Source organism: Piliocolobus tephrosceles, chromosome 20 (genome assembly GCF_002776525.5).
Source record: "Piliocolobus tephrosceles isolate RC106 chromosome 20, ASM277652v3, whole genome shotgun sequence".
Classification (NCBI taxonomy): domain Eukaryota; kingdom Metazoa; phylum Chordata; class Mammalia; order Primates; family Cercopithecidae; genus Piliocolobus; species Piliocolobus tephrosceles.
Genome location: NC_045453.1, coordinates 8,241,700 through 8,355,464, shown reverse-complemented (window position 1 = coordinate 8,355,464; position 113,765 = coordinate 8,241,700). Strand labels below are relative to the sequence as shown.

Below are 113,765 nucleotides of genomic sequence, written 5' to 3'. Positions count from 1 at the left end.
ATAGGCCTTCACACAGGAATTCCACTTTAGGAAGTATAAGCACCATGTCAAGGTTAATAGAAAAAATTTAAAAAAGAAAACATAAGCAGCTATCCAAGGTTAATAGAAAAAAATGTTTAATAAAAATAAGGATAAAAGTACCACGATCTGGGTGGTTGTTACACCTTAGGATATTGAATCTGTCTCTTAACGATTTTAAGTGCACCACGTCATGAAGATGTATGCATGAGAGTGTTCAATAGCAAAAATCTGGAACCAGCCAGAATGCCCATTGATACATTAAATAAATTGAATAAATCATAGTACACCCATTCTGTGGACTATTAGGCCACTTTTCAAAATAATGAGGTAGATTTACTTCTATAGGTATACTAAGAATGTATTTTTAAGGGGCAAAAGATGCAAAGTAATGTGCATTCTATCATTCCATTTTTTAATTTAAAAATTAGGCTGGGCACAATGGCTCACACCTGTAATCACAGCACTTTGGGAGGCTGAGGAGGATCACATGAGGTCAGGAGTCTAAGACCAGCCTGGGCAACACAGCAAGACCCCACCTCTACAAAAACTTTAAAAACTACACCTGTAACCCTAGCACTTTGGGAGGCCAAGCCAGGCAGATCACTTCAGTTCAGGAGTTCGAGACAAGCCTGGCCAACATGGTGAAACCCCGTCTCTACTAAAAATACAAAAATTAGCCGGGCGTGGTGGTGTGCTCCTGTAAACCCAGCTACTCAGGAGTCTGAGGCAGGAAGAATCGCTTGAACCTGGGAGGCGGAGGTTGCAGCGAGCCGAGATCATGCCACTGCATTCCAGTCTGGGCGACAGAGTGAGATCTGTCTCCAAAAATAAAAATAAAAAAATTAGCCAGGTGTGGTGGCATGCGTCTATACTCTCAGTTACCTGGGAGGCTGAGGCAGAAGGATGGCTTGAACCCAAAGAGTTTGAAACTACAGTTGTTACCAGGTTACCTGCAGTTGTTACCAGGATAGAGTTGTCCAGGTTCTTGGCGTGTTGAACAAAACGCATAAAGTAACAGAAGGGCAACGAAAGACAAACAGCAACAGAAGAACGGAATAACAAAAGCATAGATTTATTGAAGACAATTCAGAACCGCAGCTGGTTAGAGCAAGCGGCTCAAGAGCCTCCTCAATCAGGGTTTGCATTATGCTAAAGGGACCTGGCAACACCCCAGGTGCCCTTTAGAGGCCTCCAATTGGCTACACTCTATGAAGGATTGGCCTGCGACCAAATCAGAGACTGAAGTGGAGACTTGACCCACAGCCAATCAGAGGCTGAAGTGGAGATTTGGCTCCACCGTCAATCAGAGGCTGAAGTGGAAACTTCTGTCTTGTTATCATAGGAGTGAAGATGTGGCCTGTATGCTGCCTAAAACTGGCCGCACCCATTCATTTGCTTATCTCTTAACCCCCGGTTATCCTGATTCCCTATTCTCTGCCTCATAGTGAGCTATGATCACACCACTGCACTCCAGCCTGGGCGACAGAGCAAGACCTTGTGTGTGTGTGTGTGTGTGTGTGTATAAGCTGTTATATATATTATATATAGTTATATGTAAATTATTATATATAAAAACATATATATTAATCTTGTATGGGGAAATATGTATTTATATAATCATGAGAAAAGATTTGGAAGGACTCATGCTACACCTTTTGGGGCAACTGGAGGAGGACTTTTCACGGAAGCCAAAGTTTTTGGGTCTCCCTAAGCTAACAGGGTGGCAGAGGACACCTGGGATCCCCCTCTATTATCTGGGTTTCAGATTCCTGAGAAGACCAAGAATTCTATCAGAAATAGGTAATAAGGAATCCGCTGATGGAATTAAGTCTAAAGCTCTGCTACCCTAAGTGTGATCCCTGGACCAGAAACATTGGCCTTATCTGGGAACCTGTCAGAAATGCAGAATCCCAGGCCTCACCCCAAACCTGCAGAATCAGAATCTGCATTCTAACAAGACTCTCCAGATAATTAGCATGCACATTAAAGTGTGAGAAGTACTTTCCTGAAAGGTTCCTTGTTTTATTGCCCACATGGGACCAAAACCAGCAGCACAGGAAAAAAAAATCTGAGTGCCTTAAATATTGCACTAAGGCCAGGCACGGTGGCCCATGCCTGTAATCCCAGCACTTTGGGAGGCCAAGGCAGGTGGATCACTTGAGGTCAGGAGTTTCAGACCAGCCTGGCCAACATAGTAAAACCCCATCTCTACCAAAAAATACAAAAACTTAGCTGGGTGTGGTGGCTGATGCCTTTAATCCCAGCTATTTGGGAAGCTGAGGTGGGAGGCAGAGGTTGCAGTGACCCGAGATCGTGCCACTGCATTCCAGCCTGGGTGACAGAGTGAGACCCTGTCTCAAAAATAATTTTTAAAAAAGGCCAGGGGTGGTGGCTCATGCCTGTAATCCCAGCACTAGGGGAGGTCAAGGAGGCCAGATTACCTGAGGTCAGGAGTTCAAGACCAGCCTCGCCAACATGGTGAAACCCCATCTCTACTAAAAATACAAAAAGTTAGCCAGGCATGGTGGCGCGTGCCTGTAATTCTAGCTACTCGGGAGGCTGAGGCAGGAGAATTGCTTGAACCCAGGAGGTGGAGGTTGCAGTGAGCCAAGATCTTGCCACTGCACTCCAGCCTGGAGGACAAGAGTGAAACTTCGTCTCAAAATAAAATAAAATAAAAATTGTTAAAAAATAAAAATAAAAAAATTGCACTAAATTCAGATTTTAAAATGTAATATTTACATTTTTAAATGTATGCAAGCAACACTCAAATATACATACACATACTGTGCTCCCTACCCTGTGTTGAGTCCTGGGAAGAGAGATGTTGAATTAGAACAGTCTTTGCCTTCAAGAAGGTTATAGTCCTGGCTGGGCGCGGTAACTCGTGCCTGTAATCCCAGCACTTTGAGAGGCCAAGGAGGGTGGATCGCCAGGTCATGAGTTCAAGACTAGCCAAGCCAGAAGACCAGCCTGGCCAATATGGTGAAACCCTGTCTCTACTAAAAATAAAAAAATTAGCTGGGCATGGTGGCGGGCACCTGTAATCCCAGCTACTCAGGAGGCTGAGGCAGAAGAATTGCTTGAACCTGGGAGGCAGAGGTTGCAGTGAGCCAAAGATTGCGCCATTGCACTCCAGCCTGGGTAACAGAGCGAGACTCTGATTCAAAAAAAAAAAAAAAAAGAAAGTTACAGACCTAATAATGGATATTAACATATCCCTTAATAAAATAATAAAAATAAAAATAATGGCTAATAATACTAATTTTTAAAAATAGCTAGCATTGGCTGGGCGTGGTGGCTCACACCTGTAATTCTAGCACTTTGGATGTCAGAGGTGGGAGGATCACAAGGTCAGGAGTTCGAGACCAGCCTGGCCAGCATGGTGAAACCTTGTCTATACCAAAAATACAAAAAATTAGCCAGGCATGGTGGCGCTTGTAGTCCCAGCTAGTTGGGAGGCTGAGGCAGGAGAATGGCTTGAACCCGGCAGGCAGAAGTTGCAGTTAGCCAAGATCGCGTCACTGCACTCCAGCCTGGGCGACAGAGTGAGACTCCATTTCAAAAAAAAAAAAAGAAAAAAAAGCTAGCATTTATCAAGTCTCTACTATGTGGCAGATATGGTGGTAAACTTTTTTTTTTTTGAGACGGAATCTCATTCTGTCACCCAGGCTGGAGTGCAGTGGTGCAATCTCAGCTCACTGCAACCTCCGCCTCTCCGGTTCAAGCGATTCTCATGCCTCAGCCTCCCGAGTAGTGGGATTACAGGGGTCCGCCACCACACCTGGCTAATTTTTTATATTTTTGGTAGAAATAGGGTTTCACCATGTTGGCCAGGTTGGTCTCGAACTCTGACCTCAAGTGATCTGCCTGCCTTGGCCTCCTAAAGTGCTGGGATTACAGACATGAGCCACCGCACCTGCCCTGTTGTAAACTCTTTTATCTTCACCTATATCATGTCAGTTCATCTTCACAACAACCTTAGGCCAGGCATAGTGGTACACACCTGTAGTTCCAGCTACTAGGGAGACTGAGGCAGGAGAGGGAGGATCACTTGAGCCCAGGAGTTTGAGACCAGCCTGGGCAACATAGCAAGACCCTGTCTCTGGCCGGGCGCGGTGGCTCAAGCCTGTAATCCCAGCACTTTGGGAGGCCGAGACGGGTGGATCACGAGGTCAGGAGATCGAGACCATCCTGGCTAACACAGTGAAACCCCATCTCTACTAAAAATACAAAAAACTAGCCGGGCGAGGTGGCAGGCGCCTGTAGTCCCAGCTACTCCGGAGGCTGAGGCAGGAGAATGGCGTAAAATCCGGGAGGCGGAGCTTGCAGTGAGCTGAGATCTGGCCACTGCACTCCAGCCCCGGTGACAGAGCCAGACTCCGTCTCAAAAAAAATAAAAAAATAAAAGACCCTGTCTCTAAAAACAAAACAACAACAAAAACAACCTTAGACACTAACTGCTATTATCATCCCTGATTAAAAGCTTTGAGTGACTAATAAGATAATATCTAAACTCCAATCTGTTTTATTTCAAAGTTCATAGCTCAAATCATTCAATGACTTAAGATCAAAACTTTGATAAGAGGTGGCACAGGGGACCATGGGAGTCTGTAAGAGAAAGTGACCAACATGCTGGGTTAGGGAATGCTTCCACAAAAAGGAAGACGAGGGACACTGGAGTTGGGTGACTTGTGGCAGCCTGACTCAACCCTCAGGCTGCAGCTCACCAAGGAAGGAACAAAGGCAAGGAGAAACTAATACTAACTGAATATGGACAATATGCCCATTGCTGTAATCCATTTCACCCTCAAAACAACATGGGAGTTAGGTGCTATTTTTTTTTTTTTTTGAGACAGAGTTTTGCTCTGTCACCCAGGCTAGAGTGCAGTGGCGTGATCTCAGCTCACTGTAACCTCCACCTCCCAGGTTCAAGCAATTCTTGTGCCTCAGCCTCCTGCGTAGCTGGGATTACAGGTGCATGCCACCATGCCCAGCTAATTTTTATATTTGTAGTAGAGATGGGGTTTTGCCATGTTGGCCAGGCTGGTTTCTAACTCCTGGCCTCAGGCAATCCACCTGTCTCAGCCTCCCAAAGTGCTGGGATTACAGATGTGAGCCACTGCACGCGCAGCCTAGCTGCTACTTCAAGTCTCATTTTATAGATGAGGAAGCCAAGAGGTGAATTGACTTTCTCAAGATGGCAGGTGCATGCCTGTAATCCCAGCTACTCAGGAGGCTGAGGCAGGAGAATCACTTGAACCTGGGAAGTGGAGGTTGCAGTGAGCCGAGATTGCACCACTGCACACCTGCCTCGGTGACAGAGCAAGACCCCATGGGGGGAAAAAAAAAGACTGAAAGTACATTTCAAAGAATTTCTAGAAATGAAAAATAGTCATTTAAGTTTTAAAAACCAGTAGAAGGGCTAAACAACCAATTAGGAACAGCTAAAGAGAGAAATATTGGCCGGGTGCAGTGGCTCACACCTGTAATCCCAGCACTTTGGGAGTCCAAGGTGGGTGGATCACCTGAAGAGTTTGAGACCAGCCTGGCCAACATGGTGAAACCCCATCTCTACTAAAAATACAAAAATTAGCCAGGTGTGGTGATGAATGTCTGTAATACCAGCTACTTGGGAGGCTGAGGCAGGAGAATTGCTTGAACCTGGAAGGTGGAGGTTGCAGTGAGCTGAGATCAGGCCACTTTACTCCAGCCTGGGCAACAAAGTGAGAACACTGTCTCAAAAAAAAAAAAAAAAGAGAGAGAGAGAGAAATATTGAACAGAAAGATGGAGCTGAAAAAGATTACCCATAATGTAATATAGAGAAATAAAATCATAGATGTAAAAGAGAGATTCAGATACTTGAAGGATAGAAAGAAAAAAAATCCAACATTTGCCTAATAGGAATTTCCTAATAGGAGGAAATACTGAGAATAAGGGAGAGGCAATATTTGAAAGAAATGACTGAGAATTATCCAGAATTGATGAAAGGCAAGAGTTCTCATACAAAATTAGCTGGGCGTGGTGGCGCATGCCTGTAATCCCAGCTACTCTGGAGGCTGAGGCAAGAGAATTGCTTGAACCTGGGAGGTGGAGGTTGCCGTGAGCCGAGATCGTGCCATTGCACTCCAGCCTGGGCGACAAGAGTGAAAGTGTCTCAAGAAAAAAAAAAAAAAAAAAAAAGAGTTCTCATATTTAGGAAGCCTGAATGTACTCTAACAGGATAAATGAACATATATTCATACCTAAACACCAGAACAGCAAAAGCAAAGAAATGTTAAGATCTGGAAAAAATGGGTAGTGAGGATATGAATGTCATATTATTGACTCTAGTCTTATTCAATGTATTATTCACTAGAATATATTTGGAGTGATGAATGTGTTCTGAGACTAGGTAGTGATGATGGTTGCACATTAAAAAAATGGATAAAATGCAATGAGAGGACGTGGACACAGGGAGGGGAACAATACACACTGGGGCCTGCCTGGTGGGCAGGCCAGTGGGAGGGAGCGCATCAGAACAGCTAATACAGGTGGGGCTTAATGCCTACGTGATGGGTTGATAGGTGCAGCAAACCACCATGGCACACGTTTACCTATGTAACAAACCTGTACATGTGTCCCGGAACTTTCTTCTTTTTTTTTTTTCTTGAGACAGAGTCTGTTGCCAGGCTGGAGTGCAGTAGCTCGATCTCAGCTCACTGCAACTTCGCCTCCCAGGTTTAAATGATTCTCCTGCCTCAACCTCCTGAGTAGTTGGGATTACAGGCACGCGCCACTATACCCAACTCATTTTTGTATTTTTAGTAGAGATGGGGTTTTACCATGTTGGCCAGGATGGTTTCAATCCCTTGACCTTGTAATCCTCCTGCCCTGGCTTCCCAAAGTATTGGGATTATAGGCGTATAGGCATGAGCCACCGCTCCTGGCCTGTATCTCGGAACTTAAAATAAAATAAAATTATATATATATATATATATATATTTTTTTTTTTTTTTAGACAGTCTCCTTCTGTCTCCTAGGCTGGAGTACAGTGGCATGATCTTGGCTCACTGCAACCTCTGCCTCCCGGGTTCAAACAATTCTCCTGCCTCAGCCTCCCAAGTAGCTGGGATTACAGGTGCATGCTGCCACGCCTGGCTAATTTTTGTATTTTAGTAGAGACGGGGTTTCACCATGTTGCCCAGGCTGGTCTTGAACTCCTGAGCTCAGGCAATCCGCCTGCCTCAGCCTCCCAAAGTGCTAGGATTACAGGCATGAGCCACCACACCAGGCCAAAATATTTTTTAAAATGGTTAAAATGGTAAATTTTATGAGTTTACAAAAATTAAAAAAATTATACCAGCTGGCCAGGCACAGTGGCTCATGCCTGTAATCCCAGCACTTTGGGAGGCAGAGGCAGGCAGATCACAAGATCAAGAGATCGAGATCATCCTGGTCAACACGGTGAAACCCCGTCTCTACTAAAAATACTGTAGTCCCAGCTGCTCCGGAGGCTGAGGCAGGAGCATCTCTTGAACCCAGGAGGCAGAGGTTGCAGTGAACTGAGATCAGGCCACTGCACTCTAGCCTGGCAACAGAGCAAGGCTCCATTTCAAAAAAGAAAAAAAAAATTATAGCAGTTGATGTAAATGAAATAGCAATAAAACTTGCTATGCATCTTTTCCTAGACGATTTGTTTTTTATTTGAGACAAGGTCTCACTTTGTCGCTCAGGCTGGAGTGCAGTGGCACGATCACAGATCACCAAAGCTTCAACCTCCTGGGCTCAGGTGATCCCTACCTCAGCTTCCTCCTGAGTAGCTGGGACCACAATGGCCAAGTTTTGTATTTTTTGTAGAGATAGGGTCTCCCCATGTTGCCCAGGCTGGTAGATAATTTTTTAAACTTTTTTATTTTGAAATAACCATAGGCACACAAGAAATCGTAAAAAATAGTACGGAAAAGTCCCATGTACCCATCATCCATTTTCCCATTTTATTCTTTATTTTTGCTTTATTTTTTCAGAGACAGAGTCTTGCTCTGTCACCCAGGCTGGAGTGCAGTGCTGCTATCACAACTCACTGTAGCCTTTAACTTCTGGACTTAAGTGATCCTCCCACCTGAACCTCCCAAGTAGCTAGGAATAAAGACGCACATCACCGTGCCCGGCTAATTGTGTATGTGTGTGTGTGTAGAGAAGGGGTCTTGTTGTGTTGCCCAAGCGGGTCTCAAACTCCTGGCTTCAAGCTTCAAACCCCACCTTGGCCTCCCAAAGTGCTGGGATTACAGGCATGAGCCACTGTGCCTGACCTTCATTTTCTCTTAATGGTAGCGTCTTACCATATAGTACATATAGTACTTTTTCTTTTTCTGAGACAGAGTTTCGCTCTTTTTGCCCAGGTAAAATCATGTCCAGTGGCACAATCTCGGCTCACCGCAACCTCCACCTCCCAGGTTCAAGTGATTTTCCTGCCTAAGCCTCCCGAGTAGCTGGAATTACAGGCATGCGCCGCCACGCCCAGCTAATTTTGTATTTTTAATAGAGACAGGGCTTCTCCATGTTGGTCAGGCTGGTCTTGAACTCCTGACCTCAGGTGATCCGCCCACCTTGCCTCCCAAAATGCTAGGATTACAGGTGTGGGCCACCGTGCCCGGCCCATATGGTACTTTTTCAAAACCTGGAACTTGACATTGGTATGATATAATTAACTAGCCTACAGACCTCGGATTTTTGGGTGAACTGATTTAAAAGCTATGCAATATCCAGCGCAGCTTTCCTCTAGCTAAGATGAACAATTTTACTTGTTCTTATCTCATTGAACAAAATGTTTTGATTTTTTAAAAAACCAAAATGTTCTATTTTTTTTCTTGAACCTTAAAAACAACTTAAAATTTTTCATTATTTTACTACCTTTACAAGACTACAATTGAATTAAGGGGGTGGCAGTGGAGATGAAGAAGATGACTTAGAAACAGAAACAAATGAATTAAAAAATGGATTTGAGGCCAGGCACAGTGGTTCATGCCTGTAATCTCAGCATTTTGACAGGTCAAGGAGGGTGGATCACTTGAGCTCAGGAGTTCCAGACAGGGCTGGCATGGTAAACTCCATGTCTACCTAAAAAAAAAAAAAAAAAAAAAAATTGGAAAGGCTCAGGGGCTCATGCCTGTAATTCCAGCACTTTGGGAGACCGAGGTAGGCGGATTGCTTGAGGCCAGATGGAGACCAGCCTAGCCAACACAGTGAAATCCTGTCTTTACTAAAAAATACAAAAATGAACCAGGTGCCATGTTGTACGCCTGTAGTCCCAGCTACCTGGGAGGCTGAGGCATGAGAATCACTTGAACCTGGGAGGCAGAGGTTGCAGTGAGCCAAGATTGTGCCACTGCACTCCAGCCTGGGCGACAGAGTCAGACTCTGTCTCAGAAATAAATTAAATAAATAAATAAGCCTAGTGTGGTGGCACACTTCTGTAGTCCCAGCATCTTGGCAGGCTGAGGTGAGAGTGACAGGCACAACATGCTAGCAGCCCTCGCTCGCTCTCGGCGCCTACTCCGCCTCTGCGTCCATTCTGGCCGCCCTAGATGAGCACTTCAGCTCGCGGCTGCACTGTGGGAGCCCCTCTCTGGGCTGGCCAGGCCGGAGCCGGCTCCTTCTGCTTGCCAGGAGGGGAGGAGAGAGAGGTGTGGGCAGGAACTCGGGCTGCCCACAGGGCTCGCGGGCCAGTGCGAGTTCTGGGTGGGCGTGGGCTCAGCGGGCCCCCCACTCGGAGCCGCAGGCCAGCACCACAGGGTCCTGGGCAGTGAGGGGCTTAGCACCCGGGCCAGCAACTGCTGAGGGTGCGCTGGGTCCCCCAGCACTGCCAGACGCCCACGCCGACCTCAGTTCTTGCCGGTCCTCAGCCGCCTCCCGCCGGGCAGGGTTCGGGACCTGCAGCTTACCATGCCCAAGCCCCACCCCCCACGCCCCACCTGTGGGCTCCCACGTGGCCTGAGGCTCCCCCACGGGCGCTGCCCCCCTGCTCCTCAGCACAGGGTCCCATCCACCACCCAAGGACTGAGGAGTGCAGGTGCGCAGTATGGGACTGGCAGCCAGCTCTGCCCCTGGCCCTGGCTTGAGATCCACTAAGTGAAGTCAGCTGGGCTACTGAGTCCAGTGGGGACTTGGAGAACTTTTATGTCTAGCTAGAGAATTGTAAATGCACCAATCAGCACTCTGGGTCTAGCTCAAGGTTTGTAAATGCACCAATCAGTGCTCTGTGTCTAGCTAATCTAGTAGGGACTTGGAGAACTTTTCCTCTAGCACTCTGTGTCTAGCTAAAGGATTGTAAATGCACCAATCAGCACTTTGTGTCTAGCTCAAGGTTTATAAATGCACCAGTCAGCACTCTATGTCTAGCTAAAGGTTTGTAAACGTGCCAATCAGCACCCTGTCAAAACGGACCAATCAGCTCTCTGTAAAATGGACCAATCAGCAGGATGTGGGTGGGGTCAGATAAGGGAATAAAAGCAGGATGCCTGAGCCAACAGCTGCAACTTGGTATCTTTACACAAGGTGGAAGCTTTGTTCTTTCACTCTTTGCAATAAATCTTGCTGCTGCTCAGTCTTTGGGTCCGCACTGCACTTATGAGCTATAACACTAACCCCAAAGGTGTGCAGCTTCACTCATGAGGCCAACCAGACCACGAACCCACCAGAAGGAAGACACTCCGAACATGTCCGAACATCAGAGGGAACAAACTCTGGACACACCATCTTTAAGAACTGTAACACTGCACTGCAAGCCTCCGCAGCTTCATTCTTGAAGTCAGTGAGACTAAGAACCCACCAATTCCAGACACAAAAGGATTGCTTGAACCTTGGAGGCACAGGCTACAGTGAGCTAAGATTGTGCCACTGCATTCCTGCCTGGGTGGTAGAGTGAGACTTTGTCCTTAAAAAAAAAAAAAAAAAAAAAAAGAATTTGGGTATCATAGGAGTAGGAGGAATCAAGAATACATGAGTTCTGGTTTCAATAACTGGGTACATGGTGGAATCATTTATTGAGATAGAGAAGTTTTGAGACTGAGTGCAGTGGCTCATGCCTGTAATCCCAGCGCTTTGGGAGGCTGAGGCGGATAGATCAGCTGAGGTCAGGAGTTCGAGACCAGACTGACCAACATGGTGAAACTCCATCTCTACTAAAAATACAAAAAAAATTAGCCAGGCATGGTCGTGGGTGCCTGTAATCCCAGCTACTCAGGAAACCGAGGCAAGAGAATCACTTAAACCTGGGAGGCACAGGTTGCAGTGCGTCGAGATCGTGCCTCTGTGCTCCAGCCGGGGCGACAAGAGTGAAACTCCCGTCTCAAAATAATAATAATTAAAAAATAAATTTCCCGGCTGGGCATGGTGGCTCACGCCTATAATTCCAGCACTTTGAGAGGCTGAAGTGGGTGGATCACTTGAGGTCAGGAATTTGAGACCAGCCTGGCCAATACGGCGAAACCCCGTCTCTACTAAAAATACAAAAATTAGCCAGGCGTGGTGGCACGTGCCTGTAGTCCCAGCTACTTGGGAGGGTGAGGCATGAGAACTGCTTGAACCTGTGCAGGCAGAAGTTGCAGTGAGCCAAGATCACGTCACTGCACTCCAGCCTGGACCACAGAACAAAAACTCCGTCTAAAAAAAAAAAAAAAAAAAAAAATTCCCTCTCAACCCCTGTTTATTTATCCATAAATATTTATTAAGTAATTCTAAGTCTTAGAGCTGCAGAGGTGAAGAAGAGAGACTAGCTGAGTCCCTGTCCTCATGTATCTTACATCCAGTGGAGGTTGTTTGGGTGTCAGAGAAAGGTGGTGGCTTTTTCCAGGCAGGCTAAAGGAGGGAGGTCACAATGTGTACTTTGTGATGAGATCTATGATATAACTGGGATAACACCAAGGGCCCCACTGAGGTATTTCTTCCCCTTGCAGGACTAGCCACATGCTGTCTCTCTGCCCTGGCCTCTTCCACCCCATGCCCAGTCAGAGTCCTTTTTTGGGGTGAGCAAATGGATAGTGAGGCAGGAGAGGAGGGGTTGGAAGGAGGTGGAGGTTGGAGGGATGGGGAGCTGTGGAGGCCAACAGGACAGAGGGAAGCTGGTGCTGCCTGTGGCCTCAGCCCCTGGTCCTTCCAGGTAGAGAAGCCAGTCTGCGGCCCACCACAGGAACCACCACCTGGGTCAGACATGAAGCGCTGGCAGATTTTTGTCCTGTGGGTCTTTTGGATGCTCATTCTCTGGCTGATGACCCCCTATCTGGATCTGACACCTGAATCAGCACCCCAGGAAAAATGAATGTACTTGGTACTACGGCATTGCAACTGCCCTTGGTTCAGTTCCGGGAAGTATGGCTGCCCTTCTGAGACCCTGAACTGCTTCTCCTGCGGCCACACAGCCGACAAATGGAACTGGCTTGATGCATGCTCCAGGAAGACCATGGGGTACCTGTTGAGGACAAGAGAGTCTATGACCTCTGACACTGTGCTCTGGTGGTTGGTCAGTGGTCAATACTGGGCCCGGCCCTATCTGCCATGCTTCCTGGGCCTCACCCATTTCCCACCTTCTGCCCAAATCCCTGCCCTTGGCCCTGTCTTCACAGCCTCTGGATGGAGATCTCACCTACCCAGCTCTGTTTTCTCTCCCCTGGGCCCAGCCCCCAATTTCCCTCTTTCTGTTTCCAGGGCATGAACTCAGGGAGCCAGCTTGGGAAATTGTGGAGGAAGCTGTCTAAAGTGATTCCCAGGCTCTCGGTGAGCCATTTTGATTTCTATTGTGGGACTTGTGTGCCGTTGGGGTGCCCACATACCTTGCAGGGCTTCACCCTTGGCAACGACATCGACCAATACCCCGTGGTTTTCAGGTGGGTGCTGGGGAGAGGGCAGGAGCAGGAGGGCCAGGCCTGTCCCACAGTTCCATCAGTGTTTGCTCCCCTTCCCAAGATGAAGCGGGCCCCAAGTCTAGGGTTTTGAGATGAGGGTGAGGAACCAAACCACCCACAATGCTTCATCTATCCCAGGAATGCCAGTGACCAGGGCTCCTGGATGCAGCTGGAAATGCTACTGCAGAAGCTCTCTGACCTGGTGTGGACTTCAGATGATCTAAGTGATGAGGTGATGGAGGAGGTGTCCCCAAACACTCTCTGTGTGGGGGTGAGGGGAGGTCACTGCAGGAAATAACAGCAGGGGCTCTGGAAAGACCTTTTATTGGCTTACTGGGGACACTTGCGGGACTTTCCCAGGACTTGTGGCCCAAACTCCCCCACCTTCAATTCTTTCTCAGATTTTGGAAGATGGTCTGGTTCCCTAGTGGAGTGGAAGATAGCAAAGACATGGTGAGGGGGAATAGGAAAAGGGGTAGGATGTGGCTGTGGGTTGCTGTGGGAAGGGCCCCAGGTCAGTTCCCTCCCCCTTCCTCCCCAGGTGCAAGCAGGACAACTGGCTGCCTTACCAGGGTCAGTGTCATCCTTGGGGCCCAAGGCTCTGTTCTGTGTCTTGCACAACTGTGACCAAGCAGGAAAGATTCTTGTATCTTCTCTTAAAATTCCTGCTCCTCAATGCCTTCAGCATGGAGTCTAAAGTTTTCTGCCTGGCTTTCAAGACTCTACATGTAGGCCAAGCATAGTGGCTCATGCCTGTATCCCAACACTTTGGGAGGCTGAGGCAGGTAGATCATGAGGTCAGGAGTTCGCCACCAGCCTGGCCAATATGGTGAAACTCCATCTCTACTAAAAATACAAAAAATACCCAGGCATGGTGGCACATGCCTGTAGTCCCAGCTACTCGGGAGGCTGAGGCAGAAGAATTGCTTGAACTCGGGAGGCGGAGGTTGCAGTTAGTCGAGATTGTGCCACTGCGCTCCAGCCTGGTGACAGAGCAAGACTCCATCTCAAAAAAAAAAAAAAAAAAAGACTCTACATGTTCTGACTCCTCCCCTTGCCTCCTGTCTCCCAGGCTCCCATCATGGGCTCATAGAAATCCCCAGACACATGAGCTGCCTCATGCACCATTCTGTTTGCCTGGAATGCCCTTCTTTTATGTCCTGGGGGGTTCCCCTCTCTTCCTCAAATATTATGAGAAGAAGCGAGTTGACATTCTCTTTTTTGGGCTCCTCAGTGACTCTAGGAGAATGTCCAGAGTCTGTTTCCTGGTGGTGAGCTCCAGTCTCCTCCCAGCTCCCAGGGGCAACCTGTCATCCCAGATGCTGAATGAAGGGAGGCAGGGGTGAGGTCAGAAGTCCGCCTGCTGACACATATGTCCCTCTTTCATCCACTAGGTCACCCTCTTTGGATTTGGATCAGAATAGCAAGGAAAATGTTTGTCACTGGGAGGAGGATAATCAGACCAAGGGCTCCAAGGAAATACTGCCCACGTGTAGTGCAGAAGCAGAAATCGAAGTCATCCATCAGCTAGCATGAGGACAAGCTCTCTGCTCATACAAGCTCAGCCGAGCTGAGTCCACACAAGTCCTATTTCTCTGGGGGTAAAGGGCAAGAGGAAATTGTATGGAGATCAGTCTGGTATGGAATAAAATCCTGGCCTGATTGTCTTACCTGCAACCACAGTGTCTGGGAGGGAAGGGCCAGACATGCCTTCCAGATCTCAGGGGGCAATATTTGAGTTAATTTCTTTGCCTGGTCCCCTGGATCCTGTAGGAGGTATAAGTTTAGATTCAATTTCATGCCAAGTGCAAACCCAGACTTTGAGTTGTTGGGGGAGACTCTTTACCCATTTCGATAAGGGTGAGGGCTTTTTTGGTTTGTTTGTTTTGTTTTGGGCCCAGCTTTTCACAGAAGGTTTAGCATTTTGAGGTTCCCAGCTTTTTTAGATGCCTCAGTTCCAATTTGCTTTTTTATTATTTTTAAATTTTTTTATTTTTTAAGACAGGAGCTTGTTCTGTTGCCCAGGCTGGAATGGGGTGGCACAATCATGGCTTATTGCAGCCTCAATCTCTTGGGCTCAAGGGATCCTCCCACCTCAGCCTCCTGAGTAGCTGGAACTACAAATGCATGTCACCACACCCAGTTAAGTTTTTGTTTTTATAGAAAGGGGGTCTCGCAGGCCGGGCGCGGTGGCTCACACCTGTAATCCCAGCACTTTGGGAGGCCGAGGCGGGCGGATCACAAGGTCAGGAGATCGAGACCATCCTGGCTAAGACGGTGAAACCCCGTCTCTGCTAAAAATACAAAAAATTAGCCGGGCGCGTTGGCAGGCGCCTGTAGTCCCAGCTACTCGGGAGGCTGAGACAGGAGAATGGCGTGAACCTGGGAGGCGAAGCTTGCAGTGAGCCGAGATTGTGCCACTGCACTCCAGCCTAGGTGATGAGCAAGACTCCATCTCAAAAAAAAAAAAAAAAAAAAAAAAAAAGAAAGGGGGTCTCGCTATGTTGGCCAGGATGGCCTTGAACTCCTAGGCTCAAGCAATCCTCCTGCCTTGGCCTCCCAAAGTTCTGGGATTACAGGTGTGAATCATTGTGCCTAGCCCTTACAGTGTCACTTCTGCAGCATTCTATTGGTCAGATCAAGTCATAAAGTGATCCAAGATCCAAGAAGTGGGGAAATGAACTGCTCTTCCTAGTGGGAAGAGCTGAAAAGAATCTGCCATACTGAAACTACCACAGTGTCAAGGGCCCAGTTGTGTTGGCAGCAGTGGTAGCATTCCAGGTGGGCCATTCCTGGGGTAGTCTTTGGGCATGTTTTGCATCTCATGATAAACTGAGCCTGGTTCTCTAGCTTTTGCATCATCCTGTAAACTACTAAATATTTAGCCAGTGAATTGTTTTTCTCTGAAGTTTACCAGTCTGTTGACCAAGACCAAGAATTCAACCACTACAGTTAACAAAGAATAAAAAATCAGACTTTCGGCTGGGCACAGTGGCTCACATCCAGCATGTTGCGAGGCTGAGGCAGGAGGACTGCTTGTGCCTGGAAAATTTCTGCATAATTCATCCCTTAATTTGCATGTAATTAAAAGTGAGTATAAATAGGATTGCAGAGCTGCTGCTGAGCTGCTAACTCTGGGCACACTGCCTATGGGGTAGCCCTCCTCCACAAGGAGCAGTGTACCTCTGCTGCTGCTGTGCAATGCCGCTTCAATACAAGTTGCTAACACCACTGGATCACATCAGGGCAAAGCCAAGAACCCTCTCAGACTAAGCCCAATTCTGGGGATTGCCTGCCCTGCATCAGAGCATCACTCCAGTCTCTATCTCGATCATCACATGGCATACATACTCCCCTGTGTCTTCTGTTTCCAAATTTCCCTCATCTTTTTTTTTTTTTTTTGAGATGGAGTTTTGCTCTGTCACCCAGGCTGGAGTGCAGTGGCACAATCTCAGCTCACTGCAACCTCTGCCTCCCAGGTTCAAGCAATTCTTCTGTCTCAGCCTCCCAAGCAGCTGGGAATACAGGTGCCCACCATCACGCCTGGCTAATTTTTTGTATTTTAGTAGAGACTGGGTTTCGCCATGTTGGCCAGCTGGTCTCAAACTCCTAGCCTCAAGTGACCTGCCCGCCTCGGCCTCCCAAAGTGCTGGGATCACAGGCATGAGTCACCATGCCGGGCCAATTTCCCTCATCTTATAAAAACACTAGTCATTGGATTAGGGCCCATTCTCATCCAGCATGATCTCATTTTAATTTCATTGTATCTGCAAAGGCCCTACTTCCAAATACATTTATAAGTATCAGGGGTTAGAACTTAAAGATTTTTTTTTTTTTTTTTAGTAACACAATTCTACCTCTTGCAAGCAGAATGCCTTTTCTAGACATGCAAACTTAGAAGTTTTATCTCCTACATACCCTGCCCCCCTTTTTTTTGTGTGACAGAATCTCACTCTGTTGCCCAGGCTGGAGTGCAGTGACATGATCTCTGCTCACTGCAAGCTCCGCCTCCCGGGTTTACACCATTCTCCTGCCTCAGCCTCCCGAGTAGCTGGGACTACAGGCGCCCGCCACCATGCCCAGCTAATTTTTTGTATTTGTAGTACAGACGGGATTTCACCGTGTTAGCCAGGATGGTCTCGATCTCCCGACCTCGTGATCTGCCTGCCTCGGCCTCCCAAAGTGCTAGGATTACAGGCGTGAGCCATACCCTTTCTTAGAAAGTTACCATGAACAAAAGGCTGGGCATGACTGATAAGATGAAACTCTGTCTCAACTAAAAATACAAAAATTAGCCGGGTGTGGTGGTGCACACCTGTAATCCCAGCTACTTGGGAGGCTGAGACAGGAGAATTGCTTGAACCCAGGAGGCAGAGGCTGCAGTGAGCCGAGATCGTACCATTGCACTCCAGCCTGGGCAACAACAGCGAACTGTCTCAAAAAAAAAAAAAAAAAAGTTATCATGAACTCATGAACAAAAAAAAAAAAGTCGTCTTAGTTCATTTACAAACTCTATAGGAAATATTTATCCAGTTACAATAATGTAAACACTGATAGTAGACTGTTGACTTTTAGAATTAAATTAGCCTGTAGTTCTGTGCCATCCAATATGATGGATGAACCCTTGAAATGTAGCAAGTGCAAGTGAGCAAGGAAATTTTAAATTTATTTTCATTAATCTAAATTTAAAAACAATTCAGTTCTTAGAAAACTTTTCAGTATGCTTGTTATAACTTGGGTATGTAAATCTTTTTTGACTGTACGATTTTATCAAATTTATAAATCATGCGTTTCTGACAAAACGGTTTGAATTTAGGTATACTATAAGTGTAAGATATATACTGGATTGGCCGGGCGTGGTGGCTCAAGCCTGTAATCCCAGCACTTTGGGAGGACAAGGCAGGCAGATCACTTGAGCTCAGGAGTTTGAGACCAGCCTGGCCGACATGGTGAAACCCTGTCTTTGCTAAAAATAAAAAAAAAATTAGCTGGGCACAGTGGCGCGCACCTGTAGTCCCAGCTACTTGGTAGACTGAGGCAAGAGAATCATTTGAACCCAGGAGGCGGAGGTTGCAGTGAGCCAAGATCACGCCACTGTACTCCAGCTTGGGCAACAGAGCAAGACTCCATCTCAAACAAACAAACAAACAAAAAACAGTTCTCAAAAAATCCACCCCTGAGAGGTGTTAAGGGCTAAAGGTACCAAATATTCACTTTCATCAGTACAGTAAATTCTCTTCAGAAGATTCCAGGTGGCCCTTTTTGAACTCCTGGACTCAAGGGATCCTCCTGCCTTGGCCTCCCAAAGCTCTGAGATTACAGGTATGAGCCATCGCCAAGGTGGTCCTTCTGTTTCCCTCTTTGTCTCCTGCTCACCCACCCCAGCCTGGACACAACCTCTCCCTCTGTGCCCTCCTGTCCCCTGGGCCCTTGACTACCACACCTCCCTGGTCATTTGGGCTCTGGGCTGAATGCCAAGGTGAAGGAGGGGACTTGGTGGAGTAGGTCACAATGTGGCCTCTGTGATGAGTCCCTGATATCACTGGGCTGGCACAGAAGACCCCATTAGGCATCAGTTTCCTCAGGGAGTCCACGGAACACAAAAGTGTCCTCTCTCCCTTTCTTTTTTTTTTTTTTTTTTTTTTGAGACGGAGTCTCGCTCTCTTGCCGGGGCTGGAGTGCAGTGGCCAGATCTCAGCTCACTGCAAGCTCCGCCTCCCGGGTTTACGCCATTCTCCTGCCTCAGCCTCCCGAGTAGCTGGGACTACAGGCGCCCGCCACCTCGCCCGGCTAGATTTTTGTATTTTTTAGTAGAGACGGGGTTTCACCGTGTTAGCCAGGATGGTCTTGATCTCCTGACCTCGTGATCCGCCCGTCTCGGCCTCCCAAAGTGCTGGGATTACAGGCTTGAGCCACCGTGCCCGGCCTCTCTCTCCCTTTCTTTCTGCCTCTAGGTCAGGTTTTGGCAGTTCCAGTAGTGACCAGTAGGTGACCAGGGAGGCACGAGCAAGGTGTTGGGAGGAGGTGTAGTGTCAAGGGTTGGGAAAGGGATGGAAACCATCAGGATGGGGGATGCTGGGGACGTCTGTGGCCCCAGCCTCTTCTCCTTCCCGGTGCCAGGTGTCAGGGCCAATCTACTGTCTGCCGGGGGCACCATCGTCAGGGCCAAAGATCATGATTCGATACAGGAGTTTGGGCCTGGTGGCTGCCTATGTCCTTTCATCGTGGCTGATTGCCTCCTTCCTACACCAACACTCCAGCCAGAACGATCTCTGTAATATGGCCAAAATACACTGTCCCAGCAACTTTTCCAGAAAATGCATCTGCTTATCTGAGGTCCAGACGTGCTCTGCCTGCCTCCACATGCCTGATGAGTCTGTCTGGTTTGACAGATGCTTCGACAGCACCGTTGAACCCCTACAGAGGCCACAGGATCCCATGTCCAGTGATGCTCTGATATTGTGGTTGGTCAGTGCACAAACTTAGTCTTGGTCCAATCCCTGACCCAACCCCAGGTCCTAGCCATCTCTCCATCATGGCCCTAGGCTCTAACCTTCTTCCACAGGTAGGTGGAGGCTGGGTCAAGCCCCTAAATTCTTCCCTCCTATGCTCCTAGGGACTCAAGGGAGTCAAGTCAGAGAAGGAGGTTGAGAATAAGCAGCAGCAGCTGATTAAAGCACCTCACCCATGCCCACTGGGCCATGTAGTATCCAACTGCCGGTTCTGTGCAGTGGTGGGAAACTCAAGGTCTCCACGGAGCTCTGGCCTTGGTTTCAGGATTAATCAACATGAAGTGGTCCTCAGGTGGGTGCAGGGTAGGAGGTGGAGACCAAGGCCAAGCCCAAGCCTCTTCCTCCTCTAAATGACCATCTGACTTCCTTTTCAGGACAAACCAGGCCCCTGTCCAAGGCTTTGAGGCAGATGTGGAGAATAGGACCACTATGTGCATTACGTACCCTGGGATTGCCAGCCCTCAGGACTCCGGTATCCAACTGCTGCTGCTTCTGTGGAATTCATCTGGTCTGGAGTGGTTCATAAGTGTACTGCATAAACAGACAAGCATGTGGAGGCAAAAAAAACCCTGGGTATGTCAGGGAGGGAGGTTACTGTAGAGGGTGACAAAGGCGACTCCAAAGATACCCTGGCTGGATACTGGGGGACCCCCAAGGCTTACTTAAGGCTGAAGGCTGCTTGTCAAATGACTCTGAAATCCTCCCAAACCTCAGTTTCTTTTTAGATTTCAGATGGTCCAGGTTCCTGGTGGAACCAGACAGCAAAGATAAGGTGAAGGCCCCAGGAAGGAAAGGGGAAAGTGGTAGGACAACATGACGGTGGGTAGCCATGGGACAGGCTTCAGGTCAGTCCCCTTCTCCATCTTCCTAGGTGCTGGTGATCAGCCTCCACTTCCTCAGGTGTATCAAGGAAAGTTGACTGGAGAACCACAGTCAGTATCCGTCCTTGGGATTTGTGGCTCTGTTGTATGCCTTGCACACCTGTGACCAGGTAAGATATCTCCTGCAACTCACAGACTTTCACTCCTCTGCCACTCAAAATTTCTGTCTTCTTGGCCGGGCGTGGGGGCTCACGCCTGTAATCCCAGCACTTTGGGAGGCTGAGGCGGGCTGATCACCTGAGGTCAGGAGTTCAAGACCAGCTGGACCAACACGGAGAAACCCCATCTCTACTAAAAATACAAAATTAGCCGGGCATGGTGGCACATGCGTGTAATTCTAGCTACTTGGGAGGCTGAGGCAGGAAAATCACTTGAACCCGGGAGGCAGAGGTTGTGGTGAGCCAAGATCGTACCACTGCACTCCAATCTGGGCAACAAGAGCAAAACTTGTCTCAAAAACCAAAAAAAACTCTGTCTTCCCAGGGACTTCCCGTTAAATCTAAAACTTTCTGCCTGGCTTTCAACACCCTACATGATCTGATCCCTCTCTTCTCTCCCAGACTCCCACACTGGGTTTCTTGGGGTTCCCCAGACATACCAGCTGCCTCACGCCTTCTCACACGCTGCTCCCTCTGCCTGGAATGCTATTCCCTTGTCTCCAAGGGGAATCCTCTCTTCTCTCAATATATAATGAAGAACAACTAGTTGATGCTCTCTTTTCTGGGCTCTGGGGTCACTATGAGTATTGAGAATCTGTCTTCCTTGAAGAAGGTGAACTCCATTCTCCTCCCAGCTCCAAGACGAAGCCTGGCACACTAGCAGTTGAGTGAGTGGTGCTGAAGGCATGATAGGTGTGCATGGGGGCAGGGTGTTACCCCACCACCATCTCTTGTCTTATCCCATCTCCCAGGTGTCCTTGTTTGGTTTGTTGGTGGTCCCATACCGGGATGACAAATATTGGTTTGAGAGCACCATGCAAAATTTCCCAGCAGAATACAGATCTTGAAACTGCAGTGTGAGAGGAAGATTGATGTCTACGGCTGAGATGTTTCCATTGCAGTCCCCAGGAGGCTGACAGGTAGCCAAGGGGACCTTGTGGTGTCAGAGAGGGACTGGGGTTTCAAGCAGACCCTGGATGGAGATCTCTCTGCTACTGAATAAAACCCTAGCTTATTTCTCTCTCTGGATTTCTGGTGGCATTAAAGGGCTACATTCTATTACTGATTCTGTCTTATCACCATGTGACTTTCTTATGCTGTATCTTATCAAAAAATAAAATTAAATGAGAAAAAAATGAATCCTGAAGTTGGAAACACATCAAATGGACCTAACTATATATTTAATTGATAATATAAACACCAGAGAAATAATTATTTCAAGTTCCTTTAACTCAAGTTATTAACTCAATTATTTCAAGTTCCTTGTATATTCTTTGTAGGATAGTCTCTGTGGACAAAAAGAACTACAAAGAAATTTTAGGCCAGGTGCAATGGCTCACACCTGTAACCCCAGCACTTTGGGGGGCCTAGGCGGGCGGATTACGAGGTCAGGAGGTCAAGACCAGCACGACCAACATGGTGAAATCCCATCTCTACTAAAAATACAAAAATTAGCTAGGCGTAGCGGTGCACACCTGTAATCCCAGCTACTCAGAAGGCTGAGGCAGGAGAATCACTTGAACCTGGGAAGCGGAGGTTGCAGTAAGCCAAGATTGCACCACTGCACTCACAGCCTGGGCGACAGAGTGACACTCTGTCTCAAAAAAGAAAAAAAAAATTTTTTTAAACTTCACTCAGTATTTTTATTATAGTGTTGGTATTATTATTATTATTATTATTATTTAGAGACAGGATCTCACTCTGTCACCCAGGATAGAGTGCAGTGACATGATCATGGCTCACTGCAACCTCTGCCTCCCAGGCTCAGGTGATCCTTCCACATCAGCCTCCTGAATGGCTGGGACTATCAGTGCGTGCCACCACCCTCAGCTAAGTTTTAATTTTTTTTGTAGAGATGAGGTCTCACTATATTGCCCAGGCTGGTCTTGAATAAGTAAATAACTACTTATATTAACACCATCAGAAACTAAACACAGGTCAGGCGTGGTGGCTTATGCCTGTAATCCCAGTACTTTGGGACGCCGAGGGAGGCTGATCATTTGAGGTCAGGAGTTTTGAGACCAGCCTGGCCAAAATAGTGAAACTCCGTCTCTACTAAGAATACAAAAGTTTGCCAGGCATGGTGGTGGGTGCCTGTAATCATAGCTACTTGGGAGGCTGAGGTAGGATAATCACTTGAGTCTGGGAGGCAGAGGTTGCAGTGAGCTGACATTGCACCACTGTACTCCAGCCTGGGTGACCACCACACCCAGATAATTTTTATTTTTAGTAGAGATGGGAGTTCACCATGTTGGTCAGGCTGGTCTTGAACTCCTGACCTTGTGATCCACCCACCTCAGCCTCCCAAAGTGCTGGGATTATAGGCGTGAGCCACCGTGCTCGGCCCAAACTGGAAATATTATGAACTCAATTTTCAAACTTTTTATTGTGACAAAATATACATGAAATTTACCATTTAAAAGTTATCAATGGCAATAAAGTTCAGTGGCATTAAGTATGTTCACATTGTTGCGCAATCATAACCTCGATGAACTAACAATTTACAAAGTACATTTTCTCCCTCTGTCATCTGAACACCTATTACACCCCATTAGCAATGACCAACCCTGCAACCCAGATTTTGTTTTTTGTTTTTTGTATTTTTTTTTTGGAGACGGAGTCTCACTCTGACACCCAGGTTGGAGTGCAGTGGCGCGATCTCAGCTCACTGCAACCTCTGCCTCCTGGGTTCAAGCAGTTCTCCTGCCTCAGCCTCCTGAGTAGCTGGGACTATAGGCACACACCGCCACCCCCCGCTAATTTTTTGTGTTTCAGTAGAGACGGGGTTTCGCCGTGTTGCCCAGGCTGGTCTCAAACTCCTGAGCTCAGGCAATCTGCCTGCCTCAACCTCCCAAAGTGCTAGTATTACAGGCGTGAGCCACTGTGCTCAGTCTGATTTTTGTCTTCTAAATACTTTTTTTTCCACTAAAAGATTCTAGGCCTAGACAAGTACAAAGAAAACTTGGACATTAGATTTGCGGCAATTTCAGCATCAAAAATAGCAAATGTCATGATTGAACCATAGTGAATATATAAAAAACTTTGAGCTCATAATGATACTCAACCTTTTACTCTAAAAATTGGTAATTAAAGGTGTGTGTTGAGGGAGCATTTATCCTGCTTTTTTGGTAGAAACAGTTCAGGGTAACCAAATAGCCTCAGTAAATGAGTTTCCAGTTGCTGTATATTTAAAACAAATATCCACCGCATGCTACCCTCTTGGCTACTCAACCACCACACACAATCTGACAAAATGCAAATATTCCACATAAACCGAAAGCACATTTACCCGCATCCCTGATGCATTGTGGTGTACCAGGTGTCTAGGAATGAGGTAGCTCAGTCAGGATCCAAGAATCCCCAAAGGTGTAGGCAGCACAGCATCATGTCAGATACTGAACCCGTTATGGTACCACCTAGACAAGTTACTATTTTAGAGGAATAAAGTGAGCCAGTAGAAAAAATAGTTATAAAAAAAAAAAAAAAAAAAATGGCTGCCTCTGAAGAGGAGTTTGAGAACAATGAGGTAGGAAACTGCTGTCTTCTTTTTATTTAAGTTCCTTTTTTATTTTGAGACAGTCTTGCTCTGTTGCCGAGGCTGGAGTGAGTGCAGTGGCATGATCATGGCTCTCTGCAACCTCGACCTCCCTGCGCTCAGGTCAGCCTCCTGAGTAGCTGGGACTACAGGCACATCATCACACCAAGCTAATTTTTATATTTTTTGCCCAGGGTGGTCTTGAACTCCTGAGCCCAAGCAATCTGCTTGCCTAGGCCTCCCAAAGTGCTGGGATTACAGGCATAAGCCCCCAAGCTCGGCACTGTTTAATTTCTTTAATTTTTTTTTTTTTTTGAGACAGTGTCTCACTTCATCACTCAGGCTGGAGTGCAGTGGCATGATCTGGGCTCACTGAGCATTGACCTTACAGGTTCGAGCGATCCTCCTGCCTCAGCCCCCCAAGTAGCTGGGACTACAGGCACGCGCCATCATTCCTAGCTGAAATTTCTTAACCACGTACATGCACTTGTTTCATTTTAAGTAGATGACAAGAAAGTCTACCAAAGAAAAAAGTCTGGATGGATGGGAAATTTATTTTTAACCCTATTACAACGTTTTCCTATAGATTCTATCCTCAAGAGGAACCAAAAAGCTCTTGCTTTTCTCTCCCTGCCTCCAGCTTGACAACCCTATGCTGTGAATAGGCAGCTCCTCTCTCAGATATACACCATGCCAGCCTTGGCACAGGGTGGTACCCCTTTTCATTCTTATCTCCATCGCCCTTGATTGCCAAGCCTTCCCTTGGAAGCTGGACCCTGGGCTGAATGCCAAGATGAAGGACTCTATTTGGGCATCAACCCCTTCATCAACCCCAGGGAGGCCACAGGACACATTGAATGCCACCTCTCCTCTTAGCTTTCAGCCCAGCCTTTAGCAGGGCACCCTTGAGGACTGAATAGGTCCAGGGGGAGGCAGCAGCTAAGATGCTGGAAGGAGGTGTTCTGCAGACGGTTGAGGAAGGGACGGAGGCCAACAGGGCAGGGGGATGTAGAGTCTGTGACCATGGTTTCCCACTTTTCCCAATGCCTGGTATCTGAGTCAGTGTGCCCTTGCCATGTGCTCTCCCCTGTGGGACAAGAATACAGCCTTCAATGGGGGGTTTGAGCTTATGCTCACCTGTGGCTGACGTTTCTGCTGTCTGCTCAGAGGTCTAACCTGAATGAACTGGTAACACGGCCATTGCTCCTAGATGTACCCCTCAACTCCACACATCCTGTGCATCCAACTGACTTGACACTTTGAAAGGGCCCTCAAGTCCTCTCTTTGTCCAAGATGCTCTGTTTGACTCTCCCTGGCCTCACTGAGAGCAGCCAGTGGGTCTCCTCTGCACAACTGGGTCATTCTGCAAACTTTCATCTGTGTCCAGGTTCTGTGTACCTAGAGGTGAGCTCCTTCTTGGAGCTCCTTGTGGAGCTTTGTTTAAATGAGTATTTGCCAAATGACTGAATAGCTGGGGCAGGAGCAGCAGCCAGCCAATCTCATTCACCAGGTAATGGAGTTGGGCAGACAAAATTCAGAGATGACCCTTATACAGGGAAGAGAGTTATAGCCAAAGGCTCCAGCATGAATCATCAAACCACATGCAACAGCAGAAGCCGAGGCTATCAGTCAGCTAGAATGTGAGACTACTCCTGGCCAGCAATCTGACCTGCAGGGCTGGAATGTTCACAGATACAGGAGAGGCTTTGATAGGAAACCAGGACAGGAGGTTCAGGGGCAACATGTGGATCATTAATCTGGCACTGCGTAACAGCCTTCCCTGATTCCCTCACCTGAACAACTAGTAGTAATTAAGGAAGAATCACATTTGAATACGACTTCTCGTCCCCCTCCCTGGCTCTAAATAAATGGCCATGTGCTGGGAATAGGGGATACCCACTCTCTCAAATGACACATCACACAGCCTTGGCAGAGACTCATCTCGCCTCCTACCCCTGACCCATTCAATATTTTACCTCCAAGCCCGCCTAGCTGAGTCAAGGTTCAGGCCCCATAAGGGCATATATAGGGCTGGTAGCATTGGCAATCAAACGCTAAGAGGTCAGAGTGTTCACCCTGTGACCAGGCTACTGATATAATGAGTTGGGTGAGATCAACTGGCCAGGAGCACAGTCCAACGAAGTCTCACCTCTCATCCTCACCTCCAACAGGGTAGAGGGAGTAAAAGGGCCTCAGGACTCCATGTTTTTGCCTTTCCTCCTCCCTTGCCTGCTTCTTAAGTGTGGTGAGCAGAGTTGAACTTGCACCCCTCCTCAGCTGTGCCCAGTATCATGTGGAGGGGTCTCTTGGTTTGGAGCACACTGGCAGCTCTTGCTTCTTCCTCTTCCCTGCCCCTGGCCCCTGGCCCCGTTCCTCTGCTCTGCAGGGTAGTGGGGCAGAAGGCAGGAGGTGAGGTATTGCAGGCTGGACAGCTGAAGGTGTCATCTGCCCCAAGGCCAAACTAAAAAAACCAGGGATCTGTCCCATGGACTGAGATGAGGCCTGCAGGCAAAGCCTCAGGCCTGGAGGTCACCTCACTGCTTTTGTGGCTGGGGTTTCCTACCCCATAGGTACTTCTAGTTCTGCCACTGGCCCCAGAGCCACGGAGGTCCTGTGGCTGCTCAATTCAGTCCCGGATCTGCAAAGCCTGCCTTCACCAGAAGGGTTTCTGCCTGGCTTGATCCGCACTTTAGATGGGCCCTGAAGCCCTGATGCGACTGGAGACCACCCCATCTCCAGAGGCCGGTGGATGCTCAGTCCTGGGCTCTGGGCTGCATCCTCTCCTTGATCCCTTCCTCTGCTGGGCCTCTAGCTGCAATGGCTCCAGCCTTTCCTTGGTACTGGAACCAGGGGTGAGTGATAAGCAGTCTGTGTTCTTCTCCATAGGCACCAATGCTAGGACACCCAACCCAATTCCAGCTGGTCAAGAAGCTACTCCGACCAATCCCCACATCACAGCTAGACCCCGAGCTCCGACTGTGCCAGTCCTGGGCCATGCACATTTGGAACATAGGATAACCATCACTGAGCGCCACACTGTGCTCAGGTGGGGGCAGGAGGGCGAGGGTGGGAAGCAGCACCACTCTGTGAGCCCCAGTGCCTTCCTATCTCTGTAGAATGAAACAGGGACTATTCTGGGCTTTGAGAATAATGTGCACAGAACCCCCCTGCATTTAAAGCACCCCAAATACTCATGGCCTGCATGAGAACACCCACATGCTGTGGGTGTCTAAGCCTCCAGACCTAATGTGGATTGCAATGGTTTTATCTGGCAGTATGACCAGTGGGGGCCCCAGACCTGGCGCAGACAGCCTTTGACACTTTGGTGCCAATATTGATCTTGCCCTCCCTGTGCAGCCTGTAACTGTACACTCCCCACCCTCCTTATCCCAACATACACCACTAGCTTCTCCTTCTTTAATGGGTACATTCATGCCAGGCAGTTTTTCTGCCTTCAGGGTGCTGGCAGTCCCATGTGGGAAGCAGAGGAGCAAAGGTCATTGGGTTGGGAGGTGATGGTCACTGCTCTAACACATAAAGCACGCGGGATGCTTGAGAGAACAGGGACAGCACCCACCAGATCCCAGCACTCCCTGGGAATAAGAACATTGCCCAGTCTCTAATGACTCTTGTCCCCTTCTGCTTTCAGGCCTTTCCAGCCAGTACTAGCTTCTATCAAAGTAGACAAGAAGATTAGGAAGGGGGAAAGTTTTCTGCAAGAAGATAACCTCTGTGGCTGAGCTCTAACCTCTACTCCCTGCATGTTTTGGCGACCAATCACACCTTCCTCAAGTACATCCACAAGAACTGGCTGGACTACCAGGGACTCCTCCCATCTGCTGGATTCACCATTCTGGTTATGCCCTGCCACATGTGACAAGGTCAGGAAAGGAGGCTCTGGCCTCATGCCCTTAGGCAAAGTTGGGTCCCCCCTGGATAACACATATTCCTTCCTTCACTCTTCCCCACTTCAGGTCTCTTCGGGTCTGGAGCTGATGAAAACAGCAGTTGTCACCATTATTGGTGGAACACTCCACAGAGGCAATCCTGCTACTGGGCAAGGAAAGTGTATTTTAGAAAGCTGGAGTGGAAGATCGTCCACAAGCTCGAGTATGAGGGCAAGAGCACGGTCTACACTTGAACTGAAGGCCAACCCTGCTCTGAATATCTGGTGGGGGGAAGACCCTAGGCTGAGGTCTATAATGGAGCTGGGGCGCTCTTGAAGGTTGGATGGAAAAAGAGCAAATACAGATTAGTCTAGTCCTGAATAAAGACCCTGCTTGGCAGCCTCTAAGATGTCTTTCAGCTGCTGGAACCTCTCTGAGGCCCAGAAGGTATGTAGGGCCTGAGGCCCTGGCTCGTGACCTACAGAAAATGATGCTGATAAGAAACTCGAAGGTAAAACACAGGGACCCTCTGTCAGCCTGAGCCTGAGAACCAGGGCTGGAGGACGTAACAAGTGAACAACCAAGAGAAGTCTTGTTTGTCTCTGACAACCCCTAGCATAGAAATGGCCTAAAGGGGCCGGGTGCGGTGGCTCACGCCTGTAATCTCAACACTTTGGGAGGCCAAGGTGGGTGGATCACCTGAGGTCGGGAGTTCAAGACCAGCCTGACCAACATGGAGAAACCCTGTCTCTACTAAAAATACAAAATTAGCCGGGTGTGGTGGCACATCTGTAATCCCAGCTACTCGGGAGGCTGAGGCAGGAGGTGGAGGTTGCCACCAGTGAGCCAAGATTACATCAATGCACTCCAGCCTGGGCAACAAGAGCAAAACTGTCTCAAAAAAAAAAAAAAAAAAGAAAAGAAAAGAAAAGGAAGGAAGGAAGAAAGAAAAGAAAAGGAAAGGCGAGGCCAGGCCTAAAGGCTAGGTAAGGATTTTGAGTTAGAGGGAATCTGACTGGAAGGAGGGACCAGGACAGCATTTCTGGGGTCCCAGATCCGTTTCTGGGGTTTCAGAAGTTTTCACTAAGCATCTGTTGCTGAGCTGCACGTGTGGGTTTCTGGAACAAAACTCTAGCCCCTGTGAACAGGCCCACTTCTACTCTGTGTGGTGCAACGAGACATAATGGGGCTGAGCCCCAAATTAGGAGGTCTGGGTGAGTGGGTGCTATTCTTATCCCCCCAGATTCTTAGCTAGGTCTCAGTTCCATCCCCAGGTTTAGTGAAGAGGAATTCCAGATTATGGTGGGAGTGCCAGAGGAAGGTAATGGCCTGCTTCTTTAAAGAAAACTGTTCCGGTTGGGCATGGTGGCTCACACCTATAATCTCAGCATTTTGAGAGGTTGAGGTGGGAGGATCACTTGAGCCCAGGAGTTTCAGGCTGCAGTAACAAACTGATTGTGCCACTGCACTCCAGTTTGGAAGACAGGACAAAACCCTGTCTCTTGAAAAAATAAAACAATTTTGAGGCTTTGAGGAGGTTGCCAGCACTAGGTCTTAAGCCTGTGAGCTGGGTTCTGTCTAGCCTCTACTAGGACCAGCCCATGGTGAGAAGTTCTGCCATAGTCCATCCTTCTGATTGGTTTGACACATGGCTAGACTACAGGGGGCCAGATCAGTTCCAGCTGATATACCCAGGAAGGGACATCTCAAGGACATTCACCCAGAGTAGAAGAGGAATGAGGCCATGTGGAGGTTCTGAACTCAGAGACTCTGACTTTAGCTAAAGGTCAACAGAGTGTTTTTGAGGCCCCAGAACTTCTTTTAATCCTCCATAATCTACCCCATTAACCCACCCAAGCTCAGCCCCAACCCCCTGCCACAGTCAGACCAGTCTTCTCACTGTGTGCTTGGCAACACCTTCGACTCCACTCCATCCTTCAAGGGCCAGTTCCTGCCTCCCTTCCTCAGCCCCTGGAATTTCTACAGTTCTTCTAGTCGGTACACAGAATTGCCTCTGACTCATAAATGAGTGCTAGCCTGTTCTCATCAACTGGACTGCAGGCTCTCTGTGGACAGGGGCTTTGTCTTGTGTGTTTTCTGTAACCCTTCCCTATCACAGTGCATGGTGTACAATTAATGCATGCTACCTCGACAGGAATCTTTGGCAAGTTCTTCCCTGATAAACTCCCTTGATGTGGTGCTGCTGCCCAGCTGTACAAGTGGAGACAGCAGCAGAAAACTAATGCAAAGATCCCAGGGTTTATTGTTGAAGGGGAAGTTGAAGGAGGTGGTGAAGTGCTAGGAAAATAAATTCTAGATGAGAGGCAGTAGATGTCCCTCAGCCAGGGCAAGGTACTCCTCTGGGTGATTCCATTAGGGAGCAAGCAAATACAATTTGCCTCATTCCCAGGTGAGTTGGGGCCCTCCCAAGTGTTGCAGATTTACTTCCTCTTCCTGGGAACACCTGCTGACTTGGGGCTCCTGGGTGCCTAACAGAGCCAGGCTTTTTCTTTGGCAAGCCTGTAGGTGTGCAGAGGGGCCGTGACCCACGGTACAGTCTTCGGTCTGTGTGCTCCTGGCTGCGGCTGCTACCTGGAAGTGGCTTGGGTAGTGCTGGGACTGGGGTATAGCAGGACTGGCCCTGGGGATGTCAGACTTTGAGTCAGGGACTCATCCAGCCTGCGGGTCTCTGCCTCCAGGACAGTGGCCTCAGGGGCCTGGGCCACGGCGAGAAGTGAGTGTGAGAGGCTGTGGTGCAGGCCTGCTAGCTCACGGCTGGTCTGTACTGAGCGGGCGATGTAGTCCTGCTTCTGCTTCCGCTCCAAAGTCAGCTGAGCTTGCAGCAGGGCCACCTGATGGACAGGATAAAAAAGAGGGAGAGCAGTTGAGGGCCCTGAAGTCCCAGCTCTACCTGCTCTGTGTTCCTGTGACGCTCGTTGGCTGAGCATCTGAATCAACTCTACTACATACACGAATCTCAGAAACAGGCTTTAGAGAGTTTAGGGGAAGTGCCCTTAGGAATTCTAGAATCCAGTGATTCTCAATTCTGGCTGCACATGTGACTCAAATAGGGAGCTTGAAAACAACAAAGCTATTAATCAACTTCACTGAAAGATAATTTACATGTGAAAAATGCCCAGATTTAAAATGTACATTTTGATGAGGCTGATAACAATATATACTCATGTATAACCACTATCTGACCTTTTTTTTTTTGAGATGGAGTCTCCCTCTGTTGCCCAGGCTAGAGTGCAGTGATGCAATCTCGGCTTACTGTAACCTCCACCCTGCTAGATTCAAGTGATTCTCGTGTGTCAGCCTCCTGAGTAGCTAGGATTACAGGTGCACACTACCAGGCCCAGCTAATTTTTGTATTTTTAGTACAGACAGCATTTTGCCATGTTGGCCAGGCTGGTTTCAAACTCCTGACCTCAGGTGATCTGCCCGCCTTGGCCTCCGAAAGTGCTGGGATTTCAGGTGTGAGCTACCGCGCCTGCCTTTGACTTTTTAATAAAATAGAAAAACATTCTGAGTTTAATAGAATTCAGAGTAATAGCTTAGGTCTAGCTACAGAGTCAGGCCCTGGCAGTAGTGACTACTAATTTCTGAAATAGGCCCAGAAATAAAAAGGCAACACTTATGACTCCTGGGCCTTGAAAGGGAGAGTGGACTTTCAGGTGAGGCCTAAGAGGCAGGAAGGCACTTCAAGTCCCTTCTCCGCGAGTTGGGGCTCGAGCTAAGCTGTGTGGCCTGGAGCCTGTGTTGGTGCCTGGCTCCTCTGCCTGGGGCGCTGGCAACAGTCTTGGCTGCGAGGGCACCTCTGAGGGCAGGGAGGCCAGGATGGCTCTGCTTGCTCCCACCTGTCCTCCTAGAATCTTCTGCCTGTTCCTCAGCCCTCTTCCTTAGATACACAGATCCTTTCTAAGTATGGATCTGGAAGTCGGGGGCCAGAATCATGCTTTTTTCCCCACTCCTATCCTAGGCGTATGAGAGATGGGGTTGGGACTGGGACTATTCTTGCCTCCTGTGGAGACTGAAGTTCTCTGAAGGCAGGAACTTCCCCTCTCCCTGCTGGAGGAGCACAAAGGGCCTCCAAGTGCAAGGGAGGGAATATGGGCTTAGAAAATCCAGAACATACCTCTTTCTGCAGTGCAGCCACATACTTGGCATCGGAGTTCTTCTCTCCTCCTCTCCCATCCTAAGGAAGACAAATGGCACTCTTGTTGGAATAGGCCTTCCCACTCTGGGGTTTCTGCAAGTTTCCCTGCAGAACCTCATCACAAACTTATGGGCCTGGGCAAGGGCTATGGGCCAGAAGCATCTGAACTCAGACTGGACCTCTATGGGGCATCAGGCCCTGGGGCAAGGAGAGGCCCCACACCAGCAAAATGGGCAACACCATGGAGATCTGATGCAAAACATCCAAAAGGCCTGGATGGCATTTGCTTCTCTCTGAGGCATGTTTTAATTTAACAGAAGTACACCATGTATCTGCTTTGTGCTAGCCCTGGGCTGTGGGCTAAGGATGTAGAGAGGAAGACACAGTGACTGCCCTTGAGAACTTTCATTAAAGGACAGGGGATGGAGAGCTAGCGCTCAGTCACCATAAACAGTGCCTCCCTGCCAGGCTGCAAGCCTGTGTCTGTTGGCAGGGATACCTCACCTACACGAGTGCAGGTTTGGGGAGTCTTCCCCAAGCCTCTTACCCAAAAAAGGGACACTGGCTCCAGTAAAGACCATGGACCCTAAGCCTGTAAACTCAACACTGTAGAAAGGTCTAAGAGATCAAGCTGTGATCAAGCTCCTAGGCTCCTCAGGAGCTGGCAAGTACCACACAACCCCCATACACCAGGGATCCTGAGCAGAGCCCCATGAGCCCCACTCCTGGGCCAGCCTGTGGCACTGGTCTGGGAGTGCACAAATCTGAGTCCCTCAGAAGGCAGGGCCACTAGCCCTGATGCCACCCCAACCCCCACCCCAATGTTGGGCCTCCTTCCCAGGGCAGGGATGGACTGAGCTGTGCCGAGCAGGGCAGAACGCAGTCAGGAGGGGCCCTCTGGATTAGCTGAAGTGCTGTTGGCCTGGGATATGCAATGAGGAGGGCTGAGTTTCTGGTGGCTGGGGTTGGGCTCTCCAAGGCTGCAGTTGAGGAAAATGGGTAAACCTGCTGTGTGGGTGAAGAAGCCATGGCCTTGCTGATCTCCAGGGACCCTGCCTGGGCTGCACGCATGGCCTCCCTCTTCAGCTTTCTCCGTTCTCGCTCCACCTGCCAAGGTGCAAATAAGAAATCAGGGCTTGGCTTGACTCTGTGGCTGGAGCACAGCTGCCTTTCTCCAGAAGTGGCCAGTGCCTGTGCAGGTGTACGAGGGGACAGTAACCATGGGAAGAGAATTCCTGGCTGAGGAAGGCACAGCTAGGGCAGGCCTCAGTGCAAAGAAGTGCTCCTGAAGCAGAAGAGGCAGGGCCAGCCTCTCAGGCCTCTGGAGCAAAGACCAGCAAACTTCTCCCGCAGTAAGTACTGTAGGCTTTGTGGGGCATAGTAGGGAAGCAGCCATAGACAATGCATGGCTGTATTCCAATAAACTTAATTTTCAAGGCTGGGCATGGTGGCTCATGCCTATAATCCCAGCACTTTGGAAAGCTAAGGCAGGTGGATCACGAGGTCAGGAGTTCAAGACCAGCCTGGCCAACATGGTGAAGTCCTGTCTCTACTAAAAAGACAAAAATTTGCCAGGCATGGTGGTGTGTGCCCGTAATCCCAGCTACTCAGGAGGCTGAGGCAGGAGGATAGATTGAACCTGGGAGGTGGAGGCTGCAGTGAGTGGAGATCGCACCATTCCACTCTAGCTGTAGGAGATAGAGCAAGACTCCATCTTGGGAAAAAAAAGCAAACTTAATTTTCAGAAACAGGCAGCAGGCTGAATTTTGCCCAAACTCTTGGGCTGTAGTTTACTGAGTCTATGCTCTAGGGGCCACACAAGAAGTGGAGACGCATGCCCACTGGACCAGAAGAGGGGTCACCTGCTCTAGGGTGCTCCGCAGCTGGACATTGTGGCGCTGCAGCCTGCTCCTGTCAATCTCCAGCTGGGCCACCGCTTGCTGCAGGTGTTCAAGCCTTTGTCTCCATGACTGCTTCTCCTCCATTCCAGCAGAACTAGGCTCAGCCTCTACTCCTGAGACCTATGGGAAAGACCTGTGATTCTCACCTGGGCAGCCCCTAAGACAGGTAGGGAACAGACAGAGGACACACAGACCAATCTGGCAGGTCTAAGCTTCAGGAACCCAGTTCCCAAGGGAAGGGGACAAACCCCTGGACAGGAGCTCCCTGCCGGGCCATCTACTCCCCCAGAGCCCCCAGCTCACCTCTCCCAGATGCATGCCCTGCTCCCCTCTGGACCCCTGTTCTGCTGTGCTGGTCGCACCTGGGCTGTGTAGCCGCTCCTCCAGAGCCCGTCTGGTGAGCTCCAGTTCATCCTAGGGTACCGAGGTATGGAGCAAAATAATATCCAACCTCATATCCGGACCAACCTACCCTCCACAGAAACAGCAGTTCAATGTTCTCCTCAGGCTTCTGTCTCATTTTTCCTAGAAGCTCTGAGTCATTCTAGTACAGAACCTTCATTTTACAGATGGGTAAAACAAAGGAGCAGAGGGGCCTCTACTCACGGATATGCAGTGAGCTAGCAAGGAAGCTAGGACCAGAGTCCCCAGTTCACTTCACATTTCCTAAGGGCTGAGCAATGACTCAGGGCACTGATGTGCTGTGGGAAGAGCATGGATTCTGGAGTCACACAGTGCTGGGTGCCATGTCACCACTCAGTGGCTCTATGACTCTGGTCAAAGCACAAGCTCTCCCCAAACCCCAATTTCCTCATGTATAAAATGACTATGTGCACATGGATCAAGCCCTTGAGTTAAGTCCCTTTGGGTAAGTGGGGAAGCCTCATGCTAGATACTTTCTAGGCGCCCTGTGGTTCATAAATGATGACGGTCAAGAAGAGACGAACAAGAGAAAACAAGTGTATGCATGTGGATGTGGATTGCCTGGGAGAGAGGAAGAGCTTGGTGATAGAAAGTCTGGGCTCTAGAGGCAGATGACTCAGATCTCATTCCAGTCCTGCCATTTATGAGTTTGTTTTTTTTGAGACAGAGTCTCACTCTGTTGCCCAGGCTGGAGTACAGTGGCGTGATCTCAGCTCACTGCAACCTCCTCCTCCCAGGTTCAAGCGATTCTCCTGCCTCAGCCTCCTGAGCAGCTGGGATTACAGGCATGCATCACACACCCAGCTAATTTTTGTATTTTTAGTAGAGACAGGGTTTTGCCATGTTGCCCAGGCTGGTCTCAAACTCTTGTGCTCAAGTTATCCATCTGCCTCAGCCTCCCAGAGTGTTGGGATTACAGGTGTGAGCCACTGTGCCCGGCCATGACTTTGAACTAGTCCAAAGAAGACTTAACCTCTCTGAAATGCCATTCCTCAACTATAAAACGAGGATAGTAAGAGTTCCTGTTTTTCAGGGTAGTTGTGGAAGAAACTGAGACTAATAGTGCCTGGCATGTAAAACGCTTAAAAAATGGTCCCATGACAATGGAGGGCTGCATCTGACAGGCGTCCCTGTCTGTTTCGAGGGGGCAATGGATGAAGTGTCTCTGACCCGAGTTATGTTACTGAGTGAATACTGCTTACTTTTGCTGTGCCTGTAAGAATGGGCCTGAACATAGGAAAGGAGTTCCACTTAGTGCTTTCTTCCTAAGTAATTCATACATATCATCCCATGTCATACCACCAATGCCTATTTTACCAATGAGAAATCGAAGATCAGAGTGAAGGCATTCACCCAGGGTCACACAGCTGATAAGCCGCACTCTGTATTTCAAACCCTGGAACTGGACTCCAAAGTTCACAGATGGACCTCCTTCTCCTCATATTGCCCTTTACCAAGAGCAGAGCTTTGTGAGTTTCCAGAAAGAACTCTCTAGGGGACTGTGTGTCTGGGGTTCTCTGGGGCTCAGTCAAGGGACCAGGATGTAGAGTCTATTTCCCTGGAAAACTGGACTAGGTGTCTCTTGGCATAGGAGATGATGCCTCTCTCTGTCCGGCCAACCTGGCTTTCCTTTTTGCCTGTTCTCTGCAGGTCTTGTCCTCAGTACAGTGGGTACAAAGGTGACTAAGACACGGTGCTTGACCTTGAGGTTAAATACTACACCCTGAAGTCCTCTCTGAAGCCCACTTCCTCTCACTCAACATTCTACCTACATGAAACCCATTTGTTCTAACTGAAGCCAAAGTGTCTCTGGCTTCAACTCCATCCTTCAACTTCAGATCATTTTACTAACCTGCCCACAGGCTCCTCTCTCCATTTCCAAACTGACCTCATCATTCCACTCCTCTTTCTCACATCTGCTTCTCTTCATCTTGGTGAACAGGGATCTGAGTGTGATCTTTGACTTCTTTCTGCCCTCTCTTTATTCCTCCCACCTCTTAGCCAATCAAGTCCTACCTCTCAGACCCACCCCCATGTCTCCATTCATACTTTCCATCTTAGGGCACAAGCTCTCCTCTGGACTTCCCAGTACAGCCTCCCAGTGGGTCTCCCCAGCCCTGCTGTTGCTCCACACGGCAGCCTGAGCAATCTTTCTGAGCTGTATGTCTGATCACATCACTCCCCTGCCGCAAACACTTCATCTGCTTCCCACCACCCAGGTCCTCAGCATGACTTGCAAGCCCTGACAGGTGTGGCCCCTGCTGTCTTCCCAGTCTCTTACCAAATCCTCCCTGTCTCATGCAACCTGAACCGTCTACACAGATACATTTGTTCTCACCCTCTTTTCCTCTTCCCCCGAATGCTCCTCCCCAACCTGTGCTTGGCTAGTTCCTTACTGGTCCCTTCAGGTCTTCTTTTTTTTTTTTTTTTTGAGAAGGAATCTCGCTTCTTTGCCCAGGCTGGAGTGCAATGGCATGATCTCAGCTCACTGCAACCTCCACCTCATGAATTCAAGCAATTCTCCTGCCTCAGCCTCCCAAGTAGCTGGGATTACAGGCATGTGCCAGCATGCCTGGCTAATTTTTGTATTTTCAGTAGAGACGGGGTTTCACCACGTTAGCCAGACTGGTCTCGGACTCCTGACCTCAAGTGATCTGCCCATCTTGGCCTCCCAAAGTGCTGGGATTACAGGCGTGAGCCACCGTGCCTGGCCCAGGTCTAATCTTAAACACATTACCAGAAAGGCTTTCAGGACCCACTCCCAGGAAAGGGTGGGTATCCCTCCAGCATGCCTGGGGCATACTAAACCTCTGTGAGGCACCAACCACGCTGCATTATCACTGTTTACCCGCTAGACTGCGAACTCTGAGGGCGGAGACTCTGGGGTCTTATCCTCTTTGTATCTTCCCTGACTAGCACAGTAGCCTGAATCCTACCGACGTTGAGGTGCTCATGATCTCAGATTTCTCATGCCCCTGGGGTGCCACAGGGCCAGGGTGGTGGGCAGTCCCTGAGCTCAGGCAGACAGGGCTGTGTCCCCGGGCCCTTACTCCCCGTGGAGTGACTCACCTGCAGCCTTTGCTGTTCTGAGTCCCGCTCCAGGACAGAGGCTTGTAGGAACATGGCTACCTCCTGCAGACTGCTGACACTGGCCTTGGTCTGCGCTAGGGACAGTGCCAAGTCCTGGGCCTTCTCCCTCCACTCAATCTCCCTGGCTTCTGTCTGTCTCAGGGCTGCCTGTAGCCGCTCCAGCTCCCGCTGCAGCCTGGGCTCTAAAGAATCAAGTTTTGGAGATTGTTCCTCCACTGGGGAGGCTCTGTGGCTGTGGGGTGAGGTTTCCAGGTTGTTTCTTTGCTGGGTCTCCCTCAGCTCCAGGATCTCCTGTTCCTTTTGGGCTACAGTCAACTGTAGCTCCCTTAGACTCTGATGAAGGCCCCTTATCTCCTCCTCTTCTCTCTCCTGCCCTAGATTCTGCTTCTCTTGGATCATATTCTCTTGGACCCTCTGGGCCAGAGACTTCTCTAGCAGCTGCCCCTGTTCCTGCTGATATCTCAGCTCTTCATCCCTCTGGGCAAGTGCCTGCTGCAGCTGCTGCACATCCTCCTGGTATCGGAGATCCTGGTCCTGGATCTCACCTTCTCGCGTCCTCAGGGCCTCTTCCAGCTGCTGAGTGTGTGCCTGGCAGGCATCCAGGGCGGCTTGCAGGGTGGCAGTGCTGGCCTCCAGACTGCGGCTCAATTCTGCCTGCTCAAGGAGATGCTGCTCTTTCCTCTGCAGGGCAGCATGAGCCTTGCCAAGGGCCTCCTGCAGAGCCTCAACTTGGGCCCGGGCAGCCTCCTCCTGATGCCGGGAGGACTGACTTTCTGCCCGCAGAGCTTCCAGCTCCTGGTCGCGTTCCTTTAGCACCGCCTGGACCTGTAGCCAGCTATCCTGCAAGGCCCTGGTCTCCACCTCGTGCTCCTGTGCCTGCTCAGCACACTGCTGCTGGAGGGCCAACAGAGCTTTCTCCTGCTCCCGAGACTCAGCCCTGAGGTCTCCCAGCACCTCCTCCAGGGCCTGGACCCGCCGTCCCTCCACTGCCAGCTCTTCCTCGAGCCTTCGTGCCTGTTCCTTGTGGTCCTGAAGCTCTCCCTGACGCTCCTTCAGTGTCATATGGGCTTGCTCCAGAGCTCCCTGGAGGGCGTTTGCCTTTTCCTTCACACTCTCCTCCTGTCCCTGGGCCTGCTGCTGTTCTTGCTGCAGAGCCTCCAGTTCCTGGTCCCTCTGGGCTAGGGCTCTCTGGGCCTCATCCAGTTGATTCTGAAGTGACTGCTCCTTCAGCTCCCCTTGTTCCCTGGCTTCCTGCAATTGCTGCTGCAAGAGCACTATCTCCTGCTCTCGCTGGGACAGGAGGAGGCTGGTCTCACCTACCTTCCTGTGCAGGCCCTGGAGCTGCTGCTCCAGCTGGTCCTTGAGCTCCTGGAGTTCATGGATATGCTCCTGCTGACATTCCACCTCCTTCTCCTTATCACGCAGGATCAGCTTCATGTGCTCTAGGCTCCCGCGTTGTGCTTTACTCGGGCCCTTCCCTTCCTCTGCCCGTTCCTGCATCAGCTGCCTCTGAGTGGCCAGCTCCCGGCCTCGCTCTCTCAAGGACAGCTTGATCTGTTCCAGGTCCTCCTCCAGGATCTTGGTCTGCCGGGTCCTTTGATCCTCGAGAACCTGAATCCTCTCCTTCTGCAGCATCAGCTCCTGGTCTCTTCTCTCGAGATCCTGAGTCAGATGCTCTTTCTGCCTCTGCAGCTCCTCGATCTGTTCTCGCTGAGACTTCACCTCCTGGTCCCTCTCCTGCAGCTCTCTTGCCAGAAGGGTGCTATGGCTCTCCAGGTCATGGATCTGGCTGCTTTGTGCCTGCAGCTCTTGGCTCCTTTCTTCTAGGTCCAGCGTAAGGTGGGTCAAAGCCACTCTCTGGGTTTCCCTCTGGCCCTCCAGCTCCTTGATCAGTTTTTGCTGGCACTCCATCTTGTGATGGTTTTCCTCCAGTTCCAGGGCCAGGCATTCCAGAGTAACCAACTGCTTTTTCAGATCTTGAACTTGTCCTCTCTGGGACTCAATCATTTGGTCTTTCTTCTCAAGTTCTAGAAGCTGATGCTCCAAGACACTCCTCTGAGTCTCCCGATCCTTCTCGAGCTCTCTGATCTGCTCTCTCTGCACAGTTAGCTTCTGCTCTCGCTCCTGGACGGCCATAGGCAGATGCTCTAAAACAGACCTACACTTCTCTAGCTCCTGAATCTGTTCTTGCTGCAGATCTACCTCTTGGTTCCTCTTCTTCAGGTCCAGAGACAGCAATTCCAAAGCAGCCTTCTGCATTTCCCGTTGCTTCTCCAGTTCCTGGATTTGTCCCTGCAGAGTCTCCACCTCCCCTTCTCTTTCAGCTAGGGTCTGGGTCAGGAGGGCCAAATTCTCTTGCAGAGCCTTTCCTTGGGCTACCTTCAGCTCGCCCTGCTCTTGCAGAGCCTGGGCTCTCTCACGCTCACTCTCCACCTCCTCATTTTTCAGCTTCAGTGCTGAGCGAGCCGTTCTCAGGTCTTCTTCCAGGACGCCAGCAGCACTTGCCTGAGCCCTGGCTTCTGCGACAGCTGCTTGCAGGTGTTCCACCTGGGCTGTCAGGTTCTCCTTGGCTGCCTGAAGTAACTCTTGCTCACCCTGGAAGACAAGATGAAAATCACTTTAAACTACACTTCCCTGCTACTGTCACCCCAACACTGGCCCTTTTCTTTCTTATTTTGTGGCACTAGCAGTGACAAGGACTTGGGCAAAAAGGTGGTAGTATATTCCACTTAATCTAATACTGTAAAAGAGCATCCCTACCACCTCCCAGGACTCTGCTATGCCCAGGGCAGACTCTGGTCCTTCAGGACAAGGGGCAAAAATACCAACCTCAAATTCAGAAAAAGCAATTGAAGGAGGATTAACTGGAACCTTAATAATGGCCCCCAGGGACATGGAGACAGCCAGAGGAACTGATAGACTTGCTGAAGGAAGTGGGACACATGACCACAGGCCAAGGTGGGCCCAAGGGACTACTCCTGAGGCAAACCCCTCCCTGAAACCAGTAACACTTTACCTGGGCTTCCATTCGCTGTAGCTCTGCTCTCCGCAGGCGACTCTGTAAGGATGCCATAGTTTCATGTAGTTCCATCAGCTCAGATTCTAGGGAGTTCTGCTTTCCTTCCCACTTGGATTTCTCTTTGAGAAGAGGAGAGGAGAGGTAGTGGAGTAAGACCCATGTTTGGGGTGGGGGAAAAGAGGGATATAGATGCAGATGGAGGATGGGGAACAGATTCAAAGGGGAGGAAGGCCAAGAAGAGAATTCTATCCAGTGTCCTAGAGACATCAACCATCCGCCAGCTGCTTCTATTTGCCTGGCAGTACTCCCTGCTGCTGCCAGCCCCAGCACTGCCTGGTAATCATCCCAATACGTCCTCATCCTCATCACAGAGAGCCTTGGCCCTCAATTCCAGACAGGGTTGAGCCAGATAACACTGGAGGTCCCTTCTAGCTCCCAATCCTATAATTGTGCAGAAGCTCCTAGAGACCTGGGTGGCTCTGCTGGCTGCCCACCATTTCTGCAGCAGGTGTTGGAATCCCACTATTTTTGTGGCTCTCAGGGAACCCTCAAACGGTCTCAAAAAAGGCCAAGACCCAAGTTGTCCTCTTTTTTTCTTTTTTTTGAGATAGAGTCTTGCTCTGTTGCCTAGGCTGGAGTGCAGTGGCACAATCTCAGCTCACTGCAACCTCCACCTCCTGGGTTCAAGCGATTCTTCTGCCTCAGCCTCCCACCACCACGCCCGGCTAACTCTTCTCTTTTACAGTAGAAACTTGAGCTTCAAGACCCTTCCTCTACTGTCCTTTGTAAGGAGTCATGACACTTTCCAGTCCTTGGCTGGCACATGGATATGTCCTCCCTGGATCCCCCCTCCTTGCTTTCTCCCAAATAAGCTCATAATCCCTCAGTGACCAAAGGTGAACTTGGAGGACATAGTTGAAGACGATAAAAATAAGTAACATGGATGACAAAAGATGCAGAGTTTTATAATGTTCTTATAGTCCTGGCCCTGAGTCTCTAATTTTTTTTTTATTTTTAAATCTACAGAGACAGGGCCAAGCATGGTGGCTCACGCCTGTAACCCCAGCACTTTGGGAGGCCAAGGTGGGCGGATCATGAGGTCAGGAGTTCAAGACCAGCCTGACCAATATGATGAAACCTTGTCTCTACTAAAAATACATAAATTAGCCGGGCATGGTGGCAGATGTCTGTAATCCCAGCTATTTGGGAGGCTGAGGCAGAAGAATTGCTTGAACCTGGGAGGCGGAGGTTGCAGTGAGCCAAGATCGCACCACTGCACTCCAGCCTGGGTGACAGAGCGAGACTCCATCTCAAAAAAAAAATCTAGAGACAGAAAATGGGAGCCCAGCCATTTCCTTCTTTCAGTTCACCAAATCTGTTCCTCCTAATCTCTTCTTCCAGGATGGGCCTCAAAGGCCAAGCAAAGTAGAAAAAATAGTTCAAGGGGGTCAGCACCCCTTTGAAAGTGCCTCTAGATATCATCTCACAGTTCTGGGTAAATAATGGAGTGCAGCTGGGCACGGTGGCTCACGCCTGTAATCCCAGCACCTTGGGAGGTCGAGGCAGGCGGATCACTTGAGGCCAGGAGTTCAAGACCAGCCTGGTCAACATGGTGAAACCCTGTCTTTACTAAAAATACAAAAAAAATTAGCCAGGCTTGGTGGTGCGTGCCTGTAATCCTAGCTACTTGGAAGGCAGAGGTAGAAGTGACACTGCACTCTAGCCTGGGTGACAGAGTGAGATGCCATCTCAAAAATAAAATAAACAGAGTAGCTGCTAGGCCCGTGTCTGCCACTTCTGGGCTCCCCACCTATCCCTTCTCCTCCCTCTAAATCTCCCTGCCTGTCTTGAGCTTCTCACCTTCCTGATTCTGGGAGAGCTGTCTCTGCAGATCCTGCAACTCTGTGTGGACCTGGCTCTTCTCAGCCTCAGCATCAGTTAGACGCTCTTCCAGTTTCTGGACCTGAGCCCTCAGAACATCCTGGGAAAGGAAGGGCATGGCTAAACATGAGTTCCTCATCTTCCACAAAGCAATGCAGGGCTCAAGCTCTCTCCTCATTCTCAGCCTCTGTGGTGGGCTGCCATTGTGGACCTACTCCCAGATTGCTGGGTTACTTCCTCTGAACACATGTGCATTTAGCTCCCTGAAGTGATGACAGGCTCTGCTCCACTTGGATGGAGTGAGAATCCCCTTCTGACCTGTCTATCTCTTTTGAAACAGAGCTCCTGCTCAAAGTTAGCCCAGGGGTCACCCCTTCCCTCTCAACACTCCTACTTCAAAGCTTAGCCCAAAGGTCATCTCTTCTTTCCTTCTGACCCTTCCCAAATCAGGATGAATTGCCCCTTCCTCCTAGTTCCAACAGTGCAACACTTGCATCTGTTACTGATCCAATTAATTCTCTCAGTTCTACTTTCCAGTAGAATGCAGTTTGGTTCCTCCACCATGTCACAAGCCTTCTTTAGGCAGAGATCAGGTCCTTCTCCCTTCTGTATCCCCAGCTCAGAGTGGCTGACATATAGATGGTGCACTCAATTTGTATTGATTGATAGGTTCACTGTGAGGTGGAATTTATGAGATCTTTCAGACCTAGGCCTTGAACGCACCTATAAATGCCAACCTCAAATCTCAGTGGTCATTGATTTCTAGGGTTTCTCTTGGAAGTCTAGGTACCAAGAATATATTCACGGCTGAGTGGAAAACGATGCAAAACAATACCACACATCACACATCTGCCCAGGGTTTTTTTTTTTTTTTTTTGAGATGGAGTTTCACTTTTGTTACCCAGCCTGGAGTGATCTTGGCTTACTGCAACCTCCACCTCCCGGGTTCAAGTGATTCTCCTCCTCAGCCTCCAAAGTAGCTGGGATTACAGGCGCCCATCACCACCCCTGGCTAGTTTTTGTATTTTTAGTAGAGATGGGGTTTCAGCATGTTGGCCAGGCTGATTTCGAACTCCTGACCTCAGGTGATCCGCATGCCTCAGCCTCCCAAAGCACTGGGATTACAGGTATGAGCCACCGTGCCTGGCCTACCCAGGGTTTTTTGGTTTACAGGGCTCATTCAAGATCCTCACTCATCTAATCCTCAAAACCCTGAGCAGGCACTATCTGCCCTACTCTGCAAGGGAAAACAAGGCCCAGGAACTCCAAATGCTTCATTTGTAGTTGCCAGGTGGTAAGTGATAGAGGTGAAACTCATCCCAACTTGATCTCAGGAATAAAACAGGTCAAACTGCTTCATACATCTTTGCCTCATGCTTTTCAAGGGATGTCAAGAGTTCAGGAAAGGGGAGCAGAGAAACATACCCGGGTCTGTTGAGTCTTCCACAGGTCTTGATGAAGCTTGTGGAGGGCAGATGCTACTGCCTCAGCGGAGACAGCAGTCAGCAGGGTCCCTCTCTTAAAGAGGCTCCTAGCTCCATTCTGGTCTGAAAAAAAGAGGAAAACCTCCTCACCTAGCTGCCACTATGAAAAGAAACAGCCAGACCTCCCCAAACACAGCCCTGGCCTTCCCACTGGTCCCTCCTCTCCGCAAAGAACCCCTTCTCAGCAGTTCGCTCATCACATATTTTCTCCATAAGTATGGGCCAGGCATTATGGTGGGTGCTAGATAACACCAGCTATCGCTTATTACACACTTAATAAGTGCCAGGAACCGTGTAAGCAATTCACATCTGCAACCTCATAACTCCTTGATGAAATTATAAGGTAATTACTTTTAACATCCTTATTTTGTAGTTGAGGAAAATCAAGCTCAGAGAGGATAGGTGACTTGCCCAAGGACACATGGCTAGCAAACAGTAGAGCTGGGGCTTAAACTCAGAATTAATTCCCAAGTGTGTAATCTTAACCCCGAAGCAATATGGCCTAACAAATAGCATTCCTCTCCCTTTCCCCTGGGAGCCAGGCCTGGCTTTGGCCCAAAGGACCTAGTTCTGGAGTGGCTGTCTCACCTGGCTCAAGGCCCCAGAGGGAAGGAGCAGAGTCTCCCCCACCACTCAGCTCAGGCCTGCTCTCACAAACAGACCCCAGGGCCTGCTGCAGGACAGAGTAGAGGCTGGCCAGCTGGGCCTGGGCCTGGTTCCCGGGCTGCTGCTCTGTGGCCAGTGCTTCTAGCTGGCTCTCAGTGCTGCGCAGTCGCAGCTGTAGTTGGGCTGCCTTGGCTTCCTGGGCCCACAAGGAAGCTCGCAGCTGCTGCTCCGTGATACGAGACGCCCCCAGCTCCTCCAGCAGCTGTGTTTCTCGGGCCAGAAAGTCAGCCTCCTTTTCCTTCACCTCTTGCCTTAGTAATTCCATCTGCCAAGGAGGAATTGTACATACTATAAGCAGGAAGTGGATATCCTCTCCTCAGGCCTTCCCAGGCCAGATCCCACTCAATCCTTTTACAAACTCTGATCAGGGCTGGAAGGATTTCAGCTCAGCTCTCAGGTAGGCAGAGGGGCTCTGAAATGAGTGTTACCCTAGATCTAACACCTGGCTGCCTGCCGACTACTGAACACCTGGGCCCAAGCTGCTATGCTAATGGGTTTCAGCCCTGGCTCCCTGGCTTGCTGGCTCCCTGCTATGATCAGAACTCTGCCATGAAACCCCGACGCTGCGCCTAGTAAGACCAGTCACAATAATATAGCTACCATGTACTGAATGCTTATTGTGTTCCTGACACTTTATATACTCCTATAATGGTTATAGGAATTAGGAACAAGAATTATCACCCTTGTTTTATCGATGAAGAAGCTGACGTTCACACAATTAGAAAGTGGCACAGCTTACATTCAAACTCAAGACTATTGAACAGCCAAACCTGTGTGCCCTTAACCCCTGCAATCCACCATTTGGCTCTTCCTTCCCTCCTAGATCCATCCTTCCTCTGTATACAACATCTGCGGTTCTGATGTGGGCAGACTGAGTCCCTGGAAGTCTTGCTGCTGCCTGCCTGATCTGGAGTATTTCTGGTTGCTCATTCTCCCTGCTACATCTTGCCAACCAGACCCAGCACAGTTGGAAGTGGCTGTGCTGGAACCAGGCCTGTGTGGGCTCCACCCTTGTGTGCACTTTGCTCTGGGCTGTCAGGTTTCCCACAGGAGCCATGCCCATCTCTGGGTCAGGTTCCCAAGCCCCCGCCTTCTCTAGTCCTGGCTTCCCCCTCCTGTAGGGGTGCTAAGGCACCAGCCTATCCTGTAATCAGGAAAAATAGATGGGTCCTCTCCATGAGAGGACTCAGAGCAATCAATCCACCGCTTCAGGATCAGGCTTCTGCCAGGGATGCAGGGCTCATAACCAGAGTGGGAAGTACCTGGACACTGAGCTCCTTCTGTTCTCCCTGGGCCTCCTGCATGTCCTGGCGCAGGGCACTCAGCTCTTGTTGTCGAATAGAGTCAGCTTCTTGTAAAACAAGGAGTCTCTGTTCCTTTTCCATCAGTGACAGAGTCAGACTAAAAAGAGAGGGGTCGGAGTGCTGGGCCATTCTCTTAGGGAATGAAAAATTACCTTCTCATCGGAATATTCTAAAGATAGCATTAATAATCAAAATAGAAATAGTAATGATAATGATTATGATGTAACAATAAGAGCTATCATTTACTGAGCACTTACTATAATAAGTGCTCCTAGGTACTTCCTGCAGATGATGCCCCATTTCAACTTCACAGGTTTTTGTTGTTGTTGTTGTTTTTGAGACAGAGTCTTGCTCTGTTACCCAGGCTGGGGTGCAGTGGCACGATCTCAGCTCACTGCAGCCTCTGCCTCCTGGGTTCAAGTGATTCTCGTGCCTCAGCCTCCAGAGTAGCTGGGATTGCAGGCATGTGCCACTACACCCAGCTATCAACCTTACAGTTATTCTTCTCTGGCAAATTTCACATATACCTTATATTAGTACCTCACATTCAACATGTCCAAATCTTCCCCGTCCCTCTCCTCTCCTCCCCTGCTCACCCAATCATCTCCTACTATGTTCTCTAGCTCAGTGAATGGCACTTCCATCCACACAGTGTCCCAACATAGAACCTTGACCACTCCAGGGTTCTCCCTTCAACCTACCTATATGCAATCTATGATTATATATAATTGCTTCTAACTCCCTTAACATCCTTTAAACCTCTTCTCTCCTCCTCTTCCCCACTACCCTACCTTGGTTTAGCTTTAGGATCATCAGGACGACTGTACCAGCCTAACTTGTCTTCCTGCCTCTAGTTTCATCACCAAAATGATTTGTCCCTTCTCAAACTCCGTGTTTTTGTTTTGTTTTGTTTTGAGATGGAGTCTCGCTCTGTCACTGAGGCGGGAGTGCAGTGGTGTGATCTCAGCTCACTGCAACCTCCGCCTCCTGGTTCAAGCAATTCTCCTGCCTCAGCCTTCCAAGTAGCTGGTATTACAGGCACCCACCACCACGCCCAGCTAATTTTTTTGGTATTTTTAGCAGACATGTTGACCAGGCTGGTCTTGAATTCCTGACCTCAAGAGATCTGCCCACCTTAGCCTCCCAAAGTGCTGGGATTACAGTCGTGGGACACCGCATCCAGCCCATCCCCTTCTCAAATTCCCGCAGCACTAAGAGTACAAGCTGCTCTTTACTCTGAATGGTCTTCTGTCACTCCTGATGTCTCATGTCATTATAATCCCTTCAAATACATCATAAGTTGGATTATATCAATTTCCCTGCTTAAAATTCTCCAGAGGTTTCCTATGAAACTCAAACTACGAACTCCTTGCTGTGACCTACCAAATCCTGAATGCTGTGGACCTGCCCAGCACGTGCCACTCTCCTCATTCACCAAGCTCCAATCACAATCCAGTCCGGCTCTGACCACTCTTTTAGTTCCACCAAACACTGTAAACTTTTATCTGCCTTATGGCCTTTGCACATGATTCTCCTGTTACAGAATAGAACTCTCCCCTACCCTCTTACATGGGTAGCTCCACTTCATGCTGAGTGCTCAGTTTAAATCCAACTTCCTGAGAAAGGCCTTCCCTAACAACAGTTCTAAAGTAGGTCTCTTCTCTCTCACCCTGTTTCCTCCATGTGTCATAATCTGTAATAATTTGAGTTATTATTTGATTAATGTCTTTCCCACAAAGCTATAAATTCTTTCAGGGCAGGGTATCACTGTATCCCCAGGCACAGTGCCTGGTGCATAATGGGTGTTCTTGAAATATTTACTAAATAAATGAAGTTCAAGCTTTTAAGACAGGAACCATGTCCTCTCCACATGGCTACATGAAAGGCAAGGTGGCCTGAGCAAACAACTCTCAATATCACAGTGACCATGGCAGCCAAATAGACAAAAGCCACGTCCATGGCCTATCTAGCCTACCTGGCCTTCTCTCTCTCCAGTTCTTTCTGAATTCGGTTATACTCCTGGGTCTCTCTCAGCTTCTCCTGAACCTCTTGCTCCACCAGCCTCTGGGAGTCATCCTGGGCCACCAGCTGAGACTTCAAGTCCTCCACCTGGAAAGTTAAGGGCATGAAGACCAAGATGGCAGGGCAGGGGGCCGGTGGGAAGATGCTCCTCACCTAGGGCTTCAGGGTCCTTCGAGGTTTACCATAGTCAGCGGCCATTTCCAATGCTCTGGCAGTTCCACCAATCCCTACACATTGTTCCTAACCACCCCCTTCCTCAATACAATTCGGCTTGGTCATCTGCCTCCCAGCCTCACATATGCTGCATAGAGGCAGGCACAAATAAAAATCTTTGCTGGGCCAGGTGCAGTGAATCACACTTGTAATCTCAACACTTTGGGAGGCCAAGGCAGGCAGATTGCTTGAGACCAGGAGTTTGAGGTCAGCCTGGGCAACATAGTGAGGCCCTGTCTCTATAAAAATTTAAAAATTAGCCAGGTGTGATGGCACACATCTATAGTCCCAGCTACTCAGGGGGCTGAGGTGGGAGAATTGCTTGAGCTTGGGAAGTCAACACTGCAGTGAGCTGTGATCTGCACTTCAGCCTGGGTGACATAGTGAGACCCTGTCTCCCCCACCAAAAATAAGGAAAAAAAGGCTGACTATAACTACTCCCAAAGTCAAAACATGAATTGTGATTGCTTTTTTAAAAATGAAAAGTCAGAACATCATTTGATATAGGATTATGAGAAGCAACCTAGTATGTAAAGATACTAGATTTATGGCAAGGACGGAAAGAACAATTGAAACTGAGACAGCCGGGGAAAATACAAGCTCTGCGACCATTACAGAGAAAGAGGTCACTCTCCCAGGGCTCTGAGAGGCACACGCTCAACTCTGAGCACCCTCTAATTTTCCACTCAGTACTTTGGCCCACCCATCTACCCTCCCAAACCAGGCAGCAGGGCCAAGGTTCTCCCTGTCCTGCAGGAGGAAGTGGGAAGGCCTGGCTGTGTTGGGGAAGGACCATGGGACTGGGTGGGGAGGAGGAGGGGACCTGCTTCTGCAGGTCCATCTTATCCTGCAGTAGGGAGCTGCTCTCTTCTTGGAGGGCAGCAAGGTCATCTCTGTGCTGCCGGGTTGCCTCCTTCAGCTCCCGCTGAGCCTCCTGGAGCTGGGTCTGTAGCATTCCAGTGGTCTCCTGAAGAGGGATAAGATATCAGTGAGTAAAGGAAATCCGTGTTGTATAAATACTGTTTTTTTCTGGTGGTGTGGCAAAAGCTGAGGCAGGAGCCAGCAATCCACATTGTTTCCACCTCACCATCTCACTTCCTAGTCCCTCTCCTCCCTCACAAAGTGCACTGGCTCACCCAGGTTTCTTGGTCAGGGTCCACGAGTTGGTAACAGTCTCTCACCTAGACCATGGCAACAGTCTCCTAACTGTACCCCTACTTCCACTTGATGCCATGATCCCCTAAAACACACACACACACTATTCTCTACTCAGCAGCTAAAGTATTTAAAAATACGTACACATGTATGTATATGCATGTGTATATGTATATACAAATAAATCATATCCCACTCCTGCTTTTTAAATACCACCCAACTGGCCAGGCACGGTGGCTTACACCTGTAATCCCAACACTTTGGGAAACCGAGGTGGGTGGATCACTTGAAGTCAGGAGTTTGAGACCAGCCTGGCCAACATGGTGAAACCCTTTCTCCACTAAAAATACAAAAATTAGCCAGGCAAGGTGGCGGGCACCTGTAATCCCAGCTACTTGGGAGGCTGAGGCACAAGAATTGCTTGAACCCGGGAGGCGGAGGTTGTAGTGAGCTGAGATGGTGCCACCGCACTCTAGCCTGGGTGACAGAGCAAGACTCAGTCCCAAATACATAAATACATACATACATACATACATACATACCACCCAACAGTTTCCCACTGCCCTTAGAACAAAATCCAAGCTCCTACAATGGCTGACAAAGGGCTTCTGGCTACCACTCTACTCGCCCCTGAGTTTATCAAGCTGGAGCCACACTGCCTCCTTTTTGTCCTTGAACCTCCCAAGCCCTTTTCTGTGTCACAGGGCCCTTGTGACAGGTGTTTCCTCTGCCTAAAGTGTTCTTCCCATGCCAGGCATTTCTTTTACATGGCTTGAGATATAATTCATATACCATACAATTCACTCATTTAACATATACAATTTAGTGGGTTTTAGGATATTCAGAGTTGTGCAACTATCTAGTTTAGACTAATCAAGTTTAGAACATTTCCATCAATCCCAAAATAAACCCCGTGCCCATTCACTGTCACTCCCCATTCCCCACCCCACTCCCCACCGTAAATCTGCTTTCTGCCTCTACAGAGTTGCCTATTCTTGGTGTTTCATATAGATGGAATCATATCATATATAATATATGGCCTCTTGTGATGGGCTCTTCCACTTAACCTGGTATTTTCAAGGTTCACCTATGTTGTATCATGGAGCTGGTTTCTTTCTTTTTTTTTTTTTTTTTTTTTGAGTCTCGCTCTGTCACCCAGGCTGGCGTGCAGTGGCGCGATCTCGGCTCACTGCAATCTCCACCTCCCAGGTTCACGCCATTCTCCTGCCTCAGCCTCCTGAGTAGCTGGGACTACAGGGGCCTGCCAACACGCCCGGCTAATATTTTTTTTATTTTTAGTAGAGACGGGGTTTCACCGTGTTAGCCAGGATGGTCTCGATCTCCTGACCTCAAGATCCGCCCGCCTCGGCCTCCCAAAGTGCTGGGATTACAGGCGTGAGCCACCGCGCCCAGCCAGAGCTGGTTTGTTTTTAACCTTCAAGTCTCAGCTCAGATGTTACTTTCTCAGTGAGGCCTTCCCTGACCACTAAGTGCAAAGTGACCTCCTTTGAATCACTCTCAGTTGTATCACTCTATTTCCTTTACAGCACTTATTACAAACTATAATAATCTCATTCGCTTTGTGTCTGCTCATTTGTCATCCATCTCTGCCACAGGAATGTAAGTTCCTTGAGGGCAGGGGCAATGTCTGTCATACTGACTGCTGTGCCACACCTTTTTTTTTTTTTTCTTTTTTGAGTCTTGCTCTGTCACCCAGGCTGGAGTGCAGTGGTGTGACCTTGGCTCACTGCAACCTCCGCCTCCTGGGTTCAAGCAATTCTCCTGCCTCAGCCTCCCAAGCAGCTGGGATTATAGGCAAACGCCACCATGCCCAGCTAATTTTTGTATTTTTGTAGAGATGGGGTTTCACCAGGTTGGCCAGGCTGGTCTCGAACTCCCAACCTTAACTGATCTGCCTGCCTCGGCCTCCCAATGTGCTGGGATTACAGGTGCCCGCCACTATACCAGGCTAATTTTTGTATTTTCAGTAGAGATGAGGTTTCACCATGTTGCCCAGGCTGGTCTCCAGACCTTAGGTGATCCACCCGCCTTGGACTGCCAAAGTGCTGGGATTACAGGCGTGATCTACCCCACCTGGCCTGTGCCATACCTTTATGTACTTGTCATGTGTCAGCACTTAGCACAGGGCCTGGCACATAAGAAGTGCCCAAGAACTCTTCGTGGTTGAATGGGTAAATGAGTGCCCCTTTCTCCCCTACTCCCGAGTCCACCCTCCATACCTGCTCCTTTAACTTCTGGACTTTCATGTCCTGCCTCAGCCGTTCCAGTTGTTGGCTGGCATCTGCTAGCTCCTTCTGGGTCTGCAGCAGTGTCTCCAGGAGGGATACTCTCTCCTTCTCTGTTTCCAGCTGCATCTGTGGAGGGGTAGGAGGGTAAGGGCTTGTGGGCTCAGGGTTACCATGCTCACCAATGAGGCCACGAGCACATCCCAGCTGCTCTAGGGCTCTTCTAGCAAATGAGAAGGGGCTGAGGACAAAGGAAGGTCTCAACCTATGGGTTCAGAACAAGGAAGTGCAAAGATTACCACTGGTTTGCAAGCTGACAGGATGTGGTATGTGTCAGCCCTCCCTCAGGAAGTATGACATACTGCCGGAACTGTGGCTAATGGTGTGGACCACCCTGCTCACTGGTAGCAGAGTGGGTAGCTACGCTCTCTTCTGGAAGCCCCTCTGCAGCACTACTCTTGGGAGTGGAAAAGGAAGTGGTCAAAGGTAAGGAGATCGCTGATTGGACGGGCAGCTTCAATCCTCCCAGCTTCTCACCTGGCACAGGGCACTCTCTGCCTGGGTTCGTTCTTCTTCCCTCTGGGCCCGGATGGCCTCCATTTCTGTCTGCTGCTCCTTTAGCCTCATTTCCAGCTCCATTTTTTCCCTCTCTAAGCTCTCCAGAGCCTTCGCCAGCTCCTGCTGGTGCCAGGAGCGCTCCTTCTCCTGGTCACATGAAGGAAACACCATAAGAACCAAATGGGTGAGGAGAGGAGGCACGAGAACTGGATTGGAAAAACAAAGTCTTTCTACTACTCACTAGCTGGGTGACCTTGGTACCTCTCTAAGCCTGTTTCCTCATCTGCAAAGCGAGGCTAATAATCCCTGCCTTATCTATCTTAACAAATTTTATGACAACCATATGAAAGTAATTTTAAAAAATCAAATGATGTAATACATGTGGAAGTACCTTCCAAACTACAATTGTCCCTTATATATGCTACAGGTATCTGGGTTTTAAAATGTATTTCTATTTTTTAATTTTTTTTGGAGACGGAGTTTTGCCCTGTCACCCAGGCTGGATTGCAGTGGCACCATCTCTGCTCACTACAACCTCCACCTCTCAGGTTCAAGTGATTCTCCTATCTCAGTCTCCTCAGTAGCTGGGACTACAAGTGCCCCCCACCATGCCCAGCTAATTTTTGTATTTTTAGTAAAGATGGGGTTTCACCATGTTGCCAGGCTGGTCACGAACTCCTGACCTCAAGTGATCTGCCTGCCTCAGCCTCCCAAAGCGCTGGGATTACAGGCGTGAGCCACCGTGCCTAGCCTAGGCATTTTTGTTTTTAGAGATGGGGTCTCACTATGTTGCCTAGGCTGGACTTGAACTCCTGGGCTCAAGTGATCCTCCTGCCTCAGCCTCCTGAGTAGCTAAGACTACAGGGGCACGCCACCATACACAGCTCCGTATTTGTTATCTTTAAAGCAGCCACATCGTGGTTGACAGTTGTAACAATGAACTGAGCTGGCCAATTCTGGCTGTCTGCTGCCTGCTCTCCTTTACTCAGGGTTGCAGAGTTAGGCCCTGAAGAATCAGGCCTGGCCCAGTGAGGATGTCTCCCTGTATTATATAAGAGCATTAGGAGAGGGCTGTTGCTTATCTTAGAGATCCTCCAGCCACCAAAGCTTTCCCAAGCTCTCTGACTAGTTCAGGACCCTCTATTAGGTGCCCAGGATAGAGGTGAAGGGCTCTGGAGTTGGGCTGCCTGGGTGAAAATCTTTTTTTTTTTTTTTTTGAGACAGAATTTCGCTCTTGTCGCCCAGGCCGGAGTGCAATGGCACAATCTCAGCTCACTGCAACCCCCACATCCTGGGTTCAAGCGAATCTCCTGCCTCAGCCTCCCAAGTAGCTGGGATTACAGGCATGCGCCACCACGTCCGGCTAATTTTGTATTTTTAGTAGAGAGAGGGTTTCTCCATGTTGGTCAGGGGATCTGCCTGCCTTGGCCTCCCAAAGTGCTGGGATTACAGGCTTGAGCCACCATGCCTGGAGAAAATCTTTAATCTACCACTACTAGCATGATCTCAATTTCTAAACAGCTCTGTGCCTCAGTTTCTTCATCTATTAAAATGTGGATAACAACAGTGTCATTCTCCTCAGGTTGTACTGAGGATGGAGATAAGTCATGTGAATCACTTTAAATGTGCTTAGCACACAGAAAGCGGGCAATACACAACAGCCAGCATCATCATCACATTAGTATTCCCTGAACTTTTCCTTTAAAATGCTTGTAAATTTGTCATTGCTTATTCATGTAATGGGAATGCCTCCAGTGTTTCATCCTTCCAAGTGTCATCCTGTGCAGCTTTCCCCCTCATTCACTACAGCTTGGCTACACACACTTGCCTCCTTGTAGGCCCCTGAACACACTAAACAGTTTCTTTTTTTTTTTTTTTTTTTGAGACGGAGTCGTGCTCTGTCGCCCAGGCTGGAGTGCAGTGGCGCAATCTCAGATCACTGCAAGCTCCGCCTCCTGGGTTCACACCATTCTCCTGCCTCAGCTTCCTGAACAGCTGGGACTACATGTGCCTGCCACCACATCTGGCTAATTTTTTGTATTTTTAGTAGTGACAGGGTTTCACCATGTTGGTCAGGCTGGTCTTGAACTCCTGACCTCGTGATCTGCCCGCTTCGATCTCCCAAAGTGCTAGGATTACAGGCGTGAGCCACCGCACCTGGCCCACTTTCTTTTTTTTTTTTTAAGATGAACTCTAGCTCTGTTGCCCAGGCTGGAGTGCAGCGTTGTGATCTTGGCTCACTGCAACCTCCGCCTCCCAGGTTCAAGTGATTCTTCTGCTTCAGCCTCCCAAGTAGCTGGGATTACAGGTGCCCGCCACCATTCCCAGATAATTTTTTTGTATTTTTAGTAGAGACAGGGTTTCACCATGTTGGCCAGGCTGGTTTTGAACTCCTAACCTCAACTGATCTGCGTGCCTCGGCCTCCCAAAATGCTAGGATTACAGGTGTGAGCCAGTGCGCCCTGCCAACACATTCATGCCTCAAAGCCTTTATTCATGTTTCCTTCTACCTGGAAAGCCCTTCTCCATCCCCACTCCATCATTCCTCACAGCTAAACTGACACTTCCTTGGTGAAGCCTTCCCAGACCATACAATTGACAGTGGTCTGGCTGGACATGGTAGTTCATGCATATTATCCCATCACTTTGCGAGGCCGAGGAAGGATGATCACTTGAGCCCAAGAGTTTGAGACCAGCCTAGGCAACATGATGAAATCCCTTATCTACAAAAAAATACAAAAATTAGTCGGGTGTGGTGGTTCACTCCTGTGGTCCCAGCTACTTAGGAGGCTGAGGTAGGAGGATCACTTGAGGCCAGGAGGGCCTTGAGGGTGAGGCTGCAGTAAGCCCTGATCACGCCACTACACTCCAGCCTGGGCAACAGAGTGAGACCGTGTCTCAAAAGAATAATAATAAAAAGAAAAAAAGAGGTCTTCCTTTGTTCTTCCTTATAAAACCCAGCAATGTGTAATGTCACAGTTATAGGACAGTCATGAATGACAAATCATTTTACCCTCTGGTTCAAAAAGCCAAAGACAGAGGGTATAGCTCAGTGGCAGAGTATGTGACTACAAAAAGCCAAAGCCAACTGTAAAAACATAAAAAAGATGAATGTTAATAGCAGTTGCAAGTGTTAAAAAAACTGATCTATTTGCTCTATGTGAGTTAGAAGTGTGTTATAGCTACAAGAAGAGCTAATTCTATGATGTGTAGGAAGTAACAGTCCAGCATTGCTGGTATGACCGTGAACGGAATATTCTGCCCAGTTCAAAGTGCCACCTTCACACTGGGACATGAGTAAATTGTAACATGCCTAGAGGAAAGCAACCACGTTGGTGGGGTATTTCAAGCAAATCTAAGGCTCATTTGTTCCTGGTAATAGATTTTGGTTCAATATGAATTTCCTAATAACTACATCTATCTAAAATAAATGGGCAGCCAAGTGATGGAATACAACAGCAGCTAAGCAACCATTCGGAAGGGACATTACAGAGGTGGACAAAGCAGAAATGGTTTGGAGTTTGGGCCCTGAATCCCTTATCTACCCTTATTAGCCATGTAACCCTGACTTCTCTTTTTATATTTTATTTATTGAGAGATGGGGGATCTTGCTATGTTGCCCAGGCTGGTCTCAAACTCCTGGCCTCTAGAGGTCCTTCCGCCTTGGCCTCCCAAATTGTTGGGATTACAGGTGTGAGCTACTGTGCCCAGCCCTGAGTGACTTCTCTATGCATTTATTCACCTTTATTGTCTGAATAAAGCATTCAGCATGGTGCTTAGCATGGAGAAGTGCTTAATAAGTGTCCAATATCATTACTCTTAAAGGGGAGACAGGCAGTAGATGGAAGAATAAAGAATACAACTGCCAAGAGTGTTTCTTTTTTTTTTTCTTTGAGACAGAGTCTCATTCTTGCCCAGGCTGGAGTGCAGTGGTGTGATCTCGGCTCACTGCAACCCCCACCTCCCTGGTTCAAGCAATTCGCTTGCCTCAGCCTCCCAAGTAGCTGGGATTACAGGTGCACACCACCACACCTGGTAATTTTTTTGTATTTTTAGTAGAGACGGGGTGTCACCATGTTGGCCAGACTGGTCTCGAACTCCTGACCTCAGGCAATCCACACACTCAGGCCTCCCAAAGTGCTGGGATTACAGGTGTGAGCCACCATGCCCGGCCTCCCAAGAGTGTTTCTAATTGCTAGGATTCCAGGAGAAGGCAGTCACTGTTAAAACTAACAGGCTGTCGAGAGTTGTAAGAGAGCAGTTAACCTGCTCAATCATAGATAAACAGTAAAGTGGGACAATCAGAAGTCAGGAGGATTAGCTGAATGAGAGAAAAGGAAAAGAGAGAAAAGGCCCTTTCATGACCCAAATATGGCCACTATAGTCAATCCTTTTAGGGAAACCAAGGCCACGTAGGTAGCTGGTTTACCATTCAGAAGTTTCATAGCATCTTTTATTTACGGGGTTTTCAGTACATGGTATACATCTGATTCCTGCTAGGGAACTGCCTTCTGGATAGTGTTCATTCAGCAAATACTTTTAAGCACCGACTATAGACTAGGCACATAATTCCAAAAATAAGCAAACTTCTGGTTATCATCTTGCCAACAAGCCTACCTCATAATAACAATCAAATTATAAATACACATAAAGCACAAGTCAACTTCTATTTCCAGATACTTGATAAACAAGATCTCTGAACCCTCCAGCTATGAAATAGCAAAAAGTGCTAGATAAAATATTAAATATGTATTTTAATGTCACAGAACCAGCAGGAAAATAATAAAAATTCCACAGAAGCCAAAAGCAAAGCAAGACTTGTGGTATAAGCCAGGTTTGGTGGCTCATGCCTATAATCCCAACACTTTGGGAGGTTGAGGCAGGAGGATTGCTCGAAGCTAGGAGTTCGAGACCAGCCTAGGCAACAAAGCGAGATCACATCTCTACAAAAAAAAAAAAAAAAAATTAGCCAGGCATGATGGTGCATGCCTGTAGTCCTAGCTAGTCTGGAGGCTGAGGCAGAAGGATTGCTTAAACCCAGGAGTTTGAAGCTGCAGTAAGCCAGAGTTGTACCACGGCACTCCAGCCTGGGCGACAGCAAGACCTTGTCTTAAGGTCAGGAGTTCAAGACCAGCCTGGCTGATGTGGTGAAACCTAGTCTCTACTAAAAATACAAAAATTAGCCAGGTGTAGTGGCACATGCCTATAATCCCAGCTACTTGGAAGGCTGAAGCATGAGAATTGGTTGAACCCAGGAGGCGGAGCTGAAATAGCACCACTGCCTAGGCAACAGAGCAAGACTCTGTATCCAAAAAAAAAAAAGTAAATCCACTATCTTTCACCCAATGCAAATGTAATTTAGAATTTAAAATAAAAATAAAGGCAATTGCTAGAGAAACATTCCGCTGCCGGCTTCGTTATGGCGGCAATTCCCCCAGATTCCTGGCAGCCACCCAATGTTTACTTGGAGACCAGCATGGGAATCATTGTGCTGGAGCTGTACTGGAAGCATGCTCCAAAGACCTGTAAGAACTTTGCTGAGTTGGCTCGTCAAGGTTATTACAACCGTACAAAATTCCACAGAAATTATCAGACTTCATGATCCAAGGAGGTGACCCAACAGGGACAGGTCGAGGTGTGCATCTATCTATGGCAAACAGTCTGAAGATGAACTTCATCTAGATTTGAAATTCACGGGGGCTGGAATTCTCGCAATGGCCAATGCGGGGCCAGACACCAATGGCAGCCAGTTCTTTGTGACCCTCGCCCCCACCCAGTGGCTCGACGGCAAACACACCATTTTTGGCCGAGTGTGCCAGGGCATAAGAATGGTGAATCGCGTGGGAATGGTAGAAACAAACTCCCAGGACTGCCTTGTGGATGATGTGAAGATCATTAAGGCATACCCTTCTGGGTAGACTTGCTACCCTCTTGAGCAGCTCTTCTGAGATGGCTCCAGTGGACCAGCTTCCAGATGACATAGAATGACATGTAATGCTAAATTTCATTTTGGCTTTGCAAACCATGAAGCTTAGGAGGCCTGGGGTCTTGGGTGAGTTAGAGATGGAAGTATATTTTAATAGGATGCTTCTTTTCTCTTCCCCCAGTGCCTAGGTTGCCAGAGCATTTGCACAAATGCCCCTGTTTATCGATAGGTGACTACTTACTACATATGACTCATAATGCTGCTTCTTGTGCATGTCTGCTCTGATATACTTCTAACAATGTAGCAGACACTGTCATTTCTCAGTGGTTTTGCCTAACCAAACGTCTTCCTAAGGAGATTTGTATTCTGGCCTACACTGCAGTCCTTGATTGTTGACAGCCACAGAATTCCAAACCAAGTAGTGTCTATCAGCCCTTTTAACTCTATGCACACCCTATTTCAGTCGTACATTTGTTATTCTAGGGAATGTATGCATCTGTATATATATTTTCCCTCTCAAAACCAGAACATCAACACTGCTGTTTCTGACACTTCAGACATCCCATGCAAAGCCACACTGAATTTTTGCCAAATGAAAAATGCATCCAATAATCAAGTTTCTAAGAAGGTGTCAAGTGGGGAATAATAATGTATAATAATCAAGAAATTAATTTATTAAAAGGAAGCAGAAGCACTGACCATCTTTTTTTCAGAGAAGAGGAGAAATCTATAGTGAGCAAAGGACAGACCATGAATCCTCAAGAAGCAGTCCTCTCAGAAAGGAAAAGTGCCACTCAAGTTCTTTTAACCCAAGACTTTAGAGAAATTAGGCCCGAGATTTTTATATGTTCAGTTGTTTATGTATAAAAATAACTTTCTGGATTTTGTGGGGAGGAGTAGGAGAGGAAGGAAGTTAATACCTATGTAATACATAGAAACTTCCAAAATAAAATGCCCTTGATGGTTGAAAAAATAAATAAATAAAAATAAAAATAAGGCAGGTGGCTGGGCGTGGTAGCTCATGCCTGTAATCCCCAGCACTTTGGGAGGCCAAGGTGGGCAGATTACCTGAGCCCAGGAGTTCAAGATCAGCCTGGGTAACATGACATAACCTATTAAAAAAATACAAAAATTAGCCAGGCGTGGTGGTTCATGCCCGTGGTCCCAGCTACTCAGGAGGCTGGAGAGGATCACTTGAGCCCATGAGGTTGAGGCTGTAGTGAGCCATGATTGTACCACTGCACTCTAGCCTGAGTGACAGAGCAAGACCTTATCTCATAAAAAAAAAAAAAAAAGAAAGAAAAAAAGGCCAGGCAGATGCCTGTAGTTCTAGCTACTCAGGAGGCTGAGGCAGGAGTATCACTTGAGCCTGGAAGTTTGAGGCTGCAGTGAGCTATTATTGTGCCAGTATACTCTAGCCTGGGTGACCAGAGCAAGGTCTTGTCTCTAAACAAAACAAGCAAACAAACAAAAATCTGGACTGGGGTTAACAAATTATAGTATGTGGGCCAAATCTGGCTCACCACCTGTTGCTCTGTGGCTGTGAGCTAACAGTGGTTTTTACTTTTTTTTTTTGAGACAGAGTCTCGCCCAGGCTGGAGTGCAATGGTGCAATCTCGGATCACTGCAACCTCCACCTCTCAGGTTCAAGCAATTGTCCTGCCTCAGCCTCCCAAGTAGCTGGGACTACAGGTATGTGCCACCACACCCGGCTAATATTTTTGTATTCTTAGTAGAGATGGAGATTCACCATGTTGGCCAGACTGGTCTCAAACTCCTGACCTCAGGTGGTCCGCCCGCCTAGGCCTCCCAAAGTGCTGGGATTACAGGTGTGAGCCACTGCACTCAGCCTTTACCTTTTAGGCTTTTTTTTTTTTAAAGAGACAGGGTCTTGCTATGTTGCCCTGGTTGGTCTCAACCAATCGTCCTGCCTCAGCCTCCCAAAGTGGTGGGATTATAAGCATGAGCCACTGCATCCAGCCTTTACATTTTTAATGGTTAAAAACAATAATGTTTTGTGACATGTGAAAATTATATGAAATTCACATTTCACTATCCATACATAAAGTTTTATTTGAGCACAGTCATGCTCGTTTGTTTATATATGGCTGCTTTTGCACTACAATTGCAAAGTTAGGTAATTGTGACAGAGTCTGTATGGTCTGCAAAGCCTAGTATACAGTCCTTAACAAAAAGTCAGACATGGTGTACTGTGCCTGTGGTCCCAGCTATTCAGGAGGCTGAGACAGGAGGATCCCTTGAGCTCAGGAGCTCAAGATCAGCCTGAGCAACATAGTGATAGTCCATCTCAAAAAAGAAAAAAAAAAAAGCCTATCTCTGGGCTATAGTGACCTCAGCTTAAGGGGGAAAAGGCAAAAAGAAGGAAGAGATGGGGAGGAAGGGAGAAAAAGAGAAACTGGAGGGATGTGGAGAGGGGACAAAACAAAATAAACTCTATAGAAGGAAATTATCAAGGAAATATGCTTATCTCAACCTTGATACAGGGTAGGAAAAAAGTCTCCTCTGAAAAGTAATAACCACAAGCTGAGCTGCACATGGGGTCTGGGCCTGACTGTGGGTCAAAAAACTTTACACAGAAAATTTACTTTAAGGTGATCCTGGGATGCTAGTCCTTCAGCTTCCTGACAGAAGCACAAACAAATCCTCTGAGGAAAAACTCCTTTGCCTCAGGCCTAAAAAGATTCCCACAGAAAAACTTCCTCAGAACAAAGGTCTCTGGGGGAAAAAAAGAAAATATAAAAAGAAAAAAGAAAAGAAAAGGAAAATTTCCAAAGAACATGAGCTCATAGTCAAGAATCACAAAACCACAGGGAAACAAGCCCATGAGTAAGAGCCAACAGAAACAACAAATTACAGAACCAGACCCCAAAACATTAATTAATAGTTATTGCAATTACTAGACAGGACACAAGTATGTTTCCTATGTTTGAAAGAAGGGACTGAAAATACAAATTAGGGAAAAGAGACTGAAAAAAATGATCAAGAAGGCATGAAAAGATAACCAAATAGAATGTCTAGAAAAAAAACTTAAAAAGTGAAATTTAAAACTTGGTGAATAGACTAAACATCAGATTCGACGCAGCTTAAAAGGAAAATCAGTAACTAGATAAGAGATCTGAAAAAAATAATCCAGAACACAGCATAGGAAGAGAAAAGTGAACATGTAAAATGCAAGAGGCAATGAAGATACACGAAGGATAGAGTAAAAAGGTCTGACATACAACTAACCAGAGTACAGAAAGAGAGAAGTATGGTGGCATGCACCTGTAGTCCCAGCTTATGTGGGAGGCTGAGGCAAGAGGACAGCTTGAGCCCAGGAGTTTGAGACCAGCCTGGGCAACACAGCAAGACCCCATCTCTAAAAAAAATAATAATAATAAAATTAAAATTAAAAAATTAGCTGGGCATGGTGGCACGTGCCTGTAGTTCCAGCTAGTTGGAGGCTGCGGCAGGAGGAATCACTTGAGCTCAGGAGTTTGAGGCTGCAGTGAGCTATGATTGTACCACTATACTCCAGCCTGGGTAACAGGGCAAGACCCTGTCTCTAAAAAAATAATTTAAAAAAATTTTTTCGTTTTGAGATGGAGTTTCATTCTCGTTGTCCAGGCTGGAGTGCAATGGTGTCATCTCAGCTCATCACAACCTCCGCCTCCCAGGTTCAAGTGATTTTCCTGCCTCAGCCTCCCTAGTAGCTAGGATTACAGGGATGTGCTACCACACCCAGCTAATTTTGTATATTTAGTAGAGATGGGGTTTCTCCATGTTGGTCAGGCTGGTCTCGAACTCCCGACCTCAGGTGATCTGCCCAACTCAGCCTCCCAAAGTGCTGGGATTACAGGCATGAGCCACCACAACCAGCCAAAAAAAAATTTTTTTTAAAGAGTAAATAAATAAAAGCAGGACAGCAGGAAAGACATAATATTGAAGAGATAATATATGAGAATTTTCCAGAATTGATGTTTCAAATGAAATCTTAACTTCAGGAAGTCTAAGAAATTCCAACCAAATAAAAGAAATACACATCTAAACACAAGAAATTGCTAGGCGTGGTCTCACGCCTTTAATCCCAGCACTTTGGGAGGCCGAGGCAGGTGTATCACTTGAGCCCAGGAGTTTGAGACCAGCCTGGCAACACGGTGAAACCCCATCTCTACTAAAAATACAAAAAATTAGCCGGGCATGGTGGTACATGCCTGTAATCCCAGCTACTCTAGAGGCTGAGGCAGGATAACTGCATGAACTCAGGAGGTGGAAGTTGCAGTGAGCCGAGATTGCACTACTACACTCCAGCCTGGGTGACAGAGCAAAACTCTGTCTCAAAAAAATAAAAAATAAATAAACAAACACAAGAAATTGTGGAATGATTAAAATGAAAGCTAACTTCTCAATACCAACAATGTTGAGAGAAAATAATTGTCATCCTAGAAACTTATATCTGAATTTTTTACTTAGTGAATCTATCTATCTATCTATCTATCTATCTATCTATCTATCTATCTATCTATCTATCTATCTATCACCCTGAACAAAGCCAGAAACTATCTTTCAAGAATAAAAGTAGGCTGGGCGTGGTGGCTCACATCTGTAATCCCAACACTTTGGGAGGCCAAGGGCGGGTGGATCGCTTGAGCCCAGGAGTTTAAGACCAGCCTGGGAAACATGGTGAAACCCCATCTCTACCAAAAATACAAAAAAAAAAAAAAAATTAGCCAGGCATGATGGCATATACCTATAATCCCAGCTACCCAGGAGGCTGAGGTGGGAGGATCACCTGAGCCCAGGAGGTCGAGGCTGCAGTAGGCCATGATCACACCACTGCACTCTAGTCTGGGTGACAGAGTGAGACCCTGCCTCAATAAAAGAATAAAAATAAAACAGAAACATCTTCAGACAATTAACTACCAACTGACCCCTACCAAAGAAAATCCTACTTCAGGCAAAAGAAAAATAAATCTCAATAGAAAGTCTGATATGCAAGAAGGAATGGTGAACAGAAAAGGTATAAATTCATTGTTGTAGCTGAACAAATATTGACTGTATAAAACAATAAAAAATCATAATTTGTGGTGTTAAACTAATTAGAACTGAGCACACTGAACAAAATAGCATATAAATTAGGAGGAGTGAAACAAGTAAAACATTCTTTTTTTTTTTTGAGACAAGGTCTCACTCTGTCGCTCAGGCTGGAATGCAGTGATGCTTAGCTCACCCCAGCCTTAACCTCCTGGGCTCAAGTGATCCTCCCCTCTCAGCCTTCCAAGTAGCTGGGACTACAGTGTGTACCACCATCCCTGGCTAATTTTTGTATTTTTTTTTTTTGTAGGGAATGGGGTTTTGCCATGTTGTCCAGGCTGGTCTCAAACTCCTGGGCTCAAGCAATCTGCCCACCTCAGCCTCCCAAAGTGCTGAGATGACAGGCGTGAGCCACTGTGCCTGGCCCAGGTAAAATGTTCTAGGACCCTTGTATCATTCAGGAAAAGGGTAAAACTACTGAACCTTGAGATTTTATTAAGTATATGTTTAAAAATATTAAAGGTAACCACTAACAGGATTTTTAAAATAAAGTACATATCATCCACAGTCGCAGAGAGAAAAAAGAGGTGAGAAAAGAATACAACTTAATCACCCAACTTAATCCTCTGAAAGAAGTTAAGAAAGGTACTTTCCCCTCCCTAAAAGATATAAAAACGGCTGTACCCTGCGCTTTAGGAGGCCGAGGCAGGTGGATCACGAGGTCAGTTTGAGACCAGCCTGGCCAACATGGTGAAACCCTGTCTCTACTAAAAATATAAAAATTAGCCGGGTGTGGTGGTGCACACCTGTAATCCCAGCTACTTAGGAGGCTGAGGCAGGAGAATCACCTGAACCCAGGAGGTGGAGGTTGCAGTGGGCCAAGATCGCACCACTGCACTCCAGCCTGAGGGACAGTGATACTCCGTCTCAAGAGAAAAAAAAAGATATAAAAAGGTAGGACAAATAACCTAAGATGGCATAAATAAATCCAAATACAACTAAAATCACAATAAAACCAAATGGACTAAATTACATAATTAAAAGACAAAACACAGGTCTGAACTGCACAAGAATGCATCCAAGATATTCCTCTCCCCAGTTTTCATCCTGAGGCCAGTTTAATAATCGTAAATCCCAGGGTCCACTCTCAATTCTCTGTACACACCAACACAACAACAACAATAATGGCTAACACAAATACATAGCCCACTATATACCAGGAACTACTCTTAGTGCTTTTCATATATTAACTCATTTAATAGCAGAAAGTTGGATTTTACAGCTTGGGGACCAAATTTCACTCATACGAGCGGCAATAACTGGACCAAGAGGCAGCAGGTGGAACACTCATGGAGGGAGGCCATCCCCGGCCACATCGACCACTTACCCATTTCTCCCGGAGCTGGTTCACCTCCTCCTCATGGGCTGCCTTCTGCTGCTCCAAGGCAGTCTTCCCTTCTTGCTCAGTCCGGGCCAGCTGTCTGGCTGCAGCATCCCGCTCCTGCTCTGCCTGACTCCGTTCAGTGTCCAGTTCCAGCTTCAGGCACCTCACTTCCCCTAACATGCCAGGGACAGGATCAGTCCTCTGCCCCCTCTTTTTACCTAATAAAATTCTCCCTCTCCCCTGACCTCATGAGCAACTCTCATCTCAGAGGACCTGCACCCTGCTGGAGAAGGATGTCTAACTGTCTCCCACTGTCTTCGTGTCTTTCAACATCTCCATGGAATGGAGCGCGCCCCATTCCAGTTGGGTTCTCACCTTGGATTACTTCCTTGGCTTGAGTGACAGTTTGAATCTGGACCTCCAGCTGCCCCTTGGTGACCTCTATCACAGAATTTTGTTGTTGGGCTTCAAACAGACTGCTCTCCAGTAGCTCCTTGGCTGAGCTGTGAGGTTCAGGAATCAGAAGAGTTTCTTACCCATCAAGCCCCTTACCCATCCTCAAGAGGAGTTGGGTTCTAAGTACTGGCTACCTGGAGAAGTTAGGGGGGCAATTATAAATTCATAATCAATTTAGGACCTTCATACTTACGGCAGGGAGCTTAGCTTCATGCCTTTGCCTTGCAAAGCTCTCTCTGTGCTTGGCTGAACTGAGTCTGGGCCCTACCTGAGCCCCTGGAGTTGTTCAGCGAGGTCCTGCCGGTCGCGCTCCACAGCCTGCAGCCGCACCTCCAGAGCCGCTTTCTCTCGTACTAGGGCCTCCTTCTCCTGGACTGCCCTGGCAAGCACTTCTTCCTGTCGCTTTGCCTCCTGATGTAGCTGCTCCAGCTGAGTCATGGCTGCCTCCTGCTGGTGATGTGACTGAGGGGAAGAACGTGGTGAGAGATGGAGCAGAGGCTGGATTCCCCCTGAGGCCGCTACCACCAGGTTAGGGTCATTGGCTCTTCAGAGAATCTGGACCCAGCTCTGTGAGCCCGGATTGCTTACCCAATAGCAGGCGGCATTTATCTATTTCCCTGATCAGCCCACAGATCCCCCAGCCCAGGAAGAATGCTCCCCTGTGAGCAAGACCCTGTGCTAGGGACAGCTTGAGACCTGCCCCTAAGGAGGTTTTAGTCTTGAGAAGATGCACACATAATACCAGGAAGAAAGTCATCAATGTCCTGAGAAAGGGACTCTGTGAAGGGAGAATTGGTACGATTATTAGGACAATGAGAGGTTGTGTAGAGGAGAAAGAAGACCTTTGAGCCAGGTCATTCACTGGCTCAGGAAAAAAATTTACTCAGCCCCTGTTATGTGGTAGGCACTAAGCTAAAAGCTGGAGGAATAAAAACAACTAAGACATAGCTTTGCCTTCAAAGAGCTTTGGTCTAATGGTGAAGACATATAAGCAGATAATTATAGCATGAGGAATGTGGTGGTTAAAATAAGCATGTAGTGCTATCAGAGTATAAGGAGAGGCTTCTAATTCAAACCGGGTGGTGTGAAGTAGTGGAGAATTAGTGAAGAATTCTTTTTGTTTTTTTGAGACAGAGTGTCATTCTGTTGCCCAGGTTGGAGTGCAGTGGCGCGATCTCGGCTCACTGCAACCTCCGCCTCCCAGGTTCAAGCGAGATTCTCCTGCCTCAGCCTCCTGAGTAGTTGGGATTACAGGTGCGTGCCATCACACCAGGCTAATTTATGTATTTTTAGTAGAGACGGGGTTTCACTATGTTGGTCAGGCTGGTCTCGAACCTCTGACCTCGTGATCCGCCTGCCTCGGCCTCCCAAACTGCTGGGATTACAGGCATGAGACACCGTGCCCAGCCTCAGTGAAGAATTCTTATAGGCATTCTTTTTTTAAAATTGGAAGATATACTGCAAACTAGTAACACTGGTCATTTCTAGGAAATAAGACTTTCACTTTCCAGATAATTTCTGTAGTGTTTTAATTTTTTATAATGAGCATGTATTACACCTAAATGTGACGGTGTCCATTTTGCCTTCTTACCTCGCTTAGTTTCTTTTGAATTTCTTCCTTCTCTTCTTGGATGCCCCTGAGATCTGCCTGCAGCTCGGCCCCAGCCTCCTCAGCTTTCTGCAGCTGAACCTCCAGGTGAGTGTTCTTTTCCCACAGGGCTTCCCTCCTCTTCTCTGCCTCCGCCAGGTCTACCTGCAAAGCATTTCTCGCCTGCTCTGCGGCCTCCATTCTGCTGCACACAGACTGGTTCTCCTCCTCTAACTACCGGCCAAAAAGGGAAGGGAGTACAGGCATCAAAGACAAATGATTAGTTTAGGAATCAAATGCTAAGACTGAAATCCAAGTGGGATATGAATCTATTCTCCAAAGATGAACAAAGGAGTGTTTATAAGATGGGGAGAAAATCCATTCATTTGATCTAGTGCCTATACTCCAGGTACTAGATGGGCTGGATGCCGGGGATGGAGATATGAAAGGCAAAATCCTGCTCTCAAATAATTCAGAATAATGGAATAGAGAACACTCAAGGAAACAGAGGTTGCAAGGAGGTTCCCTCACTATAATTATAGGTTAAATTTGTAACCTACAGAAAAGATTCTTTGGGACTTAGGATCTTCAGCAGATTCTTTTCTGGTGATTGCTATTATCTCACCCAACAGGATTAACAACCTAGTCTTAGGCCGGGCATGGTGGCTCACGCCTGTAATCCCAGGACTTCGGGAGGCTGAGGTGGATGGATCACCTGAGGTCAGGAGTTCGAGACCAGCCTGGCCAACATGGTGAAACCCCCTCTCTACTAAAAATACAAAAATTAGCCCGGGGCAGCCAAGTGCAGTGGCTCACGCCTGTAATCCCAGCACTTTGGGAGGCTGAGGCAGGTGGATCACCTGAGGTCAGGAGTTTTGACCAACATTGTAAAACCTTGTCTCTACTAAAAATACAAAATTAGCCAGGCATGGTGATGCATGCCTGTAATCCCAGATATTTGGGAGGCTGAGGCAGGAGAATTGCTTGAACCCGGGATGCGGAGGTTGCAGTGAGCCAAGATCGTGCCATTGCACTCCAGCCTGGGCAACAAGAGCAAAATTCCATCTCGAAAAAAAATTAGCCAGGTGTGGTGACACATGCTTGTAATACCAGCTACTCAGGAGGCTGAGGCAGGAGAACTGCTTGAACCCAGGAGATGGAGACTTCAGTGAGCTAAGATCACACCACTGCACTCCAGCCTAAGTGACAGAGGAGCCACCTCAAAAAAACCCCAGCAAAAACCTAGTCTTCCTTCCAGAGGACATGGGCCCCTTCCCAGCCTTAGTGACTTACCTTAAAGCCCAGAGCTGGTTCTGCTGGAGGTGTGGGAGGGGAATATTTATAATGGCTAAGCCCAATCCTTACAGTATTTGCTCTCCTCTGCATTGTAAATGTTCCTTTTGCTCATTTCAGACCTACATTTGGGAGCTGATCTGTCTTGCCCTCAGTTAGGGCCCAGCCCTTCCCTGGGGACCAGGAAAATCTTTGCTCACCTGGAGAAGCTGCTGGTTCAGCCCAACTTTATCTAAGGCCAAAGCCTCATTTAAGGCACTGAGCTTGACAGCTGCAGCCCGAAGATGAGCTACTTCTGTCTTCAGCGTGTTTTCAGAACTCGACAGCTCTGCAATTGACTGCTCTGCCTAAAAAACAGAGGGTTAAAGAGTTTCGTATTTCCAATTTTCCTGGAACAGTGAACAGTTCACATTCCCAATACTGCTGCTTTTTGGTACAGAGATCAGTTAATACTCCATTCCCTCTCCTGCACTCTAAACAAGTTTTCCCTTGATTCATTCAATAAGCAGTAAGACGGGAGCTCACAGTATAGAGACACCAATGTTAGGACAGAGAAATGACTACGATTATAATGACGCCACAGAAAATGTAAGCACAAAGTGCTCTGGGAACTCAAAAAAAAATATTAATATAGTTTGGAAGAGTCAAATATGCTTGGTAGAGGAGTTGACGATTAAGTTGGGAATTGAGAGATGAGGAAGAGTTTGAGCATAAAGGAGGAGGAAAGAAGTAGTGCAGAGAAAGGGAAAAGTATACACAGAGTATTAGAGTCATGAAAGAACATGGAATAACTGAGAAGGCAATTACTGCTCTGTGGCAGGAGCAAAGGATATGAGATGTTTAGGATGGGTTTTGTAGTAGAAGGGGAGGCTAAAACACAGTTTGGGGCACATGACAAAAAGTTTTGAATGTGGCACCACAGAGCTAGAAAGCCATTGAATGGTTTTAAGAGACTGACATAACCAGCTTTATACTTTAGAAAACCCATTCTAATTCCAATATAGAGGGTATGTTGGAAGATAGAGAACCCAGAAGCAGACTAATGACTGAGGAAAGATGAGGGATCCTGGCTTGAAGGTGAATAATGAGGCAGGCTGCATGGGAACACACTTTCGAAGCCGCCCACCCAGCAAGTGAGGAGAGGAGGCCACGCACCCTAGCCAGCGCTGCCGTCACTTCCGTTTGCTCTTGCCTCAGTAACTCCCCTTCCAGGCGACTTGACTCCAGGGCTTCCCGAAGAGTGATCAGTTGACTGAGTGATTCTGACTGTTTGGCTTCCAGGCCCACCAGCGTCTCCTGACTAAGATGGGAAGGAGAGGGGTCTAGAGGAACTCTTAGGGACGGGCCGTAACCCCAGAGGTAACAGGAATTTAATCACCTTCGCTATGCAACAGAATGAGGATGGTCTATAAACACTGATAAGGAAAGACTTCTAAGACATGTCAAGTGAAAAAAAAATCAAGGTACAGAACAGTATATACATAATACACTACCTTTTATACAAGAAAGTGGGGGAAGAAAGAATATATGCCCATATTTGCATGAAGGAACACTGGCAAGATAAACAAGAAGTCAACTAAAATGGTTGCCTAAAGGGGGAAGGGAAATGGGATGGAGAAAGCACAAATGAAAGTGAGACTTCTCTCTCTGTATCTTCTTAGCTCACTGAAGCCTCAAACTCCTGGAGGCTCATGTGATCCTCCCATCTCACCCTGCCATGGCTACAGGCACATGCCACCACGTTCAGCTAATTTTTTGCTGTTCCTGTAGAGATAGAGGTCTCACAATGTTGCCCAGGCTGGTCTTAAACTCCTGGCCTCAAGTGATCCTCCCACTAAGGCCTCTGAAAGGGTTGGAATTACAGGGGTGCCTAGCCTTAAAATAGTTTTGACTTTTGAATCATATAAATGTATTATCAAGTCAGATAAATAAATTTAAAAACATATTATGATCTCTGTGGATTGTCTGCCCTTCTCCTTGGCACAGGGAGATCATTCTTAGCACAAGTCATGACCCTTACGGCAGCCCTTCAAGCTTCCACTATTCATGACTACCAGGTACAAGGAACTGGGGCACAGCAGAGGAGGGAAATACAGCAAAGATGAAGATATAACCCTGCTCCCAGTTATTAAAGACCTACCATACGCCAGGTTCTATGCTGGCATTTTCCAAAACATTGCTCTCATCTTCCCAGCAACCCTTCAAGGTAAATATTATCATTGTCATTCTACAAATAATCTGTCCATGTGACAGAGCCATAATTCAAACCAAGCTTTTGCCCAGCTCAAAGTCCTTGCTTTTTCTGTGACATCATAAAGGGGAATTTACAGATTAGCTGGGGCCATTGATTCTGGATTTCCTTTTCTTGACCAGTTAGCGCATTTCCCACTACTTCCCTGTATAAGGCTTACCCTTTAGCCAGCCCAGCCTACTCAGAACATGCCATGAACCTTCCTGCCTCCTTTTCTTTGCTAATCTATTCGTTGAGCTCTTCTCCCACTCTCTATTAACCAAATAGGTCAAGGCCCAGCTCAGAGTCTACTCTCTCCTCCATAAAGCATTCCCTAGTTCTCAATAATTAGCTGTCACTCCTGTGCTCCCAAAGGACTTAGTCTGAAACTTTATTTAACTCATACTTCATCCAGCCTCATGTCACAGTTAGTTGTCTGTCTTCTGGCAAGTTCCCTGAAATCAGGGCTTTTGTCTTATTCATTTCTGTATCCCCCTCAGTATCTCATCCCATATGGGTGATCAACTAAGAAAGACTTAACCAACTATGAACTTTCCATATTCATCTTTCTGCAAAGGAAGAAACAGCAAGCTAATCTGAACCCACTGCATGCCAGAGTTCTACATACTCTACTTTCTAAGAGAGGAGAGTAGGAGGGGAGGGTGTAGAGTTGAAGGAAGACCAGGCCCCAGCGAGGAGGAGACTGGTCTCACTTACAGACGCTCCCTCTCCCGGACAGCCAGGTGCAGTTCCTCCTGCTGTTCCTCCTTCTGGCCCTGGGCAGAGTCCCCCTGCAGCTGAAGCTCCACATTTGCCCTTCGCAGACGCCATGCCTCCTGCTCTAGCACTTCCAGCTGCTGCCGCAGCTCTTCCCTGGCCTTCTGCAGCAGCTCTCGCTCCCTGGAAGAAGGGATCAGAGATGAGCAGAGACCGTGGGACCTAAAATTCTTTCTGTAAGCAGGCATCACAGGGTCAAAAGACCCTGTTTCAACATCCCATCTTCCCTTTTGAGTGTGAAACCTTTTTATCATCACAAAGACTCCAACCCCCAAAGCTTGTTCTGGAGAAACAAGTGGAAACAGGGTAAAACAGCCAAGTCTCAGGGAGAACAGGATCAGCACACCAAAAACCTGATGGGAGTAGGTAAATGGCTGGATGATGACTGAGACCGAGACTAGGCTGGGAGGGTGGTATGAACAGCCCGTCTGCTCACTTGCTGAGAGAGTCCACCTCTCCCTGGAGGTCCACAGTCTGCCCTGCCAGAGTGTCCCGCTCCCCAGTGAGCTTCTGCAGCCGTTGTCTCAAGGCTTTGCCCTCTTCCTCCCACTGATCATGCTGCTGCTGCAACAAGTTCACAGCCTCTTGACAGCCTGTAAGCTGCTGCCTTAGGTCCTGTGGAGGGAGAGCAAGAGAAACCAGATATGAGCAAGAGCAAAGGAGGGATTTCAGAACCCTGAAAGTGGGGCTGGAGAAGGGGGTTGGGGGATGGTGCAACAAAAGTAAGCTGAGAAGGGAGATGCAACTATTCAAGAAGACAGTCCCTCAGAGGTCACTGGGCTTCTGTGGCTCTAGATTCTTAGAGTTCGTCATCTCCAAATGTACAGTGGCATGGGGGAGTGGTAAGTGTGCCTAGGACTCTCAGAACTGGAGAACACTGACCCAATAATCTCCCAGGGCTCTGGTTCCCAATCTTTGCATAGTGTTATGCAAAGATTGTACACCAAGTGAAGCACACCATTGGCGTGGAGAATGTGCCTGCTACTCACAAGCACAATTCAGCAGACACAGGCAGATTCACTCTGAGATACTGACAAAACACCTCATGACTGGTCAACAAAGTAAAAGGGATAGTCCAGGCTAGGGAGGTACCTGGGGCACAAACCAGTTTAGACACACACCCCTGTGACTGACGGGGAATGCTGAGGGTTCTTACCTGCACAGCCTGGTGTCTCCGAGTCAGCACTGAACGCACCAGAGTAAGAGCCTTGTCTGGATCCTGGTAATCAAACTGGCAGATGATACTAGAGTCCAGTTCCAAAGAGTTCTCATGATCAGAGCCTTGGGCTATATTGTCCCCTTCTTTCACCATGACCTGAAACCCAATACAGCAAGGTCACCACCCTACTGACCAAAGCCTAGAGTCTATACAGGGACTTAACCCTGTAGCCTGAACAAACCTGATGTTTTCCTTCTCAGGTCCTCTCCCTTGGGGGAAGGAGGGGAGTATCTGAGAGCATAAAAGTCTGGTTCCTTCAACTCTCCACCTTTGGTCACCCAAGTCTAGGACTAGCAACAAGGCTAGAACACTGTCTGAGGTAACAATAAATGAGGAAATGAAAGAAGAAACGATTGAGATATTGAAGACCAGAATCTAGCCTCCAGCCTGAGAACTGCAGCTAGAAACAGGAAAGAGGGCCTGTCCCATCAGGTAGTGCTAAGACATGAATGCTTAGCTATCTCTTAGGGTTCTGGTCTTCAAACACACAAAACTCATCCCCACAAGACTTTAAGCACCCAAACCTCAGAGACTGGAAATCTAGACAGGACTGAAAGGACATAGAGACCTGGGGAGTGGAGGCATAACCTGGTTACCATGAACAGAAGGCTTCCCAGTACCTGGGTTATATCCTTGATCACCTGCTGTAAAGACAACTTCTCCTCTTGGGCATTTCTACTAAGAGATGTTTCACGTTCCATGAATTCTGTGTGATTTGTCTCCTGAACAGGGAATAGAATAGAGCCTCAGAGTCAAACTATCAAAAGTGAATTTATTACTCCAGGACCCCAAACAACCAAAGTCTAATTCTGTCTGTTCTATCAGCCCCACTTTTTCCCTGACCATACATCAATGCTAATATGTTGCCCGAAGAGTGTGAAGACAATGTGATGTGGTGATTGCAAGTTTAGATTAAGTGACTACGAGTTCCAAATTAGACTTCACTGATTAGAATTCCTGCTCTATCATTTACTATGTTGGTAACCATAGTCAACAGTTTCTTTGAGCTTCTTTTTCTTTAAAATAGAAATAATTAACAGCAACTACTTGTTTTGAGGCTTAAATTATTCAACGTAGTGTCTGGAACAATGCAAATGTTCAATAAATGTAAGCTATTATTAGACAGGGGATGGGTGCTGTCTCTGAATAGTAAATGGATGCTTGAGACCTAATGCTAAACCAGAGAAACCTCTAGCCCTAAAGCTGGACATAATCTTGAAGACTCAAGAGTTCCTCTCTTCCTTCCTATTTGTGTTAGTGAAGGCCTGAAGACACAGACTTGCAACTATGTTTTATTTGGCTTATACAAAATTTGAATCAACATTTATAAATGGAAATATTTTACATAAAAATATAAATTTCTGGCTTCTTCCAAAAAGTTAACAAATGGGCCACACCCAGCCCCCATTCCTACATGGAAATGATTCACTGAAGTTGAATGGTGGATGCCTCCTCTAGATGAGACATTTATTATTCAGGGTCTCACAATCCCTATTACTCCTCATGATTTCCTTAATACTGAGCTCAAGTGACCCCTGCAGTCTTGAAAACTAAATACAACAGCACTGGAAAACCAGAATTCTTACAACTGAACCCACTTCATTTATTTACACCATCTTAGCCCCGTGGATATTCTGAATTGGCAAATTCCTGGGGAAAAAAAAAAAGGAATCAGAAAGCTACAATCCCTGTTGATCTCAGCTTGGATGAGAAGACTAAGGGTGTGCATTTGAATAGGGGTTCGGGAGCTACCTAAAATCAGAGATCTGAAAACTTGTAGAGATGAAACATGGTATTAAGCCGGAGGGTTCTAACATCCAACCTTAGGGAATCCCTCTGATAACATCCCTGGCAGATGTTAAGCCAATGACCAAAACCTCACTGCTTCACAAGACAGGCTGTTCAATTACTGAACAGTTCTAGTTGTGAGCCAGAATCTACACCCCTATTAACTTCTAGCTATTGACAATGGTTTTGCCCTGGAAAACATTAAATATGTAAATTCTCCTTTCTTTTTTCTTTTTTGAGACGGAGTTTCAGTCTTGTTGCCCAGGCTGGAGTGCAATGGCATAATCTCAGTCCACCACAACCTCCATCCCCCAGGTTCAAGCGATTCTCCTGCCTCAGCCTCCCGAGTAGCTGGGATTACAGGCATGCGCCACCACATCCGGCTAATTTTTTTGTATTTTTTTTAGTAGAGATGGTGTTTCTGCATGTTGATCAGGCTGGTCTCAAACTCCTGACCTCAGGTGATCCGCCCGCCTCGGCCTCCCAAAGTGCTGGGATTACAGGCGTGAGCTACCATGCCCGGCCCTTCGTAAACTCTCTTTTCCCAGTGTCAGTCCTTCAGATATGTGAAGGTGGCTGTCATGTCTTCAAGGGCCTTCAAAGGGCCTCAAGCTCTTTCTTCTCCCGGCTAAACACTGCCATACTCCTCAGTTGTTTCCCATGTGACTAGATTTTAAATCTCTCCACACATCCACTTCCTGGTAACTCACTACTTTGCCAATGTGTCTCTGAAGGTATGTGCCAATTCTCTGGTAAGGACACACTGCATACATATGCCATTGCAATTTCCCCAGGAATACGGTAGGGATAGTAGGCAATCAATAATATTTATTCAATGAATAAATGAATGAGTTAATTAATTTTCAGATGCAGCCAAAATTTATTTTTTAGCTTTAGAGGATTTCATCACAGAATATATAACTGGTATCCTGACTATCTGTCCGTAAAGGACAAGGAACCTACAAGCCCACGACCAATTCCTTTCCAGAACAAAGGATCACGTACCAGGATCTCCACTGTCTCTCTCAGAGCCTTTACCATCTTTTCATAATCTTCATTTTGCTTCTGAGACTGGGTCAGCAGAGCAGAGAGCTCAGTCACCCTAAAGAGAAGAGCATAGCACTGTCACCAGAACAGCCCATGGATGTGGACAGAGCTACAATGCAGCACACCCCAGCCCCAACCCCAGCTACTCCCAACTGCAGCCTCCCCCAAACCCCTTAGGCACCCCCAGCCCCTCTGCACTCCCTGAATACCACATGATGCTATAGCCTTGAAGTGGGGGAGCAAAAAACCACTCAGACACATGCAGGGATTTACCACATCTCAAGGCTGGAACACGTGTTTGGGGGCCCGAGAGCTGAAGGAAAGCCCTGGCCCAGGCCCTTCCAGGCCTCGCTTGATCTTGAAGTCAAGCACCCTGAAGCCAATAAGAACATTAGAATTGCACATGGGATAGTCCCAAGGTCCCTCCAGCCCGAGGTTCTGACTCTGATAGGGAAAAAGGAAGGGCAATTTGGGGAAGATTATGTTCAACCTTCTTGATATTAATCTCAAGGTCCAGCAAAATCACCAAACACTTAACACTGTACTTGGAGCTTACTGCTTGCTATTATGTGAGTGGCTAAATAAATATTTCTTGAATGAATGCTATTTAAAAGTTTAATTTTTTTTCAATTTTTTTTCCCAATTTTTTTTGAGACAGGGTCTTGCTCTGTTGCCCAGGCTGGAGTACAGTGGTGCAATCATATTTCACTCTCAAGCAATCCTCCTGCCTCAGCTTCCCAAGTAGCTAGAATTATAGGTGCATGCCACCACATGGCTATTTTTTTATTTTTACTTTTAGTAGAGACAAGGTCTCACTATGTTGCCCAGGCTGGTCTCAAACTCCTGGGTTCAAGTGATCCTCCTGGCTCAGCAAAAGTCTTTTTTTTTTTTTTTTTGAGATGGAGTCTCGCTCTGTTGCCCAGGCTGGAGTGCAGTGGCCAGATCTCAGCTCACTGCAAGCTCTGCCTCCTGGGTTCATGCCATTCTCCTGCCTCAGCCTCCCAAGTAGCTGGGACTACAGGCACCTGCCATCACGCCCGGCTAGTTTTTTGTATTTTTTTAGTAGAGACGGGGTTTCACCGTGTTAGCCAGGACGGTCTTGATCTCCTGACCTCGTGATCCGCCCGTCTCGGCCTCCCAAAGTGCTGGGATTACAGGCTTGAGCCACCGCGCCCAGCAGCAAAAGTCTTAATAATTTTGTTCTATACCATCTCTAAGAACCTTAGCGCACTGCATTGTCATTTGTCTAAGTATTGCATCACTCAACAAACATTCACTGGCCAGCCATGGTGGCTCAACCTGTAATCTTAGAACTCTGGGAGGCCAAGGTGGAAAGATTGCTTGAGCTCAGGAGTTCCAGACTGGCCTGGGAAACATAGCGAGACCCGACCTCTACAAAAAAATTAAAAAATTAGCCAGGCATAGTGGTGCATGCCTGTAGTCCCAGTTACTTTGGAGGCTGAGGCAGGAGGATTGCTTCAGTCCAGGAGGTCAAGGCTGCAGTGAGCTGTGTTTACACTACTGCACTCCAGCCTGGGCAACAGAGCTAGACTCTGTCTCAAAAAACAAAGAAACAAAATGTATTGAGTGTCTAGTATACGGCAGGTGAAGTACAAAGCACTAGAAATACAAAACTTACTAAGACTTGGTCTCTGCTTTTGTACTTCTCAGTGCCTCCAAAAGCAAAAACAAAAAATAGCCCTGCATTTTATGTATGTACCTCCAAGAGGTGAAGATACAACCCTCGTCATGGGCATATACGAACTTTGTCCTGAGATTCAGTGGGGCTCTCTACTCATTTCCCTGCCCTTCTACATCATTATTTTTTAAAAACCTACTTCATTATAATCCAAAAATTAAAACAGCCTAACCAAAAAAAGAAGGTGGGGGAAACTAAATCATCAATGAGATCAATGCTGTAATAAGAGGTTAAAAGACCACAGGGGCACAGTAACTTAGTAGGCTACTGAGGTCAGAGAAGGCTTCATAGAAGAGGTGACATTTCGGCGAGTTGCAGTGGCTCATGCTTGTAATCCCAGCACTTGGGGAGGCTAAGGCGGGTGGATCACGTGAGGTCAGGTATTTAAGACCAGCCTGGCCAACATGGTAAAACTACTAAAAATACAAATATTAGCAGGGTGTGGTGGCATGCACCTGTAAACAGTCCCAGCTACTTGGGAGGCTGAGGCAGCAGAGTCACTTGAAGCCAGGAGGCAGAGGTTGCAGTAGTTGAGATCATGCCACTGCACAATAGCCTGGGCGACAGAATGAGACTCTGTCTCAAAAAAAAAAAAAAAAAAAGAGGTAATATTTGACATTTGAACTGTGCCTTAGAGGATAAAGCAGAGAGAGAAGGGAGGGAGGCATTCCAGACTAAAGTTAGCAGGTGCAAAGACAGGGATGGGAAAGAGTTTGGCTGTTCTGGGAATGGTAAGTAGTTTGGTGTTGATGGAGGACAGAGTGATAGCTAGCTCTGTACATCAACAGGAGAGAAACTGGGCTGAAAGACAGGCTGAGGGTACAAGACCCAACTGTGGCATCAGGTTTCAAAGCAGATTCCCTCGGGCACATCTTCTCCCCCTCCATGGTAGGAATGTTCCTGGCATCTCCCTTGCCTGTCCCTAACCCTCTAAAGGAGTCGGCTCTCTCTCAGCAAACCCTTCCTGGGACCCCAAGCCATCTCACCGGTCCTGAAGTTCAGCCTTCTCCAGATCCCCTTGACTCTTCAGCTGTATTAACTCCTGGCTCCTTTCATGGGCTTCCTTCTCCAGCTCCTGGGTCTTGGCTAGCAGCAGCAGCAACTGGGCCGGCTCCCGCCCATCCATTCTTCCAGATCCGTTGGGTTCCCGAGACTGTGCTCCCACAGTCAAGCGCAGACAACAGGTCAACAGGGACCCTGAAAGCCTCACATGCTCAGCTTTTAGCTCCGTCAAATCTCTGAGTACAAGCAAGGAAAACAGCAGACTCCACTAGGAACCAGGGAAGGAGTGTGGTGATCAGGCCCAGTGAAGCCTGAGAAGCAGGGCTGGGAAAAATCATCTGCTTCCAACACCACCAACTCCCCCACCCCCACAGCTGATGCCGCTTCTATAGCAGCCCACTGTTATTAGTCCAGAATTGGTAGGGGCAAACCTCCTCCCTTCTTTTCCCCACACTGACCTGTCAGTAGCTGACTTCATTTCCAGGAAGTGGCGTCGGAATGTCACCACCTCCCGCCATAGACTGAGAAGGCGACCATGCTCCCCTTTCAGGTAGCCCTTGAAGAACTGTGTGTTCAGAAACCCAGGTCATACCCAAAGGCAGAGGGCTATCTTTTGCCAACACAAGAGTCTTGGATTCCTCCTGACTACTGAGGAAAGGAAGGAGGGACTTACAGGAGATAGTTTATGAACGGGTATCTATCCAGGTTATGCTGAAGGGTTTAATGAAGTTGGCAGTGGGATTCCAGAGGTCAGAGAGCCTAGGATGAGGATATTGCCTTCCTCTGCGCCAGATTAGAAAAGGATACACAGTAGCTGCTTAACAAATGGGATCTATTACCACAGACTTTTCTAAGGAGGAGTCAGTGATATACATAAACCACTGAGCACAAAGCAAAAATGCAGGAAACATTTGTTTCCTTCAGCTGGGACCTGAAAATTCCTCAGGGCCCATAACTGCTCTTTCTTTCCCATTCAGTTTCTTATCTACCTCTTTAGCTTCTAGATATGCAAGACCTCCAGACCAGGAGTCAGTAAGCTTTGAGATCCATTGAAAACCTAAGCTCGTCACTGCTGCAGGAAGAGTTGCTGTGAGTGTCATGCTACCTCCCAACAGAACCTAGACTAGGCAGGTAGTGGCAGGTCTAAGCTGAAGGCCCAAGAAGGGTGAGGCTGCCAGCATGCACAGGTCAGGATGGTCAGGGACTTTAACTGCAACAGCTCAGTTTCCATCCAAGTCCTGAAGTTAACGCCTTCCAGTACTGACCAGGGCAGCATCCAGAATGCACAGCCTTCCTTTTGCAGTTCCAGTCCCCATTCTTCCTACCTCCTGCTCCATCCGCCACTGGCTCTCCTTCCTCATTAGCTCATCCCGGGCCCGGCTCCAGTCCACTGTCAATTTTTCCACATCTTCCCTAAGGGCTTTATTCACCACGTCAGCTTTTTCCATGTGCAGTCGAAGCTGGGTGTTCACCTCTGCTAGACTCTCACACCTGCACTGGGGAACGGTAAAAGCGGGTACAAAATAAAGGTCTGGTCCAACACTTGGACCTCCTGGGAGTAAGATGGCAACTACTGAAATTTCCATTGCAGGAATTAGAGGGCTACGGCTGAAGTCCATGGCTCTAATCCACATTAGCCCTCAGGGCAGAGGGTTCCCATCAGCCTTTTCCACTAACTGGCCAATCACCCAGGTCAGAAAGTTTAGGGTCCATCACCTCTGCTGCTCCTCCTCCAGTCGGACCAGCAGCTCATCCAAGTTTGGCTCCTCCACATTTTCCCACCTCTGGGGGATCGGTCCCTGCGCCAGACAGAGACAAGCCTTACTTACCTCCAAAGAGAACATCACTCAGACCAGTTCCCTGAGGCTCCCTTCCATGGCAGTCCATTCTCTTTTTATTCTTTCTCCCCTTTGTTAGCAATATGCTTCTCTTCTCAATCACTGCATCCCTCACTCCAAAAGTAAAATGACCTCTCCTGAAAGATAGCCTTCGGTAGTAAAAAGAATCTTCAACCTAAGAAGTGATACATCTTTCACTAATGGCCTTAACTTCCACTATACTAATTGTTTGACCTTGGGAAGTGACTTAACCTCTTTCATCTTTTTTTTTTTTTGGAGACAGAGTCTCACTCTGTCGCCCAGGCTGGAGTGCAATAGCATAATTTCAGCTCACTGCAACCACTGCCTCCCAGGTTCAAGTGATTCTCCTGCCTTAGCCGCCCAAGTAGTTGGGATTACAGGCACCCACCACCATGCCTAACTAATTTTTGTATTTTTAGTAGAGATGGGGTTTCGCCATGTTGGCCAGGCTGTTCTTGAATTCCTGGCCTCAAGTGATCCACCCACCTCAGCCTCCCAAAGTGCTGGGATTACAGGCATGAGCTACCACACCCAGCATGGGAAGTCACTTAACTTCTTAGAGCTACAGTGTCTCCAGCTACAAAATGAAAGTGATATCATTCCCTTCAGAAAGTTGCTGTGCAGGTTAAGAGACACAATTACAGATGCTCCTTGACTTATGCTGGAATTTCATCCCATAAACCCATCATAAGTTGAACGTAAGTTACAGATGTGTTTTCAACTTATGACATTTTCTTTTTTTCTTTTTTTGAGACAGTCTAGCTCTGTTGCCCACGCTAGAGTGCAGTGGTGCAATCTTGGCTCACTGCAACCTCCGCCTCCTGGGTTCAATGATTCTCCTGCCTCAGCCTCCCGAGTAGCTGGGATTACAGGCACGCACCATCATGCCCGGCTAATTTTTTGTATTTTTAGTAGGGATAGGGTTTCACCATGCTGGCTAGGTGGGTCTTGAACCCCTGATTTCGTGACCCACCCACCTCGACCTCCCAAAGTGCTGGGATTACAGGCGTGGGCCACTGCGCCCGGCCAACATTTTTAACTTATGATATTTTCAACTTAACAGTGAGTTTGGGCCGGACGCAGTGGTCCACACTTGTAATACCAGCAGTGGGAGGATTGCTTGAGTCTAAGAATTTGAGACCAGCCTGGGCAACATAGAGAGACCCTGTGTCTACAAAAAATAAAAAAATTAGCCAGGTGTGGAGGCATGTATCTGTAGTCCCAGCTACTTTTTGGGACGCTGAGTTGGGATGATCACTTAAGCCCAGGAGGCTAAGGCTGCAGCGACCTGTGATTGCACCAGCGCACTCCAGCCTGGGCGACAGAGTAAGACTCTGTCTCAAAAAAACCAACCAACCAACCAAACAAGCAAACAAAACAACCCCAAACAATGGGTTTATCCAGATGTAACCCCATCATAACCCAAGGAGCATACTGAATGCATATAGCTTTCACACCATCATAAAGTTGAAAATTTGCAACGATCCTAAGTTGCGGGGGACCATCTGTATATGACAGTGCCGCATGCTGCCTGGCCTGCATTGAAGGTGCTCTATAAGTTTTGGTTCTTTCCTTCCTCTGAGAGAACTTTTCTTTTTTTTTCTTTTTTCTTTTTTTTCTGAGACGGAGTCTCGCTCTGTCGCCCGGGCTGGAGTGCAATGGCGCATTCTCAGCTCCCTGCAAGCTCCGCCTCCCGGGTTCCGGCCATTCTCCTGCCTCAGTCTCCCGAGTAGCTGGGACTACAGGCGCCCGCCACCTCGCCCGGCTAGTTTTTTGTATTTTTTTAGTAGAGACGGGGTTTCACCATGGTAGCCAGGATGGTCTCGATCTCCTGACCTCGTGATCCGCCCGTCTCGGCCTCCCAAAGTGCTGGGATTACAGGCTTGAGCCACCACGCCCGGCCGAGAGAACTTTTCTGAAGAAAATGTGAGAAGGTACTGAGAGGGAGCTGGAACAAAGGCAAATAAATGGGTTTTTCAAAGCCAATTCTAATAGCACAGACATCCCTTTGCTGCAGATGTGCTGTAGGCTCGCAAAGGCCTGCATCTAAGACAAACACTGACACCTGCTGGGGGAAACATGCACTTTTTCCCACTAATCCCACACTCCTTCCAATCTAATTTACATTTTGTCCTTTGAGAACCAAGGGTTGGAATCTGACAGGCCAGTTAGGTCCAATGAAGATATCAGTGTAATAAACCTCTCAGAGGCTGAGAAAGAGAGACTTCTACCAAACACCTCAATTGTACACTCCAACCTCCCTCAGTGAACAAATGAAACCTAACAAGTATATTCACTGAGGACCCAGGGGGCACACAGAGCTCAGCCTCACTCACTCCAGTGGCTTCCAGCCGCTTCTCCAGCTCTTGGCACCAGCTCCGGTACTGCAGCACCTGCGGCAAAAAGAACAGGCCCTGGGCAATGAACACAGCTGGCACAAACAGCCCAAAGCAAAGGCCCCTGAGGATCTTAGGCAAACTTGCTATGAACAGGGGAACTGGGTGGTGACAGTAAGGTAAGGCCATAACATCTTATAGTTTCTATTTGGGCATTTTTTTCTTTTTTGAGATGGAGTCTCTCTCTGTCTCCTAAGCTGGAGTACAGTGGCGCAATCTTGGCTTACTGGAACCTCCGCCTCCCAGGTTCAAGTGATTCTCCTACCTCAGCCTCCCGAGTAGCTGGGATTACAGGAACATGCCACCACACTCAGCTAATTTTTGTATTTTTAGTAGAGACTGGGTTTTGCCATGTTGGCCAGGCTGGTCTCGAACTCCTGACCATAGGTGATATAGCCACCTCAGCCTCCCAAAGTGCTGGGATTACAGGCATGGGCCACCGCGCCTGGCCTTATTTGGGCATTTAAATAATACTTTCTATATGAGCGAGACTCCTTCTCAAAAATAAATAAATAATACTTTCTATATGCCTTTTATATCATAGAGGCAAGATCATGGGCTTTGGCTCTAGACTAGGTGAGAAAACCTGGATAACTAACTTAACCCTTGTGAATTTCATCTTTAAAAGAGAAATATTAGCCGAAAGTGGTGCACACATGTGGTCCCAGATACTCGAGAGGCTGAGGCAGGAGGACTGCCTGAGCCCAGGAGGTTGAGGCTGCAGTGATCTGTGATCATACCACTGCACTCTAGCCTGAGCAACAGAGCAAAACCCTATCTCAAAAATAAAATAAAATAAAAAGGATATAATATGTACCTCGTGGAACAGCTGTGAGCATCAAAAGAGAAGCTGTACATGAAAGCTAGAAGGTCTGGGTCTTATCTCACTAAGCTAGATGTAGGCCAATCCCACCACAAGGCTCTGCCTCCTACAACCCTTATCTCATCTCAGCATCCAGCTCTGGGGGTTGTTCTCTTTCCCCTCCTCAGAAGGGCAGCTGCCTCACCTTGGCCTGCAGCTTCCTCACAAGGGTTGCTTGTCTCTGCTGGGCCTCCTGGGAGTTCTTCAGCTTCCGCCAGGAGGCTGCCTGATTCTCCGCCATCTGCTGCTGTAGTGCCAGCACCTGCTCTTCCAGCACCAGCTGCAGTGACTGGGGCTTCATGTTGTTCAACCCAGGGTTTCTTGTCTCCATGAGGGCACCAGGTGGCAGGCCCACAGGTCCCTAGGTAGCCAGAGGGTGTTCACGTCCAGCAGAGTCTCTAACCATTGCCATGCCACTTCAACCTCCTCTTGAACTGGGGACCAAAGCACATAGTCAAATTGAAAGGACTGTTCTTGTACTATATACAAGACTCCTCAGAACCTTTAAAATACTAAAAGGGACCCTCATCTCTGAATGGCACTATGATGAGCAGCATTCCCCAAATTTGACCATGAGACAAGCTTACAGGACTAGTGTCTCCTGGCATGCCTTTCGGAACTCTGCACTAAACCAAGAGCTCCTGGTTTATCACTGCATCCTTAGTTCCTGGCACAGTGGCTCACAAACACTTGTTGAATGAATCGCTGAAGGTGTTCTTAATCTAGCAGGGGAAATAGGCACACACAATTATAATATATTGGCATGTGAAATAATAAGATGGTATGAGAAAACAAAGGAAGAGAACTTAACCCAGCCCGGGGGTGCTGTGAACTGAGTGAATCATCATCATCATTGTTAACACTTGCTGAGTGCTTCTGGCATGCTGTTGCTTTAAGTACTTTACATGCATTACGTCATTTTGTTTTTACAAAAATCTTGAAACCTTCCAATGCCTTCCCATTACACTTCACCAAACGTACTATTATAACTCTTTATATATAGATGAGGAAACTGGGGCTTTAAAAGGTTAAAAAACTTGTGCCAGGGCCGGGCGCGGTGGCTCACGCCTGTAATCCCAGCACTTTGGGAGGCCGAGGCAGGCGGATCACAAGGTCAGGAGTTCAAGACCAGCCTGGCCAACATGGTGAAACCCCATCTCTACTAAAAACACAAAAAATTAGCCGGGCGTGGTGGCGGTCTCCTGTAATCCCAGCTACTCGGGAGGCTGAGGCAGGGGAATTGCTTGAACTGGGAGGTGGAGGTTGCAGTGAGCTGAGACCATGCCACTGCACTCCAGACTGGGCGACAGAGCGTGACTCCATCTCAAAAAAAAACAAAAAACAAAAAACTTGTGCTAGGCCACACAGCTGGCATGTGGTTGACGAGAGATTTGAACACAAGTAGTCTATCTGACAAAGAAAAGGGGTAGCAGGCATTTCAGGCAAGGGATCCAAAAGAGAGAAGGAACCAGTGGCAGCAGGATGGCCAAACACCCTCAACCACCAGGAGCTGGGCTAAAACAGGGCAACAGGCCACCACAGGCAGAGGTGGCCAGCCTAATGGTGAGCTTCAGAGATACCCAGGACAGGGGAAGGCATGGTGGTAAAGAAGAGTTCTGGGTGCTATTCCAAGGTCTGCCTCCAATGGGCTCTGTGACCTCAGATGTGCTACTTCCCTTTCTATTTCCTCATCCAGAAATGAGGGCATCATGACCTCTGAGTTACTTAGGCCTCTAAAACACACAATTATCCCATAACCTGGGCCAAGGGAAGAGTTCTCTCATTTTATTAACCCTAAGACTCTCACCAGCAGGGCTAAGGAATATCTGTATTTTCAACTACCTATCAACAAAATGGTATAGACAGCGAATGCAAACCTAACATCTGCACATATAGTAGAAATTTCAAGGGCCCCAAATCCCTTTAATGCACCAAACTATTGATTTCCCACATCCTGGCTCAAATGCCACGTCCTGTCATGTCCTCCCAGATTAACCCAGAAAGAGTTCATCACTTTTATAGCTATATACACAGAGAGAATACATATGTTCTGATGTCTACTCTACATCTTATCATCATAGTCTATTTTCTCTGCTAATCCATAAGTGCCTCAAAGGAAGGAGCCGTCTAATTCATTATAATTGTAAAGTGTCAACAATGTCCAATGAAGAAATGCATGTGAGCCTCACTCCTGGCAGAGCTAAGCCTTGGGCCAGAGATGACAAATCAGGGCCCTGCTAGCGCTTTTCAGCCATTGTGTGGCCCACATAATAGTTTTTAAGCATTCAAATTAGGTGCCGACATTTATCACTGGGACAAAGTACATAAAATCCATATTTCTGGTTCCTTTGGAAAATGGGAATGCCTAGTGACGCTTGACCCACATTTCAATAAGGCAACAACCAGTGGCACAGTTGAATAGTGCCTGCCCCTTTAGACAGGGCACATGCTCCGTGCAGTTGAACAGCGCCTGCCCCCTTTAGACAGGGCGTGTGCTCTGCACGGTTGAATAGTGTCTGCCCCCTTTAGATAGGGCATGTGCTCTCCAGTTCATCGTGGCCTCCCCTATACACACACCAATTCTCTCCCTCACAATGATAGCATATTTCAGTTGTCATTTATCATTGCAACTGTGCTATTGTTTCTGTTATAGTAGCACTATAGAGGAAAACTCAGCTTACTAATTTACATTACCTCCTGAACAACCGAAGATTCTTGAGTTTGCAGAGCCTGTACTAGGCAGTAAAGAAAGTGTATAAAGAATAGAATGGCACCAATAAAGGTTTCGTGGCACCAGTACTCCAGGCCTCTTCCTAGCCTACGAACCAGGGTAATACAACCTTTCCCCATACTATGACACCCTCCTTTTCAGCCTTTTTGCCAAGGCTGTGTGACCAACTCACCATGGTGCTATGAAATGCTGGCTCTGTTGAGTGCAATGAAGCTCAATCCCTCTCTGCTGGTTGTAGGCACAGACCTTCCAGGAAACTGTTCTCTTATCCCAGGATTTCTGCCAACAACTCTACCTACAATAATGTAGATCCAAGTTACTTCAAGAGAACTGAGGAGTCTTTTCTCTCCTAGTATTGTGAGGGCTGAGCCAGGCTTTTGCATGCAGTGGGAGTTTATGAGGCCCCAAAGGCCCCTCACACTTTGTTGAATCCCCACCCCAAAACATTAGGTTGAAACATAAGAAATTGCTAATATTATCCTATTATTATTATTAAAGGATCTAGCTGTCACCCAGGCTGGAGTATGATGGTGCAATCATAGCTCACCGCAGCCTCAAACTCCTGGGCTGAAGGGATCCTCCAGCCTCAGCCTTCAGAGGAGCTGAAGGTGTGTGCCACCAAGCCTTTTTTTTTTTTTCTTTTGGTAGAGACAAGGTTATGCCTTGTTGCCTGAGCTTGTCTCGAACTCCTGGTTTCAGGCAGCCACCCTCTGGCCCAAACCTCCCAAAGTGCTGGCATTATGGGTGTGAGCCACCGAGCCCAGCCTCACCCATTATTTTTTACCTACAAAAATGGCAATTTCACATAGTTCAACCTAATATCTCCAATAAGCAGTCCTGCCACACATAGTTCTATGAATTCTCATTTGAGTTTTCTTTTAGGACATGGCTGTCAGTAACTTGCAAACATGATTTGGCAAGGTGGTATTAGTAATACTTCAACAAATAAATGAAATTATAGTAGAATTATAAAATTACTTTAGCAAATAATTAAAAAATTGTAAAGCTATTTAGAAATTTAGTCCAACCCCCCTCATCTTGCAGATAAAGAAACTGAGGCTTGTAGAGATAAAGCAACTTCATTTTGTTTATATTTTTACATGCCCCAGTTATCTCAAAAAATGATTTGCGTGGCCAGGCGCAGTGGCTCACACCTGTAATCCTAGCACTTTGGGAGGCTGAGGCGGGCAGATCACTTGAGGTCAGAAGTTCGAGACCAGCCTGGCCAACACTGTTCAGCCTGGGCGAAAAGAGCAAGACTCTATCTCAAAAAAAAAAAAAAAAAGATTTGCATTATAGCAAATATACCATACTAAAAGGGAAGACTGGGTGCAGGGTGTACAGGAACTCTCTGTACTATGCAATTTTTCTGTAACCCTAAAATTGTTGTAAAAAATAGTTTAAAAAAAGATTTTGTTTTTTAAAACCAAAACAATCCTCATAAAACTTAAATTTATTAAAACAAGAATGAGCCGGGCGCGGTGGCTCAAGCCTGTAATCCCAGCACTTTGGGAGGCCGAGACGGGTGGATCACGAGGTCAGGAGATCGAGACCATCCTGGCTAACACGGTGAAACCCCGTCTCTACTAAAAATACAAAAACTAGCCGGGCGAGGTGGCGGGCACCCATAGTCCCAGCTACTTGGGAGGCTGAGGCAGGAGAATGGCGTGAACCCGGGAGGCGGAGCTTGCAGTGAGCTGAGATCCGGCCACTGCACTCCAGTCCGGGCGACAGAGCGAGACTCCGCCTCAAAAAAAAAAATAAAATAAAATAAAAAAATAAAACAAGAATGAAAGGGAAGTGACAGAGAAAAATTATCTCAGGAATCTTTCTGAAATTCGGATTTCATTCTGAGCTTCCTCAAGACACAGTTCAGCATCCTTTTATGAACACACTGCTGGATCAGATCTGCTAGGAATAAACTAGCAGAAGCCCCAAAGGGAAGGTAAGTTTCAATGTGCCTGAGAAAGGGAAAAGAGCAGTAGCTGGCAAATTGTAACAAACTGGATTACATTCAAATAAGATAATGAGTGTCACTGTACTTCTAAGCTGTAAACCACTGAGCCAATGTTATCATTATTGCAGGAAAAAGGAAAAGATTCACTTCTTTTGTACATTAATTTATCCCATAAACACTCATGAATTTCACCTCAGTATCAAGAGTCTGCCACGGTGGTACAGAAATGAACAAGACCTACCTTCCTACTTTTGCTAAGAATCAGAAGACAGCACCCTTACTAAGGACCAATAGCCACCTGTGAACCTGGAGTGGAAAGTGACAGAAGAGGGAGATAAATTATGTATTTGGTCCTCTCTCATCCAAAATACTACAAAAGGAGTATTTAAATAAAGTTTAAAAGAGAAGCAATACCACCACCTAAACTTGGAATAGAGGCATAAATGCTACAAGGACTAAGATGCAGAATGGTATTAAATACAATTTGTCACTTAAAGCAAAAACTGAAAAATATTTGAGGACACAAACATTTTATTTATTGAAAAAGAAACTACAATATAGACATTTGTGTACAGAGACAATTTGTTTCTTATTCTTGAAAACAAAAAAGAAACAAATTACCATGCAGCTCCTTATTTAAATCTCATGTGGGGCCTTTCTCTCTTGTTCTCCTCCAACCTCTGGCCTCTCCTACTCAGTCTCCTTTGCTGCCTTTTCTTATCTCCCCAATATCTGAAGTTTGGAAACCCCAAGGCTTCAGACCTCTTCTCCATCTCCATTCATTTCCAAGGTAATCTGATCCAGTGTTTTGTTTTGTTTTTGAGACAGGATATGGCTCTGTCATCCAGGCTGTAGTGCACTGGCATGATCTCAGCTCACTGCAACCTCTGCCTCCCCAGTTCAGGTAATTCTCATGTCTCAGCCTCCCGAGTAGCTGGGATTACAAGCATGTGCCACAACGACCAGCTAATTTTTTTGTATTTTTAGTAGAGACAGGGTCTCACCAAGGCAGGAGGATCTCTTGAGGCCAGGAGTTCAAGACCAGCCTGGGCAACACAGGGAGATTCCCACCTCTAAAAAAAACAAAACAAAAAATTGCTGGTTGTGTGGCATGCACCTGTAGTCCCAGCTACTTGGGAGGCTGAGGTGGCTGGGCTACTTGAGCCCAGGAGTTCGAGGCTGCAGTGAGCCACGATCACACCACTGCACTCCAGCCTGCGACAATATGCTCTCTCAAATAAATAAATAAATAAATAAATAAATAAATAAATATCACCTCTCCACATAACACTGGTACTTTTATTTACCTTACCATGCTTTTTCTGTCCCTATCTAATTATTATGTAATATACTTACCAAAATGCAGATTCCACAAGCGCAAAAGCATTGTTTTACTGAATGCTGTCCCAGCTCCTAAAACACAGCCTGCTTTATAATAGGTGCCCATTATTACTGACTATTATAGGACATTAGGTCACATGATCCATATTATTACCAATGGTCTTGCAAAATGCTAACAGCTCTATTACCTATCTAAAAAGCAAAAAACAGACTGGGTGTGGTGGCTCACACCTGTAATCCCAGCACTTTGGGAGGCTGAGTTGGGCAGATCATTAGAGACCATGAGTTCGAGACCAGCCTGGCCAACATGGCAAAACCCCATCCCTCCTAGAAATACAAAAATTAGCCGGGCATGGGCAGGCGCCTGTAATCCCAGCTACTCAGGAGGCCGAGACGGGAGAATCACCTGAACCTGGGAGACAGGAGGTTGCAGTGAACCGAGATCGCACCATTGCACTCCAGCCTGAGTGACAGAATGAGACCGCACCCCCACCCCCCCCAAAAAAAAAAGTAGGGGGAGGGATATAACTTATACCTTGGTCAGCGGCAGAGCAATGACTGAACCCCAGCCTGATTCCAAATTCTACTCTCTGCATTACATTAGCTGCTAAAGCATGGACATTACATTACCTAAAGCCATGGACTACGAACTCACAGCTTTGTGAGGGGCACTTCTCAAATAGGAATAATGACACCTATGTCTGCAGCTTTCTGATTGAAAAGGAGCAAAGAAAGGTAGTACTAAAAGAACAGAGGGCGTACCAGTAGCCTTGGTTTTGTTGTGACCTCTATAAATTTAGGAACACCAGTTCTCCTTTCTAAGCCTTCTCAGGAAAATGCTGATTACAATCCTAGCCGCCAATAACTCCCGAGGCCAAAGTAAAGATCAATTCAAGAGACATTCATTAAACCAAAGGCAATCTAGTCAAGTTATCAAATGCCCTGGGGACAGTTTCCCAGCTCCATCCACTTATTAGTTGTGGGACTCCCAGTAAATTACTTTTTCTAATGTACCTCAGTTTCTTCACGGGTAAAACGTGAAGATACAGAAAGATCTCACCCCACAGGACTGTTGGAAAGATTAAATAGGCCTTTGGCCCAGCGGGGTGGCTCACGCCTGTAATCCCAGCACTTTGGGAGGCCGAGGCGGGCGGATCACCTGAGGTCAGGAGTTCGAGACCAGCCTGGCCAACATGGAGAAACCCCGTTTCTACTAAAAATATAAAATTAGCCGGGTGTGGTGGCGCATGCCTGTAGTCCCAGCTACTCAGGAGGCTGAGGCAGGAGAATCGCTTGAACCCGGGAGGCGGAGGTTGAGGTGAGCTGACATCGCGCCATTGCACTCCAGCCTGGGCAATGAGCGAAACTCCGTCTCTAAATAAATAATAAATGGGCCCTATGTGTAATGCATTCAGTAGCACCTGACAATTTGTGACCATTCCGTACAGTAAGCCGTGACTATTATCATCACGTGCTAGGCCCTGGGATCTACAGATGAAAAAGGCAAGGCATAACATCTAACGAAGGAGCTTACGATGTCAACAAGCGGCAGGGAAAGTAACTCGGTGCAGCGAGTGCAAAAACCGAGAAGCGAATGCAGCTGCGCCTGGAGAAAGCGGCGGCGAAGTGATACTTCAGCAGGGTCCTGAAGAATGGGAGCTCCAGAGTTGGTTGGCGAGTGGGACTGGGCTCTTGGATAGATCACGTGCAAAGCCGCCAGGACACAGAGAGCGAGAGGGACGGGAGGGCGGGAGAGCGCGGCGCCTCGCCCTCTCAACCTGGGACTGGGGCTACTGGACACGAGGGTCCGGATGCTCTCCTTCGGCGCCGACTGGAGCTTAGGGTACTGGTGGCAGCAGGAAGCTGAGGCAAGCGGGCCCCGACCCTAACGACGCGTCCCAGCCCCTCTTTGGGCCTAGGGTTCCCAGCCCAGGTAACAAGAGGCCGCTGCGCGAACGGGATTCCCTCAGGAGCCCTAGACGGGCGGGTCTCTGGGCTTCGGACGGTTAACCCGAGCACCTCCCGCCTGCCCCTGAGGCCCCACCTCACCACGCTCGGCTCCAGCAGACGCCCGGCTAGTTGCTCAGCGCTGGAGCTGCTGCAGCCTCTGCTAAGGCCCCGCCGGGGACGGCTCCGCCCCCCAAACTCCCGCCCTTTGGGAGGGGCCCGCCCCGCCAAGTCCTGCACCTATAGGCAGACTGCGCCGGCGCAGGGCCTCCCGCCATATTGGGTATTGGCAGCCGACTTACTAGAGAGGCCCTGAAGGAAAGGGAGTATTATTTTGAGAATTATAAGATCCCTCGCCAGAAATGAGGACGGTCAGGGTCTCTGGATTCGCGAAAGGGATATTTCGGAAGCAGAGAAGAAAAATTGCCCTCAATCATCTCTCTTTAGGCTTCAGTGTTTTATATATAGCGCATGTGCAAGGTCACCTGGTTCTAGGTGCGCCTGCGCACAGCTCCACCTACAAACCAGACTACAATTCCAACTGCGCCAGAAACAAAGGGGCTTGCTGCCACTGGTTGGCGATTATACTGGCAGCGCGATCAGTTTCTGAGGGTTTTTCACCTTGCTGCTCAGACGCTCCCAGCAGCTTCAGGCAGCATAACACTTACAGGCGAGTTACTTACTCAGCACTCGGTTTTGTCTACATGTCTGCACAGAGTATTACCTTTACCTGACTTCATCCGTCCCGGAGCTGCAGTTCGTCTGCTTAAGCCCGACTTCTAGAGAACTTTTTCTTCCCTGTAGGACCCATGCGTTATTCCCTTAGCATTTTGTGTATACTTTTTTTTTTTTTTTTTTGAAATGGAGTCTTGCTCTGTCGCCAGGCTGGAGTGCAATGGCACGATCTCGGCTCACTGCAACCTCTACCTCCCGGGTTCAAGTAATTCTCCTGCCTCAGCCTCCTGAATAGCTGGGACTACAGGCGCCCGCCACCACGCCCGCCTAGTTTTTGTATTTTTAGTAGAGACAGGGTTTCACCATGTGAGCCAGGATGGTCTCCATCTCTCTTGACCTCGTGATCCGCCCGCCTCGGCTTCCCAAAGTGCTGGGATTACAGGCGTGAGCCACCGCGCCCGGCTACGTGTATGAATTGTTGATGCACTTTCTTAGAGTTGTAAACTTCATTTACCTGCCTCACTCTTGCACGCAGTGGTTCTCATTGTTAGTAGGAGTTAAAAACAAAACTGGTAAATGCAGACTCTTGGATTCCACCCCCAGAGAATCCGTAAACCGGGGGTGGAGTCCAGGAATCTGCATTTTAGAAAGTACCCAGGGTGATTCTGATACATGGGGAACACGTTTTAGGAAGCACTGCATGAGATTGTGAGCTTGAGCTTAGAGACTGTAATTTGGTCATCTGACTATAGCGCTCAGCACAAGGCCTGGTACAAAATAGGTGCTCAGTAAGTGTTGAGTGACTGGATGAATGAGTGGATAGCTCGAGTAAAACAGCAAGGCTTCAGGTTAATCCACAGCCAAAGGTAATCTGAGAAAGGAACACTTAAAAGCTGTATTTTATCTTTCTCCTGTAAGAACACAAAAAAGATCTTAATAGCTAATTTGAGAAATAGAGAAAGTGGAGAGTAAAAGGGAAAGGAAGGACACAGATTCTGAAAGGCAAACTAGAGAGGGGAAAAGGAACATCTCCAGTCACTAGACAGAGAAAACGATGAGAAGAAGCAGTGGTGTGAGATTCCATCCTAAGGAAATAATCGCACAACAGGCATTATGCATGAATGTTCGCTGCAACAATATTTGAAATAGAAATGAAACAATCTAAATGTTATGCACATCAAGCTCTTTTCTGCCTCAGGGCATTTGCATATACTCTGCCAGCTACCGAGACCACTTTTCCCCTAGCTCTTGGCCTAGCTGGTACCTTCCTGTCCTTCAGGTCCCAGTTTAAATGATACTTCTTCAACTAGGTCTTCCCTGACCATACTGTCTAAAGTAATACCTTATATTTTTTAGGGTAGTCTTCTATTTCTTTTCTTTTTTTTTTGGGACGGAGTCTTGCTCTGTTGCCCAGGCTGGAGTGCAGCGGCGCAATCTTGGCTCAGTGCAAGCTCCATCTCCTCAGTTCACACCATTCTCCTGCCTCAGCCTCCCGAGTAGCTGGGACCACAGGTGCCTGCCACCTTGCCTGGCTAATTTTTTTTGTATTTTTAGTAGAGATGAGGTTTCACCATGTTGGCCAGGATGGTCTTAATCTCCTGACCTCATGATCCGCCTGCCTCAGCCTCCCAAAGTGCTGGGATTACAGGCGTGAGCCATCACGCCTGGTCGTATTCTGTTTCTTTCGTAGCACTTTCCATTTATTATTTTGTTTTCCTATTAACATTCCCTCCAAAATTTAAGCTTCGTGTGAATAGGAGACTTATTCCTGGGATTTAGCACAGTCTCACACATATGGTAGATATCAAGTAAGTATCCATTGAATGAATGAATCAAGTCAGCCCTAGTGTTACAAAGTTTAATGACATAACATCCATTAGCAAACTAGACAATATATTTTAAGACTATGAGGAGTCGGCTGGGTGCGGTGGCTCACGCCTGTAATCCCAGCACTTTGGGAGGCTGGGGTTGGGAATTCTACACCAGCCTGACCAACAGGGAGAAACTCCATCTCTACTAAAAATACAAAATTAGCCGGGCGTGGTGGTGCACGCCTGTAATCCCAGCTACTCGGGAGGCTGAGGCAGGAGAATCACTCAAACCCGGGAGGCGGAGGTTACGGTGAGCTGAGATTGCACCATTGCACTCCAGCCTGGGCCACAAGAGCGAAAGCCCATCTCAAAAAAAAAGACTATGAGGAGTAAACAGGTTTCAGGCTACCAAGATATACCAAACCAAACAGTAATCTTTGATGTTTGTAAAGGAGGATTCATTCCCTTATTTATTCTTTCACCCAGCGGACATGTATTGAGCATTGATTATGTTCTAGTATTGAATAATAATACAATGTAGTAAGGACAAGTTGGAAATCATATTAAAACATAATAATGTAGTACAACTGGATATTATCTGAGCCAAAGCCCAAAGTGGAGTTAGCTGGTGTGTGAAGCGGGGATAGGCAGGGGCAGGTGGGAATGGTTTTGGGATGAGACTTCCACCTCGGATCATCAGGCATTAGATTCTCATGAGTGTGTAACCTAGATCCCTCTCATACACAGTTCTTAATAGGATTTGCCTCCTATGAGAATCTGATGCTGCTCCTGAACGGACAGGAGGTGGAGCTCAGGTGGTAATGCTTGCTAATCTGCTCAACTCCTGCTGTGCTGCCAGGGTCCTAACAGGTCAAGACTGATAGTAGTCCGTGGCCCAGGGGATTGGAAACCTCTGCCCTAGTGATTCTGTAGGCATAAGAGTACACCACATCAGTCTCTACACATCCTGCAAATGGCTGGGTGCAATGGCTCACACCTGTAACCCCAGCACTTTGGAAGGCCAATACAGGTGGATCACTTGGGCCCAGGACTTAGAGACCAGCCTAGGCAACATAGTTAGACCTTGTCTCTACAAAAAATCAAAAAATGAGGTGGGAGGATTGCTTGAGCCCAGGAGGTTGAAGCTGCAATGAGCTGTGATGGCCCTACTGCATTCCAGCCTGGGTGACAGGAATAAGACCCTCTCTCAAAAAAAAAAAAAAAAAAAAAAAAAAAAAAAAAAAAAAAAGGAAAACAATGGAAAAAAAACCACTGCATTCTGCAAACTGCATGGAGCATTTGAGACGCACAAACAGGTGTTCCTACCCAACACCTGTCTTGGGGCCCAAGAGTCCTATAAAGACTTAAACCGGACAATTCAAGTCTGATCATGTTCAGACCTGTCTGATGAACCAGAATGGGGAGTTCTCAAAGGTGGCTGGATTGGAGGGAAAGACAGTAGATCAGCTGAAAGAAAATCAACCCTGGTCCCTGCCAGGTGAGGGGAAGGTTTTCTTCCTTTACATCCTAAACTCCATCTCTAGAAATGTGCCTTATACTCAAACCCTCTCTGAGGGCTATAATATGGATCTTTGCTATAACCAGCCTTGTTATTTATACACATTCCTCCTAGTCCATGCCAAGAGGCTGTCTGGACAACCGACTTAAAAAAAAAAAAATATATATATATATATATATATATATATATATATATATATATATGCATGTGAAATTTCAAAGTGAGGTGCTAAATCACTGTATATATACATGTATGTACATATATATTTTTTTGTTTTTGTTTTTCTATTAGTCTAAAATCTGTTTTAAAGTTCCTAAATCCCTTATCCCAATATAAAGGGGTCTGCAGGTGGAGGATAGATAATTTGTGTGGAGATATTTCTGGCTATGAGTCCCCATTCCTCCTTGGGGAAGATTGAAAGGACATTACTGTTAACCACTCAAACCAAGTGCCTGGGAGAGGGGGCTTCCATGAGAATCTGAGATGCAGAATCCATACTATTGCTGTTAGGGAGTATCGTGACCAGGATATGCTTCCTGCCTGTGAAATCTAGCAAGAAGAGACAAGCCTGCTGGCTACTAGGTCCTGTTCAGCAGGGCTTCCTGGAGGTATAAAGGGACCCCAGGAAGAAGCTAGACAAATGGCCATTAATAGATGCCTTTTCTAAGGGAACTGCAGGAGAGGGGCCGGTAGTGAACTCCTGAAGAGTGTATAAAAGCACCCCATGATGCTTTGAGGATGGATAGAGATGGCTATAAACATCTGCGAGGCCCAGAAAGCACTAAGCCAGCTGTTACACTAGTTCAAAGAAGACTTTTCCGCCCCCATCTTCCTCTCCATGCTAACATGGAGACATGTTGAGTGACTGAAGTGAGCTGAGGATGACAGAGGGGGAAAAATAGAGGGAAAAAACCCCAACCATTTTCCTCTTTCTTTCTTGCTGCGAGGTAATGGTCTGGAGCACCAAAACGATAGTCTCTTGCTATCATAGTTCATCTGAGTCCATTCTTTTTTTTTTTTTTTTTTTTTAGAGACAGAGTCTTGCTCTTTCACTCAGGTTGGAGTGCAGTGGTTTGATCATAGCTCACTGCAGCCTCAACCTCCTGGGCTGAAGCGATCCTCCTGGCTCGGCGTCCTGAGTAGCTAATACTATAGGCATGTGCCACCATTCCTGGCTAATTTGTTTAAAAATTTTTTTGTAGAGATGGGGACTCACTGTGTTGGCCAAGTTGGTCTTGAACTCCTGGCATCAAGCAGTCTTCCTACTTTAGCCTCCCAAAGTGCTGGGATTATAGGCTTGAGCTGCTGTGCTGAAGTTCCATACATTATTTTTAAAATATTGATTGAACACCTATTATGTGCCAGACGTTGAGCTAGACACTGGGAGGGACCCAAAGAACAATAATAAATGAACTCTGTCCAGAGCCTCTGTTCACAAACTCACATGACGGGCAAGCAAGTAAAGAAATAGGGAGCAGCTGACTGCACGGAGTCAGTGCCACTATGACTTGTTTGTGAAGGATAAAAACTCTAAAAGTAGCCAGGTGTGGTGGTGCACTACTGTAGTCCCAACTATTCTATTCTGGAGGCTGAGGCAGGAAGGATCACTTGAACCCAGGAGGTCGAGGTTGTAATGAGCTGTGTTCAGGCCACTGCACTCCAACCTGGGCAATAGAGCAAGACCCTGTCTCAAAAAAAAGAAAAAAATGCTAAGCAGATAAGCCAGGCATGGTGGCATGTGGCTGTAGTCCCACCCACTTAGGAGGATGAGTCAGAAGAACCTCTTGAGCTTAGGAGTTTGAGACCAGTCTGGGCAGTATAGCAAGACCCCATCTCAAAAAAAATGCTAAGCAAAGTGGCGGGGGTGGGGTGGTGGCGGGGATTCCAAGCAGCATGTGCAGAGGTACAGCAGTGTGCTAGAGCATGGGTTGTGTTAGGAATGCCGGACACTCCTCTTGCTGATGCCACCACTTGGTCGCATTGTGTAAATCTCCCTAGTTGGATTCCCTTTGTCAGCTGGATATTTTCTCCCTGGTCCTGACCCCGCCTCACTAGGCAGTTCTTATTCCATTTCTAGCCCCCCTCAACTGACCAAGTCAGGCGCTAAGTGACCAGCGGACCCAAGCTTGAGATTCTTGAAGTGGATGACATCTTTTCCCTATCACTCAGGGCTTGGACAATAAAGGATGTTCAGTCACAGTTCCCATAGGACCAGGTCCTCTCCTTCCTCAAAAATGGGCCCTTGGTCAGGCGTGATGGCTCATGCCTGTAATCCCAGAACTTTGGGAGGTGGAGGCAGGTGGATTGCTTGAGGCCAGAAGTTTGAGACCTGCCTGGCCAACATGGCGAAACCCTGTCTCTACTAAAAATACTGGGCCTGGTGTCACTCACCTGTGATTCCAGCTACTCGGAAGGCTGAGGCACAAGAATTGCTTGAACCTGTGAGGAGGAGGTTACAGTGAGCCGAGATTGTGCCACTGCATTGCAGCCTGGGTGACAGAGTGAGACTCTGTCTCAAAAAAAAAAAAAAAAAAAAAGTGTGAGTGTGCGTGGGGCCCTTAACTATATTCTTTTAATTAAAAAAAAAGAAAAAAATCCTGTAGCCAGGACTACATATGTGCGCCACCACGTCCAGCTTGCTTTATGTTCTTCAACAACCCTCTTTCTCTCTCTGAGCCTCAAATTCCTCAGCTGCAACATGGGGATAATAATACTTACCAACTAGGGTTCTTATACGCAAAGTGGGAATTGGAATTAGATGGAGAGAAGGAGTAGAGGAGTCCAGCAAGGATCTAAGATTTCTGAGCTCAAGAATGACAACAAAGTTTCCAGTGATTAGAGAGGTTTCCTGTGATTAGAGAGATTGGGATGTGAGGGGAGAGGGGAACTTTCTCTTTTGAATATTTTTACAACGAACATGATTTAATTTTATAATTAAATATATTTGGTATGAATATCATGCATCAATAAAGAGGTGTTTAAAATTTTTTTTTATTTTATAGAGACGGGCTTGTGCCATGTTGCTCAGGCTGATCTTGATCTCCTGGGCTCAGGCAATCTTTCCACCTCAGCCTCCCAAAGTGCTGGGATTACAGGCATAAGCCACCGCACCCGGCCTAATAAAGTTTTTAAAAAGCTTATGTTACTATATTGTGTGGAAAATCTGATCAGAGTGGTTGCTTCTGAGGAGGACTGAAAGACCCAGGGTCTGGGGTGGGAGGAAGATGTTTTCTTTTGTATTCTTTTCTACTGTTTGAATTTTTGAAATCATGAATTCATATTGCTTCCTAATATGTATGACTTTTTTAAAGTTTTAGAATTATTTTAAAAATAAAAATATTTTCTAGAATAAATATGAAAAACATGTGGTTATTTTATTCATACCCCTCTACCCACAACAGACAGACACACGCAACAATCACACACAATTTCCAGCTTCAGATGGTAGTACAGGTATTTGCAGCCCAGGGAAGGAATTTGACCTATGGACAGAAGGCCCAGAGACAATGAACTCTAGCAAGGTGCAGCTCCCGAGTAGCTCAGCAGGGGGAGCCGTTGAGAGCGCGTCCTGAGCAGTGGCCGCTGCTGCGGAGTTTAGAAAAGAAACCAGGGGCCGGGCGCGGTGGCTCAAGCCTGTAATCCCAGCACTTTGGGAGGCCGAGACGGGCGGATCACGAGGTCAGGAGATCGAGACCATCCTGGCTAACACGGTGAAACCCCGTCTCTACTAAAAAAAAAATACAAAAAACTAGCTGGGCGAGGTGGCGGGCGCCTGTAGTCCCAGCTACTCAGGAGGCTGAGGCATGAGAATGGCGTAAACCCGGGAGGCGGAGCTTGCAGTGAGCCGAGATCGCGCCACTGCACTCCCTGGGCGACAGAGCGAGACTCCGTCTCAAAAAAAAGAAAAAAGAAACCAGGTTTACGGCGCAGGTGAGGGTAGGCAGAGGCGGCTCTGCTCTTGCCGGAGTTCTCAGGGTTCCCCGGGGTTGGGACAGGCAGACCCCACAGATTAGAAGGAGCACAGATGAAAACGGAAGGGACTCTGGGTTTTCCTCCCGGCCAGCTCCTAACCTGTAGGGTGGTCTGTCCTCTCTTCACGTGGGAAGGGCACTGGATTCAGAATTAGGGGCTTGGGTTGAATTCTAGCTCTGTCGTCTTTAGCTATGTGAACTTGTGCCAGTCACTCAACTACTCAGATATTTAATTTCCTCATTTATGAAACAAGGACAATATTAACAACGGAATCTTTTTAAAAACAAAACAAAACTATAATTTATGATTAGCCGGGTGCAGTGGCTTGCGCCTGTGGGCCCAACTATTCAGGAGGCTGAGAAAGGAGGATCGCTTGAGCTCAGGAGTTCGAGGCTGCAGTGAGCCGAGATCGCACCACTGCACGCCAGCCTGGGTGACAAAGCAATAAATAAAATTATGATTTATGAAGCACATACTATATTTTGGTCATTGAAAGGTGCTTTACATGTATAAACACATTACTTCTTATAACCACTCTGTGATACAGGGTTTTTGTTTGTTTGTTTGTTTTGTTGTTGTTGTTTTGAAATGGAGTTTCGCTCTTGTTGCCCAGGCTGGAGTACAGTGGCCGGATCTCAGCTCACTGCAACCTCTGCCTCTTGGGTTCAAGCGATTCTCCTTCCTCAGCCTCCTGAGTAGCTGGGATTACAGGCGCCTACCACTACACTCAGCTAATGTTTTTCTATTTTTAGTAGAGACAGGGTTTCACCATGTTGGCCAGGCTGGTCTCAAACTCCTGACCTTAGGTAATCTGCCCGCCTCAGCCTCCCAAAGTGCTGGGATTACAGGTGTGAGCCACCACACCCGGCTTATTTATTTTATTTATTTATTTATTTATTTATTTATTTATTTATTATTATTTTTTGAGATGGAGTTTTGCTCTTGTTGCCCAGGTTGGAGTGCAATGGCACGATCTCAGCTCACTGCAACCTCTGCCTCCCGGGTTCAAGCAATTCTGCCCCAGCCTCCGGAGTAGTGGGATTACAGGCATGTGCCACCACACCCAGCTAATTTTGTATTTTTAGTAGAGATGGGGGTTTCTACATGTCGGTCAGTCTGGTCTCAAACTCACAACCTCAGGTGATTTGCCCGCCTCAGCCTCCCAAAGTGCTGGGATTACAGGCGTGAGCCACCATGCTCAGCCTATTTTTTTATTTTTAGTTTTTGTTGACATGGAGTCTCACCCTGTTGCTCAGGCTGGAGTGCAATGGTGCGATCTCAGCTCACTGCAATCGCCGCCTCCCAGGTTCAAACCATTCTCCTGCCTCAGCCGCCCGAGTAGCTGGGATTACAGGCGGCTGCCACCACGCCCAGCTAATTTTTGTATTTTTAGTAGAGTTGGGGTTTCACCATGTTGGCCAGGCTGGTCTCAAACTTCTGAATTCATGGTCTGCCCACCTCCACCTCCCAAAGTGCTGGGATTACAGGCGTGAGCCACCGTACCTGGCCTGTTTTTTTTATTTTTATAGAGACAGGTCTTGCTATGTTGCCAAGGCTGGTCTCGAACTACTGGGCTCAAGCAATCCTCCCATCTCAGCCTCCCAAAGGGCTGAGATTACAGGTGTGAGCCAGGTATGTTTTTACTGGTTTGCCCAGCCAGGTATATCATCATGATCCCCATTTTATACATGAGGAAACTGAGGCAGGGAGAGATGAAATAATTTGCTTGAGATTACATAGCTGATAAATGGGGGGAGCCAGGATTTGAAGGTGAGTGGCTTAGCTCTTAATCATTATGTCACTACTCTCCTGCTTAAAACATCCCATTGGGTTCCCAGCGCACTAAAAGTAAAATCCAAGCCAGGCACGGTGGCTCACACCTGTAATCCCAGCACTTTGGGAGGCTGAGGCGGGTGGATCACCTGAGGTCAGGAGTTTGAGACCAGCCTGACCAATATGGTGAAACCCCATCCCTACTAAAAATACAAAAATCAGGCGGGATGTGGTGGCCCACGCCTGTAATCCCAGCACTTTGGGAGGCCAAGGTGGGCAGATCACAAGGTCAGGAGTTTGAGACCAGCCTGGCCAACATGGTGAAACCCTGTCTCTACTAAAAATACAAAAATTAGCCAGGCGTGGTGACGGACACCTGTAATCCCAGCTACTTGGGAGTCTGAGGCAAGAGAGTCGCTTGAAACCAGAAGGTGGAGGTTGCAGTGAGCCGAGATCCTGCCATTGCACTCCAGCCTGGGCAACAGAGCGAGACTCTTGTCTCAAAAAAAAAAAGAAGAAAAAAGAAAAGAAAATCCAGCTCCCTTTCCAGGACTTACAAAGTCATACATGATGTGGTTCTGACATGATCTGACCTCACCTCCTGCCATTGCCCCCTTTGCTCACTCTGCTTCAGCCACACCAGCTCCTCCTTACCTCAGATGCACCGAGTACATTCCCGCCTCAGGGCCTTTGCAACTGCTGTTCCCTCCACCTGGAATGCTTGTCCTCCAGACTTTAGTATGGCTCATTTTCTCGCTACATCTGGGTCTCTGCCCAAACATCACCCCCTCAAAGGGCATTTATTTCTAAAATAGACACCTCTTTGACCATGCTCAATTTTTCTTCACAGCACTTAGCATTCTCTTATGTGTTTGTTTGTCTGTCTCTTCCACCAGAATGTGAGAAGAGACAAACAAACAAATGCATAAGAGAAATTTCAGACAAACCACTTGGTTTGCCTTGTCCATGGCTAGATACCCAGAACTCAGACGTGGGGCCCATCCCATGGTAGGCACCCAATAAGTATTTGCTGAATAGTTAAGTAGATAAAGAAATGAATACCCAACGTCACCCAACTGGCAAATGGTAGAAGTGGAACACTGCATTGTTTGGTCCCAGCGCCTGTGCTCTCAGCCACTGTGCTGTGCAGGACTGACTCCCAGAGAGATCTTGGGAGGTTCAGATAGCTTCATGAATGGGAAGCCATTTTGAAAACTGACAAGTGCTTGAAAGAAGGGATTATTATTATTATCACTCAGTTCACTGTTTGCTCATCTGGGGACATAATAAAAAAGGGATAATAATAATCTGACAGGCTGGGCACAGTGTCTCACGCCTGTAATCCAAACACTTTGGGAGGCTGAGGTGGGCGGATCATTTGAGGTCAGGAGTTCAAGACCAGCCTGGCCAGCATGGTGAAACCCCGTCTCTACTAAAAATACAAAAATTAGCCAGGGGTGGTGGTGCGTGCCTGTAGTCCCAGCTACTTGGGAGGCTGAGACAGGAGAATCACTCGAACCTGGGAGGCGGAGGTTGCAGTGAGCCAAGATCACGCCATTGCACTCCAGCCTGGGTGACAGAACTAGACTCTGTCTCTAATAATAATAATAATAAAATAATAATAATAATCTGGCCTACTGACTTTATAAGGATGTTTTATGGAACACCAATGAGATAATGGATAGGGAAACATACAAGCAAAAGGCTCTGCATGGCAGAAGGGGCTGCAGAGATTACTTCCATGTCAGTGGCTTCCCAAGGCTCTCATCCTCTACCTCAAGTTTGACATTAATATTGCTGACAGGAGAGGGGGAGGTTGGGGGACACAGGGAACCAGGGACGTTGTGTCCCTGTAATTAAACATGTCGGGACTGAAGCACTGCCAGCGGCAGCATCTGGTTGCAATTACCAGAGGGAACCAAAGTGATTAGTCACCTTTATAGTGAGAGCCAGGCAGGAACCCTGGGCTCCTCTCTGGAGAGGTCCTTCTAACCAAGCTCAGAGTCCCCTTTCCCTGCTCCCACCCTGTTTCTGGGAGTTCCCTGGTCCTGAAACAATAGTCCTGGCCCCAAGACTCCTTCATGTCCCCAAAGTCCCAGCCCACTGGTGAGACGTTGACTGAAAGGAATACTGTAACTTCCCCCAATGCCCTATCACTTCTCGTGTTTCTAGGGACCAGATTAGGCTTGTGTGGTATAAAATGTGTTGAAGCCAAAATTAGATTTAAAAAATAATTTAACCTTTCTGAACTTAAATTTATTTATCTTTAAAATGAGGGTATTGGGCCAGGCGTGTTGGCTCATGCCTGTAATCCCAGCACTTTGGGAGGCCAAGGTGGGCAGATCACTTGAGGTCAGGAGTTTGAGACCAGCCTGGCCAACATGGTGAAACTCTGTCTCTACTAAAAATACAAAAATTAGCTAGGCATGGTGGTGCACACCTGTAATCCCAGCTAATCAGGAGGCTGAAGCAGGAGGACCCCTTGAACCCGGGAGATGGGGGTTGCAGTGAGCTGAGATCGTGCCACTGCACTCCAGCCTGGGTGACAGCGCGAGACTCATCTCAAAAAAACTAAAAGAAGTTACTTTCGGCCAGGTGTGGTGATTCACACCTGTAATCCCAGCACTTTGGGAAGCCAAGGCGGGCAGATCACTTGAGCCCAGAAATTTGAGAACAGCCTGGGCAACACGGCGAGACCCCGTCCCTACGAAAAATACAAAAATTAGCTGGGCATGGTGGTGTGCACCTGTAGTCCTAGTTACTTGGGAGGCTGAGGTGGGAGGATCACCTGAGCCCCATGATCACGCCATTGCACTCCAACCTGGGCAACAGGTGAGACCCTGTCTCAAAAAACAACAATGAAAACCAGTACCTTCACAGCATTGTCATGAAGATAAATAACACATAAATGCAATGGAGTACAAAACCCAGAGTCTAGTTGACTGGAATAAGTGCTTTTTTTTTTTTTTTTTTTTTTTTGAGGCGGAGTCTCGCTCTGTCGCCCGGACTGGAGTGCAGTGGCCAGATCTCAGCTCACTGCAAGCTCTGCCTCCCGGGTTTATGCCATTCTCCTGCCTCAGCCTCCGGAGTAGCTGGGACTACAGGCGCCCGCCACCTCGCCTGGCTAGTTTTTTTTTGTATTTTTAGTAGAGACGGGGTTTCACCGTGTTAGCCAGGATGGTCTCGATCTCCTGACCTCGTGATCCGCCTGTCTCGGCCTCCCAAAGTGCTGGGATTACAGGCTTGAGCCACCGCGCCCGGCCGACTGGAATAAGTGCTTTAAAAAAATAGCTATTATTGGCCGGGTGCAGTGGCTCACACCTGTAATCCCAGCACTTTGGGAGGCCAAGGCAGGCAGATCACGAGGTCAGGAGATTGATACCATCCTGGCTACCATGGTGAAACCCAATCTCTACTAAAAATACAAAAATTAGATGGGCGTGGTGACACGCAGCTGTAGTTCCAGCTACTTGGGAGGCTGAGGCGGGAGAATTGCTTGAACCTGGGAGGCGGAGGTTGCAGTGAGCCAAGATCATGCCACTGTACTCCAGCCTGGGTGACAGAGCAAGACTCTGTTTTTTTTTTTTAAAAAAAGGCTACTATTAATCATTGCCATTAATACATTAATAGTTGATGACTATGCAATTTATTTTTATTTTTTAGTAGAGACAGGGTTTCACCGTGTTAGCCAGGATGGTCTTGATTTCCTGACGTCGTGATCCGCTCACCTCGGCCTCCCAAAGTGCTGGGATTACAGGTGTGAACCACGGGCCTGGCCGCAATTTATTTCATTGAATCTCCAACAAGAGTCCTGTGAGGTAAACACTATCATTATCCCTGTTTAGAGTTTCAGAGAGGCTTAGAGGCTTCCCAAGATCACACAATGCATAAATAGCAGAACCAAGATTCAAAACCAGGTCTGTTTGTCTCCAGAATCCTTGCTTTTTATCAAGCCACATGCGGAGATGTCGTGGTTTGTTCAACTCATTCATTTATTCACTCTCTGAGCCTACAAAATGCTTAAGAAGTGGCAAGACAATTCTTCCCTTTAAGGAACTTAGAGTCTAATGGGAAAGGCAGGTTATGTCCACAAATAACTATACCTCAAAGTAGAAAATGATGATTTTTGTAAATAAGGGCCAGTTAGAGATTCATTTACTCATATAACACATACTGACAGCTGCTGTGTGCTGGGCCCTGTGCCAAGCACTGGGTATAATTGAAAGATAAATATGGTACAGTCTAGTTATAATCTAATGGGAGAGACAGGTATGTAAAGAAATTATTATAGTTATAAGGAATTAAGTTATGATTTTAAAATATGAAAAAATACAGAGCGGAAGAAACAAATTGTGTTGGCATAGGGGGCAGAGGCAGAGACTGAATAAACTTTCAGCTGCCAAAAAATGTAAAAGAGCACAGAAAATGTGCAGTGGCAGCTCAGGGGGAGTGTGCATTTTCTGGAGGATGCAAGAAGGCTTCATGGAGGAGGTGGCACATGGGATGGCACTTGTTTGATGGGTAGCTTTTAGTAGAGGGAGGGTTAAACCAGAGTGAGCCTGGAGGCCTAGAAGCCAGTTATAGGGGAGAATCATAGCGGGACAAGCAGTGAGGAGGACAGGGCAATGATGGAGGGAGTGAAGGGAGGGATGCCAGAGAGGACTGGTTCAGGGGTAACAAATCTATGATTTCAATTTTTAAAATTTTATTAATATTATTTATTTACCTAGTTATTTTGTGTGTGTGTGATGGACTCTAGATCTGTCGCCTAGGCTGGAGTGCAGTGGTGCGATCTTGGCTCACTGCAATCTTTGCCTCCACACCCGGCTAATTTTTTGTATTTTTAGTACAGATGCCTGTAATCCCAGCACTTTGAGAGGCCAAGGTGGGTGGATCACTTGAGCTCAGGAGTTTGAGACCAGCCTGGCCAACATGGTGAAACTCCGTCTCTACTAAAAATACAAAAAATAGATAGGCATGGTGGTATGCACCTGTAGTCCCAGCTACTGGGGAGGCTGAGGCAGGAGAATCGTTTGAACTCAGGAGGCAGAGGTTACAGTGAGCCAAGATCACGCCACTGCACTCCAGCCTAGGTGACAGAGCAAGACTCTGTCTCAAAAAAAAAAAAAAGAAAGAAAAGAAAAGAAAGACGCCTACCTGACTATTGCTTCTCCTCTGCCGTCCTTCTTACAGCGTGACAAGTGTTGTTGCAGTGAAATGTACAGAAGGCGTAATTGGCCCCGTCTGGGGACCAGGAAAGGCTTCCTAAAGGAGGTGAATTTTCAGCTAAACTTCTCAGGATGTGGAGAGCTTCCTGCAGTTGTGGGAGAGAGAGGAGGATATTTCAGGTGAAGTGAATAGCTTTCCCCGCTGACCCTGTGGTAAGTTGCCCAGGGGCTCTATCGCACAGGTCCCCCAGAGGAAGGGAGCTTCCATACTTCAATGAGTTTTCATTAAGAATACTCTTGAGTTCAGCTGGAATTCAGAACTTCCAGACTTACCAGAAAAGCATCACGTGGGAAATTGTGCCGGGAGCGGTGGCTCACGCCTGTAATCCCAGCACTTTAGGAGACCGAGGCAGGTGGATCACGAGGTCAGGAGATGGAGACCATCCTGGCTAACACAGTGAAACCCCATCTCTGCTACAAACATACAAAATCAGCCGGGCGTGGTGGCGGGGGCCTGTAGTCCCAGCTACTCGGGAGGCTGAGTCGGGAGAATGGCGTGAACCTGGGAGGCGGAGCTTGCAGTGAGCCGAGATCGCTCCACTGCACTCCAGCCTGGGCGACACAGCGAGACTCCGCAGAAAAAAAAGAGAAAAGAAAAGCATCATGTGGGAAATGGCTTTTCCAGCCTCCTGTAGGGGCCGCTGCTGCCCCAGACGCAGCCAGTCTCTTCTAAGAAAACTCAGAGGACGTCTTTGCCGGAGTGAAGGTGGGGTACGCCCTGGACCTGCCGCCATCCAAGGAGTGGACTTAAGGGCGGCAGTGCCCCCAAGCCTGAAGAATATGCACTCAGTCAATGGCATTGGGGGGTAGGGAGGGGGTGTAGTGGGCACAGATATTTTTCAGTCTCTGGGTCACCACAAGTTTATTAAAATAAAAGAAAATGTAGGTAAATGCTGCCATCTGTGCTGTTCCTACTCCCCCAATAAAACACACACATACACACACACACACACACACACACAGACACACATAAACACACACATACAACAAATCAGGTCCCAGGCTAGATGCAGGAGTTGAAACTGCTTTAAAAACACTCTAAGGACTTAACTACAAACCCACACTCCCCGTGCTTCTGGGGCTTAAGATCTTTGAGCTCATTCTTCAGCATCTCTCCTTGGGAAGGTGGGGTGGGCTGCTCCATGAGGTGGAGGTGAAGACCCCTGAGTCTGCTCCATGGAGGGGGAGGCCCCCTAAGCCTAGAGTCCCGCTGCGGGGCTCTGTGCCAAGAGCCCCCGTGAGCCATGGCCTCGAAAGGGCAGCGGTGATTTTTTTCACATAAATATATCGCACTTAAATGAGTTTAGACAGCATGACATCAGAGAGTAATTAAATTGGTTTGGGTTGGAATTCCGTTTCCAATTCCTGAGTTCAGGTTTGTAAAAGATTTTTCTGAGCACCTGCAGGCCCGTGTGTGTGTGTGTGTGTGTGTGAAGTATTTTCACTGGAAAGGATTCAAAACTAGGGGGAAAAAAAAACTGGAGCACACAGGCAGCATTACGCCATTCTTCCTTCTTGGAAAAATCCCTCAGCCTTATACAAGCCTCCTTCAAGCCTTCAGTCAGTTGTGCAGGAGAAAGGGGGCGGTCGGCTTTCTCCTTTCAAGAACAAGTTATTTTCAGCTGCTGACTGGAGACGGTGCACGTCTGGATTCGAGAGCATTTCCACTATGGGACTGGATACAAACACACACCCGGCAGACTTCAAGAGTCTCAGACTGAGGAGAAAGCCTTTCCTTCTGCTGCTACTGCTGCTGCCGCTGCTTTTGAAAGTCCACTCCTTTCATGGTTTTTCCTGCCAAACCAGAGGCACCTTCGCTGTTGCCGCTGTTCTCTTTGGTGTCATTCAGCGGCTGGCCAGAGGATGAGACTCCCCAAACTCCTCACTTTCTTGCTTTGGTACCTGGCTTGGCTGGACCTGGAATTCATCTGCACTGTGTTGGGTGCCCCTGACTGGGGCCAGAAACCCCAGGGGACCAGGCCAGGATTGGCCAAAGCAGAGGCCAAGGAGAGGCCCCCCCTGGCCCGGAACGTCTTCAGGCCAGGGGGTCACAGCTATGGTGGGGGGGCCGCCAATGCCAGGGCAAAGGGAGGCACCGGGCAGACAGGAGGCCTGACACAGCCCAAAAAGGATGAACCCAAAAAGCTGCCCCCCAGACCGGGTGGCCCTGAACCCAAGCCAGGACACCCTCCCCAAACAAGGCAGGCTACAGCCCGGACTGTGACCCCAAAAGGACAGCTTCCCGGGGGCAAGGCACCCCCAAAAGCAGGATCTGTCCCCAGCTCCTTCCTGCTGAAGAAGGCCAGGGAGCCCGGGCCCCCGCGAGAGCCCAAGGAGCCGTTCCGCCCGCCCCCCATCACACCCCACGAGTACATGCTCTCGCTGTACAGGACGCTGTCCGATGCTGACAGAAAGGGAGGCAACAGCAGCGTGAAGTTGGAGGCTGGCCTGGCCAACACCATCACCAGCTTTATTGACAAAGGGCAAGGTGAGGGGGCGGGGTGGCAGGGGCACGGCTCAGAGGGAGGGGCATCTGCATGAATGGAGGGGCTTTCAAAGCCCTGGCACTGCCCTGGTGGGAGACACTGTGTGCATCTGGCCTGGGGTGGGTGTATGGGGACACTCACACATATCTCACACATAGCAGATCCTGAGCTGCCCACACATCAGGGCTGGAGGGCACCTAGGAATCACCAGGTTCAACGCCTGCAAGGTGCAGGGCGGGCACTAAAGCCTAGAGAGAAGACAACCCCTGCCAGTTGGTGGCAGAGTTGGAGACCAGATTCCGAGACTTGATTCCCCAGCTGTGCATCTGTCCCTGCTGGGCTGGCCGAACTTTCCACGCTCCAGGGGTTTGTAGGTGGTCTCAGATGGCAGAGAAAGAAATGAATCTTGAGGTCCCCGTGGTTTTGCAACTTTGCTCTCAGGCAAGGGGATAGAGGAGGCAAGAGAGCTGCACACAGTAAATGGGGCATCTTGGAGTCATGGAATGATGTTCAAATATATGGGGAGGGAGCAGACCTAGGGTCTAACTCGCAGTGTGACCTTGGGAAAGCCCCTTCTCACTTGGGGTCTCCATTTTCCCATCTGTACACCTTTATGGGGTTGGACAGGGTGGTTTCTGAGAGTGCTTCCAACATGAAAACTTTAGGTCCTGTTCTGAACACGCCTCATTCTCCTTACATTAACTCGGGAAACTACCTGCTCCCCTCTATCTCTCTCTGCTCCCCTCTGTCTCTCTCTGTCCACCTAGTGTTACTGTTGCAGCCTTTTCCCTCCACTTGCTGTGTGATCTAAGCAAGTCCCTCCTGCTCTGAGGGCCTCAGTTTCTTCCTAGTGTGAAGAGGGAGGTGGGCTGTTGGTCGCTCAAGTTGCCTGCAGCTCATTTGCTCTGGTCCTAGGCTGGCAGGGTGGGGGCGGGGTCAGAGGGTGGGAGAGGCTTCTCATTAGAGCTGGCCTGGAGGGGGCTGCTGGGGCGGAGGGTGGGCGGGTGGGGGAGGCACAGAGGCAGCAGGTCTGGCTGAGGTGGGGGAGGTGGTCTGGCTGCCTGCCCAGCCAGGGAAAGCTGTGACCCCTTGGGGGCTCATAAAATAAGTCCTTGTGCCCCCCAGCACTAAGGGAGCTTCGAGAGGGGGAGATGGAGAGTTTAAAGGCCTAATTAGTCACCTTCTAGAGCAATATATGAAAGCTCCCCAATGGCAAATTGGTATTCAGGAAGGAGGGCATGCTGATTCGGAGATACTACTGAGCTTCTCACATACACATACATAGCCTTATGTTTATACAGACGTGCTGAATCACACATGTACACACATGCTGACTCACACATGTACACACATGCCAAATCACACATGTACACGCATGCCGAATCACACATGTATGCATGTGCACACACACCTTCTTACACGTGTACACAAGATCGATTATGCACATACATACATATATGTGCTCTTCAAATAGTACACAAGCCCAATCATTTATACATATAATGCATCATTAATGTATACTCTTTCATATTCACACATGAACCCAACATTAACGTATAGTCTTTCATATTCACACACGAACCCAATCACACACACACACATACAACTATAACACACGCACACACTCAGGAGAGTAAGACACATAGGCAACAAAATCCTTGTACTGGGAAGCCAGGAAAATTGGGCTGTAGGTCAGTGTGGACCAGCTTTGACATTAACTTGCTGTGTGACCTTAGTCAAGTCACTCCCCATCTCTGTGCCTCATCTGTAAAACAAGAGCACTAAGGTCTCCTTTAAGGGATGGTGGAAGCAGCTGAGAATTTGAGCAAGTCATCTAACTTCTCTGAACCTTGGGATTCCCTCCGGAAAAGGGTGGGTTTTTTTTTTTGTTTGTTTGTTTGTTTGTTTGTTTTTTGTCGTTTGTTTGTTTTTTAGCCAGGGTCTCTCTCTGTTGCCCAGGCTGGAGTGCAGTAGTGAATTCATGGCTCACTGAAGCCTTGACCTCCCTGGGGTCAGTCAATCCTCCCACCTCAGCCTCCTGAGTAGCTGGGGCTACATGTGCACGCCACCATGCGTGGTTAGTTTTTGTATTTTTTTGTAGAGACAGAGTGTCACCATGTTGTGCAGGCTAGTTTCGGACTCCTGAGCACAAGCAATCCGCCCACCTCAGCCTCCCAAAGTGCTGGGATTACAGGTGTGAGCCACTGTGCCCAGTCAACAAGAGTAATTTTAATGCCCACTCCACCTATCTTGCAAATGAGATGCCATGTTAGCTCATGGCTGGGAGAGAGATAGGTAGAAGGCAGTTACAAGGCTGATAAATATCTGATAACATGTAGATCATGACACGAACACCAGAAGCACGCAAATCATCCCCAGCCACATCTACAGGTGAACACCCCTACTTGGTTGGCTACCTAGGAAGTGCTCTCATTTTGAAAAAGGCTCTCAGTGGTTTGGCTCTTGGCTTCTGTCAGAATGGGGCAGAGGTGAAAGAAAGCTCTCTGGACGGGGAGAGAGCTGGGGCCTTCCCCTGCAGCCTCGAAGTGACTGACTCCCTTGGTGAGGTTGCAGGGAATGACTTCTGGGTGTTCTCTCTAGATGACCGAGGTCCCGTGGTCAAGAAGCAGAGGTACGTGTTTGACATTAGTGCCCTGGAGAAGGATGGGCTGCTGGGGGCCGAGCTGCGGATCTTGCGGAAGAAACCCTCGGACACAGCCAAGTCAGCGGCCCCCGGAGGCGGGCGGGCTGCCCAGCTGAAGCTGTCCAGCTGCCCCAGCGGCCGGCAGCCGGCCGCCTTGCTGGATGTGCGCTCCGTGCCAGGCCTGGACGGATCTGGCTGGGAGGTGTTCGACATCTGGAAGCTCTTCCGAAACTTTAAGAACTCGGCCCAGCTGTGCCTGGAGCTGGAGGCCTGGGAACGGGGCCGGGCCGTCGACCTCCGTGGCCTGGGCTTCCACCGCGCCGCCCGGCAGGTCCACGAGAAGGCCCTGTTCCTGGTGTTCGGCCGCACCAAGAAACGGGACCTGTTCTTTAATGAGATTAAGGCCCGATCTGGCCAGGATGATAAGACCGTGTATGAGTACCTGTTCAGCCAGAGGCGAAAACGGCGGGCCCCACTGGCCACTCGCCAGGGCAAGCGACCCAGCAAGAACCTTAAGGCTCGCTGCAGTCGGAAGGCACTGCATGTCAACTTCAAGGACATGGGCTGGGACGACTGGATCATCGCACCCCTTGAGTATGAGGCTTTCCACTGCGAGGGGCTGTGCGAGTTCCCTTTGCGCTCCCACCTGGAGCCCACGAACCATGCAGTCATCCAGACCCTGATGAACTCCATGGACCCCGAGTCCACACCACCCACCTGCTGTGTGCCCACGCGGCTGAGTCCCATCAGCATCCTCTTCATTGACTCTGCCAACAACGTGGTGTATAAGCAGTATGAGGACATGGTCGTGGAGTCCTGTGGCTGCAGGTAGCAGCACTGGCCCTCTGTCTTCCTGGGTGGCACATCCCAAGAGCCCCTTCCTGCACTCCTGGAATCACAGAGGGGTCAGGAAGCTGTGGCAGGAGTATCTACACAGCTTGCATGAAAGTGGATTCCAATAAGCTTGCTCGCTGTCTGAGTGTGACTTGGGCTAAAGGCCCCCTTTTATCCACAAGTTCCCCTGGCTGAGGATTGCTGCCCGTCTGCTGATGTGACCAGTGGCAGGCACAGGCCCAGGGAGACAGACTCTGAATGGGACTGAGTCCCAGGAGACAGTGTTTTCCGATGAGACTCAGCCCACCATTTCTCCTCACCTGGGCCTCCTCAGCCTCTGGACTCTCCTAAGCACCTCTTGGGAGAGCCACAGGTGCCACTGCCTCCTCAAGTCACATTTGTGCCTGGTGACTTCCTGTCCCTGGGACAGATGAGAAGCTGACTGGGCAAGGGTGGGAGAGAAGAGGAGAGGGCTTGAACAGGGTTGAGGAGTGTGGGGCTGTTAGACTGTTAGATTTAAATGTATATTGATGAGATAAAAAGCAAAACTGTGCCTAAAACTGTGGCATATTTCTTGTTTACTCCAGGAGACCCAGTGACCCGTTGAAGAATTTCTGACCCAGGGAGGGGAGGTGGGTTGCTTCATGTATAAACTCAGTTTTCAGAGCTCCATCCCCACCCCCACTCCTGGAAACTGAAGCAGAATGGGACAGAGAGTACAGCTTAGCAGGGCCAGTGCTCACCTCTAACCCCGTTCCTGTTCCTTCCAAAGGCCCCTGGGTCCCGAGCTCTATTTTCTCCATTAGGGCCTGGCAACAGAATTTTATTTTCTTCTTGACATTCCTTAGTTACGTTTGTTGTCACCAAAATAGATCCCTAAAAGGGAGGGAAATTGGGGATTTTGTTTCTTCTAAAACCATTCCTACATCATTCACCAATATCTGCCTGCCCCTGCCACCCCCATTCTCACAGAATTACCTGGCCACCATTGAAAGAGTCCTCTATCTCTCCCCCGGGAAATCTGGGCTGCCAAGGCTCTCCTTCTCCCTGTTGGGGCATGTCCTCTCACCAGTAACCGCTGTTCCTCACATGACCATGTCTGTGGCCCTGTTGCCCTCCAGCTTGGCGCCCTCACTGCTCACCCATCAGCCCCCAGCTCCAGAAACAGAATTGGAGCCCCCAGCCTTTATATTATGCATTATATAAATACATAATTATACATCAGATAAATAAACTCCCCACTAACCTCAGACAGACCAATGCCAGGCACATCCTGACAATGTTTTCTGCGTGGGGCTTGGCTCACAGTAAATGCTCACTTCCTTTTCTCAGCTGGAATCTTTGGGGAGGCACAGGGCACAGACTTTTGGGAGGGGAACACAGACCTCTGGTGGGGAAACAGGCATCTTGGTTCCTTGGGCTGAGGACTCTGGTTCTACCTGGCTGAAGAGACACAGGGAGAACCAGGAGCAGTCTAAGCCTCTGCTTCCCACCCAGCGAACCTCAACATTTCCCCCACCTCCCTCCAGCTGGGTATTTGATTCCCGGGCTCCTCGCCAAAGCTGTTTCAACAGTAGGGATTCCCACCCAGCTATGGGAAGACCTCATGCCCTTTCCCTCTAGGCCTGAAGCTTGGGCACAGTGCAGGAGCAGCCTACCTTTGAGCTGCCTCCTTGGTCCGGAGGCCATTACCTCTCTCTCTGAGGGGCCAGACTGAGCCTGGAGCCTCCCCTCGCTGGCCGGGCTTCGTTGTGTTTGGCTAGTGGTGGGCCTGGCAGCTCTGGAAGTAAACAAAGGAGCTACCGTGGCAGACAGAGCTGTGGTATGTGTGAGGGGAGAATGGGCCTGGAAGAGAGGTGCTGGGGAAGCCAACGAGTGGGCTGGGGATCCAGGGGGAGCAGTATAGAAGCTGGGGGGCCAGAAACCCAAGGGCAGAGAGATAAGATGAAGGGGTCACAGGTGGGGCTGGCTCCCACAGGTATTATTTCCTGAGCTGCTTGTCCCTGGTTTCTTGGAAAGTTCTGACTGAACTGGAGCTTCTCTCTGCCTTAGCCCCGTCAGAGAGGTTCGTGTCATCTGAGCCACAGTGCCCCTCCTGCTGAAGGCCTGGGCTCCCAATGGACGGTTTGGATTGACACCCTAGGAGTTTCCTCTACCACCTCAACCTGCCCCAGGGCTCTCTTTCAGACTGTGGACCCTCCTGCCTTTTCCCACCCAGACTCTGGGGATGTGATCAGGTCATCCATCCTAACCACAGGATCTGTTCAACTGCCTCCTTGGAAAACACTCT

At 48.0% G+C, this 113,765-nt stretch overlaps 3 protein-coding genes, 1 long non-coding RNA gene and 1 pseudogene across 12 annotated transcripts; 4 read left to right on the top strand and 1 right to left on the bottom strand.

Annotated features, from left to right (window-relative positions):
* Window positions 1-11,933: 11,933 nt before the first annotated feature.
* C20H20orf173 (chromosome 20 C20orf173 homolog) lies at window positions 11,934-19,197 on the top strand. Its single transcript, XM_031934714.1, has 6 exons — window positions 11,934-12,027; window positions 12,162-12,521; window positions 12,707-12,885; window positions 13,042-13,135; window positions 13,305-13,356; window positions 19,001-19,197. Exons 2-5 carry the CDS (start codon window positions 12,321-12,323, stop codon window positions 13,329-13,331), a joined length of 501 nt encoding a protein of 166 aa, XP_031790574.1. The 5' UTR covers window positions 11,934-12,027; window positions 12,162-12,320; the 3' UTR covers window positions 13,332-13,356; window positions 19,001-19,197.
* A 10,920-nt stretch (window positions 19,198-30,117) lies between these two features.
* Window positions 30,118-90,723, bottom strand: CEP250 (centrosomal protein 250). 8 transcript variants are annotated; one of them, XM_023220518.2, is made up of 35 exons: window positions 90,631-90,705; window positions 87,487-87,551; window positions 85,461-85,583; window positions 82,703-82,991; window positions 81,636-81,692; window positions 79,157-79,239; window positions 78,766-78,931; window positions 77,899-78,005; window positions 77,425-77,676; window positions 74,698-74,794; window positions 72,525-72,626; window positions 71,842-72,000; window positions 71,122-71,300; window positions 70,626-70,808; window positions 68,834-68,978; window positions 67,879-68,025; window positions 66,389-66,619; window positions 65,066-65,259; window positions 64,717-64,844; window positions 64,345-64,514; window positions 51,977-52,144; window positions 51,434-51,568; window positions 48,862-49,005; window positions 47,779-47,912; window positions 45,762-45,900; window positions 44,422-44,764; window positions 43,775-43,896; window positions 42,329-42,449; window positions 40,466-40,587; window positions 37,429-40,044; window positions 34,240-34,350; window positions 33,898-34,056; window positions 33,041-33,142; window positions 32,015-32,074; window positions 30,210-30,728 (listed from the first exon to the last, which is right to left on the bottom strand). In XM_023220518.2, the coding sequence occupies exons 4-35, from the start codon at window positions 82,886-82,888 to the stop codon at window positions 30,465-30,467; spliced, it is 7,326 nt and encodes a 2,441-aa protein (XP_023076286.1). In that variant the 5' UTR covers window positions 82,889-82,991; window positions 85,461-85,583; window positions 87,487-87,551; window positions 90,631-90,705; the 3' UTR covers window positions 30,210-30,464. The 8 variants fall into 8 exon arrangements, with proteins under 8 accessions (XP_023076291.1, XP_023076292.1, XP_031790573.1 ...); XM_023220523.1 differs by lacking the exon at window positions 34,240-34,350 and having other exon boundaries at window positions 30,118-30,728; XM_023220521.1 differs by lacking the exon at window positions 87,487-87,551 and having other exon boundaries at window positions 90,631-90,723.
* LOC111548182 lies at window positions 51,789-69,141 on the top strand. The gene is made up of 2 exons (XR_002733327.1): window positions 51,789-51,925; window positions 67,799-69,141. It is a non-coding gene; the product is annotated as an uncharacterized LOC111548182 (long non-coding RNA).
* Window positions 57,209-58,896, top strand: LOC111548181 (annotated as a pseudogene). Its single transcript, XR_002733326.1, has one exon. The product of XR_002733326.1 is annotated as a peptidyl-prolyl cis-trans isomerase-like 1 pseudogene (transcript).
* A 16,138-nt stretch (window positions 90,724-106,861) lies between the features above and the next one.
* GDF5 (growth differentiation factor 5) lies at window positions 106,862-112,035 on the top strand. The gene is made up of 2 exons (XM_023220593.1): window positions 106,862-107,999; window positions 110,599-112,035. Exons 1-2 carry the CDS (start codon window positions 107,375-107,377, stop codon window positions 111,471-111,473), a joined length of 1,500 nt encoding a protein of 499 aa, XP_023076361.1. The 5' UTR covers window positions 106,862-107,374; the 3' UTR covers window positions 111,474-112,035.
* Window positions 112,036-113,765: the final 1,730 nt, after the last annotated feature.

Coding starts and splice junctions, on each gene's coding strand:
- C20H20orf173 (XM_031934714.1), top strand. CDS start 12,321: ATGTACTTGGTACTACGGCATTGCAACTGCCCTTGGTTCAGTTCCGGG. Junction 12,522..12,706: donor ACACTGTGCTCTGGTGGTTG/GTCAGTGGTCAA, acceptor TTCTGTTTCCAG/GGCATGAACTCAGGGAGCCA. Junction 12,886..13,041: donor CAATACCCCGTGGTTTTCAG/GTGGGTGCTGGG, acceptor CATCTATCCCAG/GAATGCCAGTGACCAGGGCT.
- CEP250 (XM_023220521.1), bottom strand. CDS start 82,888: ATGGAGACAAGAAACCCTGGGTTGAACAACATGAAGCCCCAGTCACTG. Junction 72,627..74,697: donor GAGAGACAGTGGAGATCCTG/GTACGTGATCCT, acceptor TTCCCTGTTCAG/GAGACAAATCACACAGAATT. Junction 64,515..64,716: donor AGCCAAGGAAGTAATCCAAG/GTGAGAACCCAA, acceptor CTGGCATGTTAG/GGGAAGTGAGGTGCCTGAAG.
- GDF5 (XM_023220593.1), top strand. CDS start 107,375: ATGAGACTCCCCAAACTCCTCACTTTCTTGCTTTGGTACCTGGCTTGG. Junction 108,000..110,598: donor CTTTATTGACAAAGGGCAAG/GTGAGGGGGCGG, acceptor TGTTCTCTCTAG/ATGACCGAGGTCCCGTGGTC.